The 144179-nt window shown below is 34.6% G+C and overlaps 1 protein-coding gene across 4 annotated transcripts; it reads left to right on the top strand.

Annotated features, from left to right (window-relative positions):
- The first annotated feature begins 45612 nt into the window (after positions 1 to 45612).
- On the top strand, positions 45613 to 120922 carry LOC143356192 (phospholipase B1, membrane-associated). Of its 4 annotated transcripts, none has more exons than XM_076791680.1 (8): positions 45613 to 45873; positions 55633 to 55731; positions 67575 to 67786; positions 69150 to 69326; positions 70227 to 70525; positions 71221 to 71346; positions 72301 to 72479; positions 74275 to 74712. In XM_076791680.1, the coding sequence occupies exons 1-8, from the start codon at positions 45744 to 45746 to the stop codon at positions 74421 to 74423; spliced, it is 1371 nt and encodes a 456-aa protein (XP_076647795.1). In that variant the 5' UTR covers positions 45613 to 45743; the 3' UTR covers positions 74424 to 74712. The 4 variants fall into 4 exon arrangements, with proteins under 4 accessions (XP_076647795.1, XP_076647791.1, XP_076647793.1 ...); XM_076791679.1 differs by lacking the exons at positions 55633 to 55731; positions 67575 to 67786; positions 69150 to 69326; ... (2 more) ...; positions 72301 to 72479; positions 74275 to 74712 and adding exons at positions 86572 to 86681; positions 92051 to 92255; positions 93761 to 93937; ... (2 more) ...; positions 117349 to 117500; positions 120589 to 120922 and having other exon boundaries at positions 45751 to 45873; XM_076791676.1 differs by lacking the exon at positions 55633 to 55731 and having other exon boundaries at positions 45644 to 45873.
- Positions 120923 to 144179: the final 23257 nt, after the last annotated feature.

The raw sequence follows: 144179 nt of genomic DNA on the forward strand, positions 1-144179 counted from the left end.
ATAATTATCGTAAAAATATATTATGTAATATTAAACATCTCTAAGTTCAGGGAAACATCGTCCAGACTTTAAAAATTGCGTAATACAAAAAACAACAATTATACTACGCAGGATATATCCCAATATTTCGAAAGTATTTTCAACGGCGCCGGTTGGTGCAGTAGCTATGGTCTCCGACTGCGGAACCGCTGAAGACTTTTTGGTCCAGGTTCGGATCTCGCCCCGGTCCAATTTTTTTTTTCTTTAATCACATGTTTTTTCGATTTCTAACCGTATGATTGTTGTTACGCTGTTGTAAAAACATTTTTTAACTCTGTTTAAACTATTTTTTAATAATTTTCCGGAAAAATATTTTTGGAGCACTTTCGGCCTTTAGTCATCTACGGGCTGTATTACTTATCTACTTAACATTTTTTTTACATGGAATAAGTGCATCGACTTGTCTATTAAATCTTTTATCTTTAGTCGGTACTTTACTTATTGTTAATAATAAATCTAGTGTTATATTGGGGTCGGGAGGTATTGTTGTATCTGTTTCTGTGAAGTAAAAATATTATTAGGGATATTATGAAAACGATGTTTATGCTTCGGAAAACTATAACCATTGTTGTCTGGAAAAATTCCTGATGAAGGACATTTTCGATGCAGGACTTTGGGCATTTAACTGAAACAATCGAGCCGTGGACATTGCTTTATTGAGGTGTTCGAATAGTCTTTGCTGTTTTTTATTATATCTTTTACAAGCAACGAGCAGCTGTCGCAGAAAAACGCCGTTTAAAAACATATCTTCCACCGATATTTTTGATTTTCCGGAAATGACAGAAGACGATTTGAAGATACTTTTCACGGGATCATACCAATTATCTTAAGCTGTTTCGTATTTGGCCGAGATAATGGATGAACACGATAATAAAATGAATGTCCGTTATTTTGTCGAAACGTATCATAGAGTTGCACGTCTGTGCAACCGCACGTCCAACGCCTCTAGCGGGAAATCGGCGAGCAAGTAGAGTTGAGTCCCGTATAGCGTGGAAGTAGGACGGCATTTTCTGTATCCGTAGAAAAGTGAGGTTAAGGTGTCGCGAACACGTGTTAAATAAAGATATGTTTCGTTAGTACAAAGTATTACACTGATCCACCCCAAATCCAAATACAAACAGGTTATGGGCCCAGTGTGTTAAAGTTACATAGAAACTGAACTAAAAGCGAAACACGTGGTGAAAAATTAAATTTCTTTTATTAAAATAAAATAAAATGTCGACATTGAACCCAACACATATCACCAAGCTCGGTGAAAAGAATTACGAAACTTGGAAACTGAAAGTAAAAGGATTGCTCATTTACGATGATTTGTGGCCGTATACAAATGGTGAAGAAGTAAAAACAGAAGAAAATGCAGCCGCGTGGACCAGGAAAGACCAGAAGGCCTTAACGTTGATTATATTAACCGTTGAGGATAGTCAGCTAAAGCATATAAAAAGAGCTGAAACCTCGTTGGAGGCGTGGAGAAAGCTGCAAAATCTACACGAATCCAAGGGTCCCATACGAAGAGCAGCACTCTGTAAGCAGTTACAAAGGTTGAAAAAGGAACCCAGTCAAACAATGACGCAATACCTCGGTGAATTTCAACATAAGGCCGAACAATTGGAAGAGGTCGGCATGAAGGTACCAGAGGATCTCCTGTCGGTAATGCTGCTCGCCTCTCTGCCAACAGAGTATGAAAATTTCACGATCGCGATCGAATCACGTGACGAGTTACCCAGTTTTGAAACATTAAAATCAAAACTTATAGAAGAAGATGCGAGACGAGAACCAAATCAGAACACCGAGGACGAAACAAACAATGCACTAGTGACAAAACCCAAGTTCATCAAATACACGAAAAATAGAGAACAACCACTGAAATTTAAAGGTAATTGTCACATATGTAAAAAGTACGGACATGCCGCGAAGAATTGTCGTTACAGGTCAGATGATGTAAATAAAAGAAGTGAAGCAATGAAAGCATCTGCCCTTACCAGTCACCACATGGAAGAAGACACGTGGATTCTAGATAGCGGGTCAACAAAACATGCAACTCCACTCAAGCACAAGTTTTCGGAAATTCAAGATCATCAGAGCAAAATATACACAGCTACAGATGAAGGTGCTGACATAAAAGGAAGTGGAAATGTTGAAATGTCTGTGAAATTGTTTAACGCAAAAACAAACAATGTAAAACTGGAGAAAGTGGCGTTCATACCATCTTTTAAAAACAACTTACTGTCAGTGTTGCAAATAACGAAGAAGGGATACACAGTTACATTTGACACAAGAGGTGCCAAAGTGTTACGTAAAAATGGAACTGTGGCGATGACAGCTACAGAAAAGGATGGATTGTACATAGTAGAAAACAGTGAAAAACAAAAAGCAATGCTTCAGAAGCAAGAACGTAGTGCGTTATTGAAGTGGCATGAAAGGTTGGGACATGTGAATTTTGCAGATGTTAAGAAATTAAAATCAGAACAGATGGTAGTTGGCATGAAAGACAATTTTAACAGTGTTACCCCACCGTGCGAAATATGTGACAAGTGTAAAATTCACACCTTACCCTTCACAGCATCTACTCATAGAAGTGAAGAAAAACTTGAACTAGTACATAGTGATGTTTGTGGTCCATTCAGTGTCCCATCGTTAGGGGGAGCACGTTATTTTGTAACTTTTATTGACGATAAGACCAGATACTGCTACGTAAAGCCCATTAAGTACAAATCGGAGGTGTTCAGTGCATTCAAAGACTACAAGGCGTATGCTGAAAAATCAACTGGGTGCAATATTAAGAAATTAAGGTCAGATAACGGAGGAGAGTATCTCTCAAATGAATTTAGTCAATTCTTGAAGCAAGAGGGAATAACGAGACAATTAACGGTGGACCATACACCACAACAAAATGGTGTGGCTGAAAGGGCAAATCGCACACTGGTTGAAATGGCTCGGTGTATGATCCTACAAGGAAAACTACCACTTTCACTGTGGGCAGAAGCAATAAATAGTGCAGCATATATTAGAAACCGGTGCCCAACAAAAGCAAATCAAAACAGCACTCCAGAAGAAGAATGGACTGGTCGTAAACCTTATATAGGTTTTATGAGAAAATTAGGAAGCAAAGTAACAGCGTTGATAAAAGGTTACAAAAGAGACAAATTTGAACCAAAAGGAAAAGAATACATTTTGGTAGGCTATTCGACAGAGGCAAAAGCCTATCGCCTGTGGGAGCGTGGAACACGCACAGTAGTCAACAAACGAGATGTTCGCTTCGTTGAAGAACAGGAAACAATCCTGCCTGATGAGAAGTCAACAGAACAGCTGTTTGAAGTACAACTGCAACCAGAAATGGTGGAAGAAGAAGTACTACCAGATGCAGATTCCACAACCACAAGCAGAGCGAGGGGCCGACCTCGAATAGAACGCACAGGACGTCCAGGGAGGCCAAAGAAAATTTATCAAACCAAACCAACTGAACAACAAAATCCTGCAACTTTGAGGGAAGCTCTGGAAGGTCCAGAACAACAAATATGACTAGAAGCTATGCAGGCAGAATACGATTCCTTGATGCAAAACAACACTTGGCAGCTGGTGAGTAAACCACAAAATACAAAAATTATAAAGAATAAATGGGTGTTTAAGGTCAAAAAGGATCAAGACGGTACAATCGAAAAGCACAAGGCCAGATTAGTGGCCAGAGGTGATTTACAAAGGGAAGGAATCGATTACGATGAAGTATTCGCACCAGTAACCAGGATGGAAACCATAAGGACATTATTAGCAATCAGCGTAATAAAAGGAATGCACGTGCATCAAATGGATGTAGTGGCAGCTTATGTACAGGGAAATTTGGCTGACGAAATTTACATGGAGCAGCCAAAATTGTTTGAAAGTATTGATGCAAAAGATATGGTATGTAAATTAAATAAACCATTATACGGCTTAAAACAAGCAGGCCGCGAATGGTACCGAAAATTAGACAGTTATCTACTTAGCTTAGAATTTAATAAAACAGTGGTGAACCCTTGTGTATACGTAAAAACCGATATAATAATTACAGTTTATGTAGATGATTTACTGATTGCGTCCGCGGATATAGACAAACTAAATCATATCAAAGAACTGTTGAAACGCGAATTTAAAATTAAGGATCTAGGAATAGTTAAAGATATCCTTGGTATGCGCATCGAACGAAACGGTAATGTAGGTAGTATTAAATTATCACAGAAGAAATACATACAAGAAGTGTTAGAAAAATTTGCAATGTCTGAGTGCAATCCTTTAAGTACGCCGTTAGAAATAAATTTAGACATGACAAAAATTATGTCCGAAGCCAAGAATGTAAAATGCGAGCCGTTTAACAAACCCTATAGGGAACTAACAGGATGTTTAGTTTATTTAGCGAACGCGAGCAGGCCTGATATAGCCTTTGCGGCAAGTGTGTTATGTCGATTCAATGACAGTGCAACGGAAGTGCACTGGAAAATGGCAAAACGTGTGCTTCGTTACCTAAAGGGAACTATGGACTATAGCATAAATTATAATAATAAAAACGAACATTTACTAGCTTTCGTGGACTCTGATTGGGCCGGAGATAACACAGATAGAAAATCATGTACTGGATTTGTTTTAAAGTTGGCCGGTGGACCAGTCAGTTGGAATAGTCGAAAGCAAAGGTCAGTAGCTCTCTCAACCATGGAGGCTGAGTACATGGCCCTGTCGGAGATCACGAAAGAAGTCATATACATGCGAAATTTGTTAAGGCATATGAGATTTTGTGAACTTATTAAAGAACCCACAATGGTTCATTGCGATAATCAAAGCTGCATTCAATTATGTAAGAATAGTGTCCACCACGCTCGCAGCAAGCATATCGACATACGTTTTCATTTTAGTAGAGAAGCTCAAGAGCGTGGAGAAATACAGGTAAAATACCTGCGTTCAGTCGAAATGACAGCGGACATACTGACAAAAAGCTTGTCTAAAGAAAAACACGTTGCGTGTGTTAAATTGTTAAACTTAAATGAATCAAAAAGCATTGATGGACATGCGGTTGAGGGGGAGTGTCGAAACGTATCATAGAGTTGCACGTCTGTGCAACCGCACGTCCAACGCCTCTAGCGGGAAATCGGCGAGCAAGTAGAGTTGAGTCCCGTATAGCGTGGAAGTAGGACGGCATTTTCTGTATCCGTAGAAAAGTGAGGTTAAGGTGTCGCGAACACGTGTTAAATAAAGATATGTTTCGTTAGTACAAAGTATTACACTGATCCACCCCAAATCCAAATACAAACATATTTAATAGAAAATAATAATATTGTAAAATTCGAAGTAAAATCGCGACATATCAACCGCAAAACGTACAAATGCTACATAGATTATATACCAAACACAACTGGTCATTCCGGTATAAAACGGTATTGTTGTGAATGTGCTAATGGTAATCGCACTATTGGATGTTGCTCACATGTAGCTGCTATCATTTAATATTTATTTTATGCTCGATACGACACAGACATAGTTCGGCCAGCAGAGTTGCTCACCAGAATTTTCAATAACGACCAAATAACACCGACAATTGACGAAGATAGCGACGAAGACTGAAAACGCCATACATGATTCCACTGCATACCAATCCACCTATAATTATTACAGATTATTCCTAATAATACTTCATGTATATATTTTCTGTCACGAAAATAATCAATCCCCTATTCCATGTAAAAAAAATGTTAAGTAGATAAGTAATACAGCCCGTAGATGACTAAAGGCCGAAAGTGCTCCAAAAATATTTTTCCGGAAAATTATTAAAAAATAGTTTAAACAGAGTTAAAAAATGTTTTTACAACAGCGTAACAACAATCATACGGTTAGAAATCGAAAAAACATGTGATTAAAGAAAAAAAAAATTGGACCGGGGCGAGATCCGAACCTGGACCAAAAAGTCTTCAGCGGTTCCGCAGTCGGAGACCATAGCTACTGCACCAACCGGCGCCGTTGAAAATACTTTCGAAATATTGGGATATATCCTGCGTAGTATAATTGTTGTTTTTTGTATTACGCAATTTTTAAAGTCTGGACGATGTTTCCCTGAACTTAGAGATGTTTAATATTACATAATATATTTTTACGATAATTATAACTTAGTTTTTCACGGAAAAAACGCCGAAAAAAGTGGTTTTTATTTTTTCCTACTATGACGCACCAATCGCAGGAATTTGAAAAAAATTGAGCATAATACTTAGGACAATATCTTATTGCTAAATTAATTCTGATTGGGTCACTCTTAGATTTCCATATGAAATCTGCATTTTTTCAATTTTTTTCGTGTTTTTCGATTTTTACAGCCAGAGTTTACAACGGAAAAATCTGAAAACGACTCAAAGTATGTGGTTTGGTGTCTGAAATGTGTCAGATTTTTTTCAGAATTTTAAATTGTCATTAAATGGGGAAAATGGGCCAAAAACTGGATTTTCGTTTTTCCTCTATAACTACCCTTACAGATGAGCTATAGGGCTAAAACTTGGCTGAAAGGTATCTTTTTTGATAGGCTATCGAATGGCGCAAATTGGAATAAAATCCCTTCCAGGGCCGATTTGGCCCCCAAAACCGGCTATAGCCTTTTCGTAAAAGAATAGCTAAAAATAATAAAGTAAAATAATTGCTTGACAAAAGTTTGTTGTTATATGATTCTGTGTATAAATAAGTATACTTCAACCTTCATTATTCTTTCAATAGGTAATCCAAATTTGGAACGCTACGCCCCATCTACGATAAGACGGTTGGGTGAGTAACAAATAAATATTTGCTCTACAACACATAAATCATTTTTTTCTAATAGCAATATTTACCAATACAGTACATTTTATGAATCAAAAGTTTTCACATTTTCATGTCTCACTAATAATCGGACATTTTGAGAAAAATAAGTAAGTTGTGAACTCCATCGTAATAAACCGTTACAAACCCGTTTTCTTTAATAACATCATTTAACCGTTTGGGCATATTATAAATAATTGTTTAAAAAATTTTCTGAAAAAATTCCCAAGAAGTCCCATTCTATAATACTTTTAGTCTTGTTTGCAATTCACTTTTTAACCTTATTAGTTTTTTTCTAATTATTTAGTCTAATTCATCGCAGAAATTTTCTATTCGTTTGGATCCTGTATCCGCCCGGCAAAGGTTGAATAATTTTATATTACAGGTATATGTAGTGAACATTTCTCCCCCGAAATGTTCCGACCTCAAAAAAGGTCACAACTTCCGGTTCTACGAAGAAGATTGAAAATGAATGCTGTGCCCAAACCATGGGCAGATCGGGGACTACATCAAGAACAAGAGGAACAAGAGGAACAAGAGGAACAAGAGGAACAAGAGGAACAAGAGGAACAAGAGGAGCAACAACGTAATAACAACGTAATATTGGATGAAAACATGAACGGAGGAGACGAAGACTATTATACGGCACAGAAATTATTTCAAGAAAGTGAGGACATTATTTCGGAAGAAGAAGAAGAAAATCTGAATATGCAAAATATACAAGAGAATATTAATGTGCCTACGCGGACTTATTCAAGGCGGCCATTATATTTCTCAGAAAATGAGGACGAAGACATGGAATGGACCAGAATGGAACCGTCCACAAGTTCTCCTGCACGAACAAACAAATCCGTGCAAACTTCTCCTTCAACAGGATTCAGGGTAAAAAATGTCCTGACAAGGGAGAGCCTGATAAGGGAGAACAGAAATTTGAAGATGCAATTAAAGTATCTCAAGAAAAAAATTCGAAGAGTCATCGAAGCCAGAGATGGCACTAAAAAGAAAATACAGAAACGAGAAACTGTCGACGAATTTTTAAATCGACACAAGTGTGTCAACAATGTTGCACGGACCATGGTGAAGTTACAGTTGAAGAAGAACAACGTGCAGTACACAATGGAGGAACAGGATTTGGCGAAAATGATATTTTATAATTCGCCATCTGCATACAACAAGCTGAGGAAAAGTGGCTATCATCTTCCAGCAGAAAGCACAGTGCGAAGATGGATTGCAATCCACAATTTAAATACTGGATTTGCAGACAACATCTTCAATGACATCCAGACGCGCCTATCCCAATTTCCATTGGAACAGAGGCTATGTGCGCTAAAATGGGATGAGATGTCCATCAAGACATGGGAAGAATATTCGGCTTCCCTAGATCAAATAGAAGGACTCGTCGATTTAGGAATTTTGGGTCGACGTGACGAAAAAGCTCGTTACGTTTTCGTCTTTTGTGTCGACAGCATCAGCGCTGAAAATAGATGGAGGCAGCCATTGGCCTATTTCCTGGCAGGAAAAGGAGGACTAAATGCAGAAGATATTATTAATCTACTGTTTATATGTCTGCGACGACTGAAAGAGAGTGGAGCACATGTCAAGATTTTAACATGCGACCAGTGCGCCACGAATCAAAAAGTCTACAAAACTTTAGGAGCAACCGAAGACAATCCGTCTTTCACCTACGAGGGAATCACATATTACGCAACATTCGATTTCCCTCATCTAATTAAGCGACTAGTGGCGCAATTGAGGAAACACGGAAATGTATACGTTAAAAATGAGAGTATCATTTCGTTTTCCGACATGTACGCAACATGGAACTATGATAGGACGATGAACTCCTCACGATTGCTGCCGCACATCACGCAAGTACATATACATCCAAATGCATTCGAAACAATGAATGTTAAGCGGGCATTCCAAATGTTTGGAAGAAGATTTGCTGCAGCAATAGAAGTTGCGGGCCATGATACAAGAGGACTCAAAGAACAAAGTACGACGTGGGAAAGGACGGCAGAATATATTAAAAGAATGGATAAATTAATAGATTACTGCAATTGCTATTATATTAACAGCAATTGCAAGAAGAAGCCTCTATGCAACCGGCATGATGATGTGTACAAGACATTAAAAGATACGATGGATTGGTCGAAAACGTGGAGTCTTTTGCCATATACACCAGATTCATGGTATATGAAAAGACCGCCCTGCTTCAAGGGTCTAACCCAGACTCTGAGGGCATTTTTAAGCGTTTTCGATTCTATTACCAAGGAAGAAGTCACAAAGAACTTCCAGTTTGCTATAGGATTAGCAAATCAAGATTCCGTAGAACATTTGTTTTCAAAACTACGGCAGCGAGGGGGATTTAATTTCAATCCAACCTCTCGTATGGTCCGATTGAATTTACGGCACATAATGTGCTCAAAATTAATAAAAATTGGAGATCGGACAAATACACAAGAAGAGGACGAAGAAACTCGAACATTGAGTCAAGTTGAAAACTTGATTCTCACCCAAAATAATTTTATAGTGGGTGAGAATTTCCAACCAGACGAGGAAGACGATGGAGCGTTGGAATGCGCAAGGGATTTTAATCTCAATAAACAACAGGAGACAACTTCTGCCGGATCAAGTAAAGAAACATCGTTGTACGAGTTGACTTCAATAACATATTTCGCGGGCTATATCGTGCATCACATAATGCGACATTATAATTGCACTGATTGCCGCGATATAATGATGAAAACGCCGTTGGACGTGATGGAACCTGCAGAGGAGTATATTGGAAGCAGGGAATATTCAGACGACGACGACGATGATGAAGAAGGACCTGATGTTTCAAAACTGACAAGACCTACGGAGGCATTTGTGAAAATAATAACAATGCAGTTACAAATATTTAACGACCACTGGAAGATATTTTGGCGGCAGAAAAATGTATTAGATCATTTATACACAACGGCAATAGAAATGATCAATGTTCAAGATCCGGCTTGGTTTCAAGAAGACAATAACTGCTACAAACATAGAGTAGCAGCATTAAGACATCTATATAAAGTCAAATTACATGACCAAGCACGGAAGAGAAACGAAGAGGAAAAGTCTCTCTCGAAGCATCGCAAGCTCAAAACGGTATTAAACAAATAATGAGCTTCTGTCAATCTCTGTACGGCTATCCGAACTCGCGTTGAGGTGGACCGAGTAGCTGAAACGCGAGCCAGGAGAAGCTAGGATTCAACACAGGGAGAGAGAGAGAAAGAGAGAGAAAAATTCATCGACGAGTTCCGAAAAGAAGCCCTCGTAATCTGCCGCCGTCTTCGTCCAATTTCAAGAAGTCTTTCTCAGTCGCCAATCTCTGTACGGCTATCCGAACTCGCGTTGAGGTGGACCGAGTAGCTGAAACGCGAGCCAGGAGAAGCTAGGATTCAACACAGGGAGAGAGAGAGAAAGAGAGAGAAAAATTCATCTACAAGTTCAAAAAAGAAGTCGTCTTGATCTGCCGCCGTCTACGTCCAATTTCAAGAAATCTGCGACAAATCCAGAAACGAGTCATCTTCCGTTCATGTACGAGAGTAAGTTCAAAATTATCTACAGTCTTGACATAATCCTTTTCACCTTGTGCACACTGACCTCTGTCCTCATTTATTTTATTGTTATACTGTTGTGCTAATGCTATGAAAAGATCCTAATTCCGCCATTTTTCTTCCTTGTGTTGCAGATAGATCATGGCCGCTCCGTTAAAAGTTTGCACCAAAGAAGAACAACGAGCAGTGACCCGATTCCTCTGGTCGGGAGAAAAGAAATTCATCAAACATCGCACTTCTTGCGTGCTGTTTTGCCGCTCGCTCAGCTGACTCCCAACGCGAAGGTGATGTGCGGGGCAACGGCCGCTACATCTAAACATTCAGCGGCTCTCGTTAAAATGTTGTTCGATCTCCTCTTGCTTTTATAAAATTAGTTTTATAAATTTTATTATAAATTTATTATAAATTTTTATTATTATTCTGTAATGTGTATTGTGTTCAGCCTTATATGTTTATTATTTATAAGTAGTTAGTTATTGTTATTTATTATTTAAACAACTTTTATATAAATAAATTTGTATAATGTTTCTTTATTCATTATTTGAATTATTATTTCAATAATGATTTATTATAAAAATAATTGTTTAAACAAATAAATTTTTATGATGTATAGAAATTTGTTTCTATAAAAAAATTATTTTCTCATATCCTAGTCTGTTTTAGCCTTATCGTTCGTGAACAGCTATCGTGCCGTCGCGTCGCGCAACAAGACAACGCGTCCGCGACAATGTTGCTTACTCGCCCGTAGACTAGACTGAGTGCAATGCATTTTCGGTGTCAAAACATATGCCGAATAAACTCCTTTTGTTTTCAAGGTTTCTGAACATTACGAACGTTAAATTGAGTAGAATGAGAAGAATACAAAAAGTTAGGACGTGCAGGTCGCAAGAAGTGTAGAGTGTAGGTCATTGGATTTGTGTTAGAAAAATCGAAGAAAACAAATGGTCGAGGCAGACCATGTATCTTTTGTCAGAGCGTTGCCCCTCGCAACTGAAACAGAAGCATACTGTCGAGCGCGTCCTCACGGCTGCAGATTTTTTGGGACGGCGGTCATTCTTATTCTGACTGTCGTCGTGTACGTTTGTTGCGAATAAAGATTCATAGCATATTGTAATACGCCCACATTTATTTAAGTTAACGATATCGCGTTATCTATCTCTTTGAATTTTTCTTACATATCAGAAGCGGGATTAACCGTGTGTGAAGTGCGCATTTTTGGAGTACACTTACGTGCATTTTGTGTACAAACTGTTAAGTGCTCCAGACTATAAAGTGTGCGATTAGTGTAAGGGTTAGTGAGTAACCAGTATTAAGTATAGACGTTTTAAACTTTGAACTCTGAACTTTTGTGAACTTTGTTGTACGTGACAAGACAATTCGAATATGGAGCGTGCATCGTGTAGCCGTGACGGTGACGAAAGGGTACCCGACGCCTTGGAGTCGCGTCTTAATAAATTGGAAAATCTGATGGAGGAGTTTTTAAAACGCTCTCGTTCGCGTACACGGTCGCGTGTGTCCCGACGGCGGGATCCGAGCTCGCGTTCGCGTAGCCCCGAAGTACGGTCGCGAAGCCCGCAAAGACGACGCTCCGAGTCGCGTAATGTTCGGCTTGATCGTGCGGAAGAAGACAGCCTGAACACGCGTAGCTCCGCGTCGCGCGCGAAGTCACCGCAGCAGGTGCGTCCCGGGGATGAACAATTGATCCCGATATACGATCCATCGAAAGAGGATCTTTCGATTGAGAATTGGGTTCGCCACGTGAATGAGTTGGCGTCGCGTTTCGGTTGGGACGATCTCAGCGTGATGCGGTTAATCGCGACACGTTTACGGGGGCACGCACGCCAGTGGTACGATACGCGTGTGCGAGTCGCGACTACCTGGTCGGAAACGAAAGTGCTACTTGTTGCGCAATTTCGGCGGACAATGCCATTTTCGAAATTGCTCCGGGAAGCAGATTTATACGAAGCAAGGCCAGGACAATCGTTGGGAGATTATTGCTTCCAAAAATTGAACTTTATAAGGCGCCTGGACATCAATTTGCCGGACGACAAGATTGTGGACACGGTGATTTTCGGCGTACCGGATGAAACGATCGCCAGGACATTGAGATCGGCGAAACACACCGACCCCAACGACTTATATGCGTCGATGTGTGCGATGGGGAATATGCCTGGTAAGGACGAGAAGAAGACGAAGCAGGAACGCCAGGTAGCGGTTCGCCCAGCAGCACCAAAGTACGGCGTAAACGAAAAGCCACGGACTGTGGCATGTTACAATTGCGGCAAAACTGGTCACATGGCAAGGGATTGCAGAAAGCCAAGAGCGGAATGCGGCCTGTGTAAGAAGTTAGGTCACAGACGGGAGGATTGCCGGCAACAAGAGGTAAATATGGTACAGATCATTAAAAACAGTACTAATATTTATCAAATATTCGTGCGCGTTAACGGTCACAAGGTAGAAAGCTTAGTAGATACCGGAAGCGCATGTACGATTATGCATTCGTCAATAGCGGAAAAGTTCTGTATTGATACGAAGATCGTGACCGATACGGTATTCAGGGGATTTGCTAATCGATCAGTAATAATAAATAGAGTCGCGCCGATTACAATAAGAGTCCAGAATGTAACGGCGGACGTAGACTCATTCATTATACCGGATGAGTATACGGCCCATGATGTAATTCTGGGAAGGGATTTCTTACAGCAAGAACACGTGATAATGTTGAAACGGGGGAACCAACTCACGTTTAACGATATCAGAAATTCAAGAAAGCCTCAAATTATTTCTGCAATGGATATTTACGTCGTCGAAATAGATCCCAAATTAAATTTAGGGAACATTGGGAAAACGGAGCGAAAACTTTGCGTCACATTGATCGAAGAATTTCGCGATTGCATATCGTCGTCAATGCGAGATTTAGGGAAAACGAATACGGCTGCAATGGAAATTAAATGTCTTACGGACGAACTGGTAGTATATCACCCGTATCGTCTCGCGGAACCGGAGAAGAAGATCGTTCGCGAAATAATTAAGGATTTATTAGACAATGGAATTATTAGAGAATCTGATTCGCCGTATGCGAGCCCGATCACGCTGGTGAAGAAGAAGACAGGGGATACAAGGATGTGCGTGGATTATCGCAAATTGAATGCGATAACCATAAAGGACAAATATCCCTTACCCCTCATTGACGACCAGATCGACAAGCTAGGAGGCAATAAGTATTTCACGGGTCTTGATTTAGCATCAGGGTATTACCAGGTACCAGTTGCAGAAGATTCCATTGCGAAGACGGCGTTTGTCACACCGGAAGGACACTACGAGTTTTTACGAATGCCTTTTCAAAGACTAATGAATAAGGTTCTGGGAAATTTGAAGGACACAGCGGCATTCCCTTACCTGGACGATGTCATCATACCCTCGAAAACGGTAGAAGAAGGCATCGAAAAATTACGGAAAGTTTTGGAGGCTTTTCGAACACATGGCCTGACCCTTAAGTTGGAGAAATGTTCTTTCTTCAAAGAGACGATTGAGTACCTGGGTCGTGAAATAAGCGAACAGGGGGTAAGGCCGGGTCAACGAAAAATAGACGCCGTAAAAAATATGCCACCGCCTGAAACGGTAAAACAAGTACGTCAATTCCTGGGATTAGCAAGTTATTTCAGGAAATTTATCAAGAACTTTGCAACGCTTGTGGAACCTTTAACGCGTCTCACACGCAAGAGTGTACCATGGCAATGGAAGGAGCCGCAGGAAAACGCCTTCCGACGGGTGCAAAAGAAATTAACAGCACGACCGGTGTTATGTATCTTCGATCCAGCTCGACCTACCGAACTTCATACTGATGCGAGTTCTTTGGGTGTCGGAGCAATATTGTTGCAAAAACAAGAAGACGGAAAGTTGGCAGCGGTTGCTTATTTCAGTAAGCAAACAACAGCGGACCAAAGGTGCTATCATTCCTATGAATTGGAAACAATGGCAGTAGTTTTTGCTCTGCGGTATTTCCGGGTATATTTACTGGGAATAGAATTTAAAGTCGTAACGGACTGCAACGCGTTAAGGACAACCTTTTCAAAGAAGGACTTATTGCCACGCATAGGACGATGGTGGTTGGAAGCGCAAGAATACACTTTTGAAATCCTGTACAGACCGGGGACGAAGATGGCACATGTGGATGCACTCAGCCGAAATCCTCAACCAATCGCTCTTGAGGTCGCCTACGTGGACATTACGGAGGCGGAATGGATAACGTCGGCACAGATGCAGGACGAGCAATTGTCACGGATCCGAACAATTCTCGCCAACAACGAAAAGTCACCCGAAACAAAACATTATTTTCAAGAGTATGCGTTAAGAAAGGATAAGCTATACCGACGGTTAACAGGTAATAAAACCGTGTGGGTTGTTCCGAAAAACGCTAGGCTCCAAATATGCAGATTATGCCATGACGACGCTGGACATTTAAGCACAGAGAAGACATTGGAACGGATACAGCGGAACTATTGGTTTGCGAATATGCGACGTTTCGTAATGAAGTACGTAAACGCATGTCTAAGCTGCGCATACTACAAGCATACGTCAGGGAAGAAACAGTGTAAATTAAACACTATAGAAAAGATCCCAATTCCGTTTCACACGTTGCATGTAGATCATGTAGGACCATTCGAGACGAGTAAGAAGGGTAATAAGTATTTACTCGTAGTGGTGGATGCGTTCACGAAATTCATGATCGCGGAGCCGGTAAAAAGCCAAAAGACTCGTCACACTGAAAAGGTGTTGTTAAATTTTATGTATTTATTCGGTGTTCCGACGAGGATGATAAGTGATCGTGGAACGAGTTTCACGTCACAAAGGTTTGCTACTCTGTGCAAAACGTATGGCATTAAACACGTACTTAATGCGGTAGCCACACCAAGGGCAAACGGACAGTGTGAACGGTATAATAAAACTATCGTTGACGCTTTAGCGACAAGCTCAGCAGGTCAAGATCCACGAGACTGGGACATCCAGGTAAAGAAGGTGCAGAGTGCAATGAACACCACGCACAACAAAAGTATTAATACGACGCCGATGAAAGCATTGATCGGGTGCGATACGAGAACAGTAGCTGAAGGAACACTACTGAGTCTCGTACAAGAAGGAATAGATCGATTGGATTTGGCCGCGTTGCGAGGAAATATGAGCAAACATATTTCCGAAGATCAACGTAAGCAGAAGGAGCGGTATGACCGTACGCGAAAGGAAGCGCGCAGGTATACTGTCGATGAACTGGTATTGGTACGAATAACCAGTGAACCGGCAACGGGGAGCAGCCGAAAGTTGCTACCGAAATATAAAGGACCGTTCAAGGTTCGAGCGGTGCTGCCAAATGACCGCTACGACGTAGAAGATTTACGAGAAGGGGTGAAACGATTACGAACAGTCGTTGCAGCCGATAAGATGAAGCCGTGGATTACCATCCAAGGGGATGACCACGATGCTGAATGAAAGCGATTTTTATATATCCTTTTATCAATGTATACAGGGACTAAAGATAGTCGCCAAGTAAGTAGTTAAACATTATCTCACATTTTGACTATGTTCACAGAAAGGAAAAGACAAGCCGAAGGTGTAAGCTAGACACGGACGGTAGAGAAGGAGGAGAAGGGATCTTTGCCCGACGACCAGGCAAGATCCAAGGAGCGAGGGCAACGGCCTAAGCACCTGATCGAGGAGGACGACCAAAGGGTGTCATCCACCACGGTTCCGACGGGACCCACACAAGGAAAAGAAGGATGCAACGGCATTCAGGCACAAGGTGTGTCCCAATGCCAAGGATAGATACAACGGTATCTTAGACAAACGAGGAAAAATCACGCGGGGCTACAACGGTACCCCAGTAAGACTCGACACCGAACCAGACGGACACAAGGTGTGTCTCAGGCAGGGTGGTGATGAGCAAAGGATGCGACGTGCATCATAAAGTAAGACTCGACACCGAACCAGACGGACACAAGGTGTGTCTCAGGCAGGGTGGTGATGAGCAAAGGATGCTACGTGCATCATAAAGCAAGACTCTACACCGAACCGGACGGACACAAAGAGTGTCTCAGGCAGGGTGGTGATGAGCAAAGGATGCAACGTGCATCAAAAACGAAAGAAGGGATACGACGGTATCCATAGTTGATCGTAAGCGATACGACGGTATCGTGTTACGACAACAACCTTTATTTTCAGCCAAGTCTACACAACGAAAAGTTTTGTAAACAAAAAAAAAACAACAGAGAATTGTACTGTAAGTCTGAGGACAGACCTATCGTCAGTATGGCCGAATGTTAGAAAAATCGAAGAAAACAAATGGTCGAGGCAGGCCATGTATCTTTTGTCAGAGCGTTGCCCCTCGCAACTGAAACAGAAGCATACTGTCGAGCGCGTCCTCACGGCTGCAGATTTTTGGGACGGCGGTCATTCTTATTCTGACTGTCGTCGTGTACGTTTGTTGCGAATAAAGATTCATAGCATATTGTAATACGCCCACATTTATTTAAGTTAACGATATCGCGTTATCTATCTCTTTGAATTTTTCTTACATTTGTTATGTTAAATGTCTACATCAGGGCTGCTTAACTTGTTTTTCGCCGCGAGCCACACAACGCTCTCACCATTCGCCAATACCCACTCCATGCATTCCCCCTCTACACTCTTCTCGGAATGAAGGAAAATCGATTGAAAACAAAATTATAAACAAATGCCGAGAGGTCTTGTTGTCTCATTCTGCCGCGCTTCGCCTCGCTTTCTTTCTTCGTTGCAACCAATCCCCTCCACCAACGTCCATCGCGTAGAGAGGAGCATTAGCGAAACGGAGCGCGGCAGAATGAGACTGCTACGACTCTCCTTTCCCCTGTGACAGCCTGCTTGTGCGACGACATCGTATGCAATGGGGGTTTCTTGTCGAAAAAGGAAGATCGCGGAAAGAGCCACCAGTTAAGCAGCCCTGGTGTACGTAATACAGGAAAACATAGGGTAGCATTTGAAAAACTAAAATCGACTTAAAAATTTCCCGCACAACCTACCCTGCAAAAAAATAACGTACACCGTATTATGTCCCCCTTCGTATCAAACAAGTTATTTCTAAACTTTTTTTGACAGGTGTAGTCTTTCACGAGATAAACGAATTCTTTTAGATAAATGAGACACCCTGTATATTGGATTTCAAGTAATTGTAATCATAATCATTTGTATAATTCTTTTATGCATACTACTTTGGCAAGATCAAAAAATAAAAACTACTTGTTTCACATTTTTCATAGAATTCAACGGATTTTTGTTTATGGAAATGTCGCACGAAGCAGTTTCTAATGCATGGTAATGTCGCATAAAGGTTTGGTTGCAATATAGTTCTGATTCACGCCACAGACTAAACAAAAATTAAACGGATTCTGATCGGTGCTAAAGATGATGCAGGTTCTGTTTCATGCTAAAGATGATGCAGGTTCTGTTTCATGCTAAAGATGATGCAGGTTCTGTTTCAGGCTAAAGATGATGCAGGTTCTGTTCCAGGCTAAAGATGATGCAGAAAAAGTGGGGACACTAAAACCCCGGGCGTGAGCACTCTCATTTCCTCTCTGATGTCGACCAGGCATGCTCAGATCGCCTCTATTGTCAGAGATCATGCGACCGAATCAGAGAGGATACTCGGAAAATGCCACTCGACACTGAATGTGGAAAGTGCACCCAGCTCCCCATACTGGACGAAAATGTTACTATTTAGCTTCTTCTAGTGGCCGTTATAGCGGTACTATCGATTGTTCAAGGCCACCTGGGAAAACTGTCCCTTAACACTTTTATTTCGTTACTACCTCTACTTGAATAATTGCAATCCAGCATTAGAAGTGGTATTATCGGTTAAATAAGTAAAAAAATTAATTTTCTGTTTTTTACTACGGATCACAATAAGAACGATTGAATTTTGTCATTACTTGAATATTGTATTTGTTCTTTTTTTTATTCTATAACTATTACAGAATATATTTCATTGAATAATCATTATTTTATAAATATCGCAATAAGTTCCAAATTAATTAATTACACCTATAAACTATCGATTATAAAATAACGATTACAATCGTAAACAATATGGAAAATAAGAAGGCAATAAGAGTGTAATGAAATTATACAATAAAAAATAATTATTTTCATTCTACGCATTATACGTTTATTTATTGCCTATGTCACTGACGTTTCTTCCGTAGTTCACGAGCAAATGTTCTATTTAGGTAGCGAGCGCGGCATGTTTAGCGATACTGGTATTTGAGATCAGTGATAATTCCACGTTCTTAGTTCCACAACCGACGAGAGTATCTCGACATTGGGGCCGTTACCGACCGCTCCCAGCACCCACCTGGCACCCACTTTGAGACTCGCAGTCGGGGGCTGGCAGTCTTTATATATATCTCGTCGGTGCCCCAACGTCGAGATACACTCTCGTCAGTTGTGGAACTAAGAACGTGGAACTATCACTGATCTCAAATAACAACATCGCTAAACATACCGCGCTCGCTACCTAAATAGAACATTTGCTCGTGAATTACGGAAGAAACGTCAGTGACATAAGCAATAAATAAACGTATAATGCGTACAATGAAAATAATTATTTTTTATTGTATAATTTCATTACACTGTTATTGCCTTCTTATTTTCCATATTATTCACCATTGTAATCATTATTTTATAATCGATAGTTTATAGGTGTAAGTAATTAATTTGGAACTTATTGCGATATTTATAAAATAATGATTATTCAACAAAATATATTCTGTAATAGTTATAGAATAAAAAAAAAAGAATAAATACAATATTCAAGTAATGACAAAATTCAATCGTTCTTATTGTGATCCGTAGTAAAAAGAGAAAATTAATTTTTTTACTTATTTAACCGATAATACCACTTCTAATGCTGGACTGCAATTATTCAAGTAAAGGTAGTAACGAAATAAAAGTGTTATGTAATGAAACTAACTTTGGACGGATCTTATCCATATAAAGCTATTTGGTGGCAGTATTATTGCTATTTGTACAAACACACAGATACACAGATTCTTATATCTTGCAATACACGTTGTTTTTTTCTCCGTCAACCGATTTTGATGAAATTTTCAGTTTGTGTATCACTAACAAAGAGGTAGAGATAAAAGTTTTGAAAAGTGTCTGTCATTTTAAGTTTTAATTATGTATAATTGTATTGTTTGCTATTTTTTGTACCTTATAGAATTGTTTCTTTACATTTAATATTCTTTATATTTTATAAGCAATAAACTTTATGTATAATCATTAATTGTATTGTTAAATTTAATTTTCTGTGAGTAATTGTCAATACATATACATTAGTAACCACATCTATTTGTCCGCGGCGAAAACCAAGCAGTCGAACTCGAGGCGAGAAGGACTCTCCGCGTCTCTTTCTTTTCATACGCTGTCCTTCTTCTTTGTGACCGAAACTTCAATCGTTCATTCTACAAGTAAATATCATCGGAATTGTATCATATTTGGTTTCATTTTAATCAGAAAAATGTCACGAATATGTTGGTAAAAGTTAAAAAAAAAAATAACGAAAAATAAAGAAGTTTTGTAATTGGATTAGTAGTGGTCTTCTGGTCTCACACCGATATAGCCGACAATGTGCGGCCCACTCCTCGGCGATGACGCGACGGTTCTCGAGTTTCGCTGTCCGCTTCTCCGTGCAACATTATATCGGAGACGGATATTCTCTCCGTTTGAATACCAGTCATTTTGGTGTGCCCAGAGTTGGGCATTATTTAGATAAAAAATTATTTAAATAACAATTCGAATAAAAGATACTCCATCTTTATTCGTTATTCGAAGGTTCGAATAAAAAAGGTATCTTTATTCGACGAGTATCGAATAAATAATTTTATTCGACGAGAATTTATCCGACGAATACAGATACTTTTTTTTATTCGAAGCGGATTTATTCAAACTTCGAGAAATTTTTTCATCTTTCATCTGTATCTTTTATTCGAAGGCTTCGAATAAATGCTCGAATAACTTTTGCCGAGCGCCGAGCTTCAAAGACCCAGCGACGACAGACGACATACAATGTAAGCAGATGGAGAATCGCGCACGTATGAAAGTTTAAACTTTTAGATTTTTCAATATATCCTCATAAAATTGTGACGAGATGAAAATGAGGTGAAATTCGAGTATAATCGAACAAGTTTCACTGATACGTAATGTTACGATAAAAATTACAATCTCATTAAAGACAGTCCAAATGATGTCGTGTTTGGACTCATTTTGATCGGGATAAGCTCTACAACTAATTCGTATTAACAATATTGTTCTGATTAAAAACATAAAAGCATAAATTGCCAATAATGCTGGATTCTCCATCTGCTTACATTGTAGGCTGTTGGTCGGTCATTATAAAAAAATCTTTATTCGTCGAATAAATACATTACGTGTGGAATAGAGATAACATAATTATTTTTAGTTGATGCGTAACAAATCATTTTTTAATCTTTTATTCGCTGTTTGAAATGTCTATTTCAATAAAAATTTGCCCATCTTTGCTCCTACAATTACATGATTTTATATTATATTAATTCATCCACGTGATTCTCTCTCAAACTCTATACTATTCGGAATAGTACGTTAAATAAACGCTACTCTGGTTTTCAACATATTTCTGTTCCCACAGATCGATTCTTCGAACAATTATCTATTAAAAAAGTGTAAGGAAATAATGCTTGTTCATGAAAAATTTTTAAATTACAAATTAAGGTATCTCATATGAAATTTGAAGTAGAAATTGATTTTCCTAAAATTATGCTTTAATAATTTCTTACGTAAAATATTTTTACGAATTTTTCGTCTTTGATATTAGTTTTACTTTTAATATTTTAAATCTTAAAAAGCAACACTAAAGAAAAAAATATCTGTTTCATTAGAATACGTTCGTCGGAGAATGTAACATTTGATAATCGATATGGTTCCGTGATGATTCCCCTTCTCACCGACGAGAATTTCCTTCGTGGTCTTCTGCACCGACGAGATACCGTCGTTGGCCTTCTGTTTCTTACTCCAGCCAAAATCTATCCTAGAGGGCGGTAGAAAACACCGTGTTTTTCGAGCGACACATTCTCCCGTAAGGCTGACAGTCTTTATATATATCTCGTCGGTGCCCGAGGGTTTTACCTAGGCCCATTACGAACCAGCCGAGGATGGGCCTGCCATACATCTGGCAAGCAGACTCGCCTGGTCCGATATCGTTTCGCCGGTAAATGGCCTTGGTTCGCGACGGGTCCAGCTACCCCAGGTATACGTACATACCTGATAGCTGGCCCCGTGCGACCGAAAAATTTCCCGCGGACGTTTCCGCATCTGGCGGAGTTTTCCGATGACGACCTTCGTCTCCCCTCCATGGGACTCGTGTCCTTTGTAGAGGACAAAATAAAAAGCCCTCGGTAGGCTCGGAGGGTCTCATTTGACTCACTGGGACTAGATCGTCATCGTCGCCGCTTACGGTCACGCTACCACGTTTTCGGCTAGACTGCATGAGATGTATGTATGTATATTCCGCGAGTTCTGAATAAACTCTATCTTCGCAAAACCGAAAGTGGATAGACTTCTTTGGCATCTCGTCTCACTTACACCCTATCCACTTCAAAATGATGCAAATTGATTTGTTTAAACAATCGTTTAAGTAATACGAATGTATCGGTTTATACATTTGTTTAAATAATACAAATCAATTTGCTTAAACAATCGTTTAAATAATAAAAAGCGATCAAATATTAATGGGAATCACTATACCGTAGTACATAGACATAGACAGACATTTCTCGAATGAACGTTCCTTCCCGCACACTCAATTCTTTTATTCATGCATATTCACTTTTTATTTCATACAACCAAATTTACTTCAAATACTTTTTGTTTCATTCATTATGTTTCTTTCTCGTTCTCACCACAGATATTCACACAAAATTTAGCCAATTTTAATTCTTTTGTATCAAAATCCGGGAAAGTAAAAGTTTGGCCTAAATTCTTTAAAAACCAATTATTTTTTATAGCTTTCATGATATGAATAAAATCCAAAGATAAAAAAATAGTTTTATTAGATTGTGAAGGATTAGGAAAGCTGATCCCATTGTTAGACAATTTATTAAACATAATTCTATTTTTTCTATGATTATCAGTTACAATACATATGATCTCAAAACCATAATTCTGGATAGATTCAGTAATTTTATGAACAAATTTTTTAAAAATTTTCACCTAAAACCAGGCTTTTGAGTCAGAGAAACAATCATAGAGAGTGGTCACATTTTTCCAAAAATTTTCTAGAAAAATGTTTCCACATTTTTGATATTTCTGATGAATTATTTGAAAACAACAGCCTGCCTCGATGACGATTCAAATAACAAAAATGTTTATATTCTTAATGATAACCGTGATATACATTTTTTTGTAAAGGTAGTTTTCGTAAGAACTCATTTTCATCGGTTTGTCAACCGGCCACGGTTGCTTCGGGGAGTACCTACACAGGATGGGGCGGGAGCTGACTGCGCAGTGCCACCACTGCGGCGAAGATGTCGACACAGCGCGGCACACCTTAGAGGAGTGGCCTGGGCCAAGCCGTGCCGCACAGTGGGCCAAATGGCCAAAACGCGGTAAAATATCTGTAAAAACGCAACTGTCCAACGAATTCGTTTGAAAATTTGTGTGGAGATTGCCACAGGTACAACGCTTATTTGACAAGAAAATTTTTTTAAGTTGATAACATTATGTAATGTGGGCTAATCGGAAATCTCTGTTTTCTGCTCAATTTTTATTTATGGAAGCATACAACAAATCCTTTAATAGATTTTGGTTTGGCACTGATAGTTTTGGCAGAGTATAATATTGATCTAACATTGTGTAAAAAATCTTCAGACCCTTCCAGATCCTTTCGCCGCAATTTAAGCTTAAATATCAACTTTCAGAATTTCCAAGAACGAATCGCGCGGAAGTTACGATTACTTGATGTTTCAAGTGAAATTTTTAATGGATATATATTAGATAGTAAAAAAAATGTGACATTCATACGTATAAAGAAATATTTAATAAGAATTTTTTTATGTTAAATAAACAGTTTTCGTTCACTGGATCAAAAATCCAACAGGCATTTTTCTGACAGTGGCTTAATGAGCGCTATAAAAATAATTTATATAACAAAAAATTGTTCATAAATATTTTTTTATACACAAAGAATTAATAAATCATATGCATTTTACATTTTTATTTATTATTTAGAAATATTCCTAAAAAAACTCACCTAAATTATCAAATACACCGTAACTTCCGCACGATTAATTCTTGGAAATTTTGAAAGTTGATATTTACACTTAAATTGCGGAGAAAGGGTCAGGAAGGGTTTCAATATTTTTTACACAAAGTTAGATCAATATTATACCTTGCCAAAACGATTAGTTCCAGATCGAACCTTTTCAAGGGATTTTTTTTATTCCTTCATAAATAAAAAATGAGCGTAACGCAAAAAGGCTTCAGGTTAGTCCATATTACTTACTGTTGAACAACTTTTTTTGAAAAATTTTTTTGCTAGTTAATAGTTTAGGCTATTTGTAATAACCCATATGATTTGAAGACCCCTAAGTATCCAATTATAGGCGGAGTAATTACATATCTATCACACTGAAAACTAATGAATTCCCGGGAGAGAAGAAAAGGTTATTTACCATGCGTATTTCTCCGGTGGCGGCGTCTTGCCTAGGTCGGGACGGGTTCCTTCGGGACACCGGTTCCGAGCGAGGCACGAAGACACCGGGAGCTGTGGGTGGACCGAGCTCCAGCTCGGTTAACCCCCTCGGCAAACCCCCCTCCACGGGTAGTATGTTAGTTGGGAGGTGCCCTGTTAAGTACTCGCGTGATCCACGCACCTCCCCTTTAGCTTAGGTGGGCGTGAGTTTTTAGTGGGTAGTCTCCGGGGACACTCCCGGGGGGGGATAGTCCCCTAGGGAGCCTGGGTATGCGAAAAGCATTTTCTCACGTGAAAAAAAGTGTTGAAAAAAAGTTAGAGGTAGAGAATACACAAGACCAAAACAAATAAGAGAATACGTGCGGACGTTAGTAAAATAAGTTAATCCAAATAAGCTAAGCGATATTGACGCGAAGTCAGTTAGCTAGATAAGGAAAATTGCGGTACTATATAAAACTTGGGTGATCGCAGGTATAAAGAAGCTTAGTCGAAATTAGTAGAAAAAAAGGGTGATCGGTGATTTTACATAAAAAAAAAGTGGAAAATGTAGAATAACATTTTTCCATATGAGACTTTGTTTTCGATAAAATTGACATTGAAAATGCGTCAAGTTCGCGTGCTTTTAGTATTTGTAAGCAGTAAAAACGGTTTGTCATGAACAGACGTGTCACACGATACTATTTCAAACTTGATTTTCTCGAAAACAAAGATTAGCATGAAAAAATTTGATTGTAAATTTTCGAATTATTTTTTATGTGGAACACCACCTTTGTGGTTGTACCACCAGATACCGAACATCCTTATAACGTTTGTTTCTATGTATATCACGAAATTCAAAATAGCTCACAATTCTTATTGATAAGTTAATTTATTTGTATTTGCTCTCTGTTTGTAAAAAGGTCGGTTTATTTAATCGAAAATGCCATGCATGAAAGTTGTAAGAACATTTAGATGTATTGCCGGTGTAGACAGAAAATTAAGAACAGGAATTTTCAGTATTTTTAATGGTTTACACCTCGTAACAACATTACTTGACATCGACAAAATTTTCAACAAACTGACATTTTACAAAATGTATATTTTAAATTATAAAGCTGCAATAGTAATTATAAAAAAATAATATTAACTATTTTCTCTGCAATTCCTGTTAATTGCAATTTTCTAAAAAAAATTTGTTTCACGTCATGTTATATGGAAGCTAATTTTTTCTAGTTATTGGAAAATCTCAAGTCATTTGTTAGACTGACTGGAGGTTGTCCATTTTATATGGTCATCAGTAGACTGCGGAAGTTTATACAAATGCATATTTTTATAGGAAATAGTTAAAAGAATGGGACCTGGACAGAAATTTGTTTTGTGATTAGAGTACTATAAAAATACATTTTTTGCATAATGCATATGCTTTGTATATTTATATTTATGTTTATTCGTGCAATAATATATTGCATATGTTATTTATCGTGTTTATGTGAAATATCTATCTCGACAAATTAGTTTCGTCTATCACCAAACTTTCGTATTATAATGTGTAGTGTCCACACAATTACAGGCCATATGAAACAAGATTTTTTAAAAGCTTCACTTCGGATAGAAGAATATCGGAAGAAATTAGAAAGTATTTATATAAAACTAGAAACTATAGGTTTAACGTTAAATGAATCAATCGGAATATATATGAATAGTATAATACATTTAAAAACTATTCCTGGAGATTGCGGTGAAAAAATTAGAAAAAAATGTAATACTACTTTAGAAAAGAATGTAGGGTTTTCTACATTATCGAAGATTTCAAGTATTTTAAATAACGAGGGCGTTCAAGGTCCAATAAGTGTGTCAGAACAATGTTGGAGTAAATTTAAATACGCACAGATTACTTCGTGTGACGTAGAGCGGTCATTCTCCGCGTATAAATTAATTTTGACAGACAAACACCACCAATTAACAACATTAAATTTGGAAAAATGTTCGTAATTTATTGTCACGCGAACAATACGCGTGAATATTCTGTGACATACTAATATATTGCTTATTATACTACATTTTATATATACCTATATACTTTGCATATTTTGCATATTTTTCGTGCATAAATGTCATATGCATGTTACATATTTATCGCGCATAAACTTCCGCAGTCTAGTCAAGAGAAATTAATGCACAACATAATCCCGTAAATAAAACAGTAATATTATAAGAATAACAATATTGTACTTACTTCCCTATTTGCCGTTGATTTCTCGCTGTCTCCTTTCTTTTTCTTCAAAGCATTCAGTGCAATCCCTGTAAAAGCAAAATTTAGTACAAGCGATTTCCTTAGCCTTGTTACAGTGAGACTATCGAATCACGTTTCACGTGTCGCAAACGTATCGTGATTCAAAACAAATTTGGAAAAATTTGCAAAAATTTTCATGTATCTTATACGCGTGAACGTAACTCGTGACCCGTGTGTCTCCGTGTAAAAGGTTACTTGCTTCGAGCAACCACTTACCACGCGATTGCGTCGACATCCTTTCCACACGATGATAGTTTGATCATTTATTTAATTGTTTATTATTTATTTGACTGCTACCATTACTGCTGCACGACAATAATCACTGCATAGCGTGCAGCGTACACCACTTCATACACTCTAAATGCGGTCGCGGTTCCACTGAAATTCGGTAAGATTTACTTTAATTTTACTGATAAGTCCACGACGTTTCATCAACGGGCACTCAAGGAGGAATGGTCGAAAACCGCTCGAGCTGTTGCGAACCAGCCTACAAAAGACCTACAAAAAAAACTGGCAATGTTTGTATAAAGGTGGCGACAAGGTAATTGCTTCATAAACAGTAGAACTATACTGATTCTTTCCTTTATATTCTGTATACAGAGTGTTTACGAAATCGTAGTACAAGCGGCGCGGCGCGACCGGGTGGTGATTATACGGGGTGTTTAAAAAGTAATGGTCATCCGTTCTAGGAGTAAATCTACACCTCTTGATCGGTGGACATTTGTAAAAGATACTTGTCGTAAAATTGTTTATGACAAAGAAAATTGTTGTTAAAATTTTTCTTTACGTCAACAACTTCTACTTACCAAGAAGAGAAAAAGTTTGAAAGGAATTAAAAGTTTTTGCAAGATTTGATTGCGTGGAGTTATACGTATATACAAAAGCCTACTACTACAGTCCACCTGACCGTGTCGATGAGACAGAACATAATCGTGTGCGCACCTTGAGCCAAACGAAACGTGCCATGTCATTGGGTAAGTGTACATAAGGATAAGTGTTACACCTCACCGATTTCAATGATTTCTTAATATGTTGTCAGGATGAAGATTCTGAACAACTTTTTCCTATACACGTAACCGCCGTTCAGCCTTAGTTTCGAAGATATTTGCGAAAAACTGCAGCTATTACTACATTGAATTTTGCCTATATGTGCACGTCCGCGACGTGCGTGTGTGTCAGGATGATGCGACCGCTCGTCAACTGTTTTATATAAGGGCGAAACTCTCTGACAAGGCCGAAAATCTGTGACTTTGACCACTTCTAAACTGATCATTGCGATATTGAAGCATCAGTTTCGAAAGGTTTTAACCCTTGCAAGTTTTGTATATGTATATGGGTTCTCCTATGTGTGTGTAATTAAACAGAATTATCTAGGCGACAAGGCGGCCCTCTTAAGACACCGACGAGATATTGTTAAACAGATGATGTGGGTTCTGTTACCGACAAGATTGGTTGCTAAATGCACATCGTCACCGACGAGATATATATAAAGACTGCCAGCCTTACGGGAGAATGTGTCGCTCGAAAAATACGGTGTTGTTTACCGCTCTCTAGGATAGATTTTGCCTGGAGTAAGAAACATAAGGCGAACGACGGTATCTCGTCGGTGCAGAAGAATCATCACGGAACCATATCGATTATCAAATGTTACATTCTCCGACGAACGTATTCTAATGAAACAGATATTTTTTTCTTTAGTGTTGCTTTTTAAGATTTAAAATATTAAAAGTAAAACTAATATCAAGGACGAAAAATTCGTAAAAATATTTTACGTAAGAAATTATTAAAGCATAATTTTAGGAAAATCAATTTCTACTTCAAATTTCATATGAGATACCTTAATTTGTAATTTAAAAATGTTTCATGAACAAGCATTATTTCCTTACACTTTTTTTATAGATAATTATTCCAAGGATCGATCTGTGGGAACAGAAATATGTTGAAAACCAGAGTAGCGTTTATTTAACGTACTATTCCGAATAGTATAGAGTTTGAGAGAGAATCACATGGATGAATTAATATAATATACAATAATATAATTGTAGAAGCAAAGATGGGCAAATTTTTATTGAAATAGACATTTCAAACAGCGAATAAAAGATAAAAAATGATTTGTTACGCATCAAATAAAAATAATTATGTTATCTCTATTCTACACGTAATGAATTTATTCGACGAATAAAGATAATTTTTCATTGGATTGAGCGATTCATATTTAGCGTTGAATAAAGCGTTTATTTTCATCTGTGTCTTTATTCGGCGGTTTATTCGACTTCGAATAATTTTCGGAGCCGTGTAGGAATGCTATAACGAAGGACAGAGCAGTCAAAGCCTAGCGCGCGCGTTACAATGTATGTAGAAATTCTCAAATATGAATATCAATAACCGCAATTCGTCAGGTTTTTTCAATTCAATTCAATGGTTTCTTCAATGCAATTAATTGGAAAAAGTTGACCAAAAATCGAATGGCGCAACGGCCATTCAAAAATGTTGAAGGGCATTTTTTACTACCTCGTCCGGCTGGGCTATTTAACGACGAAATATTCCAAATTGTAATATTCCCATATTTCAATATCATTTAAAATATTTCAAGTACTATTTAAAACTATTAATGAGTTTCAATAACAAACTAATTTACTAAATTTTGACAAAAAGTATAAGATTATTGTAAGCTCGCTATTACAGTAAATTATCGTTGACCGACCAACAGCCTACAATGTAAGCAGATGGAGAATCGAGCATTATTGGCAATTTATGCTTTTATGTTTTTAATCAGAACAATATTTCAGAAACTTGTTCGATTATACTCGAATTTCACCTCATTTTCATCAGAGAAATCCCCTCCATTCACTCGTCACAATTTTATGAGGATATATTGAAAAATCTAAAAGTTCAAACTTTCATTCGTGCGCGATTCTTCATCCGTTTACATTGTATGCTGTTTGGTAGTTGTTGGGTCTTCGACGTTCGGCGCTCGTCGGTCCTCGTCGGCCGTCGTCGCCGTTTATTCGTCGAGCTGGCAAAAGTTATCCGAAGATTTATTCGAAGCCTGTATCTACAATTAAAAATATTAAACTCAGTCCAATTTGTACCGCGTTTAGTGTCATTTTAATCAGAAGAATGCCACGAATTAGTTGGCGCAAGTCCCATAAAAAAATAATGAAAAATAAAGAAGTTTTGCAATTGTATTGGCAGTTGTTTCACACCGATATCTCGCGACTCTACGAGCTCGGGACTTCAAAGACCAACGACCGACCAACAGCCTACAATGTAAGCAGATGGAGAATCGAGAATTATTGGCAATTTATGCTTTCATGTTTTTAATCAGAACAATATTGTTGATACGAATTGAAAAATGTGTCCAAACACGACATCATTTGGACTGTCTTTAATGAGATTGTAATTTTTATGGTAACATTACGTATCAGTGAAACTTGTTCGATTACACTCGAATTTGACCTCATTTTCATCAGGAAAATCCCCTCCATTCGCTCGTCACAATTTGATGAGGATATGTTGAAAAATCTAAAAGATTAAACTTTCATTCGTGCGCGATTCTCCATCCGCTTACATTGTATGTCGTCTGTCATCGCTGGGTCTGTGAAGCTCGGCGCTCGGCAAAAGTTATTCGAACATTTATTCGAAGCCTTCGAATAAAAGATACAGATAAAAGATGAAAAAATTATTCGAAGTTCGAACAAATCCACTTCGAATAAAAAAAATTATCTTTTTTCGTCGGATAAATTCTCGTCGAAGAAAATTATTTATTCGATACTCGTCGAATAAAGATACTTTTTTTATTCGAACCTTCGAATAAGGAAATAAAAATTTTTTTATCTTTGATTCGTTATTCGAAATTTTTATTTAGATAAATATTTTGCCCAAATCTGATCGGAGAATGTAACATTTCAGAATACCACTTCTAATGCCCGACAGCATTGACTGCAATCATTAAAGTAGAGGTAATCAAGAGGTAAAAGTAGTAACTAAGTAAATCAACTTTCGACGACACCTATCCATATAATGCTCTTTGGAGGCAGTAAGCGCACAGACACACAGATTTTTATATCTTTCAATACGTGTTGTTTTTTTCTCCGTCGACCGTTTTCGATGAAATTTTCAGTACGTGTATCACTAACATACATCTGAAGACACATGTTTAAAATTTTCATTGCGGATTGAAATAAAAAAGTTTTAAAAAGTGTCTTTCATTTTTCACGTAATTCCTACCTATTGCAATTTTTTAAATATCTGTTTCACGCGTCATTTAGTAAATCAATGCTTGCTAAAAAAAGTCAAGTATTTTGTTCCAATTTCAAAAAGGGTATTCTGATTTAATGCATAGACATCAGAAAATGGATATTATTCCGAAAGGCACCGGTGGCCGATCGAGATGAAACTTAGTGGGTATGTAAAACTCAACAGTCTGAACAACTTTTCCCTAAACATGTAACCGCGACTCGGCCATAGTTTCGGAGATATTCGCAAAAACTGCAGCTACTACTACATTGAATTTTGCCTATACGTGCACATCCGTGGCGTGCATATGTGTCAGCATGGTGCGACCGCTCATCAACTATTTCTACAGATATATCACGACGATCGTAAAACGATTTATATGTGAGGTTGTATGATGTTTGAGACAAGAGGGCGCAGTGAGCGGAGACGACAAGCTGCGAGCGTTGAACGTAGTACGCGGCACCTGTTCGTGTTTGACCGTCAGAGAGAGTACATAGTACAGAGAGAGTTGAAAAGAGAGTGATTTCTCAAACTTATTGTTCAATTACATTAATTCAGTATTTTATCTACCTCTTTTTATTCCACACACAAATGGTAGCAGAACGTGGTTAATAAAAAGAGAGCAAGAGGTGAAATATATAAAAAGAGGGCGTGACCACGTGCCATGCAATGGCGGAAAATTGGAATCTCACTATCGTTGAGCCCTTTTTGAAGCCGGAAGCCGGGGTTATGTGGGATTATCCCTGGGAAAAGGTCCCGGGGACTACCCACCTAAAACTCACGCCCACCTAAGCTAAAGGGAAGGTGCCTGGATCATGCGAGTACTCAACAGGACAACTCCCAGCTATCATACTACCCGAGGGGAGCTTTTAGCCTATCCCCACTACCTATTCTATAAGACACCGGGCGGGTTCTTCGGTGTGCCCTCCCTGGACAATTCGAATTGGGCTTCCCATGCCCCAGCTTGGTCTACGCACAGCTCCCGGTGTCTTCGTGCCTCGTCCGGAGCGGTTGTCCCGAAGGAACCCGCCCCGGCTAAGGCAAGACGACGCCGCCACCGATAAGGAAGGCTCGTCGGAGGCGCGATCCGGCACGCCCCGATCCTTCTCGCCCCACCCGCCACGAATCCCCCCTCAAAACTGCTTTGTTGGGGGAAGAACGGATCAACACCGCCCCCCCCCCACTGAGAGTTAACTCGGTGGTCGATTGGTCAAACTTCTACAGCGTTATCAAGTCTAAAGTACGAAACGTTGTTAGGTTATGAGTTTTCAATACATCCGAAAATCATCGGAGGGCGCGATGGCGAAGAGGCTCTCTTCTGCCCGTTCGCCATAAATAGAGCGTATAAGAAAGAAATCTCTATTTATTAAATAGTATTTAAGAACGAAACGTTAAAATAAAAATAAGTCAGACTCATAAGAGACCCAAAACAAATGGCTGAAATAGTCCGCTCATTGATTATATGGAACTTACCACGTACTTTACCAACTCTCTCACAGTCTGAGCTGTATTAAATAAACAAAAAAGAAAATATGGAATTGCTGGTAAGAAGTAATTGAAAGGCGTATTGCAAGAAAAAAATAAAGTACAATAGGGCCTGACATTACACAAAAATTATTATTTTCTACGAAAAATAGATTAAAAGAAGTTTTAGAAAACAAAGGATAACCAACACCATGTTAAATTGTAAAAGGCGAAAGATATAAAATTACGTAATATATTTTTGTGGCTCATGGTCTTAGATTCTAATAAAATTATTCTTGCAATGTATATTGTGAGCATGCTTACAAATAAGTATTTGAAAATTTATATCATTTGTATTTATAGATTGAACAAAATAACGGTAAAGAGCTAGTAAGCTCACAGTTTTGTCTGGCAATGTATGTAATGTGAAAGAGATATGCACGATATTTGCACCAAAAGCTTGATCATTGAGAAATGTAACATTCAATAATTTTTTTCTGAAACTTTTGCTGTCATATTTCCGAAATTTTAAAATACAAATGAGACCAAATATGATGTAATTTATAGCATATATTCCCTTTTTCCATTATCTGAATACGTGTTTTATATGTATGGACAGAGTGTCTGAAGATAGGTGATACAAGCGGGCATGAAGTGATTCTATGTGAAAAAGTAAATAGAAAAAAAAAAACAAATAACATTTTTTCAGTGGACGCCTCGTTTTCGAGAAAATTGAGTTTGAATGTTCGGCGGATTCGCGTGTCATAGTATTCTCAAGAAGTAGAATTGGTTGGTTTGGTCAGACGTGCCTGCCGATTTCTATTCAACAGCACGTGTAATAATAATAAGAAGAAGAAGAAGAAGACGAAACACAAGAAACTGCAGAGAGTACATTATAAAGAATAACACATTAATACGTGCTTGGAATGTGAATAGACACGTTGCTGCTAACATTTGTTGTTAGTATTAAACAATTTTTTATGTGAATGTGTACAATGGCATAAGAATCGCATTAAATGTTTCAAAGATTTGCAAGATAACCTTTCCTTTAAACATGTCGACTAATTGTCAATGGGATCGTTGTTTCGGCTTTTACTATAAGTTTCGTTCTTTTTGTCTCTTCCAGTACCAGACATTTTGGGGTACTTAACTCAAAACCAAGTGTCCACTTTATATATCTCAGCCGAATCTTTTCTACTTCCATTCTCTCCTTGAAGCCTCGTAATTCTACCCATTACAGCAATACCCCCCAGCACCAACATGTCGAAGAGATACGTCCTCATTTTCAAATCACTTTTAAATTTTCTTTCGCTAATTCCCTAAGTTCACCAAATAGCTGAATCCTTTGACATCTTTCACAGTTTTTTCTTTCCAGTTCCATGCAGTTTTTTCGCTTTCTCTCTCCCTCTCCTGAAGATCATTATTTTAGTCTTTTACCCATTTAGTGACAATTCCTTGTTGTCCAAATATTTTTCCAGCCTCTTCATCATGCTTTCCAGCTCTTCCTCTTTGCTCGCCACCGTCACTACTTCGTCTGCATAAGCTGACGACCAGAATTTTTCTTTCTCCACTCTGACCCCTCACACTAGTCCCTTTTTTAATTCTTCCTCAATGTCAGCAATGTATATTGTAAACAGGGTCGGACCTCACCCTCCCCCGTCCAGAATTCCTCTGATTCCTCCTTCCCTGTGCTCAGGGCCCGCTCTAGCAGTTACGACGCCCCGGGCAAAAAAACAAATTGCCGCCCCTTTTTAAGCACAAAGCACCGCGCTGAACAGAATGACCTTTTTTTTTTTTTAGCAAAATTGTCTGGCAAGGGTAGACATTTCCTATTAACTGAATATTTAAAACATCAATATTTTTCTCACACTTACAGCCAAAGCCGAAATGGCGCCCCTAAATTTTGGCGCCCCGGGCAAATGCCCGGGTTGTCCCCCCCTCCTAGAGCGGGCCCTGCTGTGCTGACTACATTCATCGTTTCCTCATATACCTCCTTTACTCTTTCGATCACCTCCTTTCTTATTCCGCGCACCTTAATGGTCTCCCGCATCTTACTTCTTTTTAAAATCCACGAATATGGTATAAATTTTCCCTTTTCGCGTTTTAAGCTCCCTCTCCACAACGTGCTGTCGCATGCGTACGTTGCCTATTGTTTCTTTGTGTTTCCTAAATCAGACTGTAACTTACCATTTTTTTTGTTTGGTAACATAATTATTTGATTTATTTAAAAAGATGTATAGTTAACTGTTTGTAAATATTTTCGTCAAAACTATTTCTATACTTATTATAATTTTTCAATTTATAAAACTTCTATTTGAAACACCACTATCTATGTCAAAGATAATAGCTGTAAATCAATATTTTACCAAAAGAAACCAAAGTAATGAATATTTCTTTTGTTTTAAAATATTATTATTTAAAAATAAATCAAATCTGTACAAAAATGTAAATTTTATATTTTATAATTATGTATGCAAAGATTCTGTCACGGGGTACATATAAATAATATATGTGAAGGTTCATAAGTTAAGAAAATGAAAAGCAAAGAAAAAATAAATGCAACTGTCGTACTTGCACTAACTACCGGCAATAAGTAATATATTGTAAACAGTTCAACCTTTGAGGAAGGACGGCCAAACAGGTTTTGGGAGTAGAAAAAATCAAATGCCATTAAATTGTTTTTAGGTCAATGCAAACCACCGCTCCCTTTTGTATACCGAAGGGTACCAGGGTTTTTCCCGAGACACCGGCGTGACCTCGGTATGGACATACCCGGTACCTTCCTCTGCGCGGTTAGACTATTATAAATAGCGCCAAAAAGTCTACCGAGCCCAGTTGGTTGCTCGCTGCCGTTCAGGACCACTCCTGTCAAACGTTGTATCATCACCGAAATAATAAACACCGTGTATACATCCCAAGCGACTTTCCTACCGCGTGTTATTGAACCAGTCTCTACACCATGTTTCAATACATAAAGAGTGTGACACGCAAAAAGTCGCATTTGAAAAATCGAACATTTTTTCATAATTGATAAAACTTTCTGACAAAGATATAAAAAACTTATTTTTACAAATTCCGTCGAAATTTATTTATAAATGATAAAATTTATAAAAAATTATATTATAATAATTATTTTGGTAAAGTTAACATAAAGAATTCAGTTTATCCTGTACATGTACTACACATGAAATTAGGATAAAATTTAATTAGCGAAAACTACAAAAATACATTAAGTATTATAATTAACATTAAGTAATATACAAAAGTATATTATTTAAACAAATTCGTAACTGTAAAAAATGCATTATTTTTCCATTAGCAATACTTTCCAAGGTTTTCGTCGGAACAAATTTTATACTTTTTTAACGTTGGCTGCTTTCATCCCTTTAACATGACTAATTACCTCTAAAGAAATATGTATGAAACATTTCTATGAAAATTACATTATAGCAAAGTTTCATAAAAATCAGTGATTTGACCAGAGACCAAATCAGTTATTTTTTTAATTTATCTGAAAAAATCATTAAAAAGAAAAAGTTTTCGAAAAATGACGTGATTAAAAAATTTGAATATTTATCTGTTATGGTTACAAATAACCATTACGAATGACTAAACTTTTTTCTGATCATTAGTAAATATTATCGATGACGGAATTTATTTTTGGTTAGGAATAACAGTTATTGACAACGAGAATCGTTTTCGGTCACGAGTAACCAATATCGACAGAAGACTTTTATTTTGGTTACGAAAAATATCGATGCCGGAACTTTTGTTTTGGTTATTTTCAATCATCGTATACTTTTTTTTAAATAAAATAATATTATTAACAATTAGTATCTACGTACAATGTAAAATTAATTGCAGAATTTATATGCTTTTAAGGGGGCTGTCTCATATAACCACTAAAGCAGTGATGAATGTTCATAAATTTTTTAAAAGTTATGGTACTTCCTACGTTCAAATTCTTTTTTGCAATTGATTTAGCTACTCTTTGGTCATACAGGAAAATTTGTTATATAATTTTAATTACTTCTTTCTTGGTTCCATCTAGCCCAAATGAATACATTTTTAAAAATCGTTTCTTGCTGGCATAGACGATTCCAAATCTTAGGATGGACTAAAATGAAAAAAAAAGAAATGAAAAAATCAAGATGATTCTTAAGACTTAGGTCTTCACTTCTAAAACTTTCGGTTTTTATAAAAGTACATATTTGCATATAAATCTGCTGTCTATATAATTAGTGTTATTATATACTTGAAGAAGCGGTCATCGACCAATCATGTTGACGCAGACAGTTTGACGGATATAACCGTGTTTCATGACTATTTATCACCGCCGCGCCGTTATCGCTCCTACCCAAAAAATAATTTATCTTCTTTTGAAGCCATTTTTTTGGCAAGATGAGACACCCACCTTAAAAGTATATCAATTTTACAATAAATTTTACATCGTGCGTAGATACTAATTATTAATATTATTTTATTTAAAAAAATATACGATGATTGAAAGTAATGAAAACAAAAGTTCCGGCATCGATATTTCTCGTGCAACCAACATAAAGGTCCCGTCGACGATATTGGTTACGTCGGTAACCAAAACAAAACTGAGACATCGCTAACGGTTAACGGTGTTCAAAAAATAATTCTCATCAGCGATAATGGTTACGCGTAACCGAAAAAATTATAACCATAACAGATAAATCTTAAATATTTGTAATCATTTCATTTTTCGAAAAATTTCTGCAATATTTAGTAACACCTGACTTCTATTTCAGTAAAATTTTTAATTTTTTTAGTGATTTTTTCGGATAAATTTAAAAAATAACTGTTTGTTTTGGTCTCTGGTAATAACTAATTACATTTAATCGGAACATTAAAGTAAAAAATGAAAGGTATGTTTATTGCACTTCAAACAAAAGGAAGACTTCATCCAAACGTAGAACCTAAAAAATTTTTAAATGGAATTTATATTTAATCTATTTTTAATTTATAATTTTTTTTTTGTAATATAACTACTTTTTCTTTAATCATTTTTTGTGGATACCAAAATTATAACGGATAAACTATCTACAGTATATATGTAATAACGAACTAAAGGTTGCGAAGATTAATATGTATGTATTTAAAGATGAATCGTCAATGAAATTAAACTAAACCGATTTACATATTTACATCTGTAGCGACGTCGTCGCTACCACGTCCCGGGGAATTTGGCATCCCTTGGCTATAAAAGTAATTGTTGGAATTTTTACCTGGGCCCGGTACGTGCCTCCTCATAATGAGTCCCCCGACTCATCTGGCAGCCAGACTTTTCCGGGCCGATATCGCCCCGCCAGCAAATGTCCTTGGTCCGTGACGAGCCCAGCTACCTCAGGTACTTGTACATACCTGATGGCTGTCCTCGCACGACCAAGGGAGTTTCTCGTTGCACATTTTCGTGGCTGGCGGGTTTTTCCCGCTAGCCTTTGTCCATCCCTTTTCCGCGGGACACTCTGTCCTTTTCAAGGACCAGATAAATAGACCTCCGAAGGCGTCGGAGGCATTCATTACTTCGCTTAGCGCTGACGAGAGTAGTCGTTCGGTCTCCGTCATTTTTGTCTACGATCCGCGATCACCGTTGTACGTTTTTCTACACTTACGTATAAATAGCCGTGTAAATATTCCGTTGTAAACAATATCTTTGCGAAATAAACTTCGCGCGAAACAACAGAGTGTGGTTAGGTTTCCGTGTTGATTTTATTGTCGTACCTGCCACCTCACATCATATTATATTATAGTATATTATATTTATATCATATTTTGTAACATATATTCTAGAAACATTTTTTCCGTTAGATGTACAGTTTATCGTATCATAATTAATTAACATTAGTTATTCTCAACAAGTGTTCCCAAATATTTTTTTAATTCATAAATAGACTTTTTGTTCACCATTGTTAGAAAAGTGTATGCACGGTGAATAGACATCTTTGTTTCAACTTCCAAACTGTAATATTCACGGTGCGTATTTGATTATTCAAGTGTATTTGCATTCGTCGTTTCCTATGTCGCATCATTAATTTCAGGAATTACGCACAAGTACCGTGAGCGCAATTTTAATGTAGAACACAAAAGACGTAGTCTCGATTTTATTATGTTGAGGAGAAACAGCTTTGAAAACAACAGAAATACCAACGGAAGATAAAATATTTGCAATTCAGGTTCTCACGTTCTAAACGAGCCGTTGAATTCTAAGTGGGTGATTGATTTATTCACTTTACACGTGTTATTTTCAACTTTGCTGAGCAGTACTTTGTAGTTGAATTTAAATCATCGTTAATAAATGTATATGTACATACACGCATATGTAACTTCCTGTTACTTTTATCCTACCATGTTCACAATTTATTAAAAATATAATTAAAATAATAATAATGAAAATGAATAAATACATACAGTAAGAATACTCACGCAATGACATATTTAATAAAAAAATAAATGATATGAAAGATATGAACGATATGAAAAAGTGTTAGAAGTTGTATGTTATTTAGTCGACCTTGAGATGACCTTGAAGAGTACTATAAAGGTAAACTTCGAATTTTTATAGGTCTATTCTAGGTCATTTCAAGTTCGAATAAATGACAGCTGACTGTGTCCTCCGCAAAATCATACAACTTCTATCGAAAATATTTTGACATACCATTCATATTTTTTTATAAATATTTGCCCTGGCGATTTAATGTAGCACACCCAGTATATCAATTGCTATTTCTTGCACACATATTCTTATAAATGTGATGAATATTTAAGGGTATACTGCGATTTATATGCACATACATTTTTAACACTATACTTACCGGAAACCTATTAAGTGGTTTCCGCATAAGTGTTGCATTGTAAAAAAGCTGTGAAGTAGGTAGAGATTCTTATTGTTGTTGTGAAGAATTTCTTGACATAAATCGTTAGCTATGCATATGTAATTTTCGATAAATAATGTGTTAAATGTGGCATCGATAATGTGTTGATTAAATTGAATGAAAAAAATAGATATGGTTTTCAAAACTTTTCTGCTTGAATCATGTGATAAGACACGATAAGAGTGCGCATAAGAAGAGACACTCTTTTGAATCGGACACAAACGGGTTCTAGAGAAAGCAAGGGCTGCGTCCTTTAACAACATTGCTGAAGCAGCCAGGTAACTCGCACGTTCAGGGGATGCGACGAGAGAAAAATGACTTCAGGTGAAGACACTTTCTGTGGTCGACTTTTTCAATAAAAGTCAATGGTCCTAGAAGGTTAAGGATTCATAGCATTAAACTGAAATAAAAAATGATCATTTATTGTTAGAAGATCAGAATGGATAAGATACTTTTTTATTCAAATGATATTTGAAGTTTTGTAAATTCTCGTAAAAAATACGTACTTATTAACAAGAATTTGTAGTTTGTTGTTCACTCAAGTTTTGCAAATTATTGTAACATATGACTACATCCAATGTATGGAACAAGATTTCAATTTGAATCATGCGGTTAATCATTATTCTTACATGCATTCATTTTAATGAATAATGACAAGGATAGGCTATTACTTACTCTTTATGACTCGGCCACACGTCTCGCTCCCCGTGGCGGTTATAGTTCACGAGCTAGCTCAGGCGCGTACCATAGGCGCGTAGGGTGACACCCATATTAATAGGTTTCCAAACATTATCGTCGAGGTACTATTTTCAATGCATTTTTTTTGTCAGTGGTATCCCCTGTAAGCCTATTCCATTGTGTCGCACGATATTTTCGGACAACAACTGTGGAAAATAAATTTGGCAGATTAATTTTAAAAATAATTTTTAATTCTATTGTCCAAATTTCATTAACATCCGGGATAACTTGATCTTCGCGCACGCTTAGACGTGCTTGGCAAATTGGTAAGATCTACGGGAAGTTTGGACGTAGCTGTTCGCATCGCCGACGCGACGCTTACATTGTAACGGTTACAATAGCGCCTATGGTACGCGCCTGAGCTGGCTCGAGATGTACGACCGCTACGGGGAGCGAGATGCGCGGCCGGGTTGAGGAGGCGTAGCCTTCGAAAATCGGCCGTCGCGGGCCAATAATTCCGAGCCCTGCTTTATATAATTTATTCTAAAGTAATGAGAAAGATTTTTATTCTATTTTTATTTTCCTAATTTATTAATTTATTGTTAATTTTTAATTCTTAATTTTTAACTCTTAATTCTTGATATGAGATTTTTATTTTATTAATTTATTCTACAGTACATAGTAAGATCAATAAAAATAAATGTGTATTAGTCTGTGTGTTAATAAAACTGTGATAGTAATATAGCGACAGTAATCATGTTACTAGAATCTTCTAAAAATGTTATAAGAAAATCCTAAATCACAACTTCCAGGTAAGCATTAGGTAACAGTTTTTTTTAGATATCACTGCGCGCGTGCGTTTTGAATTCATCTATGTGCAGTGCTATTAGTGGACTGTCAGTTTAACAATATTTTTAACTGTAGCTAACTGGGAAATAAAACATCCATCATAATTTAATGTGACTAACAATAAGTTCTATTTTATCTTGTCACGTAGAATCGGTCTTGAGACTAGAACACTTCAATAATTAATTCCAGCTGAAAAGAATCATACATAAAATCATCAGAATTAGTACGAGGTTATACTGAAGCGGCGAGGTGAGCGTAGAGGAGAGCTGTGCGGTAAACAAAGCGATGCGGTGCATGTTTATAGTGAAGCGAATGGCAACGAGGAACAAATAAGCTACTTTTTCTTTTTCTTTCTCTTTAGTATGTATCGAAATGTCGTCACAAAGACTTCGGAAGCTCGTGTTGGCCGACAATATATCTACTAAATATTATTTATTAACTTCAATTTTAGCTATTCTTCTATTAGTCTAAATATTATAATGCAATACAGTATAGTGTAGTGTTGTAATACATATTTTTATCATTTGTACCTACATGTTTCACTTGTATTTTTACTTTTGCTTTCACTTGTAAATATTATATTTGTAAGATGTGATATCCCATTAATGTAACACTCACATGTTTGCAATAATTACAATATTTATAATATTTATGTAGCTATTAAAAACTATTAGATAGAAAAATTTATAGGTATTAATAAAAATGATGCTATAAAAATTCACTATTAACACTAGATTGCCGGAGCAAGTCAATTTGACTACGTCAATTTGATGTACGATTTTATTGCTATATATATACAGGGTGTCCCAGTTTTCCGGTCAAACTTTGCCAGCGTGTTCTACACGCAAAAGTAAGAAAAAATGTTATATGAATATATGCTCTTAAATGTTTTATTAAGGAGTTATAACTAATAATACAAAATGATAATGAACTGGCATTTCGTCGACACAGCGTACGAACGTATTATGAATATCTCTATTTGTGTTTACATAAACTCTTATGTTTATTTGCTGAAGTAGTTGATATATATATAGAAAACTTAAACAATTTTTTTAAAACATATGTTGGTTTTTATTTTGTACTTTTGTTTTTTATTTTTCAATAGAAATATGCATTTGCATCAACATCCGCAGTCTAGTAATAATACACTGAAACGCGTGTTCTATTTTTTACGTGTTACTTTTAAGAGTAATTGTTGTTTCTTATGAATATTTCTTCATATGTAGCTTCATATGTTTCTTCATATAAGCGAAAGTGTTTCAAATAAAAATTATAGGTGTTAAACGAATTAATAATATAGTAGAAGCAATTTTTAACAGGTGTAAAAGAGATATGAAAGTCACTTTAATATTTTTAAGTAGATTGACTTATTTTTTATACTCGATAGAATGGTAAATTATGAATAAAAAAGTACTAAGGTACATTTCGAAAGCTTCGGGCAACAAACGGTTAGCTCAATTTCGACGTGACTGCCCACTTAAATTTTCGGAATCGTTCGGAGCAGCAAACAGTTAGAGCGACTGTAAACATTCGGGGCAACAAACGATCAGGTCGATTTGGACATGACTGCCCACTTAGAGTTTTTAATTTTCGGTGCAACAAACAGGCGCAAACGTCTCATGATATGACCGTTTGTGGCACCGAACTATCGGAAGAATTTGTTCTTTTACAATCACTGAGCTCTTCATTTGTTCTAATACTAAAATCTAACATAAAAATAACATCCTGTAACTTTTATTTAAAATATTTTCGCGTATTGTTTAAAATGATTAAGATATTTCAGGTGAACAGAGTTCATGAGTACACTCTGTATTATGGTAAAATGTCAGGCGTCTTAAAAAAACAGTCAATAAACAATAAAATGTTACTTAGAAATATTGCACCGTTGACATGTGTTAGCGTTGCTAATGGAAGAATCAAATACATAGGTAATGATGTACATACATCGCGAAAGCAAGCTGAAAAATTTCGAAATATATTGGACAAAAATTGGAATGCTGCTCAGGCATATTTCTCATATACGTTTGTTCCGTCAACATTCATGCATTATGACAAAGCGATCACGAAAAGAACATGCCGCTTTCAATATTTGTGAAAAATATCGTTTGTTGAAATGTAAAAGTAATCAAGAAAAAAACTTCTGTCCTCAATATTTGTGAAACACAATGTTTGTTGAAATGTACTTTTGCCATAAACATAGCTTTCGTAGAATTAAGTTATTATTTATTTATTTATTATTCATTGTTAAGAGTTTATGCTCCATTTGTCTTCCATGTTTTTTATTTACATAGGAAGTTATTTTTCTTTATTTATGATAATATTGGCTTATCAATCATATTGTTTAAAATGCAAATATGACTATATTACAGGCAAGTTGGTTTTTATAGAATAATTATTTCTTAAGAAATATAATAAGAGCCTGTATTTCGTAAATTATAACCAAATGACTTGCAATTGAATCACATACTGCATAAAATATTTTACTAATTATGGCTCAAATAACAAAATATTTTTCATATTTTCAAATCTTATGTCTACATGGAAACACATTTCGTCAACTAGAATTTTCCAACTTGCAAACCATATATAACAAACGCATGTAATTTTTTATCTTGTTATTCTTATAAATAAGAAGATTATAATGGCTCGGTTAGAGAACTATTAATCTTATGACATATCATACTACTCTTTCTATTAATGTGTCAACTAATTGTGTCGGGCTGATCGAAGTTATGAAACTTTACTAATTCTCAGTTTTTATTCTATTGTATAATAGATATTTAATTGTTTAGTCATTTATTTTCGTACTCTTTTCTCTACTAATATCAGGTTTACGGGATCCGTCAAAATGAGGGGTTCTAATATTTTTAATTTATTGGGATTGAGATTGTAAAGATGCATCCATGAGGAATTACTGAACATTTGTTTGAGTATATACTATTTAAAAAATGGCTAAAAATTTTAATAGATTTATTCATGTTATTTTTATAAAGTAGTGTAAAATAGTGCCCGGAAACCTAGTGTTAAATACTTCCTCGATTACAACAGGGTAAACATATGTGAATCACTGCGCCTAAGAATTTTAACCAACTGAATAAATTATAATGAATAAAACGATCACGAATTAATAAAAAAACCTTGCACAGTAGACAAAACTTTACATCTACTTCCACAGAAGATACATACATACAATTATTGTCAACAATTTTTTGATCGTGCTATAAGAAAGTTTACTGTATTTATAATTTTTCTATAGAATATAATGAAGCAGTTAGATGCGAACTATGCGAACTATTTATTTTTATTTTATATAATTAGACTATGGATTCATTGCATTCATGACAAAAAAGTGATTAGATCAAATGCAAAGAAGTGAAAGTATTCAAAGTACTTAACAATACTCTTGTATTCAGACTTGCTAAAATTATTAAGAACAGAAAGAAATGTCTATGTAGCTTCTGTATCTTGCAATTAATGTAGGCAATTATTATTTTGCTATTTTTATTGCTATAAAATACATTGAATTGACCAGTTACAGTTTTCTAATTACGACCAAATACTTGTTGAGAATATGTAATTGTCGTCGACCTTCCTTCGCCATCCTGTAGTCGTTAATTTCGTTTTCGTCACCTCTATGTACAATGATTCTTATCAATAGTCAATATTTAAAAAGACAGTAACTGTTTTAATATTGGACCATATGCAAATAATTGAAAAAATTGCAATTGGTCGAAATTACAGAGATAATACTAAAAGTTGTTGTTAACAATTTCTTTATGTGAGCCTACATTGAACATTAGCTCATTGACCTTATTGACATTGACATTGACATTAGCTACGTTGATCGATTTTGATGAAATTTTCAGATTATGTATAATTGACACAGATCTATACATTTTTTCAAAATGTATTTCACGTCATGTAGTAGGTTAATTATTCTAACTTCTTAAAAAAATCCAAGTCGTATGCTCCCATATTAAAAAAGTTATCGTCTTTTTAAGAGCGTCCGAATATTAATAAGTAGACAGCGGATGTATGTATGTGCACTTAAAATAAGCAAAAGTCATATGCAATTTATGCATGAAAAATATGCGAATATGCACAAGAAATATGCAAAATATATTAGTTATATACAGAGCGTTCCCAGTTTTTTCGTCCAGATAGTGTCATATTCTATGAGTCTGGTGAACTCTTCCACAATTTTTTACTTTTCTGTACGGAATAACTTTACATACAAATCAAATAATATATCCGATACAAAATTTAAAGATATATATTTAACAATACCATTGCAATTATTCAGGTACATTATAGTTTTCATTACAACAAATCACAAGCATTTTTTCCGTATTTTCAACCTGGTGACGTTTGTCAGCGAAAATTAACACATTGTTTGCGGGACATTTAGCGCGCGACCTTGGGCCTGGCGCGGGCGATATTTTAGCCTCCGCGTAAGAAATTAGACATTTTTAGAAACCGCTATATCTTTAAAATAACGCTATAAATAATAAAAGTAGTATGTCAATAACAAGTATGTGTGTTGTGGAACTGTCACAAAGACGATGGTAACACAATCCGTCGTTAAAAAACCCCTATCAATACGGGACCTGACTTCTACCAGCAGACAAAGAAAAACGGATTTTTACGTGTCGCGCAAACCACCAACAGTCTAAAAAAACGGATTTATCCGTGTCTCAACAACAATGTGTTAATCAAAACTCAATTTTTTTAAAGTCTTCACTTCTAAAACTTTCGGTTTTTATAAAAGTACGTATTTGCATATAAGTCTGCTGTCTATATAATAAGTGTTATTGTATACTTGAAGAAGCGGTCATCGACCAATTATGTTCACGCAGATAGTTTGCCAGATATAACCGTATTTCACGACTATTTCCTTACCACGTGTGACATGATCGAGCGTCCTTCGTACCGATCATTGAAACTCCGAACCGGCTATGGTATAATCAAGGTCACGGATGATACGTGAACACAGCAGCCGACGCGGCCGTTTTGTATTTTCCTGCTAGTATTTCGATCTCAAATCACGGCGAGCCGATGAAAGGCAGCACTACCGTTTCAGAATCGTTCAGTGTCGCGAGCAGAAAGCTCGCATTATCCTTCCCCGGGCAGTCCTCCGCGTCGGTCGCGACGAATATGCGATGAGAGGCCTCCGGCTCCTCTTTATTTTGCAACTCTGTACCCTGCTGGGGGCTCAACGAACGGATTTGGACAACCCGCTCTTCTTGCAGCTTTATAGTCAATTTCGCAGCTTCTTCTTCCGTGCTTTCGGTATGTGGGCAGGACCGATTTTCACGAATTTGTACAGTTTTGTACAACCGCGCGGAAATGATGGTGTCTGTGTGTGCGGTGTGTGTGCTTAAATTGTTGAAATTTCGATATCGAAAAACTGTCAATATTTAAATTGTGGCAATTTCGTACAAACAAATGGTACAATAGGGTAAGCGACCCCAGAGATGTATAACGTATGCATTGTCTGATTTTAATGGCAAAACTTTAATGTCTCTTTTTTAATATTCATTGTGCTTTAAAAATAATATAATTAATATAGACACAGTAATTGATATCCCCACAGTAGTTGGGTCTCTTACCCTACTTTCGCAGATCAGTGTTCATTTTCCTCTAACAAGGAGAGGCCACGACCTTCGGGTCACCGATTCGGTTGAAACTTTGCACACTTATAGATCTCATTCTCCTGATCACGAATATATACCATTATAGGGGCAAATACCCAATAGTTTTCGAGATATTGACAATTAAAGTTTCATTATTTCCTATGTAATACCGTATTTTTTCTAGCCTATAACAAGAGTCGGTGTGCCGCGACTGTCAAGTTTTCAGCCGGATGACCAGGGTTCAAATATCCTGTCGTCTAACGTATTTTTTTTAAATTTCATCATGTTTTATCATTGCATATTTATATTATCAATTTCAATCGATTAAATTTTACGCATAAAATTACATTTTGAATTACAAATAATATGTATTTATTTACTAACAACAGGATTATTTACTATTATTATACAGGGTGAGTCACCAAACGTTAGCACCTCAAATATCTTTGTTGTTTCTAAAGATACGTAAAATATGGTAAGGACAAAGTTGAATGGTACAATGGGGCTGACACGATCCAAAATAAAAATTTTGTTTTTATGTCATTTTTTTGGAGATATCAAGGTCACCTTGACTTTTTTAAATGGAACCACCCTTTTTTAAACACCTACAATGATAGTCCCTTTCATTAGGAATTCAGTGACTATAATTAGCCCAAGGTCATTCAAGGTCAAGGACAGAAAAAACGTATAAAACTAAAATATGGAAGCAGAATACCTGTATTTTATAAATGTTCGAAATGATGGCCGTCTGCGTCGATACATTATTGTAAACGAGCTCTGAAGGAATGTTAAACTCTGATAAGTGTATCCGACGTGATATTCGTACATGCTGTGATGATACGCTCACGCATATCTTCAACTGTTGTTGGAGCATCCGTGTACACGGTCTCTTTTAGCAGACCCCGTAAAAAGAAATCCAGTCGATTTAAATCAGGCGAACGTGCTGGCCATGAAACTGTTCCGCCTCGTACAATCCATCGGTTTGGATATCGAGAATCCAACGTTTCTCTTGCTACTCGTGCATAATGAGCAGGACAACCGTCATGTTGGTACCACATATCGTAGCGATTTTGTAAAGGGACATCTTCTTACAGGTTCGAAACAACCTGTACGTATTAGTGAAAGTATGTCTAGAAGGAGTGTTTCGCTCGGGGTACCTTTCTTCATAAAGTAGTCGGGCCTGCACTGCATTTTTTCTACATTCACAGTAAATCGTGATCATATCACACTTTTCAGTCGTCGAATATAACATAGCGGAATCGCGTTTGGAAACATACTGATAGTAAATAAGAATGCTGAATAACATTGAAGGACCTTAGTATGTTTACTTTAACTACGACCATAGTATGTTTACTATTTCCTACAAGTCTCAACCGTGATAAACGTATTCTGCTTCCATATTTTAGTTTTATACGTTTTTTCTATCCTTGACCTTGAATGACCTTGGACTAATTATAGTCACTGAATTCCTAATGAAAGGGACTATCGTTGTAGGTGTTTAAAAAAGGGCGGTTCCATTTAAAAAAGTCAAGGTGACCTTGATATCTCCAAAAAAATGACATAAAAACAAAATTTTTTTCTGCATCGTGTCAGCCCCATTGTACCATTCAACCTTGTCCTTACCATATTTTACGTATCTTTAGAAACAACAAAGATATTTGAGGTGCTAACGTTTGGTGACTCACCCTGTATATTAAATGATAATTAATAGTAATTAAATAGTAATAGTAATTTATATATTAAATATATATATATAAAATTTTAAGAAGTCTTTATAAATATCTTGTGTTAACTTTCCGGATTTCGAACAAGTTACTATTACGTTTGTGTGATGTGACATAAGTTCATCTACCTTTTTTTGAACAAGTGCGATCTTTTCTCCCTTATATGTTATTGTCCTTTCGAACGTTGATTGATACTGACATTCTGTCTGATCCGTGTTGACTATATAATTTAAATGGAATTGCGAGGTGATATATTTTACTGCTTTCTGATAATTTTCGGCGGCCTGCTATATTTTATCAAAATGAAACCGGTACTCATCATTATATGCATTGAAGAAAAAGAATTTAAAACTAATCATTAGATGAAAATTCAAACTTTATCACTGCGAGCGCGAATGGTAAGTAATGTGACCCGCCGTTTTCAAACTACGTCGCGTTCTCAAGAGTTCCCTCGATCTCAAGAGCGTTTCCGATGTCACTGTTTATTGACAGTTTATATTGGGGATGATAATACAACCAACGAAGTTCCGAACTGCATTTTCGATTGAAATTAATAATATAAATGTGTAATGATAAAACATAATGAAATTTAAAAAAATGCGTTAGTCGACAGGATTTGAACCCTGGTCGTCCGGCTGAAAACTTTGAATTTTGAATTTAAAGTCTCTTTATTTACATAACAGTAGCTTACAAAGTATACATAACAACAGCAGTCTTATATATGTTTGTACTTTAACATCTGTTCTTGTAGTCACTATCACAATGATTTACCTACTTACTATGTCTATTTGTACGTCTAATTACATTATATAGTAGATATGTAATATATTTCTAACTGACTATTCATACTACGTTTGTACATTATTGCAGTTGCGGTTTTATTTCATGTTTTGAGTTTTTTGTAGGAAAAAGAAAAGAAGAAAAACCTACTTATTTTAAGTTCAGACAGCCTCTGATCCTGTTTGTTTGTTTATTGCTTCTATATAACATTAATATATCTAGATATTTTCTAATTCTGTATTATATACATTTAAATATTAAATATTTTTCTTAACTCTATATTATATACGTCTAATTATTTTCTAAGTCTTCTATCTCTATATCATAAAATGGGAATTTGTACTTTATTTGTTGGTCCTTTATTGCACTTAAATGCTCCTGCATCCGATTATTTAATAAAGGGTTATTCTTGAACTGTGTATTATAAAATGTTTTCGCTAGGTAATCTATATAGTCTCCTAAATATTCAATCTCTGCTTCTGAGTGACTCTTGTTATAGGCTAGAAAAAATACGGTATTACATAGGAAATAATTAAACTTTAATCGTCAATATCTCGAAAACTATTGGGTATCTGTCCATATAATGGTATATATTCGTGAACAGGAGAACGAGATCTATGAGTGTGCAAAGTTTCAACGGAATCGGTGACCCGAAAGTCGTGGCCTCTCTTGTAAGATATTTTTCAATAATATAGCAGGTGGGAAACTGAAAACGCATTTTCACCAAAAATGCTGCACATTCGAACGTCTCCAAAAACTTTCAAAAATTTGTCTCGTAAATAAAACTGTCAGAAATTTGAAGATTGAAGCCTTCTCTTTACAACGACCCTTTCAAAATTGTTGTACGATTTTTGTTCCGCTGTTTTATGCAACTGAAATGAGGAGCAAGTTCAGTCGTGCAAAGCCCTCATGGTGTAACAAGTTTAACTTATACTACTGCAAAGTTAGTGTCACATCTCTCACTCAAAGCTCGATAAAACGACGAAAAAAATTGTACCTGAATTGTTAAGGTGTCGTTGTGAAAAGGAAGCTTCAATCTTTAAATATATGGGGGTTTCAGTCATGAAACACATTTTTCGAAGATTTTACAGACATTTGAATGTACAGCATCTTCGAGAAACAAGACGTATGCAGTATCTCTTAAAATAAGTTCACATTTCGTGTAAGACTTAGAAAATTCAGTAAAAATGGGTGAATAAAATTAATTCCGTAATAAACAGTTTATGTAAAAAATGAATCGATAACATACTTAACCCTCTAGAATTTTATAGGACAATTAACTAACTGTAAATATTTTATATGAAAAGTAAGTGAACGATTTATTCATATGAAAGTGTAATGTGTATGATGCTATTTTGAGCAAAATTTTGAACCAACAGTAAAAGTGAGCGAATGGAATTAATTTCGCTATATAGTTTGTGTAAAAAATTAATCTATAAAACACTTAACCCCCATGCACTGTTCAGAATCTTATGGGAGAATTGTCCCACTATTAATCAGTGCTGGGTAAAACAGTATTGGAAATAAAAAATACAAATATTATCATAGATTATTTCTTAAAATGTCGTTATATTGATCAATTTGAAATAATCATTTACTTTTCAATTAATGAAAATACTATTTGAAATATTTATTTTATGATTTTACAGATGTATATTACAATTATGTATTTTTCTCCGTGAAAATATTCATTTACAGCAGGTATTTCTGTCATTATTTGTGTAATAATATTTTTGTATATTTCGTACATAAACATTACGAAATCCTCTTTAAGAGAGCTGTCTTTTTTTCTTAATATTTATAAGTGTGTTTGTATATATAGAAATATTAACATATATTAGTTGAAATAATTATTCCTCCTATGTACCCCCAAAAGTATCATTTCAATTGATACTTTCAATTTTTACACAATAAATAGAGATTTTTAAATATTCTTGTATGCTAAGGCTGAGAAATACGTATAATTGATTTTCAGCATAATACGCGGCTGTCTTACATGAAAAGTAACTAAACTTAGCAAAATTTTAAACTAACCCTAAAGTGCACAAATTAGATTAATTTGGTTATATAATTAGTGTAAGAAATACAGTGCTGTGAATGATTATAAACTCAATCTTCCTTTTTCGATTTTTCAGGATAGTAAAAGGGCAATTAACAATTAAGGGATTTTGCTTTATTTTTGGGTTACTTCTGTCAACCTACTAGGATCACTATCCACTAATTTATTTAAAGTTCTGCTTGAAATACCCGACCGAGCAGATTTTTATTCCTTGATTAAGTTCAAGGATATTTTCGATAGGTGGATTCTCTTGATCATAAACTTTTTGCACTAGAATTCCGCGCAGGTTCTGAATCGAGTTCAGATCACGGTTTGATTCCAGTCATGGTAATAATTATATTCCAAAGTCTTGAAACCACTTCTTTAGCAGCTGAGTGGATCGAAACACTGTCTCGATGGAAAACTGTCTTTCTGTTTTCTATTGCTGTTAGGAAAGGCAACGATTCATCAAGAAATACTCTATAGCTCTCAATTTACCTTTCACGAAAACAATTTTACTGGCTACTCGCACTTTGAAGTTTCAGCGACATGATCCGTTCTTCTTTCCTGAGATCAAGAAAATAATAATAAAAATAGAAATGTCTGTAGAATGCATTCCCGTGTAGTAAATTCCTGTTAGATAAAGGATTTTTCACATAAATACAAAAATAAAGCGTATATCTTTCAAACTTTAACAAGCATTTACAACTATTACGAAGTACATAAAAATATAATTGGTTATATGGATATGTAGAGGAAAGTCTCCTCTATCTTTTAACTTCAACCTGAACTTTCTCGCATGTTTAGTTTTTGCGTAACACGTCATTTTTTATCAAAATCATACATTTTTACAAAAACCAATGATTTTCGAAAATGTTGCGTGATAGAGAAATTCTGCTTTCAGATTTGGTTTTAGAATGACAAAGTCTATACGGATCACGCAACAGGTATTCCAGAACACGAAAAAAGTTTTATTTTGTTGGACACTGTTATTTAAAAGGTTATTTGTCTTCTATTTGGACTTCTGTACATTATGCCCCCACTATTAGGCAATACAGAAATCATTTTTTTTTTTGGAAATCGAAAATTTATAGAATGGATTTTTTGCCATAAAAAATTTTTTGTTCACGTTCATAAATAAGAAAACAAAAAAATCAAAAGGGAATATACCTATAATAATTTACAAGTTTTTAGTTTTTAGCAGTACTAGTGTATGTAAATTTTTTGGTAATTAACTAACTATGATAGTTGTAGATCCGACATTGGATATTTGTTGGCAATTATCATAACTTCTTTGTTATAGGACCTACGTTGGGAATTTGTAGGCAAAAACACTAATTATATCCCAACTAACTTCCAACTGTTGAATATCGTTGGCCAACCATAAATGCTACTAGGGGATACATCAGAAATCATTTTGTAATATAGACATTATAATGCATTCAGAACTAACATTTTTGTCATTTATGTAATTCCTCACACCACCTTGGAATATCGCGATTAAAATATCTTCTAAATTAAGGTTTTTTTCAATGATCTATTGAGTCAGCTGATTTCTATGCACTAGCACGCATACTTGGTGAATAAAAAACGTTTTATTTCCTCAAGAACCAAGTTTAGAATAAAAATCTTATTTCAAATTTTTTAATTCTTCAGGTGAAATCAACGTCGATTCCTTTCAACCCAACCTGTATATTTTGGTAAATTAGATTAGTTTCGTAGGATTTTTTAGGGACAATCCTGAACCAATGAAATTATGTGATGGGGTAATATCGGCACATGGGAACTGTTTTTGACCATGAAGAACCGGTTGACCCGACGTTTAAACTCCGATAGCTCACAAATTAGGTAGTAAGGCTCAGACGAACAATAATTGGTCTTGGTCAAGTGTAGTTATAGTTCCTTCAGGCTATGAAGTTTCATTCATATGGCCTCCGCGCTATAAACTCGGGGTATTCGTGCGTTTACAACATCGGCGGATCGATCATTTTGGGGCCCTGGGCTAACACTGTTTGGGGGCCCGTCCAATTAATGCAAATTAACTTAAGTGCCAAAACTTTTGTATAATTCATTTTTCTCAAGTTTTTAATTTAAATTGTTTTTATTTTTATTTTCTGACGGCGAAGGAGGCCATTTGACTGAACGGAGCCCAGGGCTGCAGCCCATTAAGCCCACGCCTAGATCCGCCGCTGGTACACAGTGTTATTAAAAGATGCAATACCGGCCGAATATTTTTGTGCAAACACTTTTTAATATTAAACTTCAATATGTGATACAATTTTGGTTATATTAATTAATTAACGTACGCAAAAGGGAATAATATATACACAATAGCGAACACTACAAGTTTAGAAATTATTACATGTACGTGTGGCTTTTAGAAAAATACGCAAGCTATAAAACGATTATTTGATCAATGTAAGATGTATCAACTTGCTCGATCGCTGGTGTCAAAATATGACTGTCTGAAATACCCGTTGTATTAAATATTTACTACGTCTGAAATTTCGAAAAATATTTCAATTATAAGTTCACTAGGCCTATGCAAACATATGTAAATTCGTGCCACCAACTCATTCAAAGAAATCAAGTTGTTTGTCATCAGTTTCATGCATAGGAAAGACGTTTGCGCGGTTCCATGGCCTTTTGTAAGAATTAGATTCGGCGTGCAAATAAATTGGATGCCTTTCTTTTACTGATACTTAGCTTTTATTCATAAAGGAAATATTCAAGATTATGTTTGGAAGTATTGACCATCATTTTGCAGAATTTTTTCTATCTAGTTGGTAGATTAGATGCTTTGCCGGTAGAATGGCGGCGGTTTCTTTGCCATGAAGTCATTGATACATTTTTTTACCTCTTCAATGGAATTGTAATGTTTCCCAAATAAATTGTGTTGAGGGACTTGAACTAATGATAGTCTGTTGGGTCATGTCTGGAGAATATGCCGCAAGCGGCGTGACTTCCTATCCTAACGCATAGAGCACCAACTTTTCTTTCGTCGCGTTCGCTGGTGTCTCGTGTCTTCGTTGCCCCACTGTACGTACCTTCGTAGCTACTCGCGACAGGTGAAACGCGTCCTTCATCCATAGTAACGGCGCTTACTGGAAGGAGACAGTGGGCGCTATGGTAGGGACGGCTTTGCCTTGTTAGTTGAGGCCAGCGTCGCCAGATTAAGACTTGTTCCCCCACTCTAATTTCCCCTTCTACCGCGCTATTGCCCACGTTTCTGTCGCGGCCTGGTCACGTGACGTGTTTTGTCTCTGTTGAGCATATTCCGGTACTGGCAGGGAGAGCGTAACTTTTTCCCCTCCATTCGTGCTCCCAACACTGGCATAGAGAGTGTCTCTCGTTCTTGTGCAAAATGTGACAGAATTGTCGTTTTGCAGGATTACCAGCCTACTCTCTTGGCCGGAGAAGTGTCGCCAGATGAGGGGAGGGAGCACGAATTGAGGGGAAAAAGTTACCCTTTCTCTGCCAATACCGGAGTATGCATGACATAGATGAAACGCGTCACGCGACCGGGCCGCGACGGAAGCGTGGGAAATAGCGCAGGAGAAGGGGAAGTTAGAGTGGGACCATAAGTCTTGATCTTGCGACACTGGACCGGAGAAATGTCGTTTTCTCTCCCATTCATCGTATACATTCATTAATTGCTCCTGGTAGTAATCTACACTAATTGTTTGGTCAGGCGAAGCAACTCATAATGTACAACGCCCTTAAAATCCCACCAAAATGACAGCAAAACTTTTTTGCTGGGGACGTGGAAGGGTCTCCGGGGCTAGCCCATGATTTTCTTCGTTTTGAATTATAACAATATTAAGTGGTCATTCTGGTTAAATTTTAAATGGATTTTCTGAATGCATTATTTATTTATAATACATACGAAGATATTGTGTCCTAAGACATGTATCTTATCCAAATCATATTGCGTGACAAAATATTTCGAGAACTAGTGAGAAAGGCTTAAATAACATAATAATATGTAGCTGTATATTGATATTTTCTACCACAAAAATTGGGACCTCTATCATAAAAAGTGAGATATATCGGCGGATGAAATAGTGTATAACTAGATCTTTAACCCTAAACGTATCCCACAATGCTGAGCATTGCTATTATGCTTCATATAGCAATATTAAAATCAAACCATGCTTTTCTTCGAAAGAAAAAGAAAAAATATGAAATAAAAGAATGTTGTTCGGAACGTAACAATATAAGCATTATACACATACTTATAAGAAGAAGATAGTCTTTTCTGTGCATTACTTTTTTTCGAAATAATTAATTATTATTGTTATGATTTTCATACCATTTATTCACATCATATTGTTAAATAACGCTAATATACAATAATCTTGCCGTTCCACTTATTCTATAGATACTTTTTCGATAAACGTTCAAATAAATATTTTTTTCCACGAAATTTTCATTGTACAGATTCTGTTTGAAGACGTCCCTAAGGATAACGCTTTTTTCCATAAAAATTCCACAAGCACACATATTTTGTTAAACGATACAGATAAGTTCAAATAATTTTATTATACAATACGTAAAGACTAATGTAACAATTTTATTATGGTATATGTAAAGATTAATTTCATCATTTTATTGTATATAAGTATACACAAATTAAGGAAGTGTTTATTTGTTGTGCTATCCCTCTTCATTGATCATATTGGTATAACCACTAAAACCAATCCATGTGACCAATATGAATATTTGTATTTGATATTAATTAAAATTCTTACGGCCATCACTTCTGCAATACGAATCGAAAAATTTATTTAACCGAGAATAATAATGTCTTACTTTTACTATGTTTGAAGAACGGTCATATTTATAATTAATACAATTATTTATTGCATGACAGTTAACAGAATTGAAACCAGAAGAATTGATGATGAATCTTCCGTGAATAACCTCCAAGATGAAATTCCCCCGGATGTTCCTTTCCCGTGCAACGTAACAGGTAATTACTTCACCAATATTACATATAATTTACATAATTCTTCTTGCAGGAACAACTTTGCTTTTTAATAAATATCGAAATTAACATACAAAAGCGTACATGATTGAAGGAGAATTTCGTCAAAGAACTGTTTAAAGATCTGTGGTAATTGGAACGTGTACAACGGCGTAGCATATGATACTCCTTGTATTACAAAGTTTTTAATTTTTTCTAAACCCAAATGAAAAAAAGTTATGTTCCGATATTTACTGAATTCGTCTTGAAATCCTCTAACAGATAGGCGTAAAAAATTATATGTTTATTTGAAAAAAATTCAAGGTGACCTTGAAAAAATATAAAAAGAAAGAGTTGACACATAATTTTCTATAATCACATTAAAGTTCTCTTCAAACCATGCAAAAGCTAATAAAAACATTTTCGATCGGATTGCTAATAACAGAGTAATCTCTACTGATCACGATTCATGATTCACCCTGTATAACTTAGATGTATAAATTTCACGTTCCGCGATCTTTTGTTACAAAGTTAAATTTGCACCCTGTGTACATTCATCTCAACGAAAATAGTTTTACAAAATACATTTCCATTTTTGTGGATGCAAAAATGAGATTCACTCTACAAGAATGGAATATTTTTTAATCCAACTTAGGAGTGAATTAACCTCGTCCGGGTTTTGTAGACTCATGAAAGCGGTTTACAGAATAACATGTAGTTTACATTAATTATATCTGATGACTAGGTGTGATTATAGGTTGGTCAATTCAACTGTATAAAATCGCATTAACTCTTTGTAAATTAATTTCGGTGTAGTACTATAATAGAGTGACTTTGTTACTGAGTGACTTTGTTTTAAAAAAATGAATTGAATGGGATATAACATACATAAGTAACATGAAACGTCATAAAATCTTGATAAAGGACTTAACAAAGTCTCAAGGTAATCGTGTGTATTGGCTCCCCAGAAGTACTCAATAATCATATCAAAAATTGCAATTAGGTGTCCATCACAGAGAAATGTTTTTAGTTTTCATTGTATGAGAAACTTTCTGGAAAAATGAATTAAATAGCTAAATATTATACTGATGGTACGTCAACAAATATTACTGTTATTAATATTACTGATTTATTATTAAATATGTTAACCATGGTCGGTTTAAAAATAGTTTACCGTTACGTTTTATTTATTTTTTTTATTGAAATTCTCAAATTCTTACCCAAAACGTAAGTATGTATCCAATACGGAACACTATTACCTATTATGTGATTCATAGTTACATCAATTCTGCGTGATTGAAAAAACGGTTGTATCATAAAAACAATAGACTGTACATACTATAATAAATAATAATAAATTAAATCACCAGTACGCATTTCGAAGCTTTTCCCTACATTGACAAAAGGGTATCGAACATTATGGAAATTATTTTAACCCTATGCACTCGAATGTCAACTTTGAGGCTTTATTAAAAAATGACGATGTATTTGATGAATTTTTATAAATTTCAATATAATGTGATTAAATATGCTCAGGTCAAGGATGAAATTTCTATATTAGATGAAACTTTTAATTTCCGGGTGAAATTAACATTTAATTCGTGTACAAATGATTAAATCAAAATCTGCAATTCTAATGGAGTAATGTTTTAAAAATGAACGCCTTAAAACTGCGAGAATCTGGAGAGTGATTCAATATGCAGTACTATACAGGGTGTCTCACCTAACTCAAAACAAACAAGTTGGAGAAAACAATAGTTGGTTCAGAGGGGCAAATATTATGATAGGCAAAAAATTTTGTTCAAGGTTATATTTTTTGAGATTTCAAGGTCATGAAAGTTTTTTTAAGTGGAATGATATGTTTTTATTATCGCTATATGATAGCCGAGGTCAAGACGAATCCAACGACCTGTAATATTATGACCTTAGATGGTCGAGTTAGGTGAGACACCATGTATGTATATTGATTCTGTGACTCTGTTGTAGTTGAGAAGAATGCAATGTTTTTCAAGAAAGTGTTCTCGAGATTTCTTTAGAAGGAGAGTAGACTATTATTAGCAGCAATTAGATAACGAGTTGAGAGAACGACCTTGCTGAAAGAACGTGCGTATGTGTAGCAATTGTGTTTTTACGTTCATAAATATGCATGTTTTACGCACTACAAAGTAAAAAATAAGATAAAAATAAATGTGATATACGCAAGCAGCGGCAGCAAATACATATTTTTTCATCTGGATGCTAAGCATGTCAATTATTGTGTTGAACTCGCGGCAAATTAGGTCGCAAGAGTTGCACCTACTAACATAAATGTCTTCCCACAATTTAGTATATTATAGCATCAGCTAAATTAAAGAATGTTTACAAACATAAGCTCGCATGTACCGTAAAGAGCAATGATAGAGTCAATGATATTTTCATCTAGATTTGAAATTTGGAAACTAGGTTAACGGAAGTTACTTTTTTTATAGATCATTAAACTGACCCCTCAACTGTTAAATATTGATAAGGATATGCGGTGAGATTTGAAACAAAATTGTCATAATGCGTAACATTAATCGGTTTCACATTTTTTATTTTACAATGATCAAAATTACTAAAATGCTTCCAATTAGAAATTACTAAATAAACTTCTTCATTCAAGCATATAATGCTATAGAAATGATGAGAAATTTAAATAAATTCAATTTTGTAATTTTTATAAGACGATGTATAGTCATATTTTGTGCTCGATAGTGTTAGCAAAGAGGAAATGAGAGAGCTCACGCTCGGGGTTTTAGTGTCCTCACTTTTTCTGCATCCTCTTTTTATCCTGGAACAGAACCTGCATCATTTTTTAGCCTGTATTAGAACCTGCATCATCTTTTAGGTTGGATCAGAGCCTACATACAAGAGCCTCTTTTAACATAGAAGTAGCATCCACTCTGGCATGATTAGGAATCCGCTGTTAATGATGCAGGTAAGATGATGCAGGTTCGGGTCCAGGTTAAACATTAGACTAGGGGGCAGCACTATACCGGGGATACTAAAATCCCGGGCATGAGCACTGTCATTTCCTCTCTGTTATTTACATCAATAAATAGTGCGATTCATAAGCACAATTTTAATTATGCGTCCTATACGTACTACGTGAAACATATAACACATTTTTTAATATTAGGTAGCAGAGAAAACCCATGGCCGTTTGAAATACAAATTTTAAAAACCATGTGATTATTTTTTGAATAATTAAGTATAATTTATAATTAAAACGATCAATGTTGCTTCTGACTCGAAAACAAAACAAAGGACGATGGATGGGAAGTTTCACTACAATCTCCTTATAGTTCAGACCTGTTTCTTTGCAACTGTCACATGTATTTAGCTATGTAAAACATTATTGCAAATAGGCGTTTTAAAAATGATGTCGAGGTTAGAGCAGTAAATAGTTAATCTTTTGAAAGTAAAACTCACGTTTTTTCTTCTAACGCAATGTAAAAGTTTGAAAATTGCTGGGAAAAAGATAACATAGGAACAAGCAACGATCACAAGACACGATCTTCTTGTGCTTTCGAATTTTATTGGACTGCGGATTTTATGCATTTACGGCAAAAATGTCCAAAATAGTGAACACTTCACAGCAATTAATGAACACTATTCTGTTGTTTCCAAATTATTAAAGTTGTTAGGAGAGGAAATACATTTGTATTGGAACTCCGTCTCTCGGAATTGATACAGACAATTTTTATTTTGCATAAAGACCCGCAGTCTACTGATTATTAGGTTTTCTAACAAAAATGTATGATTATTAAAACTGTGGATTTTTATGTTCATACACATTTTTCTTATTGCATATGTTTTACATATTTTACATGCAGGACAAATACTCGTTGCTTATATTAGATACTTTGCATAATTTACTTTATTAGGCCTTGTTGTTAACAATTTATGAATCATCAAATATGATTCATAAGTCATAAATTATGAAATTTTCATACATCGTATCATCAAGTCTATTTAATGTAATTTGAATTTCATCACTAACTTCAATAAAACTCAACCTGCACCATTAATAAGTAGGCATGTGGGTCGGGTCGCAGAAAGTTGGGCGGGCTCAATTCGGGTGCGAAGTATATTAAAAATTACGTTATAAGTTATGAAAGAAGTACCGTTATTACCATTATTTATGTCATAAAAACGCAGAGTTGAATCTTGGGTATCGCGATAACTCGCTCACCTAAACTTGTTCGATTCGTTCCGAACCCACCCGACGAAGTCGAGTCACTCTCGTGCAGCCCGAAACTCTCGGGTACCCCGAAACGCTCGGGCCGCCCGATGTGTCATGAACTATCGCGCACCCGAATCGAGCCCGCCCAACTGTCTGCGACCCGACCCGACGATTCGGGCGCCCGAAAATCAGCCGGCCCGCACATCCCTAGCAATAAGAGATAGGACTCCGGAGATTCGCGATAAGGTAGGGTGACCACGTTACCGACAAAAATAGGCGAAAATCAGTTGTTTAATACGTAATTATGCAACATAATAGATGTTGTGTTAATACTGTATATGTCCCCGCTAGAGCGTTAGCCCCCTATGTTTTTCATAAGAACCCTAAATCTCTAGTTATTTAAGAAAATGTGTCACTTGAATTTCTACATTCTGCCGAATATTGCAAATTACGCCTAGAAAACGCAAAAGTAGGACCTGCGAGGGGGCTAGCGTACTAGATTTATCATTTATCTAACGCTTTTGACCACTGAAAAGCCCCATCTTTGCATTATCGAGAAATGATTCGCCGCCTCCCGAACCTTTGCAAAAACTCTCGAAACAACTATACATATGTTACATATGTTACATATTGTACAAACTATAATGAATAAAATGAAAATAAAATAAATAATAATTTGTAAATCTGCTTAAAGTAGGTACGTGTTTAATGCGTGTATGCATTCCACATAGTTTTTGTATATGGTTCGCATTTTTTCTACACATTTTTGACATATTTAATAATTTTCTCCTAATCAGTTTATAATTTTGCAATTTTTGCCACATATTTTTGTTACGTATGGAGAAGTTTTTTCCGCGTTTATTTCTATTAGATTTTTCTAATCTCTTTTCTGAGAACGAAAAACGTCCCAACCGACCCTTTTGTATATAGTATATAGAAGGGATGACTGTGCTCCGGCTGGACGCAGCTGGCACGAAGCATGATCCAGTAACAATTCCGTACGATTTCCTAATATGGAAACATTTCCTTCTGGAATCTGTCAAGATAGTCTCTGACAGGAATCATCCTGGCTAACCCTTCATTTAACTCTATAAACAGAGATCCAGCTGCAAACCTTCAACTCATTGGAAATGATAAATACGGGTATGCGACCCTAGATTAAAAACAGATGACTCCTCTCATTTTTAGGGTATATAAATCCGTTCATTTTCATCCTCTTTGGTCAGTAATTGTGCAGCGACGCGCAGAGCCAAGTCAAGCCGCGTTCGTAAGAGTCAGTTCCAGTGAGATCGGGCTAAAGTTCCCTTTCGTATCAATAGACCCTGATAGTCCGTTAATAGTTCTATGTCGATATTCAGTAACTGTTCTTAGACCCCGCATTGCCAGTACGTCAACACCGAGCATCTTGGGTAAAAGTACTTTTACTATACATTCAATCGCGATACAAACATTTGTAACACACATTGTAATCAGAATATATTCGTGTTATTTTGTAAATCGTGCAATCTGTAAATCCTTAATTATCGTCCACTATCCCAATCTAGTAATTAAACGTTCCCACACGTACAATCTTACCGCTCGGATTGTATCAATTAAATTATATTAGTTATGAGGCCTACTAACTATCCTAGCGGCTCCATGATTTCGCATCAGGATCGTCCGCGTACCTAACTAACAAATTGAAACCATATTCCTGGGGTAATAACCCTTTGCCGGCCTCTCGCGCTGCTCGCGGCTCCTCTCCTGGCTCATAACATTTTATAGCAAATTTACATATTTTGTCTTCGAATTTAATATAGAGTTATTTTCAGTTGCAAATAATTGTTCGAATTTTACTACTTCAATGTTTCTTTGCGAAATTTCTTGGACTTTTTGCCATCGTGTCTTCAACTTTATGCAGCACTTTATATGCTATTATTTTACAGCATCCGTTTGTAACATACACAGATCAAATTCCTAGAAAATTTCCAAGTTTCTGAATTCTAGAAAAGTGTAAACAGCCAGAAAAGTTTTTCCATGTTGCTACAGAAATGATAGCTTCTATGCTGCTAATTAATATGACTTTAAGTAGTTTGTGGATTTTTATACAAAATAAAACTATTCTCCATCAATCGCAGGGAACTGCAATTAAACAGTTTATTTTTTCCTCTTACCAAATTAACATGATCATACTTATATATTCTTCTGCTGCTTCTACTTTCTTGCGTTCTCTAAAATGCCAGTAGTAAATGAATTATGATGTTAGCAAACAAAAACGTTTATATCTCAGAAACGGTTGACCTTTCGACCTATGTTTACTAAGGCTTTTTTGATTCAGCACAGTGCGTTCTATATGCCTTATAAATATTGAATGGTTTTTTTTAACACCCTGTATAAGTTAAATAAATATACCACGTGTCATGAAATACTACGCGAGTGTACACTTACGTGTATACTAATAATAGGGATTCGCAATATTAAAATTAATATATTTCCCAAAGCAGTAGTTTTTCGACAATAGGTTAATACATTTTTATTCGGAATACCAACATGCATTGAATAGTGCATAAAAAATTATATGATTCCAGTAAAAAAAAATAAAGATGACCTTCATATGTCCTTGATGCATACACTTACAAACAAAATAGCGGCACTGGAATATATGCCCCTCGAAACAGAAAAAATTTCGTAAGAAACATTTTTTCCAATAACGAATAGTTCTGGAGATTTAGAAGATTTTGCATTAGAACGTGTGGTATTTAAATATGTGGCTCGAAAGTATATTGGGTGCTGAGTAAAAAAGTATTAAGGTATATAGTGTGAAAAAGTAATAGTTACTGAAATATTCTTCAGTAAATGTTCAGTGCATGTTCGGTCAAATTCATAGCTTGTTGTCACCAACATGTTCGTGACGCTTTTCCGATTAAAATGATACCCAACATGGGGCCCAGTTTGGATCGTATTTACTTGTTTTATTCACGATTTAGTGGAGACCTCGATTATTCGTATTGGTCGCTGAGCGTGAGTGTTCGAATAATGAAGACGCTACCGAATCGTGGATTACACAAGTAAACGTGATGCAAATTTTGTCGTGTTTCGACTCGTTTTAACCAGCAAAACGTCAGGAATGCATTAGTAAAAGATTCGCATAAAGATAATTAAAACTAAAAAAGCTTTGCCACCATACTTACACCAAAGATTAACTAAAGAGTATCTCCGTAATTATTACCTTTTCGCACCACATACCTTAATACTTTTTTACTTAGCATTCGATGCTCTTTTAAATCGCACATTCAAATATCGAACGTTATGAAACAAAAACAAAAGGTCGCCATCGAATTTCGATGACCAAATGCAATATAAAAAAATTAATTATTACATTTTATGTACCGGTTAACGTCTAACAATTTTTGTTTGAAACATTATTTGATGCAACAAATAGGTTATGAGTTAATTCAGGTGGTACAGTGAAATGACTCGCCTTGTATGCATATATGTAAATTCGTCTTGACCTACGCTTTCATAAGACATTAAAAAACATATAGAGGTCGATTTAGAAAACTGCTGATTACCTTCATTTCTCAAAAAATAATCTACATATAAAAAATTTACATAAGTTAGCGTGTTGTCAGTAAGATTTACTGTACGCAAGTTCTTCTTCTCCCATTTTTTGGAAATAGTTACTGTTTGCAAGAAAAGTGTTGGGCTAATTTACCGCAGACACCCTGTATACAATGTCAGACAACATTGTACGTGATAGATCCATTTATTTCTAATTAGTGCCTTTGTCAGTTAAAGGAGTAGTACAAACAATTTCAACTTACAAACAATATAATATAGATTTGCTTATACAAAATTATAAAACCCTATCGATGAAAATAGTCTCCTATACGATATAATTAACCAAAACTTTTAAAAAAGTTTATTACATTATTATTTAATACAGTAATCATGTTTTTCATTTTGGCTACGGAATACAGTAAATTTGAATTGTACAGTAAAATGTGTGTCATGGCTTCTACTCCTCTTCGCCTGCTCGGCAAGTCCACCATGTCCACTCCGATTTTTTCTTCGGCACGAGGCCCACGACCGCTGTACCGGTAGGTTACTCACCACTACTACGTATTCATGTATATATACATGTCGAAGGAAAAGCGGAGTGAACATGGTGGGGACTGATTCGCTCAACAGACGAGGAGGAGAAAGAGTCACATCTGTTTCGCGAGCCATCGTTGAGCAGGCCTGCTGTAAAGAGAAGTGCCGCAAATTTGACATTGACCGTGTTTGAGGTTAAATTTTTTTATTGAATCCTTTAGCACTCACTAGGCAGAACGAAAGTCTGAATGGAATCGTAGGTCGCGAATAGCCCGTTCGCTTGAAGAACGATCTCGTAGTTTTTATCGTAAAAAGCACCGGTCCGATGTGTAATACCGTGTACACCCATAAAAGTAGAAGCACGTGTAAGTCCATTCACACGTTTCTCTTTCCTTCAATGAACGCTATGTCGACGCCCCTCCATATCCACGATTAGTACATTCACTACCAGCGTCACACATGCTTAACGGTCACGAATTTCCATTATAAGTTAAGTAAATTTAATTAGTCATGCATGTCATTAATTGTAATTGTAACACACAGTAGAATGACCCTCTCAATGAATCTATTACACGTATCTACAGGGTCGTCGAAATAAATCCGGAATTTAATAGGAACTTAATAAGATGTAAAAGTATTAATGGTATAAAGTATAAAGAATAGAATTATTCTGTACAGGGTGTTCCAAAACATAAACCAATTTTTGTACAATTTTTCATTATATTTTATAAAAGGATGGGTTCTAACAAACAAAATTTTGTAGTGAACATTTTAATAATAAATACCAAATTTTGTAAACGTTGGTGAACTCCTTGAAAATCGTGTCTGTATGAAATATTTCTAGCATTTCCTTCTCCGCTATTAACTAAATAATCACAACGAAGCATTTGACGAACGTTATAACAATACAAATAATTTCTTCCATTTCTTCTTCTTGCCATAGCTGAAACTCACTACACAACAGAAGTTACTGTTATAATTTACTGGTTAGTGGCATTTAACAGGGTGCATCTAACAATGGAAGTTACGACGTGTTTACTTTTTAAACGAATTTTACTTTCGACTACCATATTGCGAATATACAGGGTGATCAGAAATTTACTACAGTAAGTACACGCAACAAATACTAAAAGGAACAGTTTCCTTGTTTTCTGTAAGCTATGTGGATATCAATTTTTTTCGAGAAACAAAGGTGACCTTCAATTTTTTAAATACAATAACGCGTTCTTATGTATGTGAAACCGTATGTCAAAACGAATTTATTTACGCGCATGACTATTACCTTTAAGGCCATGCAAGGTCAGAAGTGAAGGAAATATTTTGTATATTATGTGTTAATACATATACTTACCGGCATTTCTTCTTGTCATGTTTACATTTCGTGTTCGATGTGACTTCTATTGACTAGAAATGTGATGAATTTATGTTACGATTCGGTTTGAAATATTGGAAAAATATTGGAATTACAGAGTTTATAGAACGACAGAAAAATTTTTCTTTGTAACATTTTTTTTCTAGTACTCACCGTTTACGAGAAAACCGCTGATTAATAAATCTCTGAACACCCTCTATAATGTAATAGCGTAAAATATATTCAATTCAATAATGATGAAACTCTTAAGATCGTTTTCCGAGCGAACGAGTTATTTACATCTCACGGTTCCTTTAAGACTTTTGCTTCTCTTAATGAGCACTATACGATGTAATAAAAAATAATTAACCATGAATATGTCAGTCAAGGATACATTTGCGGCATTTTGTTACAGACTTTCATCGATCCAAAGGTCATTGTCAAAAGTTATCATCGATTCAACTATCATTGAATAGTGTCATTGTGTCCTGTAGCCAGACCACCCCCGGTAAAACCGAAAAGGGGCGATTCTGCATAAAAAAATAAGTTGAAAATGTACAAGAAAATTTTTCATATAAGTCTTTGATTTCGAGAAAATCGAGTTTGAAAATTCGACGAACGCGCGTGCTATTGAATAGTAATCGTCTGACGCGTCTGTTCACAACCTACCGAATCTACTTCTTACAAATGCTAAGCACGCGAACCTGACGAATTTTCAAAGTAGATTTTCTGGAAAACAACGCCTCATATGAACCACCCCCTTTTCAGTTCTGACACCAGTTACCGGTAACCCTGTATAAATCAATTTATATCAACATACAAATATTAATTATATGAATCAATATCAATTATTATACGAATTATTTATGTTTCATCGAAAGTGTTACAAGCCGATATCTTTGAACCTATTAATGACATTGAGGAAATTATTTTTTAATGTAGACTACAAGGTGCCTTTTATATTATATGGTACAAAAAGATAATTCTCCTCCAAGGGTGAAGTGTAAAGTGTAGTTCTCGCTCAAATGAGTAACCTTTGTTTGAAAGGTTTTTTGAAACTTTGTATGTATCAAAAGTTATAATGATTTCAATTGTCCATCGTTACATTATGATTGTCTTACGGACACGCAGACCTCATCATTACCGAGTGCCTCGGACGCTCAATCTGTCTTTCTTTTCACTCGCTGTCCTCTTCTGTACGATGAACAATTCAAATCGTTATACCTTTTGATACATACGAAATTTCGAAAAACGTTTCAAACAAAAGTTGCTCATTTTAGCGGAGACTATCTGAATGCATAATAATTTACTCCATATTCCATTTAAAAAATTGAAGTTTCACACCCCCCCCCCCATTCTTTTTACACTTGAAGGAGGTGTATGATTTTTTATCATATACTATAAAAAGGCTCTTTGTACCCTGTAATTAAAAAAATATATTTCCTCGATATCATTAATAGGTTCGAAGATACCGGCTTGTAACACTTTTGATTAAACACCCTGTATATGTAGATGAAGGTCCTTGATGTTCCAATGTCGACGCTACGAAAGAAAGTTTCGTCGTTTATCTTCATTCTTATTTTCTGATGTCGTTTCTTACACAATACTTTTGGTTCTTCAGTGTCATGCAGTTGCAGTATAGTAGTATTTCCGTAACTGGCGTATCGTCGGGTCTACCGTGCGACAGTTCTAGTAGAGTTGCTACATTCGTTGTAGCATGCCGAGCGTAGAGAGGGATAGCGTTTGAAAAAGAAAGAGAGATCCAGGTTCGACAGTTCGACCATCTGCCTCTCTATCTTTTCTATTCGTCATCCTCTTTCACGTCTGAAACTTTAATCGCTCATTACACGAGTAATTATAATCGTAATTATATCGTGTTCGGTGTCATTCTAATTAAAAAAATGAGTTGGAAACGATGGTAAAAGTTCCATAAAAAAATAAAAAATAGAAAAGCTGCAATCTTTCTCTTCGCTTGCATGAGTGTGAGTCTTCACCGATACTCGACTCCTTTCTGGCTCGGTCGTCGAGCGTGTTTATTGATTGATTCCAAGGGGGATCCCCCCAGTAGTGGTGGAGATAAAATTTTGACAGTTACGTACAGACCTTTGCGACAGTTACGGAGATAACACTTTAGTGCAACACTTACACTCACACCTAATATAAAATTTGTTATTAATAATATAACATGTTTAATCGTTAATATCATTATATTATTAATAGGCGGTAGATCTTCGGAAGTACCAACTTCTGTTGATCGTCTAAGACCAGGAGACATAGACATAATCGGAGGGATGGGCGATTCTTTGACAGCGGGCAATGCAATCTTCGCAAAGAACATCTTCGAAATCGCAATTGAAAGCAGAGGTGCGTCAGGAAGCTCCGGAGGCCAGGGAACTTGGCGAACTTATACAACGCTTCCGAATATCCTCAAAGTATAGTCTTTATTTATTACATTAACACTATTGCAACGTCACCCATATCTAGATGACGAAATTATTATCCAATCTTGAAATTAATTTTCTTCTTCAATTTTTGCGTACCTAACCTAATGTTGATCGTGTACGGGGATGTAATTACACCCCATGCATGTTTTCAGTGCAAAATGTAAAGAAAAAACATTGACTGCGTAAGTGTTTGTGAAATTGTATGGATTTTCATGACGCTAGGTATGAAAAGATTAATAAATACAATTGAATACATGAAAATTCTGTATAAATAAAAAAAATTTAATCATTTGAATTAAAATTTTGTTCAAATTATGTGTAAAACATATCGCAGATAGCTTTCCTAAAAGAACTGTGGACATATTCCCTTCGGCAACTTTTTATACATGTACGTTTTTATTAGCCTGGAGTGAATGTTGACGGAACGAATATACCAAAACTTCTAATTTACGAAATGCGGGAGAATTGAAAAAGTGACCGAACTATAAATTTTACCTTCTCCATTGCTGTTTCTATTTTATTAAATAAAATCTCTTGATTTTATCCAATTTTTGTGGTCGTTGTGAGTCGTGTTTTATGAGATTAAAAATAAACACCTTAACAAATGAGTGACGCATATTTAACAAGTCTAGGAAATAAATTTTAATTTATAATTATTAGAAACATTAATATTGTATAACATAAACAGGTGTCAAAATAAATTATTTAAAATTAACATAGAAACTTGATGATTGAAGTAAAAATCTTTAAAAGATTTGGATACTGGAACATTAGCTTATCTTATCGCGATTATTACGTGTTTTACAAAACATAATATTATTAATAAAAATATTTTACTGTTTTGACAAGTTATTTAGCGGTAGTTGACTTAATAGTCTTATGAAAATCAGAGATAATAATGTGAATGACAATTTTTAGAATTGAACATTTCCAATGATACTGTATTATAATAGGGATTCTGATTATGGAAGTTTCAGATAAACTTTATTCGATTATATTAGAAAATTAGTGGGACATTTAAGGCCATGAAACATACATATTTATAACTAGACTGTGGATCTTTATGCAAAATAAAAATGTTCTGTGTCGGTTACTAGAAATAGGAGATACATAAAAAAGCTTAGATCGTAAAGTTCGAATTTGTTTGGACTGATTCTTTACTGAGTCTTTACTGTACTCTGTTTTCTGGACGAGTGTATTTCAGTATGTCAAAATCGAAGTTCGTAGAACAATGCGATTATTTGCTAATAAAAAGGTGTACATCTATTTTTTCTTGTCGAGATAATATAGGTTAACATTGTTTAATTATATATAAGGTATACTTACACCTAATGCGATTTTTTGTGTATAGGAGTTCAATCCGAAATTGATAGGCTATGCACTCGGGGACTCGTATACTACTCATCGAGCTTCGCAATTTGACGTCGCTGAAGCTGGCGCAATGTCCCGTGATATGCCCTTTATGGCTGAATATCTAGTCAACAGATTGCGAAAGGATCCGAGGGTCGATATAAAAAAAGATTGGAAGGTTGTATGCCAAATTCAAATTTTGACCACAATAACAGACAACGGAATATTTATAAAATTGGTATAGACGCTTGCACAGAATTTTACGCTAAGCATAACATAATATAAATAGGATTTTCTTAAAAATTCTGGTACTTTTATTTCATTACTTTGGATTTTGTTAACATGTTGACAGCCGCGTTAGTCAAACGTGGGTGACTCAATTAGTCATCTATTTTTAAGAATTAATTTTTCTCATAATATCATTGTTGAAATCGACGTCCATTAGCACTTACACGATCTAAAAGAATTCTGTGAGAAATCACTGTGATAAGTAGACTGCGGATCTTTATGCAAAATAAAAAATGTTTGCATCGACTGCAAGACACAGGAGCCAAATAAAAAATTTATTCTTCTCTTAATTATCTTATTAGATTGAAACCAGTACACTACTGTCCTTAAATCTTTTTAATATGACCACTGCTGTAAATTGCATAAAAATGAACACTGCTTCGCGAAAGTAAAAGCTTCGAGCTTTACAGTGAGTCCAGGCTTATGGTTGTTTAATTTTTTGTAAACATACGTGAAATGTAGTGTTTAAATACTTTTTGGATCTATTGTATATTATTTTCAAGAAAACAATTGAATTTTAACAAGGTTGTGTAGGTTTTCAAAAATCACGTTTAAAAATCCATTTTATTTGGGAAACATTGTAAACTTCGAAAATGTATAGAGACATTTTCATTGATTGTACGAGTCACAAGTTTTTGTGTCACATCTAAATTTTTCTTGAACATGTTGTTAATGCTTTTCTAGTGATTTCAATGAATTTTGCTATGACATATTCCACTGTGTTCTGCTAATACAGATCGATGTTTACGTTAACTTGAACTAATTTATTCTAAATTACATGTGTTTACAGTTGATTACAGTAATGATTGGAAGCAACGATTTTTGCATCAACATATGTGCGGTGTCTTTACCGCGGTCTATTTTGGACGACCATAAAAAAGATTTGGTCAAGACCCTTAGAATACTGAGGGACAATTTACCACGGACAATTGTTGCTCTGATTCTACCTCCTCACTTGCGGTCGCTTGTCGAAGCCCAAGATAACACCAATATACTGAAATGTTACTTGCTAACGAGGTTCGAATGTTCCTGCTTGTTTAATTTGCAGTTTCGATCTATGAGAGCCGAATACTACGAAATAATGGAGAGGTTTGTTGAATATATCAAATAGGATTCACTTCACCTTGACAAACCAGAAATGTTTAACTTTTTACTATATAATCCTGTACATCTCGACGAGGAAATGCCAAAAATCGAGAAGTTTTAACGTGAAGAATTCACTAGTTCAAAAGCTAGGCGTGTTTAAAATTGAGCGATTTTAAGCGTTTTTGATAGGTGCGCTGCCATGTTGGTGCTCAGCATTGCGTTTCGTTTGATGAGCGGAAACGCTGGATGGCAGCGCAAGCACGCGCTTGTGGGGATTTGATGGTGTACCGATGTACGTATTGGTGTACGTATTTGGTATGTTGTAATTTAAAATTACAAAGGTACCTCCCCTCCCCCGTTAAAGGGGAAGGGAGGCCACTTCACGTTTATGTAGTCAGAAAGGCCCTTCAGTTCCATGCAATTTAAGACTAAGAACTTTAAAATCGATGGCATAGTTTTCGAGATATTGAGCTGTTCAGAGTTATGTGGGCCACCCTGTATATATATGATTCTTCTTCTTATATATATATATGATTCTCTATATTTTAATTACTGTTTGGTGACAGCTTGTCCCACAACAAAGTGTAATCCCACAACTTTAAACACACATTATGTAGTAAAAAGTTAAAAATTTCTGGGTTGCCAAGGTGAAGTTGAGCCACAGTATATCATTTTACGTTAAATATTTGCTCTTATAGTATGATACTTACTCGTAGTAGAAAATTTTACGATAAACTTATATGGATACTACTTAAGGCTATTTTCAAAATTAATCATTTGTCACAGAATTGTTTATTCAGATTATACAGTGTGTTCGACTACAGGTAGGAGAAAATTTAAGGAGAGGTTCTCCATGACAACACAAAACAAAAATGAGGAATAAAAAATATTTCAATTTCGGCTTCATTTTTCATTTATTAACACGTTCCGTGCCACGTTTTTTCTCGCGGCCTGAATGGAACTTTTAACGTGTACCACCGGTGGTACGACCACGTGACACGGAACGTGTTAACAATTAAATCTCCGCCTAAACTGCGGCAACTCCACTAACAGAGGTGTACGTTGCGTCCGTCATAGAGGCGCGCGACAGTCACATAAACCAGGCCTGCTCAACGATGGCTCGCGGAACAAATGTGGCTGCTTCTCCTCTTCGCCAGCTCGCTGTACCGGCAGGTTACTCTCACCAATACTACGTATTCATGTACATGTACATGCCGAAAGAAAAGTCGGAGTGGACATGGTGGGGACTGACTCGCCGAGCAGGCGAAGGGGAGGAGCGGCCACATCTGTTCCGCGAGCCATTGTTGAGCAGGCCTGACGTAAACAAATATATGCATTTTTGTGAATATTTGCACTTGCGAAAATTTCATTCAATATTTGTAACACTATGGATACATGCTTACCACTTTATAGTGATCACGAGTAAATTACTTATGTGAGCCTGACTGTAAAGTGAAAACGCATGATCCCTTCTACTCGATAATTCCATAGGGCGGATATTAGAAACTCCCTTGTGGATTTTAACGAATAGGCAGGTTTAATGTTGTCCAACGATTAATTTGTGAATCCTTAAAATATTTTTACCTTGCTGGGGCCCCAAATGAGAACCAACGTAAGCATGTATTTGGCACTTCATAGGTGACTGTTGCGCGCCTTTATGACGTACGCACGCGCCTCTCTGTCGGTCGGGTTGCCGCATTTAGGCGGATTTTTCAAAATCGAACATCCTATATATGACTTATATATTTTTTAGTTCTCTAATTGATTAATGTTTATAGGTGGCAGGATTTGGAAGAAACAATTGCAGATTATCCAGAGTTTCACACAAACGATTTTACGGTCGTAGCATTACCTTCACTTGAGAATATATGGTTTCCAAAGTGCAAGGATGGAAATGTTGATCCGTCCTACTTTGCTGTTGATTGTTTTCATGTAACTCAAAAAACAAACGCTTTATGTAAGTTCAATTGTTTAACTGAATTTAAGCTTTAATTATACATACATATAGGCGAAATAACAGTTTTATATTACAGCAAATAAAATAACCGCGTGATTTAACAGTACTTAACAATTAATTAAAACAATTTTATTAGATACTGCAGTATTAACAAATACTAAGCAAAAATGATAATCGGTAAGTGTTGATCCAGTAAATAATCAAATTATGTTTGCTATGTAAAAAAGATACAAACGAAAGAAAAATCTTTTTTATTATCAACTTTTCAATGCAAATAGTCAGTTGCTATTTTCTTTCGATCAACCTTTTATAACAATTCGTTATATATAAATACATAGCAACGTTTAGTCAACAAATGAAAAGTCAAGATTTTGATCTAAAATTTTTGCATGTAGCGGATCCTATATACTCTACATTAGTTAGTTTATAAATGTGGACAAACAACTACGTTATTCATATGTATACAATACGTATATGAGCTAGTTACGTTGTGAATTGGTAGTGTCTCCATACAATACCTATTGTCACTTGTTTTTCCAAACGAATTCTAGTCGTTGTTTAGGCTGAAAGATGTATGCAATATAAATAAACAAACTATAATTCTGTTATTCGGGTCGAGTTGGTTAGTACCGACCACTGTAAGTTTTTGTACTGTAGCTAGAGCTAGACCCAGTAAAACTCAAAATTCATTTCATCCGCGATCGGTCACATGCTGTCTATAAGACTGTTTCATTTGTAAGTTTTGTAATAATTTTTATGGTTTAAATAAGTTTGTATCCAGTAAAATATCCAGAACGAAAGGATGAATGTTTAAGTTCAGTTTGTAACTTAAATGTAACTTTAAAGTTGCTCTAAGTTATATGTAACTCTAAAGTTAAATATAACTTTATGTTATAAAGTTTATTCAATATTTTATATTTCTACATATTTCTAAGAGGAAATGAGAGACACTACATATCCGATTAAGAGTTTAAAATAATTCGGAACATAGTTGCTTATTCAATTAACGATTCAGTAGAACCTGATTATCCGAACCGTTGATATCTGAACTCTCCTTTATCTAAGCATGTGTTGCACATATAAGCAGTTCACTCGAAAGCGATCCATATATAACACTATTTATTATACAAATGAGCAAAGATTTAATTTAACATTGTAGCTAGGCAACTGTTCTGTTATGCGAACACTCATGTTCCACTGATTAGTAAAGTTAATCGAGATTCCACTTATCGTGAATTTAACAGATAAAAATCATCCAGGTGGTATCACGTTTGGTATCATTTTGATCAGAAAAATGTCACTAATATGTTGGTAAGAGTGTCATAAAAAATCATTATGTTGGTGTTTTGTTTATTTGCTAGCCTCTTCTATATTTGGCGCTACCGATAAGAGTGCAAAGTGTGCAAAGTGTGTTGTGTCTGTAGACAATGTAAGCGAGATTTTGGTCCAGAAGTAATTGCATATATCGTGACATTACTGTATGTCCCCTGTTAAACCCTGTAGTACATTCAACCAGTGTCGCCAGATCTAGGGAATTGACTTGAATTGTGGGGCATACAGTTTCTCTCTGGCAGATGCAGACACAGATGCAGACGCAACGCGAAGTGGGTGCGCGCAGCGCGTCACGTGACCGATCCGTGGCGGAAGCGTGGGAATGCTCGCCACCGGAAGATGGGGAATAACGTTGTAGAAGGGGAAGGGTAGAGTGGGAGACAAGTCTTAATCTGGCGACACTGCATTGAACACGTAATTTAGTTTATAATATATTAATTAATCTCAATTTATTTGTTGCAAGATGGAAATGCCTTGTGGAACAATTTGCTAGAACCACATGGTAATAAGTCTCGGGAATGGGTGCCGACGCATAAAAAGTTCTTGTGCCCTACTCCAGAAAGACCATTCCTAATGACGCGAAAGAATTCAAGGAGAAGTAACAATCTTTAAGGCGTGCCTTATTTAGATTTAAGAATTAACAGTACTGATGTTGTAATGATAAGCAATTTAAACAACCCAACATTATTTTGTATTAGTAATTATGTATGTACATATTGAAATGCATAAGAACTAGAAATGTGCGGGTACCAGAAATTTCGAGTTCGGGCTAGGTCGAGAAATTTACTCGTAAGAAAGTTTATAAAGATCTCAAAGCTGCAATCGGATGGAGTCAAGTTTGAAAATCCCAAAAATTTGTAATCAGATGAATATGACGCTTTTACATGACCTTCCAATCTAATTTTGCATTTTAACTTTTCATGTATCCGAACTTGCAAACTTTCGGAACCTTGACCCGACCCACACTACAATTTCGAGTACCCGAGTTTTATAAACTCTCGGGATTTAGACCCGACCCGATCCGACCAAGAGTGGGCTGGAAACCCGTTTATCATGGCCAAAATTGTATTTGAGGTTTCATATTTTGAACAAATTTTTGTATACATCAATTCATAATCTTTCAAACTTTAAAAATTTGTAATATTAGTCATTTTAGATTATTATGTGTTGTGCGGACATTAGTCTGAAGACAAAATTCAGAAATTCAAAGTGAAACCAATTTTTCTAAGAACTCATTATGTATAGAGCATAAAATAATAAGTCTGATTTAATATTTTATATATATTAACAGGCGTATTTGCATTATTTAAGTAGTTCCTAAGCATTATTTAATCCATGTACAAATGCCGCAATATTTACAATAATTTAAACTTTGAGAAGGGTTTTAAAAAAATGTTTAGAAGTGATTGACATGGTACTTGTTTTATATGAAAGACACAAATTTTAAGTGTAACTACCTGCAAACTTTTAAACTTATATGAATTTTTAGAAACAGATCCCCGAAATACTAAAGAAAAATTTCTTATTTTACTTATGTTGGTTATGTTAATGGAATTTTTTCGAAAATCAATTGAAATAAAGGTATTTTTAATTTTAGCCATAAAAAGTCACTTTCCAGACCACTTAGCACTGTTAGCACTATTTTTCAGACATTTTTGATGATTTAGCAAGAATAATTCTCCAACAAAAGTTAATGAGTATGTATTCACTTTTTCCAAATTTCAATGTAAAAAAAATTAATAAAGAATTTTTTTCTAGAGAATGGAGGTTACTTCGATTTTTTAAGTGGTAATAATATTTTTGTCTCCGTAATATTCTAGCTAATGTCAATACGACTTCAACGACCTATAACCTTAAACTTTGAAAAAATGCCAAAATAATTTTGGCCACTTAAAAAACGGGATTCCAGCCCACTAAGGGACGATGGCGCGCGAAACAGATGTGGCTACTTCTCCTCTTCGCCTGCTCGGCGAATCAGTCCCCACTATGTCCACTCCGACTTTTCCTTCGGTAGGAGGCGCACGACTGCTGCACCGGCGGGTTAACTTCTAAGGGTGTGCGAGAACCCGAAATATCGGGAACCCGATGGTCGGGGCAAGTCGGGAAGAGGCCGGGTCGGGTCGGGTCGGGTTTCCGAAAATTTCGAGATTCCCGAAAATTTCGATTTTGAAATTATTTCGAGAATCCCGACTCTTTCAGGTACCCATCCCGAACCCGCAAAAATTTTGTGTTTCCGACCCGATAGTTCGGGTTCTCGCACATCCCTAACTACTACATAATCATGTATTGGGTTGTCCGGAAAGTTCGTGCCGTTTTTCTGTAGGTGGCATTAGGATATGTCTGAATATGTCAGAATGATAAAAACAAATGGTATGTGTACATAGTTTAAAAAGGTGATCTTTCAGACATTTTTAGAAAAAAAGGTTGATTAGGATACATTAACTTTTGTTAGTTTTATATGCTGTTAAATATGGAAGGAAACAGTGAATTATAGGCATTTCATGCTTTTTTCTTCCAAAAGCTGTTGGAGCTTGGTTGGGATGTGCTACCCCATTCACCCTATTAACCAGACATTACACCCTCAGATTTTCATCTCTTTAGATCGATACAAAATTCCCATAATGACAAAAATTTTAACTTTGGCCGACATAAAAAATCATATTTAAAAGTTTTTCGCCGAAAAACGCAAGTTGCGTGAAAGACGGAGAAAGATGATGGAACAAGATGGCACTTATAATAATTCAATAAATGTATATCGAAATTTAAATGTACTGCGTTTGATTTTCCCTTAAAAATCGGCACGAACTTTCCGGACAACCCAATACATGTACATGCCGAAGGAACAGTCGGAGTGGACAAGGTGAGGATTGATTCGCCCAGCAGGCGAAGAGGAGAAGCAGCCACATCTGTTCCGCGAGCCATCGTGTTTAGACCACAGCGCTCCACCAGAAAGTCAGCACCATCTACCGAGGACCATTAAGAGATTTTGGTTTCTATTTTATTTAACTTTTCAAATTTTAAAATTACGCCATACGTACTTATACAAATTTTAAGAATAGGCGTTGATTGCTCGAGTGGGGGTGGTGAACAAAAAATCTTTGAAAAGAGGGCTGTGAGTCAGAAAATGTTGGGAAGCTATGGTTTAGGCGAAGACAGTATTGAAACCCAAAAATTAATTTATATTCAATAAAGTAATCTCTTACAATTCGTTTTATGAAATTGTGTTGTGTATGCGTAACTTCACTGCCTGTGAGTAATTGCCATAATTATTGTAATAATTACAAGAAATGTTACTATAATAATGTAATTGTTATAATTATAATTATGTAATTGTAAAATGGTATTCAAAATTAGAATAAATAACCTATAAATCATTAAAATAATTGTTTAAGTGTGTACTGTTTGATTCAAACTGGTTCAATAATTTAATCATGATCATATTAAGTTAATTAAGATTTCGAAAATTCGTCTTACTGCTCATGCATCTAATAGTAATGATTATGTAAATGAACATTGTCACCCAAATGTTATTAATAAAAACAATCTTTTGCGCTGTAGTTCCTTTCGTAGACTTTCATTCTAAAACTATCCTATCACGGCTATTCTTCGCATTTGTCTGCAAATTTTTAAATTCTATTTACTGTTTGGACTTTCTTCATGTAAACGCACGATCTGGCACGAACCTGTAACTGTACTTAGTGAAATTGTCTATTTACCTTCATTTTTGTTTCGTAATTATATTTTGCATATACATATTCCGTCGTAAGTCGTCTCATCGTCAGCTGCCATTCATCGAATGATCTGTAGTCACAGAAAAATTCGAATATTTTGTGCAGAGCGGAATACTCGAACAAGGTCCAATTAAGTTTAATTCTCAGTGTTATTATGTCTTTTGATAAATATTTTTTGAATTATCATTCTATATTGCGCATGGAGTGCATCAGTATTAATGAAAAGAAATGTTCTTAAACGTTATTTCTTCGAATAATAATAAATCTCTATTTATCACTATTTATCACTTCGGTTTCAGTGATTAAAAAAGACACCTGAGCAATGTGAATAGTAAGAGAAAAGGTTAAAGGACGAATGATGAAAATAAACTTCAGATTGCCAGAACGTTAGAATTGACGCAAACGAACAAGGAGATAATCTGCTTAGTCTGTTTAAAATTTAGAAGATAGCGAAGAAGATTGGATTCAATGTCTAGGCTGCTAAAAATGGGTCCACGAGGCTTGTGAAGATACTCCAGAATGTTTTAACCATTATATTTGCGATTGTTGGAAATTATATTAGTCATTTTTACTGCGTCCACTACTATAGGGGATACTTCACGATTTCTTAAAGTAATTTTTCATTTTATTTTGGTTTCTAATATCGTTAATTTATAAATAACGCAGAATAAAACACACAAAGTATTCTATTTTTTTTTAATTTATTTAAGAAGAATCTTAAGTGTCCGATAGTGGAGGAACTCCCCCTGTCCTGTGTTCTTGTTCTTGTAGTTTTCCATTTTCTTGGATAATTGTAAATTGATGAACATTTGATGCATAAAAATATAAGCTAATATCATGAAGTGTAACGATTACCGTGTCATTGAACGTCATAGAAAAATTTTGCTATTGACATAAAAATTAACGGTGAATATATTAATATTTAAATAATAAACAGATGTGTTACTATTTTGGATGTTAAACCTCATGGTCGGCGAAACTATGGAGGAGAGGTAAAATGTGATGCATGATTCTTGGCGCCAATGCAATGCATACGCGTGACCATTAGCGCCATTAAAAGAACAATACTTTGACTTGGCCACTCTTACTCACGTACAATGTCATTGTTACCGTAAAAGAATACGAAAGAACGCAGGGATTCCGTTCAGAAAAGAAGAGTAGAGGGGCCATTGGTGGACAAGCGTCCACCAATCGTCCTCGGCTGTCTTCATTCATGTTCAGTGCCACACGCTGTGTATAGCTGATGATTATCGATGAAAGGTGAACAAAGTGCATTCATGTGATATCTATTACTTTCCTAGTGTATAATAAGCAAGACAAGTGGTAAAACAGTGTTTGTCTCCCCATCCTATGATGAAAGTGAATATCAATTGTAAATTAAATGTTTAGCATTCTTGCAGTACTTTCAATTGCGCTAGTAGCATTGTAAAGATAAAATTAAAAAAGTAAAAAATTGTGTTGGAAATGAAAACAATAATAATGAATTACAATGATATAGATAATGATTAAAACTAATAATAATAATAATAATAATAATAATAATAATAATAACAACAACAACAACAACAACAACAACAACAATAATAATAATAATAAACCCGTAAACATTTTTCAACATATTCCGAATTAATTAACATATAAATGAAGAAGATATTACGAGTACAATTTCGTATCGAATTAATAACAATACCTAATACAGAGACTGATACAGAGTTATTATTGATCTACCTTTTTCTATACTGGTGATGTCAATTTTTATTATTTCTTCAAGATAATAAAACAGTAGTAAAGAAGATAATATTCTCATAAAAATTTCGAGAAAATGAAGGAGAAATTAATAACGAAGTGACAGCATAAATTAAAATATAGCATGAACTGTTTTCAATTGAGAGAGTAATGACTACATACACTTTACAACTTCAACATAATTTCCATGTTTTCATTACATGTTTCCATGTTTTTATTGTCACAATTCATTGTAATATCTTATATTTGGTAAATTAATGTTATTTTTAAACTGCTACTATCGTTTATAAACAATTCTAGTTTTTGAGTTAAGCATAAAATACTGAGCAAGAAACTAAAAAATTAAATTTTCATTTTCATTTTCATTTTAATTCATGTCGTTTCATTTTAATGAGTATTATACGGATCATATAGCTTGATATACTTATTATTTATCATAATATTATAATTGCTGTACTACTTACTAAAACTTTTTTATAATTTGGTTATGTAATTAATATGAAAATTTGCATATTTCAATAAGTTACAATGTATTACCTATGTAGATGTAAATTACTGGTGTACTCAATTGTAAATTATATGTCACACTGTCACGTATCAACGACACGACAGTATCATTCATTCACGATCGAGTTCGATTAAATAACTGTAAAAAAAACTTTAAATAAAGTTCTAACTGTGACATATGGAACACGGTGTTTAAATTATCATTGCTTTTATCGAGTCTTAGTAAATATTTAATTTTTAATAATTTGCTATTAATTATGAAAAATAAATAACAGAAAGTAATTTGTACATCGGCCACATTCTTCTTGCCGTTTTATATTTTGAAAACTGGTAGTATTATCGCTCATGCCGTTTTGTATTTTGAAAACTGGTAATGTTATCGCTCTTATTGTTTTATTACATTACAATAATTTTACTAATGAAATGATAAATTGCAATAATTTTTAACATCGTTACATTGTTTGAATATTGGAAATTATTTAAAACATTTGTTTAATAAGTTTCAATGTTCATTTTACAATGTATTTAGTATCTACTATGTACAATCTTTTAACTCTAATTTGTAACTTAAAAATTACTATAAAATGTCTATATGATATTAAACATTTGCTTGACTCATTCTTACAATATTTTTCGGTCAATACTAGTTTTGCACTTTGATCTCAATTGTCCTTACAGCATATAACACTACTTGCAATTGTTTGAATGTCAAAAATTTTTTATTCGATATTGGTTTTGAAAAATATGAAAATGACGCAAAAAATACATAAAACGTTGAAAATATTTACAAATTTTGGCGACAAAATGTAGGGACATGTAACACTTTAAAAATCAGGTTACACGGCTAGAAAATGAAATAAAACAATAAACAAAATGAAAATCATTTTCCAATTAATATGTAGCGTGCAACTAAAATCAAGCTTCGAGAAATTGAAACTGGACTCCGTATTTTAGAAACAATGATGTTCATCGGAAGAGAAGTGATGTGATAATTTAAAATTTGCTTATGAACGATTATTGTATAATTAGGATAATTATTTATATGAGAATATGCATAAACGAAAAAGTTCAGTGATGTATTGAGTTCAAAGGATCCGGAACACTCGCGTAAACGGCTCACATTCGAAAAGTTCGAATGTAATGACACTGATACGAAAGAAAAGGAGAAAGTTTTTGTCGTTGAAATATATCCTGGAGAATAATAAATCCTTGAGGGGCATGGAAGAAAAGACTATTTAACATCCGAAGGAAAAGTTTGACCGAAGAGAACTTTTCTTTCGAAAGATTTTGTGAATATGTAAAAGAGGTCATCAAACTCTACAAGGATGAATACGATATACTTGTTTACGATATTAGTTTTTTCATCAACGGTTACGAGTTCCTTCACTGACTTTTTACGGGATGTGTTTCACTTGGCAAAGGTAAGTATCTTTCGATCGGAATTATCAAAAATGTTTGTGTTAACTGCCAATTTTTATCTTCCTGAGTCACGCCATTTTGTTTAAAGGAAGACTTACACGTGTATCAAACATTGTTTCCTTAATATCTTTGCTCCTCATTATTTGCGTCATAGATTTTATGCATTTTTAGCGACTTTTTAAGACACGATAAAATAAAAGCCCTATACCGTCCGCGTCTCATAAGATGATACTCGGAAGGAATGCGAAAAGAATTCGCAAAGAAACCGTCTGATTGGTCAAGCAAACACAGTGCTTCTTATAATTTTGCCATCAAAAGTAGTTTAGTCTGATGAAGCAGAAATGTATAACATACTTTCTAAAAGTAGAGGCACTTTGTTTGGAGGAAAGAAAAGTTGAGAACTGTCATATCATATACAATAGTTTACTATAAAATACGTCCGGTCTTCTAAACATACGCAGGGCGTTCGACCTAACGGTCGCGCCGATATTTTGGACATTTGTAATAAATGTGAATAAAAGTTATTCGATACTTTGATGGGAATAAAGTGCAATAATAAAAATTCCGAAAAAATGTTTTATTCAACAAAAGACTGAGGCCATCTTGACTTTTTTAAATAGCACTATGTATTTTTAACTTCATATTGTTATAGTTGATAAAAAACGAATTCAGTGACCTACTACTCAATGACCTTTGGATGACCTTGAGCTTAGAAATTCACAATAATTAATAAAATAAGTTTCTTACACACGTTTACGTGTTAGCATGTTCAGAAAATTTATTTTCATTACAAACACTTAAATTATGATTGTTATAGTCTCGAGTACGATTTGGTCATGAATATTTGGATACAAGTGAAAGTTCATACACTGAGAAATTGAATTCATCATCATTGGCTAATATGGTAACCCGGCTGACGAGTAGGAAAGTTGTCCGTAGAGATCGCTCGAAAAAAATATAGTTTAGCATGCGAGGACTGAAACTGTGCGAAGAACTGAACGTGATTCGGAAGCTAATTTCGATGCCGTTAATCGGGTGGTTTGCAATTCCCCTATTGGAACATCGTCCATTCTCGTTCGTTCATGACTCTTCGAGGATTATCGACGATATCGAGTTTGAAATACGCTTTTAATATTCAAAGGAATACACAGTGTACCTTTAAAACATGTAGTAATTTTTAATAAAAGTATTCTTAATCTCATATTAGTCTCATATTAGGCTACTGATATAAGATTTAATAAGAATACATACAGTGGATCCAAGATGTACTCGAACACTGAATACTCGATTCTCAAAACATTGCCTATGTTTAAACCGTGATAATTTTGTAAAACATTATCTTACGACAATAAATCCGGACCCATTTCAAAGCCAGAAACCTTTAGTTTCATAATCCATTGTTCATTTTATTCTAATGTTTTCAAAAAGTTCGTAATAGTTTAAAAAATTTTTTCATGACTGACACCAGTTGATATACGATTTTTTTATAGTTGTTTTGTTGAGTTTTCAATGAGAGATGTGCCGTCAACTTTTCGGCCGTATAAGTTACGCTTGTTCCTCATTGTTGTTCCATAAAAAGGTGAACAAAATCTTTAATCTTCTAATTTATGGCAGTTTCGATTACGAGAAAAATTTTTGAAAGTGTTTGAAGGAGTTTGAATTTGCAGTATTTTTGTTTTTACGAAATTACCACAATTTAAATATCGACAATACACTGTTTAAATACATTTTGGATCCACTATATGTTATTTTCAAGAGAACGAGCGAGTTTTAACAAGGGTGTGTAGGTTTTCAAAAATTGCGTTTAAAAATCGAAAATGTATAAAGTAAAATAAAATTGTAAAATTCGAAAATGTATAGAGACATTTTCACTGATTGTATGAGCCATAAGTTTTTGTGTCACATCTAAATTTTTCTTGAACATGTTGTTAATGCTTTTCTAGTGATTTCAATGAATTTTGCTATGACATATTCCACTGTGTTCTGCTAATACAGATCGATGTTTACTTTAACATGAACTAATTTATTTGATCATATGTGTATTCGGGAAAGAGCACGCGATGGTAGAATTAATTGCACTTCAATTTCAAGGATATTCAAGATGAATAAATATCGTCCTTATCGCACGTATCTTCATCAAGATCTGCTTGGATGTGATCATAGAAAATGCTATAACTCTGTAACTATGCGCATTCTAAAAATGGTCCAAGTAAATGTTATTTAATTTGATGAGAGGTATTACAAGAAAAAAATCAATACTACTTCCCATGTAAAAAATCTGTTAGGAGCTTCTCTTTTCTTCCTAGCAGTTAGAATATCTTATGTTTTGAACATATGTAAATAAGAAAATGAGTGTTAAATCGAGCATTCGTGTAGTTTTATTGCAACACTACATTTGTTTGACCACCAGCAACTTTATTAAGTACCAGCAAAACATTTGTATAAAAACTTTTTATTTTGCCCGTGTCGTACCGATTGACCTAACTGACATCGAGACGAGATTTAACGGCTTAACGCAACCTTACTGTCGCTGTTGCATCAAACCGGAAGGGCAACTAGACGATCGAAAAGAAAAGTGCTTTGCATGCCGGACAATTGGAGAAAGGCCAGAACTTTTCTTTTCGTTTAACTGTCGAGCCGAAAGAATCTGTCTGACTTTGACTAAACATGAGTTGCACTTTAATTGACATGTACCACTGAAATGCAACAGAGACATCTAAATGATCTCGACATTTCATGTTTTTTCAAATGTATAATTAAAACACACAAGGTTGTATACTTAAATAAAGAGAACCACAACCATTAATTAGAGCCATGAAGAAAAGTAATTTGTTTTGTTACTTCTATTTTTTACTTTGATTGCGATAGTAACTGAAATAATAATAATAAAGACTTATTATCATTTCGATCAAACCTACAATAGATATATAAATTTATACATAACAATGTAAATATTAAATTATTCTAAATATATGCACACTTGCATTGTTAAAGTAATAGACCGCAAACAATTCTATCTTGAAGTAAAAAAAAATATTTTTAACTGATTTCTTACGAGACGAAAATGTTACAAATAACGTGACAAACAGAATTCAAAACATGAACTTTGTTCGTAGTATCGTATTGTAACATTGCAAATAATACAATGAATCGTGCATGTATCTGTTTATTCAAAATAAATTACACACTTAAGCACAAACAAATATTTTATTTCATTTTATAAAATAAAATAAAACAGTATTTTATTCTAACTAAGCTTAAGTGAAAATAATTTTAACTAAATTATATTCAAATCCAATTTACAATATATTAATGTTTAATAATCTCCACCCTATACAAGAGCTACATATTGTTTTAATTTTTTTAATACGAAAAGTGGACGATGTTCCCAGTGCTATAATATAGAAACAATACAAAATTGAATAGTGAACATTTATATACTCGAGAAATAAAACTCCTATCAAATATACTTAAAAAATGAAATGAGTATTTAAGTGGAATACTATAAAAATTACAATTTCAGTATTTCTGTTGTTTCGAAATTTTCAATTTTAAACTAATTTAAAAGAAACAAATATATCTACAATGATTGGAAAAACACAGAAAAGAGTCAGGTATCATTTGCACGGTTACAAATTCTTACATACAGCTGGAATACTACAATCTATCATAAAAATTTGCAACTCAATAACAGTTGGACTTTAACAACAATTCTAATGTATATCGGAATGTGACATATTCGCGGAAGTAAATTATTCATTTATTTATACCAAACGGTATTTAAGTCAAGACATGATAGAATACAAATGAAAGAAAGCAAAAGCAGTTACGTGCTTGGTTTGCCAAATTCAAATTCTTCAGTGATCGGTGGAGGTTGAAATTGTGACGAAACAGCGGTGTACCGGACGCGGAATCCCCATACCGGAAGCATGCACGCTTTGAAAGTTTCATGATTTTCGAGGAATACTTTAAACTGCCACAGCATGATATAACTTTAGATGAAGAATTTATCCTTTAACAAAACTTCACGACACTTTGTTTACACAGAGTTTCTGCTTTTGTATGATCCCATTTTCCGCAAAAACATAAACAATGAAAACGGTGTAATATGTACTTTGACTTATAGAGTTTCTCATTCTAAAATCAAATCCGGAAACAGAATTTTTCTATTACGCACACTTTTCGAAAAATATCGGTTTTTATAAAAATACATGATTTCGATACAAAATTAGATGTTAGGTGAAAACTAAACATGTGAGAAAGTTTAGCTTCGAGTCAAAAGGTAGAGGGGACGTTCCTCCACATATATCTATTTAAACAATTATGTTTTGTTATACTTTTTAATAGTTTTAGATGCTTGTTAAAGTTTGAGGAAGTGCTGACGCGGGTACTCCATACGCACTATTGTTGTATTTACTATATGAAAAATTCATCATCTAGCAGGAATTTACAATACAGTATTGGATTCTACAGACGTTTCTCGTAGAGAAACCATTCAATGGCTGAAGTATTCCCATTTAGTAATGTTAATCTTAACATGAACTAATAAATTTAATAGTTATAAATATTGATTGTTACTCTTTCATCTACTCTTACTTTCATCGCTCCTCTTTGCCGTAATCCATTTTTAATTAATGCTTTTGCCGAATCTCCAAAGTATCGCATTTGAACTTGCCAAAGTGCGAAATAAGTGTATTACAAAAAAGGTATTACTAAATCAATTAATATTTCGTAAATGTAATATTTCTAAAATTTTTAATTTAAGTTTATATTTGCAGTTAATAAATACAGTTCATTATTTTAATTTCGTATCAATTGAATACTGAACAATGAATGCAATAATTACTGAATTACTAATTGGTAATTAGTGAATGTAATAATTGTATCAGATAAAATAAAAATTAAGTTAGTAGGTGTACACTACATATCGCACGCTTGTAATAAAAACATCACAACTCGAAACAATATGTACGTTTTCCAGGAGTAAAGAAAAGCTGTTTCTGAATATGATTAGGTATTACTTTATTAATCAAATTTATAATTAAAAAGAATATTGCTCATAAAACAGATTGAAACACATGCGAATTGATCACAATAATTGTTTCTTTGTTAACACATCCATGTTAAAACATGATTCACCTCACAATTTATGGCTGTTTAATCTCCTATTTTTAAGTGTTAACATCTTCGAGTCAAAACTTCAATTTACGAAACGAATTGAAGATTTTTCCATTGCATTTGTTTCTCATACAGTTGTTCAAGTAATTTGCGCTCGAAAGTTTATTTTGTGTGAAGAAAGATTTTCTTCATTTTTAAATTATGTGCTCAAATAATAAACAAATTTATTATTTTTTTAGGAGGACACGGACAAAAAGGGGATTGTTTATCCACATATGTACAATGGAATAAGGAGTCAACCTCAAATTCCAGAGCATATTCCCTTTCCCTGTAATGTTACCTACGGAAGGTATGTTTACAATAAGCTTTCTTTAATGTCTACTACAATACAAAATTGATTAACAAATGATAGGCAACAATTTCACCGTTATGCTTTGAATAAGAAAATTTATTTAAATAATTAGAGTTTTCACCGCCAACTTTGAGGGCTATTTTCACCCCCTAGATATGGATCATTAAAGATAAAAAAAATACGTGCCAAATATTTTTTGAAAAACTATATCCTATATCAATTTCATTAAAATCGGCGTGTTATACCGGTAAATGCCTCTATGACATGAAGTCATAATTGTACATGCCTTATGTGTTTATCATTTCTAAATCACATTAAACATTCAAAGTATACAAGATACTCGATTCTCATTCATATGCCTAGATTCTCGAGTTATTGGTAACGTCGAACGCGATACAAAATTGGTAATGGTGATCTTATTTTCCAGTTGGCTGTTCTATCTGGACCCTCTATAGCCCCTCGGGCGTGAAATAAAAAAATACATTAGATAATTGGTCTACTTCTATACCTCGTCTGTGTTAATATAATGCAACAACATTGCACTTTTAAAACACAAACGTAAGATCATTACAGACATTGCATGCAATGCACTTTTCTGTCTACGGTTCTGAATTACCGACTGTGTAGAGAATCTTCTGGTACGGTAGCGAATTCTACCGAGCTTCAACGTTCAGCTACTGAACTACATATGTACATGAGGCTGAAACACGACAGGTGTATGTCCGAGGAAGCTAGATTTTACTTTAAATTAAGTTTTTGGAAGGAAATATTTTTCATAGAGTGAAACAGTAAATTCGACAGCCATTAGCTCGATGTGGTTGTACATTTAATATAATATCTTATAAAGCGATCGGTGTTATTTTTAATCCATAAAACATTGTACATTGAACAACACACCGATTACCCAGGTCTCATCATGTGGAGGTTACTGCGAAGGAGACCCGCCCACCCTCTTACTACTTTTTCGACGCTCATCCAGCGGAATACTCAAAATATTGAAAAATGAACACATTCTTTCTGATAAATTTTCTAAGACATTATAATTCTTCTTCTGTGAACCTACCCAGCCGAATTTATGTCCTGCCTAATATATGAAGAGCTCATGGCAACAAACGGTCAGCACGATTTCAACGTGACTGTAAAAGAACAGATTCTTTCGATAGTTCGGTGCAATAAACGATCATATCATGAGACGTGCGTGACTGTTGCCCCGAAGATGAAAAAATCTAAGTGGTCAGTTATGAATGTAAGTAGGCAGTCACATCGAAATCGAGCTGACCGTTTGTTGCCCTGAGCTCTTCATACGTATAATCTAATAATACCCTAGTTTCCGTGCATGTTACCCCAAGATATCTCTCTCTCTCTCTCTCTCTGTGTCTCTCTCTCTCTCTCTCTCTCTCTCTCTCTCTCTCTCTCTCTATATATATATATATATATATATATATATATATATACAGGGTGGCCCACATAACTCTGAACAGCTCAATACCTCGAAAACTATGCCATCGATTTTAAAGTTCTTAGTCTTAAATTGCATGGAACTGAAGGGCCTTTCTGACTACATAAACGTGAAGTGGCCTCCCTTCCCCTTTAACGGGGGAGGGGAGGTACCTTTGTAATTTTAAATGGAACCCCCTATAAAATGTTACATATTTAAATTCTACCGGAAAAAACAAGTCAATTTTGTCTGAAACATTTTTTTGTCAGATACTACCATGATGAGATATAACAGTTTGAAGTTTCGAGTTGTAGGTACTTGAAGCGCTCGGAAATAGCGTTATGGAATTATACGCGCTTGAGTTCTTTGCTTATTCGTGAAGAAATAAAATGTACTTTAAATTAAATGTTCAAAATGTCCACCACGGGCTTGTAAACATTTATTTACTCGAAACATCAAAGTTGTTCTATCATTTTTTAACATTTCGGGAGTCACTGAAGCGCAAGCGTCACGTATTCTTTGTTTCATATCCTCTTTTGTCGTCGGTGGTTCAAACATAACTTTGTCCTTTACATATCCCCATAAGAAAAAATCTAATGGTGTTAGATCGGAGGATCGAGGAGGCCATTGACGAGGTCCCCCACGACTTATCCATTTGTTCCCAAATTTTTCGTTCAAAAATTGCCTGGTGATGATTGCAAAATGTGGAGGAGCGCCGTCTTGTTGGAACCACATTTCTCTTCTAACGTGCAGTGGCACATCTTCCAAAAGCGCAGGCAAATGATTTTTTAAGAAATCACAATAACTTGCAGATGTTACAGTTTCTTGAAAAAAATAAGGTCCAATCACAAAATCTCCATTAGGCCACATCAAACATTTAAAGACCATCGATGTTGAAAGGGAACACATCGCATCCAATTTGGGTTTTCCACGGCCCAATAATGCAGATTATGTCTATTTACATGCCCTGAATTCATAAAAGTGGCCTCATCGGAAAAAAGTATTTTGCATAAAACGTCGTTTTCCACAACACCCTGTAGCCACTCACAAAATCTTACGCGGTGATCGTAATCTGCTATCGAAAGCTCTTGTGATAAAACCATGTGATATGGATGATACTTTTGCCGTTTCAAAATTCGTTGAATTGATGAACGACTAATATGTGATGTTTGTGCAAGTGTACGTTGACTAATATGAGGATTTAATGTAATTGCAGCAAGAATACTGGCACTATTATTTTCATTAGTGACAGCTTTACCAAGCCGCTTTTCTAAATTATGAAATGTTGCATGACATTTTTTGATCCCATAACGTTCAAAAAACATCACTGCTGCACGCCGATAATTTTTTTGGCATTCACCTAACGTTAATAACATATTCACTTCTGTGTCAAAAGTAGCCATAATCACAATGTTACTGCTTGAATAACAGCTCTAAACTGAAAACGTTTTCATAGATAAGTGAGTCAAACTCAAGAATTGTAAATATTATTGTTTGTGTTTCTTCATGAATAAGCAAAGGATTCAAGCGCGTATAATTCCATAACGCTATTTCCGAGCGCTTCAAGTACCTACAACTCGAAACTTCAAACTGTTATATCTCATCATGGAAGTATCTGACAAAAAAATGTTTCAGACAAAACTGACTTGTTTTTTCCGGTAGAATCTAAATATGTAACATTTTATAGGGGGTTCCATTTAAAATTACAAAGGTACCTCCCCTCCCCCGTTAAAGGGGAAGGGAGGCCACTTTACGTTTATGTAGTCAGAAAGGCCCTTCAGTTCCATGCAATTTAAGACTAAGAACTTTAAAATCGATGGCATAGTTTTCGAGATATCGAGCTGTTCAGAGTTATGTGGGCCACCAACACACCTGCCTAACTGTATATATATATATACATATACCAACCGTGATAAACGTATTCTGCTTCCATATTTTAGTTTTATACGTTTTTTCTGTCCTTGACCTTGAATGACCTTGGACTAATTATAGTCACTGAAATCCTAATGAAAGGGACTATCATTGTAGGTGTTTAAAAAAGGGTGGTTCGATTTAAAAAAGTCAAGGTGACCTTGATATCTCCAAAAAAATGACATAAAAACAAAAATTTTTTTTGCATCGTGTCAGCCCCATTGTACCATTCAACTTTGTCCTTACCATATTTTACGTATCTTTAGAAACAACAAAGACATTTGAGGTGCTAACGTTTGGTGACTCACCCTGTATATATGTTAGCGTCAACGCATTTTTAACGAGAGGTTTTGGTGGGAATGGCCGAAGGGATGTTTATTCCTTGACAGATTTATGGCAGGACTTTATAATGTCTGTGGCCCGTGAGGCTAAACAGTCCTGGCAGCAGGCGACGCGATAGCTGATGACCGATTTGGGTCTCACAGCTATCGATTGTCTAAGCATTGACTGTTTATTGAAGGTGAGAATGTTTAGAAAAGGCAAGCGACCCAACGTCGTATTGCCAAAGACAGGGACTCTTTGTCCTGAAGGATCTGACCACGGAGTGGGGAAGGCTATGCCTTTTGGTAAGAGGACTGTGATGAACCCCACGGCACTTACCCCAGAACCTTGGGACCAGAAACTCGTAGTTTCTAACATATATATATATAAATGGTAAAAATAAAAAAAAGATATAAATCATCATAATTATTTTTCTCGCGTTATGTTGTGATCCAATTGTTCTAACTTCTCAAAAAAAATGCAAGTAGAATAGCCCAATATTGACAAAGTTATACGATTTTTAAGAGCGTACGAATATTAGTTGGAGTCACTGTATATCTTATTATATGTATGTATATATACTGTGATGTCGCTGATTTTTCCGCGGCGCCAACGTACGGTCGAAACAGCAGGCGCCACCGAGAAATTGTTTCTCACAGGCTCGTTCTCTCGCGAAGAATTGCCAATATCCTCGCAAATTCGAGCGCCAGACACCCGGGGGAGTCACGCAAACGGTACATATTTTAAAAGGATGAAAGTACAAGAATAGCAAATAATTGCAAAGACATAATTTGCATTCAATAATCGCAAACACATCATTTTCTTTAACGACGTAAGTAATAAACCAAAATTGATATTGCTGTTCTATACCCGATAACCCTAGGCTCTAGTTAAACACCAACGCATCATGATAATCATGCCATAGACACGTCAGCCAAAACCTTTGAATCATCAGAACCAAACAGACCCTTAGATTTTGTCTCTTCACGTCATCCTTTCCACAACAAGCCTTTTCTACTCCCTTCCACATTTTCCTCTCAAAAGCTACATATATATAGCAGCCCGTCGAAACAGAGTCAGAGCTTCTTCTTGCATATTTCAGTGCAGAAGGTTACATCGTTGTACCTTAAACTCGCCACCGAGTATACACTTAAATAAAACTCTTCTCGATTTTATTATAAACTGTTGTACGCGATTTCCAAACCCGGAACCCAACATTGCTATATTTCCTGTTTTTATAATATATTCTTCATAAATACTATTTCCACCATTAAAAAATACGCGCTAGATGCATGTGTAGCCTCCAAATAATATTGTGCACCCGTAGTAAAAATGAAGTATATAGAATATTCAGTTCTTGCTAATACTCCTAAATCCGCGAACTATTGGTAACATGGGCACGACACCGAAATGGTACGCGGGCTCTCAGAGCCCCTCGAGGCCTAGACAGAAAAGCTCATAAGATGCAATGTCAGTACTGATCTTAAGTCTGTGTCTTAAGTCTAATATTTTATTATAACGTTTCCATACATATACAATATGAACAATGTATAAAGATTAGTTTTTATATCAATGTTCCATATACAAGCAAAAGGAATATCAACTAAAGTTTTAAATGCCATAGTAAAAAACCCATGTAATTAAAATTTTTGTGAAAGTAATTGATACAGTTGACGTTATTTAATTCTGTTTTCAGGTCTCCTTCTGCACCTGAGAGCGTGCATCGTTTAAGACCAGGCGACATAGATATTGTAGGTGGTTTAGGTGACTCATTGGTTGCCGGAAGTGGTGCTTTAGAAGAGTTCGCAATTGGAACATTCATAGAAGCTCGCGGAGTTAGCTGGTGTGTAGGTGGGCAAGGAGATTGGAGGCGGTTCTTAACCGTCCCTAATTTATTAAAGGTATTACGTACATTAGACCGGTAATTTGCATGAAATATCCTTACATCTCTTTGTTGCTTACTGTATCTATAGGCTGATCTTTACATCACAAATCATTTCTTATTGTGGAGGAGGGGGCAAGACAAATATTATAAATTCGGCAGTGTTTTTAAATAAAGATATATCTATCGCCATACGGTTAGTCACGATATTAAAGAGTACTTAGGGTAATACTGATAAGTACTGGAGAATACAATAAAAATAACTGGACTTCAAAGAAAGCAATAATAATCAAAGATGAACTATTCTTCATCGTAAAAGAACAAATTTTTTTGCAAGTGTACCTATAATATATTTTATCTGGCTACTTGTTTCCTGAATCCACACAAGGATGGATCGAAGTCGTTTAGAATATGCAAGATTGGGCTCGTGTACAACATGTGCCGAAAGGGTTAACAAGTACACAGTCGTTTATATCTGTAACATGTGTAAATAGTTGCATTCATCTTGTTATATTCATAGGGTAACACGTAGGATAAATGTGCCTCGCTTCAGACCCTACCTAATACAGTTGTGTCTTGAGAAATGGCACGAATGTTTGTTTTGAGAATAGGGAATTTCTATCCCCTCTTCTTCTTTTGAAGTTATCCGCTCGACACCGCTTAGTGCCACAACGGGGGATTTATTATATTCTATCCTTTTCCAATAAAAGATATCGTTGCTCGGCCGACAACTTTATAGTCTGCCGGACAACGTGATGGGACTCATAAACTCTCGGCTCACTCAATAACAAAGGCAAGCCGAATAGATACCCTGACCTGAGAAAAGGTAGAAGCCGATTCCGAACCACTGCCTTTTCTCGAGATCAATCTGTAGTCAACCTTTCTGAAAATAAATTGCTTCAAAGTACTAATAGATTATTATGCATTTGAATGAACAAAATGATCAGCCTATTCCTCACTTGTATAGCTTCATGTCTCCACATTATGAAACATTTAGAACATGCTGCAGTTATAATAGTAACGCTTCAGATGGTTGACTACTGGAATAATTGAAGAACTCAGGGCAACAAACGGTCAACTCGATTTCGACCTGACTGCCCATTTACATTTTCGGAATCGTTCGGAGCAACAAACAGTCAGAGCGACTGTAAACATTCGGGGCAATAAACGGCCGGCTCGATTTAGTCATGACTGTCCACTTAGAGTTTTTAATCTTCGGGGCAACAAACAGTCACGAACGTCTCATGATATGATCGTTTATTGCACCGAACTATCGAAAGAATTTGTTCTGTTCCAATCACGTCGAAATCGAGCTGATCGTTTGTTCTTTTTTTATTTAATATAAGGTTATGTATCCTGATCCATAGGTACTAAAATCATACGAGTAATAAGCAGTGGTTTAAAATAACTTTTACTTCCCCTTTCTCCATTACAATTCTTATTGTTAGCCTTGTTTTCTAAGAACTTATCTAATGAAACTTGCTTGGATATTCATTTTTTAATTTGTTGAAATTATTATTATAGATGTTCAATCCCAACTTGTCTGGATACTCGACGGGTACAGGTGAATTTATTTCGGCGAAGGCCAAATTGAATATTGCTTTTCCTGTTGCGGCTACGGAAGATGCATTGCAGCAAGCTCGAATCCTTGTTCAAAGGATCAAAAGCGACCCAAAAATTGATTTTAAACGACAGTGGAAGGTACTGTAAATTAAAAATACATTTAATTATCTATCGCAATAAAAATTAATTTAGAAAGTGTTAATTTCTTCGACAGATAGAATATTTCACAAATTGGGAATTTTTAATGAATCGTTATTAATCTACTTTGCAATTAAACAATACTTTAATATGTAATGTTGCTATACAGGGCGAATCACGAATCGTGATCAGTACAGATTACTCTGTTATTAGCAATCCGATCGAAAATGTTTCTATCAACATTTGCATGGTTTCAAGAGAGCTTTAACGTGATTATAGAAAATTATTTGTCAACTCTTTTTTTTAGGTTTTTTCAAGGTCACCTTGAATTTTTTGCAAATACATATATAATTTTTTTACCCCTATCTGTTAGAGGATTTCAAGACGAATTCGGTAAATATCGGAACATAACTTATTTTTCATCTGGGTCGGGAAAAAATTAAAAACTTTGTATTACAAGGAGTATTATATGCTACGCCGTTGTACGCGTTCCAATGTTGTTCCAATGTTCCAATGTTCCAATGTCGTTAATCGTAACGATGTTCAAAATGGTGTCCACGAGCTGCAATGCACTGGCGTAGTCGGCGAATAAAAGATTGTTTAGCATTTTTTATGGCCTCTACACTGATGGCTGAACATGCATCCACAATCCTTCGTCGCATATCTTCCAGTGTTGTTGGAGCATCTGCATAAACTTTTTGTTTTAATGTACCCCATAAAAAGTAATCTAGTGGGATAAGATCGGGTGAACGAGTTGGCCAATTAACTACACTACCACGGCCGATTCAACGTCCAGGAAATTTTCTGTCAAATACTTGACGGACTACCATAGCATAATGTGCGGGCAACCTTCATGTTCATACCACATCTGAGTACGATACATTATCGGCATTTCATCAAAAAGAAATTGAAGCTCATTTTCAAGAAATGCAGCATACCTTTGACCATTTAGAGTACCATTGATAAAATAAGGACCAATTATTCAGTTCCCGATCATACCACACCATACATTAACACTCCGTGGTCGTTGACGTTCCACTTGTCGTAACCAATAAGGATTTTCTACCGACCAGTAATGCAAATTTCTGCAGTTTACTTAACCATGATTTGTAAACGTCAATTCGTCCGTAGAGTTGTTGTAATGCCCACTAACAAAACACTACACGATTATGAAAATCATTTCCATGAAGTGCTTGATGTAATTAGTAATTATACATGATAAGGATGAAAACGGTGACGATGGAGAATACGCAAGACACTTGACTGAGATATGCTACACTCATGTTGTTGTTTTTATTAAAGGAACGGTGAGAGTAAAGAAAGGACACTTCACAAAACAGTCGAGGATTCCGAATAGACAAGAAACAAGACTTTATTAATTATATCCGGACCGAAATTACAACCGTCGATGTCAGCGTGTCGCGTATACTTGAGCACTAAAAATCTCGACACACCGAAAATACTTCTACAGTCCGAATGCTTGAATCCTAACTTTCTGCTGCGGGTCAGCTCTATTTATACAAAAATTGACTGGGCGGAGGTATCCGCTAACGGGGGAAAAATCATCCCTATTCGTTAGACGACTTGGGGGAGGAGGGTCTTCTTGATCCGTGGAGGAGAAAGTCACTCCCTCAAGTCGTTTTAGTGCACTTCTAAAAAGTATGCCTCCCGGAGCAGCGCGTTTACGGTACCCTAAAATGGGCCTCTTAATTTATGGCCCCCTCGACTGGCGCAGGCCAAGGGTAGTGCCAATTGCACGGATGGCCTGCACATGTATTAGGACCCACTCTGTCCGTTCGGGGCCTTCGTTTACCATTTTATGGCCTCCTTTTCCGTAGTCATTTAGAAAACGGCGGAAAAAAGGGAAGGCCTGTTCGGAAAAATATGCTAAATAGTCGAGGGGCCATCTGTGCCGCTTGTAAATGCACGTGCATTTCTCACATCCTCCCACCTTGAGTCCTGGACTCAATACGCTTTCGCTGAATGACGTTCATAAATCGCTTAAGACATAAAACGGAATACCTACTAAACAACATAAAATGAAAATACATGGAGTTCCGCTTGGGATAATCTTCACGAAACATAATAATCGGGTTTTCGAATAATACGCCCGCTTCGAGTCCTAACAACGTTTTCGATATTATATGTAGGTTGAGCCTCGCGGTTTTTTTCGTTGTCGCCGTCACGAATGGTTTGCTCGTTTAACAAAACTTCACGCATATCTTTCCCGTTTATATCACTCCGTTCGATCTCTAACGGGTAAATTCGCTGTATCGGTCTCTTTAATATGCCATCTTTGGTTTTTAAAATCGCTACCCTAACTGTACCGTCGCGACCTCCGATCAATTCTTCTATTCTGGCCAGCGGCCAGTCGATCCGCTTGCGATTATCGTCACCGATCAAGACAATATCCCCCAGTTTTATTGTGCGGGTTTCTTTCACGTTACTTTTGAAAATTAACTGGCTGAGGTACTCTGTACGAAAACGTTGACGTAGATGTTCTATTATCTCTTGTTTACGTCTAAGAACTCGATTCAGGTCAGTTTTTCTAAGAAGATCTATATCTGGACATTCAGATTCTCTTACTTCGTTCAAAAACATCGCAGGTGTGAGAGGTTTTGGGTCATCCGGTGAATCCGAAACGTATGTTAAAGGCCGCGAATTAATCGTACGCTCGCAGTTAACTAGGACGGTATACATTTGATCGTACGTGAGGCATGATTTTCTAAGCACTTTGCGTAGAATAACTTTGACCATTCCTATCAATCGCTCCCACCAACCTCCCCACCACGCTGCCGTTGGTGGATTAAAAAGCCACTGTATACGCTTAGCTGAACTGTTCTTAGCGATAATATCCCAATTCAGCTTTTCAAAAGCGCTGTTGGCTCCTACAAAATTTGTGCCGTTATCGCTATAAATGACGGAGGGTCGATTGCGACGACCGATAAAATTATCTAATCTCCAAAGATCCGAAATACCCATCTCACCCGCGAACATCGTCAACGCGGTAGAGGAACAGTTTTCCTGATCGTTTGTAGGGTTTTTTCCCATAACTACCCAGCCTAATCTCGTCTCGAAGGCTGTTAAATCGTTCGGTAGATCGCGTTTCTTTCCGGTAAAAAGTTTGCCCGCCACGTCAGCGCCTATTAATACATCTATATTCCTATCCGAAACATTCGTAGTCTCCAGATCGGTGAGAGAAACGTTGGCTTTTCCTAATTCTTTTACCCAAGGACCCGATTTAATCGTTGGGATGTCCGTGCAAATCGTATCCTCGTTCATGACTTGAAAATTGCATGAATATTTCCCATCTAAACTCTTCATACGAATCAAATAAATATCGTGATCCTTGGATCCAGAGTTCGCACCGCCAAACAGTGTGTGAGTCACTGCTCTTTTTCCGAGAGGTTCATACCCCATAAATTTCGCTACCTCGGAACGAACATACGATCTGTGTGAACCCTGATCGATAACTACGCGTGCAACCTTTCTCTCTGAATCGGAATACAGTACGACGCGCAATGTTTGCAAAATGACGTCAGGCATATTAACAAAACTCGCGAGGCTCTGTTCGACGTTTTCTTTTCTATCACGCGTTTCGCTTTTACTCGGAGTCGCATTTCGCGTTGCGTTACATAAACTCGGACACATAAGTACCGAATGACGGTTACCACAAAATGCACACGATATCCTAACTCGGCAATTACTCGACTGATGATTCGGTTTTAAACATTTGAAACAGCATCTTTTTTGTTTGATCAAATCTTTTCGTTCGTCATATGATAATTTTTTAGCCTTGTCACAATTAGCATTTTCGTGATTACCGTCGCAAAATATACATTTTAAACGTCTTTCCTCACCCGAAAACAAAACGCTGGCGCTCGGCAGTTCCGTCAGTGGTCCGGTCTTCTCCTTTCCCTTGCTGTCCCTGCTTCTTTTTTCGGCAAGGGTTGATGATGTGAAGCCGCTGATCGCCATATTTATTCTCTCCTCATTGCTGACCTCGGCCTTGAGGAACTGGAGAAGTCGTGTCAGACGATCCGGAACTTCGCCACCGTCCACTGGTTCGTTGCTGGTACTGAACGCCGACCGTTGCCACGTTCGAAGAATTTCCTCTGGTAGCGAGGATTCGACGAGTGGGTACAACATCGTTGCACAATTGTCCGTTTTGACGCCAAGCGTCTCAAGTGCGCGAATATGCGCTGATATTTTGTCGTAGATTGTCGAAACATCTACTTGTTTCCCTTTATTAGTCGCATTCTGCAACGCAAGCGAAAGTAGCTCTCGGGTGTAAAACTCGATGAGCAAATCGTCTCGACCAAAACGGTTTTTGAGACTCTCGAAAGCTTTGTCGTAATTTTCCGCCGTTGTCGGGAATCCGTTGACGACACTTTCCGCTTTAGAGCCTTCTTCCATCATCTGTTTCAAGTATTCTAATTTATCTTCCTGGGAAACAGATCGGTCCTCGTGAATCTTTCGGAAATGTGACCAGAATTGCAGCCATGTGCTCACACTTCCGCTGTATTTTACGACCTTCAGGAACGGCCTCTTAAATGGTTTCTCGGTCTGGGTCGATGGTTGACCATTTGTTTCTTGTCGACTGTTTGTGGTGATTTGTCCTATAAACCTCAACTTGGCCTCCAGAAACTTTTCTTTATATTTGTCCTGAGCCTCCATATCCGTTACGATGTCTTCTTCAGTGGCTGTCTCTGATAGAAAATCTACATACTTCGAGTTAGCAAGTTCCAGATCTTGCATCCTTGACTCGAGCATCTGCAGCGCAACTTGTCGATCTTCGAACGGAACAGTCGCGTTGTTGCATTTTGCAATAAAGTTGTTGAGGCTCTTCGTAAACAGCGTGCGGTGGACCGTCCTTTGTTTCTTCGAGGTGTCCATTTTTTCTTGGGATTGTTCTACCACCACTAATCCTGTCACGGTCGCCAGATGTTGTTTTTATTAAAGGAACGGTGAGAGTAAAGAAAGGACACTTCACAAAACAGTCGAGGATTCCGTATAGACAAGAAACAAGACTTTATTAATTATATCCGGACCGAAATTACAACCGTCGATGTCAGCGTGTCGCGTATACTTGAGCACTAAAAATCTCGACACACCGAAAATACTTCTACAGTCCGAATGCTTGAATCCTAACTTTCTGCTGCGGGTCAGCTCTATTTATACAAAAATTGACTGGGCGGAGGTATCCGCTAACGGGGGAAAAATCATCCCTATTCGTTAGACGACTTGGGGGAGGAGGGTCTTCTTGATCCGTGGAGGAGAAAGTCACTCCCTCAAGTCGTTTTAGTGCACTTCTAAAAAGTATGCCTCCCGGAGCAGCGCGTTTACGGTACCCTAAAATGGGCCTCTTAATTTATGGCCCCCTCGACTGGCGCAGGCCAAGGGTAGTGCCAATTGCACGGATGGCCTGCACATGTATTAGGACCCACTCTGTCCGTTCGGGGCCTTCGTTTACCATTTTATGGCCTCCTTTTCCGTAGTCATTTAGAAAACGGCGGAAAAAAGGGAAGGCCTGTTCGGAAAAATATGCTAAATAGTCGAGGGGCCATCTGTGCCGCTTGTAAATGCACGTGCATTTCTCACACATGTGCTATTTGAGGGGAACTAATCTGTGGATTATTTGCTACTGCAGCTAAAACAATACTTTTGCATTGTTCGTTTTAGATTTTGGATAACTTTTCTTTCGCGGAAGTAAACTACCAGTTTCCCGAAGTGTTTTCAATATCCGCTCAAAAATGTATCGCGAAAGGTAACGTTTATCGGAAAATTGTTCAGCGTATAACTGTTGAGCTAACACTGAATTACGCTCGCACTCCCCGTAGGTCAAATTCATCTGCAACTTTTCGTCGATACTGTAACTCATCATTAGAACCTGTACGCTCAAGAATACCGCAAAGACTACTAACGACATACTTGTTCAGATATCAATTAGATATGTTCCAATGTACAGAACGAAATATTTACAAACAGTAGGCAAGAGATCAGAACACATTTCGATTTGCCAACAAAATTGGAACGCGAACAACGGCGTAGCATATGATACTCCTTGTATTACGAAGTTTTTAATTTTTTCTAAACCCAAATGAAAAAGAAGTTATATTCCGATATTTACCGAATTCGTCTTGAAATCCTCTAACTGATAAGTGTAAAAAATTACATGTTTATTTGCAAAAAATTCAAGGTGACCTTGAAAAAATAAAAAAAAGAGTTGACAAATAACTCTTTATAATCACATTAAAGCTCTCTTGAAACCATACAAAAGCTGATAAAAACATTTTCGATTGGACTGCTAATAACAGAGTAATCTCTACTGATTCGTGATTCTCCCTGTATACCTTAAAATATTATACTTAAATGGGCAGCTTCACATCGTTCGGAGCAACAAACAGTCAGAGCAACTGTAAACATTCGGGGCAACAAACGGTCACCTATAAGGAATGTGTACCCGGAATTTGTGCGTTATTCGACATTCGCACCAAGTAAAGATAGTAATACTAGTACAGTACACTATACGATAATTAGATAATTGCAACGGTTTTTTGTTATATCGCGACTCTATCGCCAATCATTCGATTAATCAAACCGTAATCATACCTTCCTTGAATCTCGTCTAATTTGTTATTCATGTAATTGTTTAAGTTCTTTAGTTGTTCTTCAAAACTGTATTATAAAATAAATACATACAATTTTTATACACTCTTTTACTATTAATATTAATTGTTCGTGAAAACTTAAATACATAGAAGTAAAACGAAGTTGATGTGTTTGAATAATATAAATATAAATGATTATGTAATTTATAGAAATTATGTTAATATAACGAATAGAAATGATTTAGTAATGTTTTTTTGTTGCACACATTCAATTAAATATAACAGTGCATGCATTTGGATTAAGCTATGTCCAATTACAATTTATTGTAGCACTTTTTTCTTGAATACAAAAAACGGATTCATTGCACATATTATATCATATAAATATTACAATTGGAATTATAATTTTGAAATCATTTATATCTAGTCACAGCAATATTAGTACAAATTTTAGTTTGTTTTTTACATTAATGACAATTATATTTCATGAATGCCATATTTACTATCACAATAAATAGTTAATGCTGCTATTAACTAAATTATAATAACTCCCTTTATTTAACCTTTATTATTAGTTGAATTATACAAGAATTTACATTATCAAAAGCATAGCATGATAGAATAAAAACATGATTGCTGCAATTGAAGAGCACAGGGTAACAAACGGTCAGCTCGACTTAGACATGACTGCCCATGTAGATTTTCTAATCGTTCGGAGCAAGAAACAGACAGAACGACTGTAATTTGTGCGTTATTCGACATTCGCGCCAAGTAAAGATAGACATACGAGTACAGCACACAGAATCGATCGGACTGTATTAGTGAAAAATGGAAAACGACAGTGAATGTGTTGATAACAGTGCCAAAGTAAGAAAAAGAAAACGAAATCCAGAGAATTGGTTACGAAATAAAAAAAAAAGAAAGCAGAAGGACAAAGTTTTATTACTGTGCTATAAAGAAAAACAGCAAGAAAAATCGATAATCCTTCTGAATTCAAATAACAATATTTTAGTAAATTTACAAATGAAGAGAAACTGAAGATATTTAAAGATTTTCATGCCATCGAAAATAAAGTCGCACAAGATAAGTACATTTTAGGTCTTATACAAGCGAAAAATGTTCAGTAAGCATAATGACAACTATGTTTTCATAAAAACCATTTTTTAATATTTTAAAATGCAGGTTACGTGGTATTTTTTGTTGATTAATTTTATTAATTTTATTTCAATACTCGAGATAATGATGAAAATGATGAATGTGAACCACCAGAAGAAGCCGATAATATTTGCAATGTAATTTCGTCTAAACGAAGAACGTATCTATAGGAATCACAATACATTTTTGGGAGAATTTGATCTCGTTCGGGGTAACAAATAGTCGCATACATCTCATGATATGACCGCTTGTTGCACCGAACTATCCAAGGTTCTTTTACAGTCACTTCGAAATCGAGCTGACCGTTTGTTGCCCTGTGCTCCTTCATATATGGAAATAATTTAAATGGCGAATTCGACCAATATATTATTAAAATAAGACAAACGACAATATTATACGACATATGATAAAATCTTGCTTCCAAGTTATAAACATATATGTTAACATAAACTCATGGGTGACAAGTAAAATTCTGAAAAAAGTAATTATTGTTTAATATGATACTTTTAAAAACATACTTTGTCATTTTTTTTTTGTCATTTGAATGTCACGGTTTCTCAGTTAATAAGTACATATATTTTGTTTCGTGGTGGTGATTTGAGTGGTTTCGTTGTTTCATAAATGGTTTCGTGATGATTTTACAATTATCTGCAGATTTTGTAAAAGATATACTTATTCGTGCAAACCACAGTATAAACGCAATCACTTACACACAATATGAAACATTTACATCATCGGAAGACAATGATGTGTTATACATGTAGCATCAAAGCACAAATTATTTGTGGAAAATACAACGAATGTAATTTACAGGGCGATTCAGCTAACAAACTAACAACATCCAATTTAAGTGGCACATTTAGCGTGTCAAATTCACCATTGAATTTATGCTCACACATTTTGATACTCATACATTCTGTATTTCATTGAAATATTCTCAATTTCAAATAAAAAAATATTCAGTTTTGTATTCTTCTGAAATCATTATTTAATATCAACAGGCATTTTCAGTATTTTCATCTAAGAAGAGTGAATTGTCATCTTAATACGTTGCAACATTTGTTGCAATACAGGGTGGACCAGAAAACGTAGTACAACCAGACAAGGGGTGATTCCACATAACAGAAAAATAAGAAAAAATTTCGATATAACATTTTTTCATCCGAAGCTTCGTTTTCGAGAAAATCGAGTTCGAATATGCAGCGAATAGGTACTCGCGCTATTAAATAAGAATCTACTGATGCGTCTGATCATGACCAACCAATTCTACTTCCTGCAGACTAAAGCACACGAACCTGACGGATTTTTAAACTCGATTTTCTCAAGAAAATATTATTCCTTTTTTTCGATTTATTTCTACGTATAGAATCACACCTGACCAGTTGTACTACGATTTCCAGCCTACTCTGTATAGCATGAAAATTTATACGAGCAGCCAAGCACGTCGTATCCATTAAATGTGACCCTCACCACAGTGATGATGAAAAATGTTGCATTTAATGTATTACTATAGATATAGTCAATCAAGTCACCTGAACGATAAGTCGCAGTTTCTTTTAAGTTAGTTTTATATGAATTTGACCTTTTCCATTACTTACTAAAGATATCTACAGGGTGTTCGACTCCAGGTTGGAGAAAATTTAAGGGGTGGTTATTCAAGACAATATAAGACGAAAATGAAGAATAAAAAAATTGCGTTTCGGCTATATTTTTTAATTATTATCAATTAAATTCCGCCTAAAATGCAGCAACCCGGCCAACAGAGGCGTGCGTTGCGTACGTCATTGAAGCGTGTGACAATCACTCCGCGTGCCTCGCAAGAAGTCACCTGGCAAGAATTCGAGGTGTAAACCGTCCGATTGGGACATTCCACACGTATTTTCGGTTCTAGCCGAATTATTGCCTCAAGTGTGGGACGTCAAAGCCTAAGCATTGAGTGCGAGCGAGAACCCTCTTTGATACGTGACTGTCGCGCGCCTTTATGATATAAGCAACGTACACCTCTGTTGGCCGGGTTGCCGCATTTTAGGCGGATTTTTAATTGATAATAACTAAAAAATGAAGCCGAAATCACAATTTTTTAATTCTTCATTTTCGTCTTATATTGTCTAAGAGAACCACCCCTTAAATTTTCTCCCACCTGTAGCCGAACACCCTGTATAATCCCATCTATCATAACTTCCACGTCATCCATCTTGCAAATTTATTGATGCATTTCTGTATTAACACTATACTTAGTAGAAGCCCATTAATAAGATTTTCAATAATGTTGTTGTACCAAAAGAAGGCTTAAAATAATTTTTTATACGGTAATCGCAAACGAAAATAATAGATTACGTTACTGGGAGTGAATTGCTGGTTTACGATTGAAATTGTGAGGATCTATTACAAAATAATCGTCTTTTATTAAAAATTAAGTAAAACATTCCGGTTCTTGAAATTGGACTTGTTATGAGGCACTAAAAAAGAAACTACCTATTTTCAAAAAATAATGCAATAGAATAGAGAATTATTATTTTTATTCTGAGAATTTTTTGAAATTAATATACATATTAATATGCAATGCGACTTTATTTATGAATTTTTAGAGCATATAAGTAAAGCTTTGTTTGTTAAAGTGGGATTCGTATCCAAGATATCCACAACATTCAAAGGGCATATTTTAGCTCTTTGCACTCGGATGTCCTCTCTAAGAGGACATTACAAGTCTAGAATCGATGGCTCCGAGTGCAAAGGGTTAGTATTTAGTAAAAGTTTGGTAACTTTTTTCTCATAGAAATTAAGTTGTACGAACACTGATGTACTTTTAGTTCAGACAACAATGGATTATCTATTGTAAATATCTGTCCAATAAAAAGTAAGTTGGATGATTGGTTTATAATACATCGCAACCAATTAATAAAATCTTCTGGAGAAAAATATTTCAAATTTTGCCTAAAATAATAAAAATTGATCTTTTGAAATAACATTACTTTGGTTTATATTCTCATTTTATATTCGCCAAAGTTATCACAGCCGAATAAAATATTTTTCTATTTTGCAGCTTGTCACTATCTTTTTCGGTGCAAATGACATATGCTCAGCGCAGTGCTATAGTCCTACGCAGTTTTCACCTGTCCGTTACGCTCTGCACTTACGAAGGGCATTGGATTTTTTGAAAATTGCTTTGCCTCGTACTCTAGTCAACCTTGTGCCAGTTATAGGTAATTAATTATAACACGTGGAAATACTCTTACGAATTAAATGTCAACATGTCGTTTAGTTACTATGTAGCATGGATTTGTTTCTAAAAAGTTACTGATGGTAATAGATAAAATCTGATTGATTCAGGTGTCAAGGGAAAAAGTTAATCTCCTGTACCATATTGCGAAATCGTTTGAATCAGACCAACACATCTTAACGATATATGTTTATTTGAAACAAATTGTCTATCAGCATTACGCGCAAGATTCCTAAGAAATGTATAAAACTGTTTCGCTGTAATGCACTGAGTTGGACGGACACTTTTTGCGCTTATGACAGACTGGTTTAGTATGACACGTGCGAGACGGATTAAACTTCAGTGTAACTTCTCTAGAAGTGCTGCGATGGCAATTATAGCAATTGTCGGCTGTAAATCATTTTCAACTCTTGTATTGGTCCGGTCAGAATGTAACGCGTGACTTCATACAAGAACTTCTGGTCGAAATTTGTTAAGACCCTCTGTTCAAACGGACAAGAAACTCGTAAAATAGTATTTTAAGTAGTAAATATTAAATAACCCTATTTATTTTAAAGTATGCGTACAACTTTGAAAATAAAACATTTTATTTGATGCAATGAGCTCTTAAAATAGTATTTAAAAATAGTAAATAATTATAACAAGTTTATTTTTTTAATCTCTCTGCAATGAAAAGGGGCTCGATTTACAATAATTTTTCCATAACGTCACACATTCATACTATGTCCTTCCACACTTATTTTGTGGTTATAGTGATTAGAATTTCTTCATAGTAATTATTGAAATAAAATATTTTATTTTGTGTTCCACATTGTTAAAATGGACATATTTAATTTTATAATTCAGATTCTTGAAACAAACATATTTCATTTTGTGATTTAGATTGTCAAAATAAAGATATTTTATTTTTGAAATTATATATTCTATTTAAAATACTATTCTTTTTAAGCTAAATAAAATCCAAAATTTAAAATAGTATTTCAATAGTACAAGTAGGCATTTTCAGAGCTACAGTGGCTTCTTTCACTATGCGATAAGTTTGAGCATCTAAAGTTTTCGCGACAAATTTTATTCATCTTTCAAATTAGAACATTAAATAAAAAATTTTTATTTTTATAGCAGTGAATTTTTACTAAATTTCTAATGAATACTTGCAAGATTATTTGCAGAATGTATTATAGACATTTATATTTTTACTAGAAAGAAAACAAATGAAAAAACTGCTAAATACAAAAGTAAAATGTATACATTATTACTTTTACTTATAAATAAAAATTTGTTTACTTATAAAAAATACTTACAACAAGCATTATTAATACTAAAACTACCGAGCAATAAATGCGACTGATGAATATTGCTTCGTAATCATGACAAGATTACATGTATTCAGAATTTATACAGAAATGTAATATGTGCTTCAATAGAGAAGTTCATTCGAAAGCTAATAAAAACATTTTTGTAATTTCTGTAATTATGAAAGATAAAATTAGGACCCAGTCATTTCGACTGGTACGGTAGTTTTAGTGTTGACTAAGTTGAATTGTACGAATAAAACTATTAAGTAAAGTAGCATTAACGTAAATTATGTTTTTAAGTGAAACTATCAATTTGTGTACAGACGTCACAGTGTCCATTAGAGTTCCTCGAAGTGCTATGTGTAGTATTTTGCATCCTCTGTATTGTGCTTGCATGCATAGAGGAGGTCAACCAAGTATTACAGCTTCTAAAATGGCGCAGCTTTATCAACAAGCAGTGGAATCTATGATAGATTCAGGAAGGTAAGATTATATGAAAAAATATTAAATATTTAATTATGAACGACGATCGATCTTGTTTTTTATTTAAACGATTTTCAATTTAAGTAGGATTTGTAAAAATAAACATTTCGAAGAACGAAACACATCTTGAAAATATTTTGCACAGATGTTTATCATTAAATTATTCATTCGGTCGAGACTTGATTAAGGCAACAAACTTAGCATAGAAGCAAACACTCTTTTTATGTATACAGAGCACGGATGAGTAATATATACAAGAAGAGAACACGTGGAGATTTCTTATGAAGAAATTAAAAAAAATGTAGGATCTGTCACAATCCAAGGCTAAATTTTTGAGAAAATCAACATTGTAAATCCGCTGCGTACATATACGTACGTGTTTATTTTAATATCTTAGCCATAAAAAAATCGAGACCAATTAATAAAAAGATCACGCTTTTGTTCGTTAAAAATTTCCTTTGTGTGGTAAAGTGTGTTTTCAATGCACTTAGTAGCTATTAAATGCCATATACAGTTTTCTTTCGATGTAAGACGACAATGTTTTTTTGGCTACAAGAAAATCTCTATCACGACACCGCTTATTGTTAGTGCCAGAACGAGAGGGTATTAATTTCAAATAATAAAAATATTACAAGATTTCAATGGTACCAATACATTCCTTACAATTTAATAAAATCACTAGAGAGAGAAGTAAATCCCCATTTGGTTCCTATGTGATTTCTATTTCTTTTATTTGCGATATTTTATCCTGTTTCGACGATACATGTCGCTGCACGGCCGACTACTTTATGGTCCACCAGACAACTTTGTGGGACACATAAACTCTCTAAAAAAGCCGTCCCGAGCCACCGTTTTATATCGAAAAGAAACCTATAACATTGTTGAGATACCTCATACGTAGAAACCGTATTTTAGCCGTAATAACATAGGTACGAAGCGGATTTTTATAATTGATTTTTTTTTAAATTAAGATTTCAATGAAAAAAGTATGTTATACTCCTGTCTTATTTTTCTATAAGGAATCACCTAATATTTGATTTTACATAAATTTCGATTGTGCGCTGTATACAATGCTTTATGTAGTTCTCTTTTTTGTCTGGCGGCACACTGAAATCGTTAACAAAATTCACGGCACCTTTAGTATTATTATTATTACTATTTTGCTTTTTACAGTTAGTAAAGATATGAAGGATGAGACGTACTTGGTTTTTTACATATGAACAATTCAAAATTTCGCGACACCCAGTTTGAGAATGACTGCTGTAGATTCTACAAAGAGAAGAGCAAATCCTCATATTAGGGTGTTGCATATGAAATGGTACATCTGTAACAGTAAATTTAAGCAAATCTAACTTTTTTATAAATAAAATTTATTGATGAAAGCAAGGGCCATTATAAACATGCTCTGTTAATGAATAACAGGCTGCTTGAATTTATTCCGGTAGAAATAGAATTTCTTAGTCGTTCACGTTCTTTATTTGCAAGATTGTTATCTCGATTCTAGAGTTTTTGTACTATCGACGAATAGTGAATTAATTTATCATGACATTTTGATCAAACATTACGTAATGCTATCGTCAATATGTTATTTTTCCACTCATACAAAAAGAATACACGGTAATCGCATTTATTAATAATGAAATGAGCTTCGTTTTGAAGTAAAAAAGTAAAAGTGAACATAGGACCTTTAAAGATCAGATTTGTATCTTAAAATAATATACAGGATGATTCTTCTAAGTGTGCCACCTAAATTATATGTAAACTATTTCGTACATGAAGAAATGGTTGAAACGAGAGTTGTAATATCATTTATAGAGAATATTTCAGTAACTATTAGTTTTTAATCCCATGTACTCTTATAACTGTTTCTTCAGGATTATATTCTCTCTTCAAGATTAAAATTTGCCCTTTACTATAAAGAAATTCAAGGTGACCTTTATATTTCGACAAAAAAGCAAAATAGGAAAAAAATAATTATTACATTGTACGCTATTCTTAAAACCACATAACTTGCGTTCCAACCATTTTTTCATATACCAAATAGTTTACATGAAATTTTGGTGGCATACTTATCTGAATCACCCTATATAATAAATCCATCGACTATACCACTACAGTGGATCCAAAAAGTATTTGAACATAAAATTTCTGATTGTCAAGAATTTGACGATATTTAACCCGTTGTAATTTCGTAAAAATAAACAATAAAACTATAAGCCTGTTTTCATTTTAAATCATGAAGCCTCTAATTTCGTAAAGCTGTGTTCATTTTTTTCTAAGATATTTTTACATGATGTAGCAGATGAAAAACTGAAGAGCCATTTTTCCTAAAAAATACTGTAAATTCAAATCTCTGTAAGAACATTAAAACATTTTTTTCGTGAAAGAATCTTACGTAGATTTAAAGATTGGAGCATTTCCTTTACAACGACACCTTAAAAATTGACGTATGATTTTTTTCACTGTTTTATGGAACAAAAATGAGGACCAAGTTCGTTGGTGTAAAGCCCTCGCGGTGTACCTCATTTCACTGTGAAGTTGACTGTATATCTTTCATTTAAACCTTAATGAAACGACTAGAAAAAAATCATACATCAAGTTTTTTCTGTAGTTGTTGTTACGCCCCAGGAAGGACAGATGCTAAATTTAGATAGTATTAGACACAGTTTAGAACCTACCTGCATTCACCGGCTTCGGTTCAGGGAATTGAGAATCAGGAACGACGACTACAATAATTTAAAATTGTCAAATAGTGTTTAAATAACAATTGTTTAAATAATACGAATTTATTTGTTTAAACAATCGTTTAAATAATAAACATGCATGTGTTTAAACATTCGTTTAAATAATAAAAATTCATTTGTTTAAACAATCGTTTTATTAATAAAAAGTGTTCGAATATTAATGGGAGTCACTATACCATAGTACGTACTTGCATATTACGACGTAAGTATTACGACTTGGCAACGTCGCATTAAGAGGTCGGTTATCCGAGCTTCGAATAAAATTACGAATAAAAGATACATGTGATTTTCATCTATTCCTCATGCTCGTCACGAATAAAAAATTGAATAAATCATCTTCCCTACATCGAGCTTCGAATAAATCTCAAAGTTACGCGGAAAATCATACGTCGAAAATCAAAGATACATTTGAGTTGCGAGTATCTGTCGAAATTCACCGTCAAATAAATGGTGGCGCTGCCTTGATCTCTCGAATAAAAGTCAAAGATACTTTGAAACTCATCAGCTGTATCTTCGAATAAGTTCTCTCAAATAAATTCTCACCGCTAGAGGCGTCGAATACGCATAGCCGTTACGTCGAGATTCGGATAACCCACGGACGACAAATGAAAATCGTGAAAAGTATCTGACGGATAAACTGTGGTGAATACGTATCCGAGAAAAATGAGTTCGAATAAAAGATAACTTCCGGTTATTTGTATTCGAAAATTTTAAATAATTTTTTGCCCAACTCTGCTCGTGTAGGGCTTTATAATGCCTTATGTGCTGTAGCCTTCTTCATACAGATACAAATTCAATATATTTGACGCAACTCACGTTTGATTGTCACTTTAATCCTTATTGATGGTTTATTTATGTGTTGTTTCACTGCACTTGACTGACTGGTCCTGAAGGGAAGCTGTTCCTTCTATAGGCAAATTTCTTCGTTGTTCTCTAGATGACAATTTCTCGAAATTTTCTATTGCCTCATAGTTCTTAGTAATCGCTTTTCGTAGGACATCGCGTTGCTTCGCCATGCTAGGGATATTTACTTCAGATATCAGCAATTTTTTTAGGAGGTCTGTTGTCATCTAGTGGTTTGTTGATTCCTTTATCTCAGCTTATGCTTTTTAAGCTGATGTCTTCATTTGGATATCTGCGATTTTTCTAAGAAGTCTGCGGTCAGCTAGTTGCTTATCGACTCCTGTGTGTGATTCTTTTCTCATTGTACCACCCCAACTTCTTTGTCAGTCAGTATCTTCAAGCCGGTCAGTGCGGATGGTCCTTTCTCGTAAGGCTGCTCTACGTTCTTCTTCGGTCATGTCTCGTCGTTTAAAGTGTACCCGGCAGAGGACTATTCTGATTATATCCTTTGTAGCTGGTCTGCCCTCCAGCCTATCGTGTCCGCGATAATGTTGTACGCTCTGAGATACAATAAAGAAATCGTATCTCATTTGGTTCATAACAACCTCATCGACTACTGTACCCGTGTTCGGCATCTGCTTCGTGGTGGTGGAACCCTTAGGCTTCCAGTGGTTACGCTCAATTATATGGATTATTGTGTTTTGTGTGTGTGTAACTGTCTTGGATTGCAGGTGGAAGGATGCGCGTCAATTTTTACTTAGTACTTTTATTCCTTTGGTAAAGTAGACGAGGTACATGTGCAAATCTAACTCGCTGTCTCGGGTGGTCCAGAATGAATTACGGAAACTAAATTCTTAAATCTGACGCTGTTAACGTATAATCATGTTACATTTCATTTATTGATGTTTCCCGCGTAACATCATTGAAAAATTTGGATTAACGATTAATTTTCATTAATGGCCAACCCACGGGACGTGACACTGTAAAGAGGAGACTTTAATCTTCAAATCTACGGAAGATTTATCAGACCCTCAGACCCTTGAGGGAACCCCTCAGACCCTTTAATGGGTAGCATTTTCGAAAGAAAACATTTCTTTAGTTTTCCACATGTTACGTCGTATGAAATTGTCTTATGCAAATATGAATAATGGTTAGTGAAAATAGAAATCTGATGCTTTAAAATGAGACCACGATTATTATTTCAGTATTTGTTTCAACGAAATCATCACTGTTTAAGCATCGATCATTTCTCGAAACTGGGAGTGTTCGAATATTTTTTGGATCCCCTATATTTACTTATCAAAACGCTTCATAACATTTCCATTCTAAAATTGGACATTTCATATGCAACAACATAACAGTATCAAGACCTCTTCTGTTTTGATCCTACAACGTGATTAGTGATCTAGTGACATTACTAACACTAACATACGTTTAACAATATGTGTCTGCAATGACCGATATTTTTAGTAAATTATATACATCTCTTATAGTAATAAAATATGTTAACAACATAGAATGACTTAATTTAAATATTGATTAATGAAAACAACAACGTATAAAATTTGTTTATTTAAGCTACTAGGCTTTATTTTCACTAGTAACTAGACATATATAATGTATACTTCATATATATTTCGTTATATAACAAATAATTTTTTATGGACTAGTAAAAGTATAGTATAGTATAATAAAAGAATAGTATAGTATAGTAAAGTATAGTAAAACTATAATATACTATAGTAAAAGTATAGTATAGTGTAGTAAAACTATAATATACTATAGTAAAAGTATAGTATAGTATAGTAAAACTATAATATACTATAGTAAAAGTATAGTATAGTATAGTAAAAATACGGTTAAAAGTATAGTTTTTTAAATGCATTTTTAAATAATATTTATAAAGTGTAAATAAATAAAAATTCGTAATCTGACAATAACGTATGCACAGAATGTAACATCTAAATAAATATTACTACCATTATTATCAAATTCTAGATACATACTATTAGGATTGCAGTTCGTGCGTTCATGTTTCGTTGACTGTATGTATGTACCTACTGTTGGAATGTTCAAATTATGCGCCATTCCAGAAAATTCGTGGACCTTCTTTCGTTCTAGTTTCTTTTGTTTTTTGACCGCTGTATTCAGAGAGTGTGTGTCTTTTTCGTTTGTCTCTTGTACGACGCGCGCGTATTTATTTTTCTTTATATGTATCCAATATGTAAAACTAACATTATTCAAAATAAAACTAACAGGTTATGGGCCCAGGAGACCCTGAAGACTCAAAGTCAGGTAGTACATATGAGTAATTAAATGTGCGAATAGTGACCGAAAAAAAAAGTAAGGTTATCCTACGTGCCACGTGTTCGACAAAAAGAATCGAAAATGAATATTGCTAAGGTAGACCAAGTTCAGAAATTAAATTCTGCAAATTACGATACATGGAAAATCCAAATGAAGAGCATACTTCGCTACAATGGATTATGGGGGTACGTAGATGGAAGCGTTACAAAACCTGCAGAGAACTACCAGGCATGGACTATAAACGATGAGAAAGCTCTGGATTCGATTATCCTCAGCGTACAACCTGACCAATACAACTATGTCAAAAGGGCAGAAACCTCTGCAGATGCATGGCAAGTATTGAAAGAAAAATATGAATCTAAAAGCCCAATGAGGCAATGCGTTTTGTTTAAGCAGTTGTACCGTCTAAAGAAAGCTTCAAATCAAAGCATGACACAGTTCATAAATGAATTTATGAACATAGCGGAACAACTAGAGGAATGTGAGCTAAAATTGCCAGAAAATCTATTATCTATTTGGTTGTTGAATTCATTGCCTCATGAATATGAAACTTTGTGTATAGCAATTGAATCAAGAGAGCAAATGCCACCCTTAGAAGAATTAAGAAACAAGATACTCGAAGAGGAGTCAAGACGAGCTGAGAATACAAGGGAACACGAAGGAGGCGCAGAAGAAGCACTACTGTCGAGTAGAGGTAATTCATATAAGAAAGGTACACACAAAAGCACTACACACAATGAACAAGGAAAGAAGTTTGAAGTTAAGTGTTTTACATGTGGTAAAGTAGGACACATTGCTAGAAATTGCAGATCAAAAGCAAAATTAGGAAATAAGAGAATGACACAGGATGCATTTACAGCCACTGCTTTCAGCACTACCACACGAAGAGCAGGAGTTTGGTGCTTGGATAGCGGAGCAAGTACACATATGTGCTACGATGAAAAGAAGTTCCACAATCTGGACAACAATGAGAAAACGAGAATTTATACAGCAGCAGAAGATAGCATTAATTCGCAGGGACAGGGAGAAATAAACATAAATATAAAAACTCCCAAAGAAACAAAAAGTATCAAATTACAGCAAGCAATGTATGTTCCAGAATTTAAAAGCAACTTATTATCTGTGTCGAGTATTACAAGCAATGGATATTCTGTGGTGTTTTATGAAAATCATGCACTCGTGAGACGCAAAGATGGATCAACAGTAATGAAAGCAACGATGGAAGATGGCTTGTATGTGATAAAAGAACAGCAAGTGCAATCGGCTATGATCTCTCAACAGTGCAATAAGAATCTAATGAAATGGCATCAAAGAATGGGCCACTTGAATTTCGAGGATTTAAGAAAACTTAAAAAGAAAGAAATTGTAGATGGACTGAGAGACGAATTGTGTTTGAAAAATGAAAACCCAGTATGTGAAGTATGCATGAAGGCAAAAATTCATCAGCAACCTTTCAGGCAATCAACAAGAAGAGAAAACGACGTCTTAGATTTAATACATACCGATATTTGTGGGCCATTTAAAACCTGTTCGCTAGGGGGAGCGAAATACTTTGCAACCTTTATTGACGACAAAAGTAGATACATTGAGGTAGCAATTTTGAAGAAAAAGTCTGACATCTTCGAAGCATTTAAAGAGTATAAAGCTCGCGTTGAAAAGCAGACAGGGCGTCAAATAAAGAAGATTCGAAGTGACAATGCCAAAGAATACCTATCTCGCAATTTCAATGAGTTTTTAAAACAAGAAGGTATTCAAAGAGAGTTGAGTGTGGAATACACACCGCAACAAAACGGCGTGGCTGAGCGCGCAAATCAGACGCTAGTAGAAATGGCGCGTTGTATGTTGTTGCAATCTAATTTACCATACGAGTTGTGGGCTGAGGCGGTGTGCGCAGCCGCATACATTAGGAATAGATGCCCAACCAAGGCGCTAAACGATGCAACTCCTATTGAAATATGGACCAAAAGGAAGCCATACGTAGGATATTTTAGAACATTCGGAAGCCGAACTATTGCACTCAATAAAAATAACAGAGGAAACAAGTTCGCAGCAAGAGGAGAAGAATACATTTTAGTCGGATATTCTCAGGAAGCAAAAGCTTATAGATTATGGAAAAAGGGAACAAACCAAGTAGTGAAACGAAGAGATGTACGTTTCATAGAAGAAATTCCAGAATCAACGAACTTCGAAAAGGAGAAGCAACCAGAATCTGAACTGGAACATTTGACCTACGATATGATTGAGAATTCGAAAGAGCCCATGTATGAGGACCTGGACAAGGAAGAAGAGCAGCATGAAATGATAAATGAAGACAACTATAAAGATGATCCTGAAGATTCTCAAGAAGAAGAGGAAGAAACAGCAAGAGAAGAACAGGAAATTAATCAAATGTTGGAACCTACCCCACGAAACAGAGGTTGCGGACGACCGAAATTGGAAAGAACCGGACGGCGTGGTAGACCGCGAAAATTGTATCATAGCGCTAATGTTGCAAAATGTCACGAATGCAAAGTACCGAAAACGGTTGAGGAGGCGATGCGCTCGTCAGAAAAATCATTCTGACTAGAAGCTATGGAGTCTGAGTTCAACACTCTAAAGGGCAACAATACCTGGAGTTTGGTAAGTAGACCGTCGAATAAAAAGGTTATAAAGAATAAATGGGTTTACAGGATAAAGCGAAACCAGGATGGAAGTATTCAAAAATTTAAAGCCAGGTTAGTTGCACGCGGAGACCAACAAATACCAGGACAGGATTATGACGAGACGTTTGCGCCTGTAGCAAGATTTGAGATGTTGAGAGCACTTTTGGCTATAAGTGTTGAAAATGAAATGTTTGTCCATCATATGGATGTCGTTTCGGCCTATACGCAGGCTGAGTTGTCCGATGAGATATACATGGAACAGCCAATATTATTTGTAAGGAAAGGACAAGAAGATAAAGTATGTAAGTTACAGAAATCATTGTATGGATTAAAACAGGCAGGTCGCGAATGGTATAGTAAATTAAATAAGTATATGATAAGTATTAACTTTATTAAGTCCGAAATAAATCCGTGTGTATACGTTGATAACTCAAATGGAAGTGATGTTATAATAATAATCTACGTAGACGACTTGCTAATAGCCTCTGCTGATTTTAAGAAGTTAAAAGTTGTAAAAGACTTACTAAAGAAGCAATTCGCCATGAATGATTTAGGGCCAGTATCAAATATCTTAGGCATTCGCGTTGAAAGACAAGGTCAAAAGGGTAAGATAAAGTTAAATCAAAGTTTGTATATAGAAGATTTACTTGAGCGATTTAATATGAAAAATTGTAAAACTGCGAATACACCTCTAGAAGCTAATGTGAACCAACAGGTAAAAGATTTGAAACCACCAACAGATTCGGAAATCGACGAAATGAAAGAAAAACCATATCGGCAATTAGTGGGAAGCTTATTGTATTTAGCAAATACAACTAGACCAGATATAATGTTTGCGGTAAATTTTCTATGTCGTTTTTGCGAAAACTCAAGAATTATACACTGGAAAATGGCAAAGCACGTATTAAGATATCTGCGAGGGACATGTGATTATAGTATTAAGTACGAAAAGACAAATAAGTTATTACAAGCGTATGTAGATTCTGATTGGGGTGGAAATCTTGAGGATAGACATTCGAGTTCCGGATTTGTGACGTTTTTGGGTGGAGCACCGATAAGCTGGGCGACGAAAAAGCAAAAATGTGTCGCGCTTTCCACCATGGAATCGGAATACATAGCCCTCTCGGAAGTAACGAAAGAGATTGTATACTTGCGAGAGTTATTGAAGCATATGAAGCAGTCCAAATTTGTTTCCAAAGAGACACAAGTATATTGCGACAATCAAAGTGCAATCGCGTTGTGTACGAATAATATATATCATGCTAGAAGTAAACACATCGACATACGATTTCATTTTTCTAGAGAGGCCCAGGAACAAGGGCATATTAAGGTTGAATATAAACCTACGAATGACATGGCAGCTGATATACTGACGAAATCACTGCCAAAACTGAAACATGTAAAATGCGTTGAATTGTTGAAACTATGTAATTGAGAGCTTAAAGCTTATTTGTAAGACATGTACCTTGCGAATAGAATTATTCTGCGTCGGCCCACGAATTAGGGGGAGTGTTGGAATGTTCAAATTATGCGCCATTCCAGAAAATTCGTGGACCTTCTTTCGTTCTAGTTTCTTTTGTTTTTTGACCGCTGTATTCAGAGAGTGTGTGTCTTTTTCGTTTGTCTCTTGTACGACGCGCGCGTATTTATTTTTCTTTATATGTATCCAATATGTAAAACTAACATTATTCAAAATAAAACTAACACCTACATTTCCCAGTTGAATGCCATTTCGAGGTCACCGTATTCCACGTCGTTGAACTTGACATCAGACACTAGGTCATACTGCTGAGGTGTGACATTAAAAAAGACATTGATGGAATTTTTAGTGACATTGAAGATAACGCCAAACAGAAGATCTATTTATGTTATAATATTTCCTCTCATAAGGAAAGAAATGAGCAAGAAAAAAAGATGTTTGCTGTGACATTATCTTCTGTCTGCAATCTTAATAACATATATATAAGTGTTTTTGCTATAAATTATCCTATACACATTAAGTGCGCATCTGTATGACACGTGTCAGCAGAAAGTTGTTTGGAGATTTCACTTCAAATAATTGAAGAACATTTCTAGTTATGTTTATTAATGTAAATATTATGAATTTTCAGGTATGATAAGTCACTAGACTTTACAGTGGTCCTACAACCATTTATTAAATTGTTTAATGCTCCAAATGCGGATCCAAGAAAAGCATCGCCAATCGATCCTACTTTGGTCACATATGATTGCTTTCATTTTAGCCAAAAGGGTCACGCTTTAGGTAAAGTAACAATTAATAATATTGATGTTGTAGCTAAGAACTTTTGTCTTAACCCTTTTTATGTTTATGTCGAATATACTCGTCATGAAAATATGACAATTTATTATTTAACGACGAGTATGTTCGTCATGAAGAAAAAATATTTACTTTCACAATTTGGAGTATAATTTAGGTTAAACAAGCAACATAATCGTAATATTTATGAACTGAATTTATGAACTGAACATTAATGAATAAAATGCAACGATTAAGTTAATGAAGAAAGTGCAACAATCAAGAAACAATAATATAATTTTTCTCTCTAAAAATAAGTTATATTCTTAATTTCTAATTTTTCTTTTGCAGATATTTGATTAATGACTGACAATTTTAGATTATGTAAATGAAATGAATACATCTTTAACATATTTGCAACAAAAAAGTCATCGGAAAAAATTTGACATTTTATTATAATTTACTTAAACTTTATAGTAAGTGCACTTACTTAAAATAATTAAGCGTACAGATACACAATTTCAAAATTACGTAAAACATTAAAGTTTTGAATCTGCAGATCTCATGTGTATTTTTATTATATGTGTCATTTAGTCAACAAATTCTATACACTTACATTTATTAAAAGCATACGAATATACGAATATTAAAAGCGATGTAACAAAAGTTCTGCACATTTTATGAACATTAATTCATTTATTGCTGAATATTAGACAGTTCGGCTGTACTTCCGAAAGGCACCGCTGGCCCATCGAAATGAAACTTATTGTTAGTGGGTATTATGAGGGATAGGGAAGGACCGCAGATATACAATTTTAGCTTCGGTAATTTATACGTTTAGAAGATACAGGGGTAATTATACAAAAAAGGGTACACCTTACCGATTTTGATAAAATGTAAATATGTTGTAAAACTCAATATTCTGAACAACTTTTTCCTGTACATATAACCGCCGCTCAGCCATAGTTTTGAAGATATTCGCGAAAAACTGTAGCTACTACATATGTATTGAATTTTGCCTATACGTGCACATCCGAGGCGTGCGATGTGTCAGCATGGTGTGACCGCTCATCAACTGTTTCTACACATATATCACGGCAATCGTCAAACGATCTATACATATATGTGTGAACTTTTTACAAAGTAATTATACAGAAAAAGGTATACCTCATTGATTTTGATGACCTTGAAATATGTTGTCAAGGTCATTATTCTGAACAAATTTTGCCTATATATGTTCCCACCACTTCCGCATAATACAAGGTATGATCAACATATATGAATTACTTTATCAATAACGAATATGCAAGATAACATAAAAGATCTCAAGGAGTAGGTGTAATTCAAGTTGGTTGGGATTAGGTCTGTGAGGGTGTGGAGAGACCCGGCCTAACTACGCTGTCAGTGTTTCACATTTTAACTATTCCAGGCCGTATACTTCAGTATACTTAACAATATAACAATGCTAAAAATAAACAATGTTAGGTTTGGGTTAGGTTTGAGTTAGGTGCGGCAGCCCCTCCCCCAAAACAATAGACGACTTTCTATTTAAACAAATTCGTAAAAAAATACAGTGACATGCCCGAAATAAACGATTACAGTGAATGAGCGGCTTCCTCTAAAGTACTATATGTATCTTTTAAACGGATGAATTCTCGAAGTTTAAATTTCATATTTGTGTTCCTTCCACATTCTTCATAACATGCTCCAGATTTCATATCGATCAGCCACCGGCGCCTTTCAGAATAATATCTGACAGTTCTAAAGACAAAACAATATTTTCCTTTTTTACAATAAAACGTGGAAAAAAGAAAGTGAAAACGTACGAAAATACGTATATGAATAGATATCATATAAATATAATATATACATATTACTAATGATAATAATCATAAAAATTCATTTTTGTGAATTTGGAAACGTTTTCTCTTGATTCGAAGAATTAGGTTAAATAAATGTGAGAGTCGAAAAAGAAATCTGTCCAATTTAACAAACCAGTTAATCAACATGCATAAAATGTGCATAATGTGATAGAAAAAAGAAATTGTGAAATACAAAAATGAGTGTACTGTACTTTAGCTTAAGAGTCGTGAATTATAAAAATATTGTCACAATCTGATATTTTCACTATCGTTTAACCAGTGATTAGTAAATACATGTGTCAAAACTATCCTATTATTTCGTCGAGGAATATAAACAGTCTTTATGCATCTATATTTTTTATTGACTTATTCGTTGAATGAACTCTAGGCGACGTTTACGGGATATTCTTGTGCGATAATTAATTATCGATCGCTTCGATGTGTTGTGTTTTTATTTACCCACATTCGCTTGTTTTCACTCAATGTGTATTTGTCCCGGTCGTTCAAACGTTCACACATTTACACTAGCCTTTACACGAGTCTTTGCTCTTTTGTTTTTCCACCTTTCTAATAGCGAGTTCTTCTGTGCTTTATGTAAATATCTTTCCTAGTTTCCATATCCAGTAGTTCTGTCTTATACGAAGTATTTAAAATGTCTGTTTATTGTATTTCTGTTTATCATCTTACTGTTTTCTTATATATATTTGTAAGCATTTCTAGATAACAAAACGTAAGAATTTTAATACAAATTTTTAGTAATGATTCAGTAAATATATTACAAAATTTTCTACAATATTTAAAGACTGTATCTATTTTATTAATAAAATGTTATCTTCGTACAATATCTTGTGCAGGGTATCCTAAATGTAGAAATAATAAGTAATTGCAAACGTAACAGTATATAATATATTAATTGCATTTTCCTCTTAAATATTAAGAATTGAATTATTCACGATGAACTCCAATAACATTAAATATTTTTAATTTAGAATTCTTACATTCTTAAAAGCATTAAGTAATTAACATTAGATATTTAATACTTAGATTTTTTATATAATAAAACTGCTTTAATTAATAAATAGAATTCTACTTTAATTAAAATCAAACAGTAAATTATTAAATCTATTCATAGTTAATATTATCTCTTGTGTATCAATTGTTGTTTTTTAATTATATATTATTAACTATTAATGAGACTTTATTATGTTAGTTTAATATTTCTACTTTTTTAGGAGCTAATCTTTTATGGAATAACATGTTCGAACCAGTGGGAAAGAAAATGGATTTTGGACTACCAGAAATATTTGAAAGAGTATTATGTCCAACTGAGAAAGTGCCATATATTTTTACAAATGTCAATTCAAAATATTTTAAAATGACTGGTAGTCAGGATGGTACTACACCAAGATAATTTACAGAAGTACTAGTAATACCAATAATTTAATTTGTGATATTTATTAACGGATTGTAAACGGAAAATTTCACGTTAACAATTATTAAATTGTAAAAAAATAGGCTTGAAATTGTTACAAAATATATCAATGTAATCGTATTATAAACAGAAAACAGGAACGATGGAATAAATCAATCATTTCTGTTCTCCTTTATAGATACTTATTTAAACGTATGATATTTTATTAATAAAATTTATATGAATTCTAGTAATAAGTATTACTGTTAAGAGTTATTGAATTATCAAGAATTAAACATTAATTTTAAAGTAATCATTTAAGCATGATTAGTAAGGAATAATCCAATAAATTATCGCTATCTTCGACGAAAGTTACTTCTACCTCATTCAAATATTATAAATAATAAATTACAAATATTTTATATGTGTAATAAACTTTATAATTTCTTATAAGTAGGCTTCGGATAATTATAAACATATTCATTTGCTCAGATTATCCTACTAGCATCCTAGTAAAAGTAATATTACCTGTTAAAATGTTCATCAGTACTATGTGATTATTCATTACATTTTTTAACACATTTACAAATACCAAAAATACAAAATTAACAATATAGTTAGGAATAATGATACTTATGAAAATATAACTGTCATTAAAGATTACCATTATTGTGTTATTATGTTATTTATGAACAAATGAATATAAAATATAACGTAACCATAAAATAATCAGGGCGTAAACCGATCTAAAAACGAATGTCGGAAATATCCGTGTAAGATCCTATAAATAAGTAATGCGCTCGGTGAAAGGTAGAAATGTCGAGGATGTCTGCATACTTTCAAACGTGTTTCCGGATATTTCTGGGCTGCGACCTTAAATCTCATGAACAGGTAATCTCACGGAACCGGTAACCTCTCATTTATCAACCTATCACGGAAGATTGAAAATACGGTCAAAGACGATCAATTTAAACAGAAGGCTTATCTGAGGTATAATTTTCCACTGTATTTACTCAAACACGATAGTGTTACAACTTTTTCGTCTTTTTCTATTAATTTAAGAAGAAAGTTATACATTTAGTCGTATAGAAAGTACTGAATGCAGTTCATTACTTTTCTATTATAAGGAAAAATCAAATAATATTGTTATGATTCACAATTCTTTGAAATGTAATATCATTGTTCATTGATTAACAAATTCATCTACAGGTCTTCAGAAGAACATGCAGCGTCATTCTCGTAGCATATTAATTTGCCTGACATTGTATCCAATACACTGCGAAGCATAACTAACAATAGGCACCACTACAATTTTCAAGAGTTTCGAATATTTATATAATGATTTCCAAATGTTAATAGCATTAGCTAAAAAGAGTTAAAAAGAAATAATATATGATGAAAAGAGTATGAAAATATTATTTATTTATAGCACAATATAACAATGAAACATATATTTGAACGGTGCACATCTACATATAGCAGCAGTGGAGTTACACGTAATAGTAATATTAAATTTGAACAAAACGGTTGAATTATACAACAAATTGTTAAAATGAAGAATTTTAATAATGTGTAGAACTTCCTCTTCCTTACGCATTAATTAAAAAATACGGTTAGGCATGCTTCTAATTAATTTGTTCAAATCTAAAAATTATATGTTAAATATCTCTGTAAAAAAATTAGCATCGGCAAAAAAGCTCGACCATGTGTCTGCTTATTTTGTCTCTAGCGGCCCCACAGGTGTGACCTCTCCTTGTTAGAGGAAACTGACCACAGCTTTGGAATGAGTCCAGGTACATTGTTGTATCATTTTTTTAAAGCAAAATCATCACCGTTCAAATATTGACAATACTTTTTGCATCCATATTGGAAAGTTCGTGTATGACTTGGCTGACTGGAATCTGCTATTTTTAAGATGAATCTGGGTAAACTATATTTCAAGTGTCGACAAAAATAGCTTTGTAATTGGGTCGTACAATTTATTACTTCACAAGATTTTAGCAATCGTGTGCGCATCTAGTACTCGGGCTCCTAAAACCGAACAGCAATTTGCATTGTAGGACATAAATCTTGTGACATGTTACAGCGGTCACTGAATACGCTAAGCTAGCGCGATCCCATTCGGTTCAATGTCCTTATGAGTCAACTTATAGTTTAATTTTAGCACGTTAAAATTTTTGTATCGAAGGAAGACTAGTACAAGAAGACTTTTGTATTAAATAGGAGATGTTGATATTGGTTATCAGTCAAAAGCAGTGTGATCGATAACGACACCTGTTAATGAGATTTTCGAACATATTCCACTCATTACGCCTGTAATGTCTGCAACGCGAAGCGAGCACAATTTTTCTCTTTTCAGTTATCTACATATCTTTATATTGTAAAAGTATGCATCCCAGAAAATATAATTAAACAAAACTATCCAAAATGTTAAATACTAATGTAAGAATTTTGGGGAAATCCCACGTGTTGCCGTGACGAAACCTCACTCGCAATGTTTTGTTTTTAAAACCAACTACAAACAGGTTATTGAAAATTATACAACGTGATCGTAACTCACTAGTGTTTATTACTCACTACTCTTTATATTTGCTTCCAGCAAACTCTCTTCTTCGTTATTTTTCAACTTCCATCCTTACAATTCTTACTCACTCTCCCCTTCTCTCTTTCTTCCGGCCACACACTCGAAACTGTCCATTCTGCCCTAAATACTTTTCATTCACGCCTAAGGTTCTCCAAATTACATTGTAAACATCCGTCTCCATTCGTTCTGTAATTCATTACATCCGTTCCAACTCATGCCAAACTTTCACTCACATTAAAAACCTTACATTAATAAGAGAATTTTTACACAATTCTAGATCAAATCTGTCTAGGCTTGTCAAATTGTACTTTCGAAACATTAATATTATTATTCTACATTCTATATTCGTACATACCATTCTAACGAGTTTATCCGATACATTTTCTCTAATATTAATGTTTTGACAATATGTTGGGCGCTCTACAATTGCGTATGTCTTCAATTTCAAAGTATTTTAGCGGCGTAATTTATAACTTTTTTTTTATATAATCCTGTAGATCTTAAAACCGCTCGTCTTTAAATACGCATAACATTTGAACCAGTAAATTCCTCACATTAACACTTCGATATTTGGCATTTCCTCGTCAAGTCCAAAAAGATTATATTTAAAAAGGTTACAAATTTTTGGTCCCAGAAAGTGAAGTTCAGCCATTTTAACATGTATTTTCATCGTTCTCGAATTACTTTCAAGGAATGTAAAATCGGTGTCTCATAACGTGATACATGCTCGGAAGCAATGTTGCCAGATAAGGTAAGAGAACACGAATTGAGGGGAAAAAGTTGCCCTCTCTCTGCCAGTACCTACGGGAGTATGCACGACAGAGACAAAACGGCGGAAGCGTGGGGAATAGCACTATAGAAGGGAAAGTTAGAGTAGGGATACAAGTCTTGATCTGACGGCAATATGCGGAGCGAATGCGAATTGAATTCATAAAGAACTTCAGGTATATCGCATTGCATGACGGTGAACTTCCCTTCCCTTGCCGCCGCGCCGCACAGTGGTGCCAAATGGCCAAAAAGCGGCAAAAAATCTGTAAAAACGAAACTATCCAACGAATTTGTTTGAAAATTTGTGGAGAGATTGCCACAGGTACGACGCTTATTTGGCAAAAAAAATTTTTGTAAAAAGTTGTTAACATTAAGTAATATGGGCTAATCGAAAATCTCTGTTTTCTGCCCATTTTTTATTTATTGAAGCATACAACAAATCCTTTAATAGATTTTGGTCTGGAACTAATCGTTTTGGCAAGGTGTAATATTGATTTAACTTTGTGCAAAAAATCATGAGACCCTTTGAGACCCTTTCGTCACAATTTAAGTTTAAATATCAACTTTCGGAATGTCCAAGAATGAATCGCGCGGATGTCACGATTATTTGATGTTTCAGGTGAAAATTTTTAGGGATATAGCATTTACAATGAAGGAAAAAGTGAAATAGTTAGTTAGAATTAATTGTCTTTTGGAAAGAAATAGTATAGCTTATAATAAATAGTGAATATTCCATTCGAAAGGATCAAACACTAAAAAACTTACCTAATCTCGCAACAAATTAACGTACATGCACAACGAATTACCAAAGGTAAATTTATTTTTCAACATGACAATGCTGCCATTCACCGACCTAAAATCGTAGAACAATTTTTTCAAAGAGAAAATGTATCAGTTATGCCATGGCCTGCACGAAAACAGTACGATAATATTCAACAATTAAAAGAAGCTATTAAGGTAAAATGGGGTAATTTGTCGCAAGATACAATTGAAAAGCTATATAAATCCTTACCAAATCGGATGCTCGAACTCGAAGTAGTAGAAAATAAAGGCAGATGCACCCATTATTAATTTGCTGTTAATTATTATGTAACTTTCTTTTTTGTGGAAATATATGTATACATTTTGTAAGTGTGCTATTATTTCGTTCTCAGCATTTGTATATTTCTTCTACTTGCTCAGAAAGCTAGCGAGGTCAACCTTATTTACAAAGAGGTTACGTCTCTGTGCGTCATAACAATTATGATATTATGTGTTGCATACAAAAATTCTAAATAATCTTCGAGAAATTAAAGATTGCACGCATGAGCTATCATTTTGTACGAGACAGTATATTCATATTTAATATTCATCTCTATCGAAATGATGAATAGAAATGTAGTATAAATTCACATGTTGAATATTTGTTAGCATAGATTTGAGTCGCTATAGTTTGCTACTTGGGAAACCACGATTCAAATTCCAAAAGAAACGAATACTTTTTTTGGTTTTCATTGCTTCCTTTCACTGTTTTAATTGCACGTGGCGACTTTATTTAAATTGTACATTACTCGAAATTAGTATTCCCATGAAAAAAAAAAACAGAACTGCACGTGTTTTCAAATGCCTCGTATAGTACATCGTTAACATTGCAATGTAATTTACACCGTTTACTGAAACTGGTAATATTCCAATACTTATAATATACTATATCGAACAGTTTCAAGTGACTGTTAAGTACGTCTTGATATATTATTTTGATCTGTTTGCAATCATTAAAAAAAGTAAATAAATGTCTACGTAGCTTCCGTGTCTTGTAATTAAAGCAGACAATTTTTATTTTGCACAAAATTCCGCAGTCAAATAATAAAATTACAAACACGAGACCTAGACAGAAAGTTTGATTTGCTCGCATAAAAATGTCCATACATACGTTGTACATATAAGTACATATATTTTGCATACATTTATGCAGATTTTATAGATCCACACGGGTTTTTTGCTTTATACAAAATTCATCAATTTTTTACACATTTACGACATAAAATGTCAGAATACCCGCAGTATGTATAACGTCATCTTCAGCTTGATCAATTCGGAGCTAAACACGAATTTCAGATATTACAAAGCAAAATAAAAGTAAAACGTTGTAAATATAATAAATTTGGCTGTATTGCGGTGTGACCAATCAAAGTTATGAGCTGAGATTTTGGAAAGAGGAGAGGAGGGGAGCCCTGAATATAAAATTTCAGTGGCAGATCTTTATTTGTTTTGGAGATTTTTGTGAAAAACCGTCAAAAAAGACGTTTTTAAGTTTACCCGTTACATATAATTTCTCGTTATGTATACCCATAACCTGAATATAAATAATTATAATTAATTATTACCTCTGACGATTCTCACATTCGACAATTCAACATTAAATATATCGGATTATGTTATACGTAATACATAGATTGTATAAATAGATTATGTTAATTATATTATCTACGCCTGTGTAGGCAGAATTGAATGTATCGTATAAACAGCTTTTCATTAACATCTCAAAAACCAATAAAGACCTTCCATTGAAATTTTATATTCAGTTCTGTTCTAATTTTGTGTGGGTCACATCGCTCTATAGTTTTAAATTTTTAATAGTATCTAAAAAACTGAAAACAAAAAAGCGATTGAATAATTATCCATAATGTAGCTATAAATCTTGATATAATAACAATCAGACTTTGGCAAATTTTATTTGAAAGGAAAATATGAAATAACTAGTTGAAATCATTTATTTTTATACTGTTATTTCAAAATAAAAATAATATTGATTTATTTGTAATATTAACAATTTAAAATATTATATTATTGCGACACTTCTTTATTTCTAGTTTGCCAAACGAAATAATTCTCAAAATAATATGCAACATAATTCAAAAGGGAAAAAATGTATTATTTCAAGTTTTATAACTGTACTAAAGCATACGAATTTTAAAAGTATTTTTACATGATTTCGTTTACATTATAACGATAAAAAGAGTCCTAAAAGATAGAGATAAAAAATGTATTTTAGGAATCTTTGAAACTATTGCATGCTGAATAGGTTTTCAAGGACGGTTTTCGCGAAAATAATTTATTAAAAAAATATGTTGAACTTTAATGACTTCTTAAAACTTTAAAAGTTTTGTAACAAGAATTTAAGTTTTGTAATATAAGCTACATGTAAAAATATTATATTTGCTAAATAAACCACTTGGTTTAAATCAGTAATAAATAAATAAATGAATAAATAAATAAATACTAATAGTTTGTGAATCTAAATACTCACACTTATAGTCAAAATTTGAATTCAAGATTATTAAATTACCGATAAAAATTGAACTATTGTTTGATAATTTGGCCTATCCTGTAATAACTTAAGTTTAAAGTTTAAACAAACTTGTATGGTTCTTTAATGGGAATTTATTATTGATCCATTACAGTATGTCACATGCAAAGGTAATCCAATCGAGCGCACATTCTAAATGTCCTTGTAGAAGAACATCGGCGTTGATATTGTGCAAACTATCGATTGCATAATATCCAGGGTTAAAAAAATATTGCCCACGAGACAGATAATTTTCTGAAAATAAGCGGATAAATTTATATATACGAAACACAGTTTCTTCACTGATAGAGATTGCGATAATTACGATTAATCTCCGTTCAAATGAAAATAATAATAAGTGTTAAAATAGTATGAGGTCGTTAAAAGTTCTTACTTGCGAAGAAATCAGTATTTTGAACATTTATAACTACAGTCTATCGTACAGCTTCATAAAATATGTAATTAGAAAATTAATAATTCCAGTAATTTTGTCATTCATTAACAATAACTCAATTCCTGCTACATACCAACTCATAATTAGCTTCAATATCATTTTATTACTTTACCTTGAATGTTTACATTACATTAGCTTCCTGAAAGTAATCGAAATTAAATAATGTCGATTAAATGTTCTCGTTTGTAACACAATCTTAGCATTATAAGCAATCTTAGCATCATTATAGCATTACAACTATTATATTATTTTCGTATTTTTTAAATTCATTGATCGTTCGCATTCGAATATTTTTATTGACCTTCATTCAAGTTAAAAAAAGAATCTACGTGTTCATTAGAACTATCGTTAACTTCGTATAAAACTTATATATTTCTCTTTTTGTTTATTTATTTATAATGATATCATTAACAAGAAGGTTATTAGCGACCACATTTGATTTACATAATATTTACAAAGTTTATAAAAGATTTACATAAATTATAAGGAGTATAAAAATAGTAGAGACAACATTTGTTAAATATTTGTACATAAAGATTTATGTAGCGTTAATAAGTCTACGTGTTAGATCATAGTGGGTACCGGGGGCACGGCCACAAGCATTTGTGCTGTTTCGTGTCACTTAGACCAGCTGACGACACTAAGAAAAGTTCTCACACGGAGTTCTTCGAACGCAATAGTTTTACTGGTACAACGCAGTTCACGCTGTAACTAGAGCACCCGGCAAAATGATAGCAACTACTATAAATATTACTTTATCCGCATTTGAAATTACATATTCTTTTGTTTTAGATTCCTACAGTGTTTAATGGGGTAATCAAATCATTGTCGTTTATACAGTTATTACATTGATAACAAATTTTATTTATTAATATGGAAAAACAATGCAAAATTGATACGATAAAAATGGTACACTTATATTACTTCAAATATGTTTTCTAGCGTCCTTTATTTAGTATTGTAAGCAGAGTGTCAATTTTTTTAACTACGTCTAATAATTTCTTATTACATCAACATTGAGATCTCAAGTCATTCTAGCTGTTCACTCCACTCCCATGAAGCAAGGTTGAAATAATAAGCGTAGGGTGGACAATTATTATGACTTGAACTATCCTTGTCATCTTTTCTCAAATAATCTACTATGCATTTTACACAATTTTGTTTAAAATTAGTGGATAGTTTATAGTTTGTTTAGAAATCTTAAGATTATATGAAATTACGTATTATGTTATGTTATACAGTATAAGAGCGAAGGGGGGGGGGGTCCTCGCCAAAGACGAGACGCAAGACATTCATTAATCTTTCCCAAATGTCTTTGGTATTCCCAGTCGTAAGTTTCTTTTAATTAACTTTTTCCGGCTCGCGCGTTTATATGTACATATATCTATTTGAATAACGTGTCATGCATTTTTTAGATTAGCATCAATACCAGTTTCAATTGCAATTCACCTCGCTCTAGAGTATAGTAGAGTATAGTATAGTATGGGCAATTTTTAAGATAATTTCTTTGTTGTCACGTTTCAATCCAGTAACTCGATTTTTTAAAATATAAACCATTACGTTTAACATACGAGATAACTATACTTTTCATTACCAGCCATTGTGTTTAATATATGAGATAACTGAAATCAATTTAGATTACAACTGATTACAATATACATGTGTAATGTGGACAATAACATGACTTACAGTCAAGTGATTGAAGATAACATTTAAACTCGTTATCATGTTCATTACTACATCTGTTATCGTAATTATTGGGATGGCGACCATTCTCGTTCATATTTAGATATAAATGCGATTTCTACTTTTTACACTATGGACAAAAACAGCTTTATGAATTCCCTAAATTACATAAAAAATAATATTATTTCAGTACAGTATTATGTTATTATAATATTACGGGAAGAGCTGTTTCTTATTCTATAAAATGCAAATCAAATTTATTCAATAAAATCTGAATTTTTTTAAACGGTATACGAAACAATTTAAAACTAACATTAAACATAGAAATAGGTAATGAACCGATAAAAATGATAATTATTAGTAATTTACAATTACAAATTACCGTAACTAAACGAATAAACTAAAATCTGTAGAAGTATTTGTAAATAAGAAGATATCTCTTTTGCAACAACGTAATAGAATACGAAAAATAATGAGACTTATTTTATTATTATTGCATTGCAAACTTTATACATCTACTACGCATAACATTTATGAATGTCTGAATCGTGACAAACTAATTTTTCAATTAAATCGAATAATATCTTTTAATTTAATAACAACGCGTTAAAACCCATAAAAGAAAAACAAACGTATACTTGAACTTTCGCGGTGGTAATCTAATTTTGTACATAGTTTTGCAATACAATTATAATCATAACTATAAAGATATATTGAACAAATTATTGATTAAAATTTTGCACTGTATTTTGAGTTTTATATGAAAATGTCAAAGTTAGTCGCTGCGATATAGTTATAAATAAACAACAAGTAACCTTTCCTCTTGGCACTGTTACGAGCCAGGGCTGCGAGCAACGCGAGAGGCCGGCGAGGGCGTTATTACCCCAGAGATACGGTTTCAATGTTAGTTAACGTGTGCGGACGAATCCAATGCGAAACTGAGGAGCCACTAGGTTGGAGAAATCTTTGTTGGATTAAGGTTTATCGCGGACGTAAGATTGTATCCTGTGGAAAAGTTCAATTATTGGATTAAGATATTAGGCAATAATTAAGGGTTTGTAGATTATGCGATTTACCAAACAAGACAAATATATTCTCAATTGAAAATTGTGTTACAAGTGTTAGAGTCGCAAATGAATTTATAGTAAGTATACAATTAATTAGTTAGCTGTTGCGACCTCTTTGAAAAATGTGTACCTAAGTTGTGTCGCAAAAATTAACCGCTGTTTGAATTATAGTTGTTTTGACGAGTATACTCGTCATGACACAAAATATTGCCATTTCTTCATGACGAGTATACTCGTCAAACACAGTTAACTGGTTAAAGAATCTTTACCTATGATGCACGGTTTTGATGCACTGGCAATGCAGGGTCTGAGGGCAATTATGAAATGCCAAATAGAAGCTATACCGAACTAACGGAACCTATAAGGTTAAGATTTGATTCGAAAAAAACTTTAACCCGATCTCACCAGAATTGACTCTTATGACTGTGACGCGACGTGGCTCTACACGTAACTGCACGACTACTGACCGACGAGGATGAAAATGAATGGGTTTATATACCCTGAAAATGGAAGGGGTGCTCTGATTAAAATTTGATGTCACGTAGGGTCACATTCACATTTTTTGACACTTCTAATGAAAACCAGACCTCAGTTAGATTTTCGTTAAAAGGGGGTTAATGGTAGGTTGTCTAGGCTATTTATATCAGAAACTTAATTAACTTAATTAACTTAATTATGTGTAATGATTGGCACACAAAAAGACAAAATATGTATGTAATTAAGCATAGTAAGCAAAGACACATTTGAGTGGTACCAACGTCAACTACGCATAGCGACGGCCCTGGCGAGTCGGGAAAAGGCTGCAATGGTTGTCTGGCGCGAACGCGTCGCGCACCAGCTATCAATGAACATTTTCTTAACCTGCTCATATACTAAGAGAACCAAATACTTTTCGTGAATAGTTTCTTTAGCAGAAATGTCTGTAGAATGCATTCCTGTATAGTAAATTCCTCCTAGATAAAGGATTTTTCACGTAAATATAAAAGAAAATAGAGCATAAATAGAACATATAAAGTACCCGCGTCGGCTCTTTTTCAAACTTTAACAACCATTTACAATTGTTAGGAAGTGCATAAAAATATAATTGGCTATATGGATATGTAGAGGAGAGTCCCCGCTATCTCTTGACTCAAACTTGAACTTTTTCGCGTGTTTAGTTCTTGCGTAACACGTCATTTTTTATCAAAATCATGCATTTTCACAAAAACCAATATTTTTCGAAAACCTTGCGTGATAGGGCAATTCTGCTTTCGGATTTGGCTTTAGAATGACAAAGCCTATAAGAATCATCCAACAGGTATTGCAATACATTATTTTGTTAGACAGTGATATTTATCAAATCCGGAAGAAATTCTTCAGAATAAATCACAAATGTTTGTTTTTAAGTTAGCAACCATGTAGTTGCAATGATATATATTTGAATATATTTGCAAATATTAAGGAAACAAATGGAAGAGCTCAGGGCAACAAACAGTCAGCTCGATTTCGACGTGACTGTAAACGAACAAATTTTTTCGATAGTTCGGTGCAGAAACGGTCATATCATGAGACGTTTGTAACTGTTTGGTGCCCCGAATGAGATGAAATTCTCCCAAAAATGTATTGTTATTCCTATAGATACGTTCTTCGTTTGGACGAAATTACATTGCAAATCTTATCGTCTTCTTCTGGTGGTTCACTTTCATCATTTTCATCATTATCTCGAGTATTGAAATAAAATTAATAAAATTAATCAACAAAAATATACCACGTAACCTGCATTTTAAAATATTAAAAAATGGTTTTTATGAAAACATAGTTGTCATTATGCTTACTGAACATTTTTCGCTTGTATAAGACTTAAAATGTACTTATCTTGTGCGACTTTATCTTCGATGCCATGAAAATCTTTAAATATCTTCAGTTTCTCTTCATTTGTAAATTTACTAAAATATTGTTATTTGAATTCAGAAGGATTATCGAATTTTCTTGCTGGTTTTTCTTTATTGCACAGTAATAAAACTTTGTTCTTCTGCTTTCTTTTTTTTATTTCGTAACCAATTCTCTGGATTTCGTTTTCTTTTTCTTACTTTGGCACTGTTATCAACACATTCACTGTCGTTTTCCATTTTTCACTAATACAGTCCGATCGATTCTGTGTGCTGTACTCGTATGTCTATCTTTACTTGGCGCGAATGTCGAATAACGCACAAATTACAGTCGTTCTGTCTGTTTCTTGCTCCGAACGATTAGAAAATCTACATGGGCAGTCATGTCTAAGTCGAGCTGACCGTTTGTTACCCTGTGCTCTTCAATTGCAGCAATCATGTTTTTATTCTATCATGCTATGCTTTTGATAATGTAAATTCTTGTATAATTCAACTAATAATAAAGGTTAATTAAAGGGAGTTATTATAATTTAGTTAATAGCAGCATTAACTATTTATTGTGATAGTAAATATGGCATTCATGAAATATAATTGTCATTAATGTAAAAAACAAACTAAAATTTGTACTAATATTGCTGTGACTAGATATAAATGATTTCAAAATTATAATTCCAATTGTAATATTTATATGATATAATATGTGAAATAAATCCGTTTTTTGTATTCAAATTGTAATTCGACATAACTTAATGCAACATATAAATACAAGATGATATTTATAGATTTCTATTCAAATACGTGCACTGTGATATTTAATTGAATGTGTGCAACAAAAAAACATTACTAAATCATTTCTATTCGTTATATTAACATAATTTCTATAAATTACGTAATCATTTATATTTATTTTATTCAAACAGATCAACTTTGTTTTACTTCTATGTATTTAAGTTTTCACGAACAATTAATATTAATAGTAAAAGAGTGTGTAAAAATTGTATGTATTTATTTTATAATACAGTTTTGAAGAACAACTGAAGAACTTAAACAATTCAATGAATAACGAATTAGACGAGATTCAAGGAAGGTATGATTACGGTTTGATTAATCGAATGATTGACGATAGAGTCGCGATATAACAAAAAACCGTAGCAATTATCTAATTATCGTAACGATAAAAAATTGTCTGGCGTGCTATATGATGAATACATCAGCCACTGCCCTTTATAAATATGTGTGTATGTATATATATATGTAGTTGCTGTAGAAATCTGGTCTTTCTTTTTTACCCGAAAGACACTGATTAATATATAATGTAGTTCACTTGCTTTTTACATGTCTTCCATTGTTTCAACACCCAAAATAGGAGTGGTACTTGCTGCATAATATTAGATTTCCATTAACGACACTAAAATAGATTATTGGTAATCTCCATAAGTTAAAACTCGTTATAAGATACCTACTGAATTGAAATGTTATAATTTGTTAAAATACGTCTATAAATAAACGTAAATAATATAAGTAAACAATCGCTAATGCGTTTATAAATAAACGCAATTTTAAAAACAGATGAATATTTATTCATATATTACGATATTCTACTATTTGAATCAAGCAAAGAGATGCAAAATTGATAGAGCTATTAGAATTTTAATAATACATATTTCTGGTTTTACATATAAGAATATTTGATGTATTCTAGTTACATTTACGTATATTTATTATATACATTAGAATTAATACAGGTGAAATAATTATTTCAACAAATATTTGATACTCTTAAAGTCATTCTACATACAAACATAATGATAAACGTCAAAACGTATCCAAAAGTACTTTATAGAGCAAATATTGTTAATAATACACAAGAATTTAATTATTGTACAATAGCAGAAATGTGTACTTCAAGTAACTATTTGAAATTTGTGCTAATAAAATACGTAGGCAATTGGAATACATAGTACGTATACTTGTAAAATCAAATAAACATTTAAGTCTATTTCCATTAACAAAATAGTAAATCATTATTTTAAATTGACTAATGTGAGCACAGTTAAGGAAGGTATCTCTAAAAATTGTATTCTTTATTTCGAATACTATTCTATTAGGTTGTCCGGAAAGTTCGTGCCGATTTTCAAGTGAAACTCAAACGCAATACATTTAAATTTCGATATACACTTATTGAATTATTATAAGTGCCATTTTGTTCTATAATCTCTCTCCATCTTTCAATCAACTTGCGTTTTTCGGCGAAAAACTTTTAAATATGATTTTTTATGTTGACCAAAGAATTAAAGTTTTTGTCATTATGGAAATTTTGTATTGACCTAAAGAGATGAAAATCTGAGGATGTAATGTTTAGTTAATAGGGTGAATGGGATAGCACATCCCAACCAAGGTCCAACAGCTTTTGGAAGAAAAAAGCATCAAATGCCTATAATTCTCTCTGTTTCCTTCCATATTTAAGAACATATAAAACTAACAAAAATTAATGTATCCTAATCAAACTTTTTTCTAAAAATGCCTGAAAGATCACCTTTTTAGACTATGTATACATACCATTTGTTTTCAATCATTCTGATATATTCAGACCTACCCTAATGCCACCTACAGAAAAACGGCACGAACTTTCCGGACGTATTTTTATTGCGTATTTCAGCTACTGTTCTACCCAATACTTTTACAATTTTTTTGTACTTAATAGAGACATTTCTATATCGACTAAGATCAGAGAATCAGTTTATTCGAAAAATGTACAAAACAAAAACTATTTATTGTATAAAATTAATAAATTTGCATAATTAAATTTTTCAAAATATTGTTATTAGAATAATGTTATTTAAAAGGTGTAAACAACACGTGTCATTGAAATCTATTAATCTTTTTGTACACGTGCGCATATGTTACTGAAAAGATCATAAATTGCATTTTCTTTGGATATGAACTAGGAAGTAAGATGTTATTACATATGGTCAGACGTTGTTATTATATAAACAAGACTGTTTACAAAAAAAGCAGGAAAACTCAGGAATAATTTCAAGGAGTATTTTTGTAGCACTTTCGAAGAATTGATTACATAATATAACCGTGGCGAGAAAAAAAAACATTTAATCTAACATTAAGTGTTCATAAACGTACAGAATGAAACTATTCGACGTACCCGTTTACGTAAACCATATAAAATTGTTGTGAAGTATTCATCTTCTACAAAAATAAGGAAAAACATACACGAGCGTACGTTTTCTGTTTAAGGTGCATAAAAAAGATGTCGTCAATTGTTTTGTAATCTTGAAGTATGACGTCTCAGATTTTCGTTCTTATTTTTAGCGAGAACTGTGTATTGACGGACGATGAACAAGCAATTTTTATATTCATCTTGGAAATCTTTCAGTGGAAATGAAACGTCGAAATTTGCATACATTTTAAAGGATAATCATTTATTGTCAGATCAATGCAAAATGTTTAGAAAGGAAAATGGCTACTCTTTTAAGTGGACATTATTAAATAATTACTCCTCCTTTTATCATTCGCGTTCTAAATTGTTTAGAATTACACAAGTCTATTTTTGTTGTTTAAACAAATTATTAAAAAGTGTAGTTAGTGCTTTTCAAGGAGGACTTGAAACGGTTCTGAAAATAACTGTATACCACCTGACCGTGTCCTTTAAATTTCGTTTGTCTCAAGGTACACACACACGATTATATTCTGCCACGTCGACACGGTCAAATGAAATATAAATAGTTGTAGACTTTTATCTGTGTATACGTATTACTCCATACTTTAAAACTTTTTTACTCGATGAATAGAAGGTGTTGATGTAAAAACCGTAATTAACAACAGTTTTCTTTGTTATAAAAATCATGACATTTTTTACACTCTGTACAAATGTTTCTCCTTTTTCATAACTATTTTATGAAACATGTACGTATACAGAAAAATGCGGTTATAATAATTGGAGATATCAATTACGGAAAATTTAATGCACTAATCGATTCTATAACCGTTTAAGAATTGATACACAGGGTGTCCCAGATTTAAAGTGCCAAACTTTGTTAGTATATTCTACATATAGGTCTAAACAAGAACGAAATGTTATATAGACATGGATTGTTTAACGCTTTATTAAAAAGTTAGAAACAAAAATACAGAATTCGAAGGGAACAGTTAAGCAATATTTAAGAGTTAAACAATATTTATGTAACATTTCTTTCTTATTTGGACCCATAGAATATATTGACAAAGTTTGGCACTTTAAACCTGGGACACCCTATATAAGAGAAGCAATAGTTTGGAAGTAAGATAAGAACCGTAATCGAAACTGATATCACCTAGAAATTTCGGTTCTTCGTAACAGTTATTCGAAATAAAGGTTCTGCATACTATTTTAAGCTCTGTTTTTAAGTAACTCTATTAATAGAAAAGCTATAAATTCGTCAATACTTACTATATGTTTATAAATTTTTTAATTAATTAACTTAGCTGACAATCATTTTGTTTTCTTACATAATTTCAATCGTAATTTGAAAATTTATTTAATTTTTGTTGGCTGAAGTATGTAGTGTAATCGATGTATGCAGTAAAGCAGTATGATCAATGTGTTAATGAATGCATTTTTGGTGTAGAAATCGAGATACCATTATCGTCGTTTGTTGATATTTATTCCTCCGTCTTCGTTACATCTTGTACACGAATAATGTCCTATTTTAATATTTATTATTAGTTATTTTATTTTTTCAAATATATTACGTTTATATCCTGCGCTAATTCTGTTAATTTTACAGCAGAAAAATAAAAAGAGTTATTATTAATATCTACATTATTTTTCAAATTAAAAATAATTATTTGCTTATCTAGCAAAAACAATGTGAAACGATATTAAACTAATGTACGAGGTATTTTCTACAATGGAATAAGGAGATGAAGATTCAGGGGAAAATACAACACTAGAATAATTTCGAAATAAATATTTATATTTTATCTTACGCAGACTCAGTACAAAACAAATAAATTAAAGGGTACATTCGCTGTGCGGTGTTTTCGTGAGTACATGTATACTGGATCTCTAATATGATGCTTAATACTGATTTACTGACTAGTAACAAAGCTTTTAAAACATACAACATGATAACAGAGTATAATAACAATTGAAACGCATTCTTCAGAAGGATACTTCCTTAACACGATACAAGTATCTTTGTACATCTTAAGTTTCAACAAATATGGCAAGCTGTGACAATTGAAATGTGGATGATGCATTCAATACATAAATAATGTGATGGACTAAAATCTACAATAAATGATCTCGATTAAATGTAAGATGTATTTGGAATAGATCTAAAGTAGATACATTCTTTGGATACATTTCAACCTAAAAACCTTCATTTACGGTTACAGGAACAAATTTTTTACTAGAAATTTAAAACGAGCAGGTAATAGAACAAAATGTTACAATTGCAGTTTCTATTAATGATTAATAGACTGCGGATTTTATAATAAAAATTAGTAGATCAAATGCAAAACAGTAAACAGTAAAACAAATCATATTGCAATTATTAAGAAAAGAAATAAATGTAGCTACTGCAACATAAAAGTAGGTCAGACAATTATCATTTCGCATAAAAATCCACAGTCCAATGATTAATTATTCAACTTTATTTAAAATCGAATCGTTAGTAGGTCTTTCGAATCGCCCGATGGATAAATTTGTATCTCAGATATGGTCTCGCTTACATATATATACATACATATCAAGGCAGAATTGAACTTTAATTACGACCCAATTCCGTCTGAATTAGAGCTGCACGCCTCTTTCAAAATGCAAGACAATCTCGAGCATCGCGTGTTTGAAACTTTATTCTAGGTATACTATATCTCTACCTATAAATCAGAGCTGTTCAGCGGTATGCCCGTGCGGGCAGCGATTTTCTTACCCTGGGGATACACAGAATGGCGGGCACGAAGCCACGCCCCTGCGGGCAAGGCTATGTGTATATACCTGTCACACGCATTGTCACTCATTTATCCCACTCCGCTAAGTCACTTGCCCGTAGCTGGCGCCCATGAGCATCGTCGGGCGCCCTTGCCCGCTAGTCGACATGTCGAGCAGCTCTGATATAAATAATTTTTTCTTTCTTTTTTCTTAAAGTACATACTTTTTGATTCGCGCCAAAAGATTCGCGAACAAAGCAAGCTGATTCCCATAGTTTCGCAAAAATTACGCAACATATTAGTTTCTACATTTTCTCGAGATTCCAAACGAAAGTGATCTAAACAATACAATTTGCGATATATTTTCCCGGGAATTTTCAGCGAGGCTGTTCCCACGATCACTCATTTCGACGGTCCAATTTCTGCTCCCGTGTATCAACGGCTCGATAATCCAAAAATATCTTCGTCCGCAAGAAGTCAAGGCATCAAAGCCTATCTTCGCGTAAAGCCGTTCGTCGACGTCCATATCCTTTGATCATCCGACCGATTAAAGGCCGCGATAATCAATTTTCTCCTCGGAAGCTATCTCCGTCATTTGATGGCTCCTTGATCGACTTCCCTCCTATCTCCATAACTTTCCGTCGCCATTAACGGACCGGATCGGCAAGTTAGCTGGGCTGTAGCGTCACGGAAGACTGACAACTCCGTTTTCCTCCATTGTCACTTCAGAAAGCCGGAGGAAGAAGAAAGCTGTTCTTCCTTGCGTGGTTCACTTTCTGCCCCACTGCAGAACCCGGTGCCCGTGAGAGAATCTACTCAGAGATCCGTTGCTACCTTTGGAACTGTTGCTCCCAGCGCTGCACACGCTCTCCGACCTCATGATGCTCTTCTTCGTCGGATCCAGGATCTTGTCTAGCATCTGACGGATGGTGCTGTGTTTCCTGTTGAACGGATTCGTATACATCTTCGTATATTTCCCTTCGACGTCTGTTTAATGATCCTCTTTCGAGAGAAAAGCGACTCTGAATCCAATTGCTGTCCAAAGCTTTTCGAAACACTATTGACTATCCTCTGGAACAGTACAGGTTGAAGGTTCCGAAGGGAATAATCTATGGCTCGATCTACTCCCGAAACTGTTTCAAGTCAGTTTATGGATTACTTCTAAATTGAAGATGAAATCGTTGATAATCGGTATTTTAGATTTACTCGACAGAGTAATCAACTCTCTTCAATAATTGATCGAAATTCCCCGTTGAGAATGATGTTCAGGGACACTGTTCACGACTTCTTTTATTGCTTCATTCACTGAGAAACTTGGTTCGCTTAGCACTTTGCGAAAGTTTCGAAGAACTTCAACTGTTCAAGTCACTAGTACTGTGAACCGAGTCTGATGTCGGAATGATTTGAAGCGTTGGTCAGTGCGTTTATATATGGTAGACGTTCGGTGACCTTCGTTCGAGCTCGGATAACATCGTCTAGCGACTCGATGCATGGAAATAATTGGTACCGCAGGTGCATCGGTGCAAGTGCGCACGCTTGACGAAAGTCAAGGGTGAAGGGTTCTCGTCGACGAGTATGAATACGCTTACAAAATTATCATTTTTTAATAGCAATAAGTGGACTAGAGAATAGAAAATACTTACCTTTCGATATTACGCTTCAACTTTTTAATAATAGAACTACCAAACGTAACTGAATGAACAATAAATAGAGATCAATATTTATTAGGAGTTCCCACGATTAATGTTATTTCTTGGTATTTAAATTAAATTTTATTTTACCTAAAAGTTACTGTAGATTAATTAATTACAGAATAATTTTACAATAAGAACTCTATAAACTAAATGTTAATCAATTTGAACCTTCTGGTAGATCTACTGTTAAAAAGCACTCCAAATTTATTACCATAAAGCGATTATTGACGCACTATTTGTTATACAGAAGCATGTGGTTTCTTAAAATAATTTGAAAAATTCGAAGGTGAAGAATTTTCGATGAAACAAAATATATATTTTTCGATAGTATACAACTTTTTAAAAAGTATTCAAGATTTATTGGCTCAAAGTTTCACTGTTTGTTAAATGGAAGCGTGTGATTTTTTTAAATAATTTATACAAATTAAAAAACTACTTTTTATATCAGAAAAACATGCCTTTGGTTAAGAATGAGCAATGCAAGAATGAAACTAAAATAAAATATTTCTTTTATGGAATTTTGAAATAATATTTTAACTACATCGGTTCGCTGTCATGACAAAATATACACAAAAAATATAATAAAAAATATGCTCTATCTTAAAAGTTGTTAGTTAAATTCAGTTAGTTTTATTGGTACAAAATGGTTTTATTTAAATATTGCGGAAGCGATAACAAAAGTATTCTCAATAATTCTACGTGATAAAAGTAATAAAATAACTACTTCTGAGTAATAAAACGGTCAGTCGTGTATTTATAAATGTAATAACCAGATAAAGAATGATCAACATACAAATGTATTATAATAGTTTGACAGGCTGCTTGTACAACTTCAAGGTTTCTTCCTTAAAACAGTACAAGACGAATTATTTAAATTTTTATCTTGAAAAGTTAACAAGTTGTAGATCTAAAATTACTAAAGAAATCGACGAAATATATAAGTTGAGCCAAGACAGAAAAAATATATAAAATATATATATTCATAAAATCTACAGACATATGATTAACCAACAAAACACACAGTAGTCGTTAATGACTAAGACGTCGATGCGACGTTAAAGAATGAAAGAAGAAGTAGAAGAAGTAACAATTGCAAATATAAATTCGCTTCTAATCGTTTAAACGTTCTTGTACAATTTTAAACAACTGAATATTTTTGCATTTTCCTAGAGTTTTATATTTTAAAAATATAACCAAAAGAATTATGGAGAAACGTAAAATTGGCAATTTTACAAAATATTATATTATATCCTATACTAGACTGCGGATCTTTGTGCAAAAAAAATTTTTTGTATCTACTGTAAGAAGCTGCAGCCATTTACGAGTATCTTTCTTTCTGCAATCATTTTAGTAGGTCAAAACTAATGCAGTGGATCCAAAAAGTATTTGAACAGTACACATCCCAGTTTCGAGAAATTGTCGACACTTGAACTGAGATCATTTCGTTAATAAAAAATAGTACAACGCTACACCTGGATTCATTTTAAAGCTTGAAGCCTCTATTTTTGTTATCCATATTTCATTTTCCTCCAAGATATTTTTGCACGATACAGTGACTGGGAAACTGAAGACGCTTTTTGGTCCAAAATATTATAAAATGAAACGTCTGTAAAAACATTGACAAATTTTTTTGTGAGTGAAACCACCGTAGAATTGAAGATTGGAGCTTCCCCTTATAAGTCTTATAACCAATGCGTAAAACTTGATCTACGATTTTTTTCTAGCCTATTTATTGTATTTCGAATAACGATCGGTCATTCATAAGAAAATTGACACAACTCAAACATTTTTCAAATTGTTTTTATTGGTTCACCAGCTTTGAAGTCACTCCAACTTTTCACAGTAAAAACGTTGCAACTCTTATTTAACCTTTCTACAATTATTCGTAGAAAAAACGACATAACTCAAAATATATTTATAAAAAAAATTATAATTATAATTATTATTGTGGTGTACTTTACAACTAATGCACGTGACAATTAACCCAGTATCTATATAACAACAAATTATTTTACATTTTTAAGTTGGTTATATACAATTAAAAAAAATTGGAAATTTTAGGTAATTTTCAACTGGCTCTCCTGTAAAATTTCCTTTTTTTGACTCATGTCACTTTTTTTCTGAATAAACGAGGTGTACTGCCAATCTTTTTACCGATTCACATTACATTACAGTCTACATATTACATATTTAGTCATATGAACATATTTTATAATAGTTTCTGAAACTTCAACTTTCGTTTCGTTATCTTCTGAATTTGAACAAAGTCGACGTTCGCAAAATTCAAATTTTGTAAGTTAAAAAAAGCAACCAGTTTACTTGCAAAAATAAAAATTTTTTCTCTCGAAGATTGTCGTGTTTATATTTTTCATTATTTCGCATTTATTCTAATTCAAACATATACATATATATGTATGTATATATTAAATATATATTAAAAATCTGTTTGTTTTTGCTTCAAGCACCTACAACGATTCATATTGTAGCAGCGATGGATGCAACAGTACTTTTCGTCTTGGTTTATTTATAAATTCATTACTGTACCTTTACTACTGGTGTTTCTTACTGCATTAACATTTTAATGATAGGGTACGCGACGTATGTACCTGTCCTTTATAAAAAAGAAGAAATATAATTCACTCAGTCTCGAGGTTTCTCGTCGATGTCGAGGTCGGGTGACTATAAATTTCATATTGCTTATGTTCGAAGAAATAGTCATTTTAAAAACGGGAAGGTCGGGCAACAGAAATGAGGAAAAATAGAGATAAGAACGAGATAAGAAGCAAGCTCGGCTCGCTCGTGGAAATTCCACCAATTTTCTGGATGTTTTTTTTTTATCGACAACAGGAATAGATATTTATATAATAAAGTGTTCGAGCAATTACACATTCATTGTTTTAATCTTGGAACTCGCGTTGAAGTCAAGAGTCAGCCAGAACGAGCTTCGACTTAAATGGAATTGGTTGATTTATAATTTCTTGTTAATCTATCTACAGAGCAAAGCAAAAATTAGTTATTCACACTTGGAAGTGAAAATAATCAATTTTATTTAGATCTTTAAATAGCCTAAAAATAATTTATAATTTTCTCAAACAATATTCCGTAAGTATTTAGAAACAATGTAACACTTATGTAATATAAGCTACATAAAAATTATTGTACTTGCTAAATAATCCACTTTGTTTAAATCAATAATAAATAAATAGTAAATAAATAGTAAGTTGCTTGTCCGTTTTTCGGTGAAACAAAAGTTTTGCGTTCAAATAAATAATCCATTTGTAATTATTTAACATCTTAATAATTGGGGATATCGAATCAACTCGTCATTCGTATTCATTATTATTAAAGTTAACAATGTTCACTTCCTTCTTAATTCAATAAATAATTCTTCCGCTTTGTTGTGTTATAATATTCAAATTAGTACAAGCTACATATATCGTATTTACGTTCTTTGTGTAAAAAAAATTTGTGTTATGTCAATTTTATTTGTCTTACATTACGTCTCTCTAAACGTTCACGATTGAAAGGTCACTCAGTCAATAGGTCAAAAACTAGTAGAAGTAAATATTGTTCTCTAAAGTGTGAAATACTTCATTGAATACTATTGAAATATGTAAATATATTATACTTCATATAATTGCGCTGAATAGAGTAAATTGGTAGGTATTTACAAGATTACAAATGTTTCTTAAGCGTAATACAGATTTTGTTTATCAGTAATATACAATCTCCTTAACACAAGAGATTTACTATTCAATAAATGTACTTTTGGAACGCAAAGCTATCGTATTTGCGCATTTTCGACGGACGTATTACAACGTAACGGAAGAACTCAACGCTGAGATAAAACACGGAAGATTTCGGTTGAATCCTGGAAATTCCACGACAGGACCTTCAGTAATAACAAACGCAAATATGTACCTAACGAGACAGCTTGTATCGCATTTGTCGTTATCGTAGAATGATCCGGGAGAAAAAAAGATATTCCCGCTATAGAGCGTCGGATTCGAAAAAAATCGTTAGCGTGCAAATTTT

Source organism: Halictus rubicundus, chromosome 8 (genome assembly GCF_050948215.1).
Source record: "Halictus rubicundus isolate RS-2024b chromosome 8, iyHalRubi1_principal, whole genome shotgun sequence".
NCBI lineage: Eukaryota > Metazoa > Arthropoda > Insecta > Hymenoptera > Halictidae > Halictus > Halictus rubicundus.

What these genes read in the sequence shown, in the direction of transcription:
- LOC143356192 (XM_076791680.1), top strand. Translation starts at nt 45,744, where the DNA reads ATGAGAGGCCTCCGGCTCCTCTTTATTTTGCAACTCTGTACCCTGCTG. An exon ending in CTTCTTCTTCCGTGCTTTCG is followed by an intron (nt 45,874 to 55,632) that starts GTATGTGGGCAG and finishes ATTGCATGACAG; the next exon opens with TTAACAGAATTGAAACCAGA. An exon ending in TACTACGAAATAATGGAGAG is followed by an intron (nt 70,526 to 71,220) that starts GTTTGTTGAATA and finishes TTGCTCTTATAG; the next exon opens with TATGATACTTACTCGTAGTA.